General features: G+C 44.4%; 4 protein-coding genes across 5 annotated transcripts; 2 read left to right on the top strand and 2 right to left on the bottom strand.

The window, feature by feature from the left end:
• Window positions 1-21,024: 21,024 nt before the first annotated feature.
• On the top strand, window positions 21,025-25,309 carry LOC125625264 (interleukin-20-like). Its single transcript, XM_075122126.1, has 5 exons — window positions 21,025-21,075; window positions 21,788-21,853; window positions 24,209-24,361; window positions 24,830-24,904; window positions 25,011-25,309. Exons 1-5 carry the CDS (start codon window positions 21,025-21,027, stop codon window positions 25,086-25,088), a joined length of 423 nt encoding a protein of 140 aa, XP_074978227.1. The 3' UTR covers window positions 25,089-25,309.
• A 37,373-nt stretch (window positions 25,310-62,682) lies between these two features.
• FCMR (Fc mu receptor) lies at window positions 62,683-95,407 on the bottom strand. Of its 2 annotated transcripts, XR_012665682.1 has the most exons (8): window positions 95,036-95,407; window positions 80,838-81,170; window positions 80,439-80,543; window positions 72,050-72,257; window positions 71,751-71,869; window positions 70,665-70,826; window positions 65,944-66,049; window positions 62,683-63,476 (listed from the first exon to the last, which is right to left on the bottom strand). XR_012665682.1 is itself a non-coding variant. In XM_048826895.2 (7 exons), exons 1-7 carry the CDS (start codon window positions 95,070-95,072, stop codon window positions 63,430-63,432), a joined length of 1,011 nt encoding a protein of 336 aa, XP_048682852.2. In that variant the 5' UTR covers window positions 95,073-95,407; the 3' UTR covers window positions 62,683-63,429. The 2 variants fall into 2 exon arrangements, 1 of the variants encoding a protein (XP_048682852.2); XM_048826895.2 differs by lacking the exon at window positions 65,944-66,049.
• LOC142069744 (uncharacterized) lies at window positions 81,633-83,427 on the top strand. The gene is made up of 2 exons (XM_075121973.1): window positions 81,633-82,280; window positions 82,869-83,427. The coding sequence occupies exons 1-2, from the start codon at window positions 81,698-81,700 to the stop codon at window positions 83,009-83,011; spliced, it is 726 nt and encodes a 241-aa protein (XP_074978074.1). The 5' UTR covers window positions 81,633-81,697; the 3' UTR covers window positions 83,012-83,427.
• A 7,352-nt stretch (window positions 95,408-102,759) lies between the features above and the next one.
• Window positions 102,760-143,536, bottom strand: PIGR (polymeric immunoglobulin receptor). Its single transcript, XM_075122125.1, is given in 20 exon segments — window positions 102,760-103,426; window positions 104,428-104,486; window positions 105,126-105,254; window positions 105,775-105,893; window positions 106,685-106,787; window positions 107,842-108,156; window positions 108,729-109,052; window positions 110,795-111,124; window positions 111,812-112,150; window positions 113,362-113,459; window positions 115,513-115,684; window positions 134,842-134,892; window positions 135,951-136,085; window positions 136,785-136,900; window positions 138,713-139,081; window positions 139,436-139,631; window positions 140,724-141,053; window positions 141,232-141,561; window positions 141,906-142,286; window positions 143,500-143,536. Coding segments are annotated over 20 exon segments (4,011 nt in total). The 3' UTR covers window positions 102,760-103,348.
• Window positions 143,537-144,179: the final 643 nt, after the last annotated feature.

Genomic DNA, 144,179 nt, shown 5'->3' with positions numbered 1-144,179 from the left:
GAGGATCACAAACCTTTTTGAAAATTGTCTGTTTTTCATTTTTCATTAATCACTGCTGCCGTTTACCTTTAGAAGCCCAAATACTAAAATGTCAGATCCCCACAACAAAATAATTCCTAAACCGTATGAAAATTGAAACATACTTGTGATTAAGCTAGTGCCTGAGATCTTGCCAGTGGAGTAGAGAGACTCTACAGAGCGTGTGCGTTTGCCGAGTAGTGCACTGGGGTTTTTTTGCACTTTTTATCAGAAAGCTTTTGCCCATATTCAATTACAAAGCAGTTCTTTGTTCACATTTTCTTCCTTGTTTTTGCTGAAATGACCAGTTTAATTAAAATGGTCAAAAATGACAACAAAATCCACAGCCTGTGAACTTACATGAAAATGATTGCCAAACGGTGAAATTCACCCCAGTCAGGTGAAAGTTAAACCCTTTGGAAAATTCCCGGAATGTTGCAGTTCTCGTGAAAATTTCACAAGAACAAACAATACATTTATGCATACAGCTCTTTAAATTAGCAGAAGTTCATTGAACTCCCTCATATTGGGCCCCAATCCAGCAAAGCACTTAAACACATGCTTAACTTGAAGTACACAAGTGGACTACTTGCCTGTTAAAAGTTCAGTGTGTGCTTTGGTGCTTTGCTGGACCAGGGCCCTGACAAAGAGAGTGGTCCTTATTGCAGCCCACGTGATGTATGTTTCAGGTGAAATCCATGAATATGTCCTTTTACAGCCTGATGTGATGTAAGGTTAAATTATAAAGACATTCAACATGCATTTCTCTTTGGGGAAGATGCCAGCTGTGGTCATCAGAATAATGAGCTCAAGTTTTAGCACCACTATGGAAGCCATTACTTCATCTTCAATTTTATTTTTCCTTCCTGAAGACTCAATTCCTGTGTTTATCCACAGAACCGGTACAGCACAAGTAGTTGCAATGGAATCTTCCCCAAAGGGGAAATCTTCAAGGGGTTGGAGTATTTAAACTTGTTGCATAGACGAAATCCTGACCTCAATGGGAACTTTACTATTAACATCAGTGGGTCAGGATTTCAGTGCATGTTTCTATTACCTTCTGTGAGGAGGTCAACTAAGTCACCAATTACGATGGTGATTTTTGTGATGTGGCTCCCTGGCCGCTTAGGACCTGAACTGAGAGCCACCAAAATAATTTCCTATAGGCCACTGATGGGGACAGCTTTTGGGCACCTTAGTGGAAATGGTGACCAGTGACCTTGAACTGAAAGTTTGAATCCCATTACCTATTCCCCATGACATCCATTTTCCTCAGTAAGGTAGAATTTGAATACACGCATTCTGCAATGCCTGCTGAGCTGTAATTAGCAGCTGTAGAATAATGTGCCTTAAACACAAATATAACTTTTCCAATAGTGTTTTATTTTGTGCCAAGCTACGGGACTGGTGCCCTGGGCAGATTTGCAGCACTGCTGAACCAGATCACAGCTACTTCAGACTCCTTTTGCCTCTGTTGCTTGTACATGTTGGAAACTAATTATTAGTAATTAGCAGAGATGGGTAAACTGTTGTGGATACAAGAAGTAGAGAAGTGATTAAGCCACTGGACTAGGACTCAGGAAATCTGAGTTCAACTTTGAGCTCAGTCCAGACTCCCTCTTTGTGCCTCAGTTCCCCAACTGGAAAATGGGATAATAATGCTTCTTGTCTCCCACCTTTGGTCCATCTTGTTTGTTTATGCCGTAAGGTCTTGGGGGAAGGAGCTATGGGTTTGGATAATCCTGTGCACAGTGACATCCTTATCTGGGTTGGGATGTAAGAAATAAGAAGAGGTGAACTAAAATTTTGTTCAGTATTCAGCTAGAACTGGAAATGTTCTTTGATTTTTCAAAAGAGTTCATTTTTAAACTTTGCATAAGTCTGAAATAAGCATCTGAATTTTGGCTATCACTAAAGGGTTAATTATCGTTGAGTCTACTGCACACCAGGGCTGGAGCTCTGGCCCCAGTGAAGTTAATGGCAAAGCTCCCAGTAACTTCAGTGCGGCCAGGATTTCATCCCAGCTGAGTGTTTTCCTTCTATCTATCGTAAATATTTATATGCCCCCCGTTTCCCTAGTACTTGAGCATGGCACAATCTTTAACGTAATTACCCACCCCACACACTTGTGAGGTCAGCATTGTTATCCCCATTGTACAGATGGGGAATGGAGGCACACAGAGACAGAGCACCAGATTTCTAAAGGCATCTAACTAAGGTCACACACTACATCTGAAGTGGGGCTAGGAATTGAACTCTACTCGCCCAAATCCCAGCGTAACACACTCACTTCTGGAGCGCCCTTCAGTCTATAGTATTCTTGTAAATAAGGTCCTAGCTGTCAAGGAACACGTGCTGCTCCATGCTGGGTAGAAAGGCAGCTGATTAAACTGCTGTTTTTTCTCTCTCGCTCTTTAGAATATCTGTTCCTGTGCTGAATCAGAGTTGTATTTTGTTAAGGTTAGCCATGAGTGAGCCCGGTGAGTCTCCAAAATGCTATGGGTCATGTTTGATTTTCAGAATTAATAAAGCGGTTATGGTCAGAAACGTGACTGCAAAGACGGCACTGTTTGTATCATACCTATCAGCCCATATCAGCTCCCCGCGTGTCTTCTGAGTCATATCTGCTCAGTTTACTGAGAAAAACAATTTTCTCCTGCTGTCAGCAGCATTGCAGAGCTGCGGGTATGTGAGCCATATCTTACCTTGAGCGTTAAGATTGGCAACTGTATTCTGATGACAGAATCTTAAGTGCTGTTAATAACGTACCATACCAAGTAAAAAAGAACAGAATGTAGCCAGACTTTTCTGAAGGCCGGAGCAAGCAGAAGAACTAGCAGTCCAAAAATGTGATTCCATCTTGTACATAGAGCAATTTCAGGGTGGAAGTTTATTGATGGAGTAAATATAAAGTGATTTGATTCTGATCTCACGGACACTAGTGTAAATTCATTGACTTCAGTAGAGTAACTCCTGATCTGTACTGATATAAAGAGAGATCAGAATTGGGCTTCGGATCTGATTTTCTTTTATGGTTAATTTCATGGCCATTAAACCTCCACTTTTAGGGCGTCAGAACTAAGACCTTCAGGCTAAAGCAGCAATTCTGGGAAAGAATTATTAATACTTAACATAAGGAAGCACATGTTATAATTATGAGTCTAGTATAGTTTGATCATTTCTGTGGCAGATTTAAGGAAACAAGCAAGCACTAAAAAATCATGCTATTAATTCTACTTTTAATCCCCAGTGTGTAAGAGCCTAATGGAAGCAGTTCCTATAAGCCAACAGAGCTAAAATCCCATAGAGCTTTGTTGCTTGTTACCTGGGAGTCATTGATAATGTTATTAAATATGTGTGGTCATGAAAAACAAAAAGAAGAAAAACTGGATTAGGGTTATTCCAATACATTTGCATCTTGAAACAGGTAAATTAGACCAAGACTTCCAAACCCAGATGCTTAAAATTAGGCTCCTAAATTCATGGTCAGGTACCTAAATAAGTGGACTGTTCTTTGAAAATGCTGAGTACTCAGCAGTTTCCACTGTCTTCAGTGGAGTTACTTCTGATTTACACTGGAAGACCTGAAATATACCCTGTATCTTTCCCCAAGAGCAGTGAAAATAGATGAAAATTCTGGTTATGTGGTTTAACAGAACACGGTATGTTCTTGAGGCTTGATATCTTTTTCTCCCAGTTTTCCTTAATAGTGTATCTGCACTGGTTCTCAAGGATCTCTGCCAGAAGTATTTTGCAAACAGTTCCTAAAGATCAAACACTGCCATTCAATCGGGTTTTGCTTGTGCCTCACTAAAACTAAAGAAGGTATATTTATCATAACTGTCTTCTTATCCAGAGATCCCAGTGCAAACCATAACCCCATTTTACATAGGTCTGAGAGTGGAAGGGACACACCTAAACCTTTTCTATAAAATTGGAAACATGAAATTACCTGCAAACCAGAAATGTTTAGTAAAATGTTTTCAGTTCTGTATTTTGGAATGAAACTGCCTTGTAATGCAGTTGATACGAAGTGCAGATCAATCAAATATCCCATGGAAGAGTGTCCTAACGCAGCTGAGGTGTAAAATTTTCAAAAGTGCTGAAGTGATTTAAGAGTCAAAGCACCATTTTCAAAAGCGACTTAGGAGCCTAAGTATCACTGAAAGTCAATGGGAGGCTCCTAAATCATGTAGGTGTTTTGGAAAATTTTACCTGAAATCTCAAATTAAAATTTGCATGAGCTCAGCCATTCCCAGGGAAGCTTTTGGATAAAGCGGAGTTTGGTTAACTTGGAGTGCATAGTATGGGGGTTGTAATGACTGTACCTCCACTAGTGCAAAGGACTCTGCATGCATGGATCCCTTATGCAGAATCCCATTGACATTAATGCTGGATTGGGATCTACGTTCATCTTTATTATTGAATATCCCTGAACAGAGGTGTCTTTCGGTATTGCTTTCCCACCGTGGTCCTGCGCTCCCCAGGAGATGGTCGCTTGGTTCTTCATCCTCGGCTCATTCAGTCATTCATTATGCATGAACCTCGCCTTTTCTACGACTGCAATTATTTCTGTCGACATACTTGTGATGCTGCTTTTGACATTTTCACAGTGACGTGAATTCAGCAGCCTGTTTTGCTCTGGAGTGCTGATGACACTTAATGATAAACCCTTTAGTCACCCCACTAATCGGAGATGACTGTGGAGATGATATCGATAGGTAAGGGAGGTGGGCTGCAGTAACAGGAGCAGTCTCTAAAGGTTGTTTTCCAGAGGGTGATAGCACTTCACAGTATCGGAGGGATATGCTAGCAAGGTGAATGCATCATTTATGTCACTGGAAAAGAAAGAAACATTGGACGCTTCAAAGGAAACTACACCAAGGAGAGTTTGTGACTGACGCAGGGTTAGAAGGGAAACTAAGAGTCCACGTATCAGTAATGACACTCTAGTTTTGCGTGTGCATGTGTGGGCAGCTGAGAGTGCGGTGCAGGACGGGGGGAGGAATGAACTCAGGTGCTATATCATATTCGTGGTTTTATTTTAATCTTTCTGTCTCAGGTTTCGACGATTTGCATAGCACTGTCATATTATGTTCTCTGCTGCTCAGTTGCTGGGCAGCAGGGATGTACTGTCATCCTGTGGGGCTCAGAGCCAGCGACTCTGGAGTTGTCTCACATTCTGGGCACAAGTAGAGTAGGATCCCCTGGCTTCTAATTCTGTCCCTGTTACCTACTCTATGTGCGACCCTGGGCAAGTCACCCAAACTCTCTTTTAGTTAGTTAAACTAATACATGGCACCTCTCTTAATTCTAAATGCACTACCTGGATCCTCCCATTCTCCAATCCACGGGGGACCAAGTAAGTGTTCAGAGAGGTGACGTTAGTCACTGTGGAAGGGCTGCATGGCATGGGAGGATTATGTCAAGGAATTATGACGTGATTGGAATAACAGAGACTTGGTGGGATAACTCACATGACTGGAGTACTGTCATGGATGGTTATAAACTGTTCAGGAAGGACAGGCAAGGCAGAAAAGGTGGGGGAGTAGCACTGTATGTAAGGGAGCAGTATGACTGCTCAGAGCTCCAGTACGAAACTGCAGAAAAACCTGAGTGTCTCTGGATTAAGTTTAGAAGTGTGAGCAACAAGAGTGATGTAGTGGTGGGAGTCTGCTATAGACCACCGGACCAGGGGGATGAGGTGGATGAGGCTTTCTTTCGGCAGCTCGCGGAAGCTACTAGGTTGCATGCCCTGGTTCTCATCGGTGACTTTAATTTTCCTGATATCTGCTGGGAGAGCAATACAGCGGTGCATAGACAATCCAGAAAGTTTTTGGAAGGCATAGGGGACAATTTCCTGATGCAAGTGCTAGAGGAGTCAACTAGGGGGGGAGCTTTTCTTGACCTGCTGCTCACAAACCGGGAAGAATTAGTGGGGGAAGCAAAAGTGGATGGGAATCTGGGAGGCAGTGACCATGAGTTGGTTGAGTTCAGGATCCTGACACAGGGAAGAAAGGTAAGCAGCAGGATACGGACCCTGGACTTCAGGAAAGCAGACTTCGACTCCCTCAGGGAACGGATGGGTAGGATCCCCTGGGGGACTAACATGAAGGGAAAGGAGTCCAGGAGAGCTGGCTGTATTTCAAGGAATCCCTGTTGAGGTTACAGGGACAAACCATCCCGATGTGTCGAAAGAATAGTAAATATGGCAGGCGACCAGCTTGGCTTAACGGTGAAATCCTAGCGGATCTTAAGCATAAAAAAGAAGCTCACAAGAAGTGGAAGGTTGGATATATGACCAGGGAAGAGTATAAAAATATTGCTCGGGCATGTAGGAATGAAACTAGGAGGGCCAAATCGCACCTGGAGCTGCAGCTAGCAAGAGATGTTAAGAGTAACAAGAAGGGTTTCTTCAGGTATGTTGGCAACAAGAAGAAAGCCAAGGAAAGTGTGGGCCTCTTACTGAATGAGGGAGGCAACCTAGTGACAGAGGATGTGGAAAAAGCTAATGTACTCAATGCTTTTTTTGCCTCTGTCTTCACGAACAAGGTCAGCTCCCAGACTGCTGCGCTGGGCATCACAACATAGGGAATGGATGGCCAGCCCTCTGTGGAGAAATAGGTGGTTCGGGATTATTTAGAAAAGCTCGACGTGCACAAGTCCATGGGGCCGGACGAGTTGCATCCGAGAGTGCTAAAGGAACTGGCGGCTGTGATTGCAGAGCCATTGGCCATTATCTTTGAAAACTCGTGGCGAACCGGGGAAGTCCCGGATGACTGGAAAAAGGCTAATGTAGTGCCAATCTTTAAAAAAGGGAAGAAGGAGGATCCTGGGAACTACAAGCCAGTGACCCTCACTTCAGTCCCCAGAAAAATCATGGAGCAGGTCCTCAAAGCACTTGCATGAGAGGAAAGTGATCAGGAACAGCCAGCATGGATTCACCAAGGGAAGGTCATGCCTGACTAATCTAATCGCCTTCTATGATGAGATTACTGCTTCTGTGGATGAAGGGAAAGCAGTGGATGTATTGTATCTTGACTTTAGCAAAGCTTTTGACACGGTCTCCCACAGTATTCTTGTCAGCAAGTTAAAGAAGTATGGGCTGGATGAATGCACTATAAGGTGGGTAGAAAGTTGGCTAGATTGTCGGGCTCAACGGGCAGTGATCAATGGCTCCATGTCTAGTTGGCCGGTGTCAAGTGGAGTGCCCCAGGGGTCGGTCCTGGGGCCGGTTTTGTTCAATATCTTCATAAATGATCTGGAGGATGGTGTGGATTGCACTCTCAGCAAATTTGCGGATGATACTAAACTGGGAGGAGTGGTAGATACGCTGGAGGGCAGGGATAGGATACAGAGGGACCTAGACAAATTGGAGGATTGGGCCAAAAGAAATCTGATGAGGTTCAATAAGGATAAGTGCAGGGTCCTGCACTTAGGATGGAAGAACCCAATGCACCGCTACAGACTAGGGACCGAATGGCTAGGCAGCAGTTCTGCGGAAAAGGACCTAGGGGTGACAGTGGACGAGAAGCTGGATATGAGTCAGCAGTGTGCCCTTGTTGCCAAGAAGGCCAATGGCATTTTGGGATGTATAAGTAGGGGCATAGCGAGCAGATCGAGGGACGTGATCGTTCCCCTCTATTCGACATTGGTGAGGCCTCATCTGGAGTACTGTGTCCAGTTTTGGGCCCCACACCACAAGAAGGATGTGGATAAATTGGAGAGAGTCCAGCGAAGGGCAACAAAAATGATTAGGGGTCTGGAACACATGACTTATGAGGAGAGGCTGAGGGAACTGGGATTGTTTAGTCTGCAGAAGAGAAGAATGAGGGGGGATTTGATAGCTGCTTTCAACTACCTGAGAGGTAGTTCCAGTGAGGATGGTTCTAGACTATTCTCAGTGGTGGAAGAGGACAGGACAAGGAGTAATGGTCTCAAGTTTCAGTGGGGGAGGTCTAGGTTGGATATTAGGAAAAACTTTTTCACTAGGAGGGTGGTGAAACACTGGAATGCGTTGCCTAGGGAGGTGGTGGAATCTCCTTCCTTAGAAGTTTTTAAGGTCAAGCTTGACAAAGCCTTGGCTGGGATGATTTAATTGGGGATGGGTCCTGCTTTTGAGCAGGGGGTTGGACTAGATGATCTCCTGAGGTCCCTTCCAACCCTGATATTCTATGATTCTATGATACTCCCATCCTCCCTCCCTCCCCCCCACATGTATGCACACGCACTGGGCTTGGGAACTGGCCCCTAGAGTTTGTCTAGATTAGGAGAATTTGCAGTGGTGTAAGAGCAAGCCCCTTTTGGCATTGATGCAGCACATCCGTATTGGAAGCGTGCAAATTTCCCCATCCTTGACATGGTCTTAGACAAAACAGAGCCCTAAATTATCAAGCCATGGTTGATAGTTTATTGCCCTCTAGTGCTACCTAGTGGGATTAGATTCAGGAACTGTTTTTTGAACAATTATTTTAATACACGTGTGTCCAGAAAAACTTTGTTCAATGAAGGACCCCCCTCCTCACTCTAATGAAAGCCCTTAATATTGTAGGCCCCGGTGGAGTCTCACCCAGATGGGTATTTATGTTTTGACACCATCTAGCTGTGAGGGATTCTGCCACAGTATTTGCAGTCACCTTTGCAGTCCCCAGGGTGCAGAATGAGCTCTCTCTCTTGACTTCTGTCTGCAGATGAAATAATTCTTTTCTCATTAAGTTCTTCTTTATTTTTGGTGTGACACCCATCAGAACTGTAGAATGTTCACTCCCCTCTTTTGAGGAGAAACGATTTTTTCAGCCAGCCTAGTACATCTTGAAGTCACGATGGGCCCTGAGCTCAATAAACTGCAATTCTGAAATTGCCCATCACATGGCTGAGACACAACTTTTATTATTCAACTGTTTAAATGGGCCATCTTGATTATCACTACAAACATTTTTTTCTCCTGATGATAATAGCTCATCTTAATTAATTAGCCTCTTATTCCACCTTTCATATTCTCTGTATGTATGTGTATATATATCTTCTTACTCTATGTTCCATTCTGTGCATCCGATGAAGTGGGCTGCAGCCCACGAAAGCTTATGCTCAAATAAATTTGTTAGTCTCTAAGGTGCCACAAGTACTCCTTTTCTTTTTGCGGATTCAGACTAACACGGCTGCTACTCTGAAACTTTTATTATGAAGACTTAATGGAGGAGTTTCCCCAATTAGTTCTGACTCATTTAAACAGCAGTCACGGGGGAGAGAGAATTCCAGCACGGATCCCGAATGTTGCTGAGATTGCTAAGGAACGTAAACTTTGTTTGCTGATTTGCTCTGTTTACTATACCTAAGTGCTTTTATCATTACACGAGGTAGCCCCAGTGTGCCAATTCCCATTTTACCATTCAATGCTCGATATGTATTTTCATCCGAGCACGTCCTAGGAATGCTGATTATCTGGGTTTGGTTTTTGTCCCCTTCCTTCCCAGCCTGTGTGTGAGAAATGGCTTCATAAGTTTTTATTGAGGTATTTTTGTGTGTGCGTGATCGGGAAGTCTTTGTTTTGTGTCTGTGTGAGCTTTGAATTCGGGGCCCACTCCAAAGCTCTTTGCAATTAATGGGTGCTTTTCCATTTATTTCAGTGGGCATTGAGTCAGACTCTTAGGCCATGTCTACACTACAAAGTTAAGTTGATTTTATGTAAGTCGACATCGAGCCTCTGATTTAAGCTAGTCGAGCTTGCATATCCCCATTATGCTCATTGTGTCAGCGGAGTGCATCCTCACTCGCAGGGCTTGCATCGACACACGGAGTGCTGCACCGTGGGTAGCTATCCCACAGTGCATGTAGCTGAGTGGAATTTTGGGTTGGGCTTGCAATGCCTTGTGGGACCAAAACATTGGCACGGGTAGTTATGGGAACATGGCGTTAGCCTCCCATGATGCACTTACCTCCCTTCCTGAAATCAATGGCAAACAAACCAAGCCCTTTTCGCGCCTTTTTTCCTAAGCCTGGGTTACCCGCGCAGATGCCATAGCACGATAAGCATGGACTCCGCTCAGCTGTACACTGTTGTTGTGAGCATTACAAACATCTCGCGCCTTATCCTGCAGTATTCACACAGCTGATACAGGAGTCGCTGTGTGGAACAATGTGATGCCATGCAAGCAGCCCTGCTGGAAGACATAGAGCAGAGCAATTCGCAGTTGCTGGCCACAGTCACACATCACCTTGACACAGTTGTGTGCCGCTTCTGGGCCTGGGAAACAAGCACTGACTGGTGGGACCGCATTGTTATGCAGCTATGGCATGATGAGCAGAACTTTCAAATGCATAAGGCCACTTTCCAGGAACTGTGTGACGAGCTTTCCCCAGCCCTGAAGCACTGCAATACTAAAATGAGAGCTGCTCTGACAGTGGAGAAGCAAGTGGCGATAGCTCTGTGGAAGCTTGCAATGCCAGACTGCTATCGGTCAGTGGATAATCAATTTGGGGTGGATAAATTTACCATGGGATCTGTTGTGAGTTTGCAGGGCAATCAACAGACTTCTGCTAAGAAGGTTAGTGACTCTGAGCAACATGCAAGACCTAATGGATGGTTTTGCCATAATGGAGTTCCCTCACCATGGTGGGGCTATAGACAGAACGCATATACCTATCTTGGCACCAGACCACCTTGCCAAAGAGTACACAAACTAAAAGGGATACTTCTCAAGAGTGTTGCAAGCGCTGGTGGATCACAGGAGCCGTTTCACTGACATCAACGTGGGATGGTCGGGAAAGGTGCATGGTGTGTGCATCTTTAGGAACTCTGGTCTGTTCAGAAAGCTGCAAGCAGGGACTTTCTCTCCAGACTGCAAAATAAGCATTGGTGATGTTGAAATGCCAATCGTGATCCTGGGAGACCCAGCCTACCCCTTGCTCCCATGGCTCATGAAGCCGTTCACAGGCAGCCTGGACAGCAGTAAGGACGGGTTCAGCCATAGGCTGAGTAAGTGTAGAATGGTGATAGAATGTGCCTTTGGACATGTAAAAGGTCGCTGGCATTGTTTGTTTACTAGGATAGAACTCAGTGAAAGCCATATCCCCTTTGCTATTGCTGCCTACTGTGTGCTCCATAATACAGGTATCTGTAAAACAAAGGGAGAAAAGTTTCCAGTGGGGTAGGGGGTTGAGGCAGATCAGCTGGCAGCTAATTTTGAGGAGCCAGACACCAGGGCAATAAGAAGAGCACACTGAGGGACTCTGCATTTCCATGAGGCTTTGAAAACCAGTTTCAGCAATGATCCACAGTAATGTGACACTTATCTGTGTTGTTCATTACCAAACTGTCCCTTTCATTGCATTTTCTCCCCTGTAAACTCAACCCCCACTGACCACCGTGTGTTGAATGAATAAAAAGCCTTTTCTCCTCTATCCTTTCAATTTTTATTATGCTCACAAACATACAGAGACAGCAAAGAAAAGTAAGATAATCTGGGTCAAAAGGGCTGATAACACTGGTTGGGGGGTGGTGGTGGGAAGGAACAAGGACAACTTGCTTACAGATGCACTGCGGTAGCAATCAAAGATGTGGGAATGGGCACCTTCCATTCCTTGCACCCCCCCCTTGGTGTTGAGTGCAAGAGATACCAAACTTCCCCCCCACCCCGCCTCATAGGACGTTTGGGGGAGGAAGATGTAGAACTGGGCGATGATGGCAGCAGGTTCAGCATTGGCTGCAGAGGGACTGTCACATCCAGCTGCCATTCTTGATCCTCAACCAGATGCCTCAACATGTCTGATTGCTCCTTCACGTTCCACGGCATCTCTTCCTGCATGGCACTGTCATGTTCCCTGCATGCTCTCCTGTCCTCACTGTCCATGTCCAGATTCTCAGACAGTGTAATCCTCCATGCGCTGAGCTCCATCTTGTCACTCTCGGAGGCGTGCATTAACTTATTGAACATGTCCTCCCAAGTATGCTTTTTCTAACTTCTAATCTGGGAGAGTCTCTGTCCCCGTGTGGAGGATGCGCCGGCAGACAAGGTTTCAGCTGCAAGGAATACAAAGCACAAGGGTAGCCACAATGTAATCACAACTGCAGACTATTGCAAGAGTCGGTTTGCTGCTCCAACCATGGTGGGTAAGGCCACGAGGCATGGGTGAGAGGTCTTGTGCTGCTGCTTTTGTGAAGACATCCTTGAGATCACTGGTTGGAACTTGAGAAAAGCCCCCTAGCAACCTGGATGGTGCCTGAGGACAGGCACCAGGGTAAAGCCCCCCAAATAGTTTGTTTTTTACAAAAGCAGCACAGGGTTGGGGTAGGGAAGAGAGACAAACAGGAAGCTGTCCTCCCACCCCCTTTTTTTTTAAATGCTGTTTGCAATGCTCGGTGATCCCTTCCAACCAACCCATGGCACACTTGGGAAATCGTGGTTGTGTGTCCCAGATTTCACCAAACAGGGGTGAATTACTTGTTGAATTGTTTGCAGTTTAAGGGCTAGCATTGAAAACTTCCCCCGTTTCCCTTAGGTGGCCATACGTGATATCACTCTCTTGAGGGTAACTGAGGTGGAAAGGGAGCAGATTCTGCAAGCGTCTGGGTACAAACCTGGTCTTTGTGTTGCAATGCTGTGTCCTGCAATGATGCCAGACGAGTTAATACTGGAGTGGCATGGGAAAGTGTCCTACCGTGGTGGATGAAACAAAGCAGCCCTTCCCGTAAACCTTCAGCAAAGGATTGCAGAGTACCTCCATGAAAGCTTCCTAGAGATCTCCATGGAGGATTCCAGGGCCATCCCCCTGCACATAATGAGTCTTTTTCAGAGAGCACCCTCTGCACAGCTGGAGTGGCCACCGATACCCACTACGCCGACCTTTTTGTTCAAATTAAACACTAAAAATAATAGCACATAACCCCGATGGTTTGAGTGGAAATGTGTACGCCCCAGAGGTGCCTTCCCCGGCATCACGCTGTGCCGGCAATTGGGATGGGCTCCCCGGTTACAAACCGTTCTTGGCTGTTGGGGTGAATGGATCCTCTGCTTGCCTGCCTCGCATTCTCCTCCTCTGTCTCCTCCTCCTCGTTGTTGCTCGAGGTCACCCAGGGCTCCTGGGAGGTAGCCACAGAGCGATTTGAGGTAGTGGTGGGGTCGCTGCCGAGAATCCCATGCAGCTCCTCATAAAAGCAGCATGTCTGTGGGGCAGAACCAGAACGACTGTTCGCCTCCCTTGTCTTCTGGTACGCTTGCCAAAGCTCCTTTATTTTCACGCGGCATTGCTGCATGTCCCTGATGTAGACCTTCTCTCCTATGGCCTGCGCAATCTTGGCATAGATGTCCGCATTTCTTCTGCTGGATCAGAGCTCTGCCTGCAGAGACTCTTCTCCCATAGGCATCAACTGTGTGGGTACTGCAGGGCTGGAAAAAAATTAGTGGGTACTTAGCACCCACAGGCATCCAGCTCCCCTCCTCCCGTCTGCCGGTGGCCCTGCCCATCAACTCCTCCCCTACCCTCCCAGCGCCTACTCTCTGCCACAATCAGCTGTTTTGCAATGTGCAGGGAGGAAGGGGGAGGAGCTGGGACAGGGCGCACTCTGGAGAGTGGGTGGGAAGAGGCGGAGTGGGGGCGGGAAGAGGCAGGACAGGGGTGAGGGCTTGGGGGAAGGGGACAGACGGGGGCAGGGCCGGGGGCAGGGCCTGGGGCAGAGCAGGGAGTTGAGCACCCACCAGGCCCAAAGGAAGCCGGCGCCTATGTCTTCTCCCCACACAGCAGTAAGATCCAGCATCTCCTGTGTACTCCATGCTGGAGCGTGTTTGTGGCCTTGAGTCTCCACGATCAGCTGTGATGGTGAGCTCTCCACGCTGATCAAACAGAAAATGAAAATTCTAAAGTTCCCGGGGCTTTAACGGGGAAGTGGCTGTTTCCTGTGTACCCGGCTGACGTGCAGTGGAGTTGAAAGTACTCTCCAGAGGGGTCACAGCGGAGCACTGTGGGACACCTCCTGGAGGCCAATTCATTTGAATTACAAAACGCAGTGTTTAAATTATCCCCATGTCGACCTGTGGATGTCAAGCGCAAGGCCTCTCATGAAGGTGGAGTACAGAAGTCGACGTTAAAGGCACTTAGGTCAGCGGAAGGGATTCGGTAGTGTAGACACATTATTATGTCGACCTAATGTGGCTTATGTCGACCTAACTTTGTAGTGCAGACCAGGCCTTAGTTCTGAAAGTGATGAACATTCCTATCTCTTGCCGAAGAGACTTCCATAGTCAAGGTCCAGCACCTGAGAAAGTTGTCTCTTGCACTCACCAGCCCTCCCAGCTTGAGTGTTTCATTGTTCCAGCAGAATACAGCTGTCATGGGAGGTCACAGCTGTGGAGGAAAGGACATATCTCAGGGAACTAGGGCTTTGAGTGTCAGGAATGCATCTTAGAAATGGACTCTGCACCCACTGGGGATTGGGGAACCGTGCAGAGAGAAGAGAACAAGAGTCGGAGGGCTGCATTCACAGCAACCTGTGTTGCTAAGCAGACGGGTAGTCTTTTTTTCAACACTTTGGACAAAAAAATGGCTTTCTAAATTATATTTTAAAAAATCAGTTTTTCATTAAAATACAACTATTTTTATTTTGAAATGTTTTGTTTCCTTGCAATTACATTTTTGATTCAGATTAAATTGAAATGATTTTTTTTGTTTAATTTAATTTTGATGAAAAATTTGAAAATGTCCAGGGAAAACTTCATTCAACATTTTGTACAGAAACTACTCCGCCTCTTCGGACCAGCCCTTGCTGCTGCATTTTTTGCCAGCTGTACATTCTTCAGGCAGGTGAGCTGTATCTCTCCATCTGAGGAGTTTCAATAACCAAGCCCCCGGATGTCACCAATGCATGGATCACCAAGGCAAGGTGTCTCTGATAGGTTGGGGAGCAATTATCCAGCCAGTGGCAGATGAAAGTGGATGATTCTTGCTGCCATGGCTATTGGGACATCCATTGAGGAATTTATCAAATGCGGACTAGCAGAACAGAGGGAAACCCTATTCCTCACAAAAAAGTTGACATTTTGAAGGTTTTTCCATTACAGAGTGTTGGAAATGGACCCGTTTTCCAGGTTATTGACACTTTTTGGGGGGAAATGTTTTATATTCTATCTAATGCAATTGAAAATTTTGTAGAAAATTTTCATTTGCCCAAAACCTGGTCTTCAGTAACCATTTCTAGAACACTTTCAATAACGTTTTGCATTAGAATTTTGGGAAGAAAGCCATGACATTTTTTTGCCAAACATGAACCTCTGAAAACATTTTGATGCATTTTCTGTTTTTGATTGGGAAAAAAAGTTGCATTTGAAAAATTGCAGCCATGGTGAGACCCTCATGGGATGAGCCTGGCTCAGTTATCTTTGCTTGTAAGTGTCTTACATTTGTATCAGATTTATCCACTCTTAATGAAGAATTAGCAAATTTTTTGTGTCTGTCTGTATTTCAGGTACTTATATGGCTCCCATCACCTCACCATAGTATCTGAGCACCATACAGTCTTGTAATGTATTTATGCAGATAACATGTCTGTGAGATATGATATTTTACAGGTGGGGAACTAAGGTAGAGAGAGACTAAGTGACTTGCCCAAGGTTACAAAGGAAATCTTTGGTGGAGCCAGGAATTGGATCCTGATCTCCCGTGTCCCAGATTAGTGCTCTCATCCCTGGACTGTCCTTCCTCTGCCTGCCTGTCCAGTGTTTAGTGGACCCACTTATGCTTTTCTTTTATTAGCACTTAGCCTAATTGCTTTTTGAATCGTCAATTCAGCTTTGAAATTTCCCTTCTTCTCATCCACAATTTACATAATTATTGAGTAACACTTTCCCTCTTTATTTCCTTACTGGGACTTGGGAGTGGTTTGGGAGAGCTTGGGGGCTCATGGGGAAACTCATTTGGTCAGGTGCACCCAGCAACTGCCCGTTCCCTTCCTCTAAGTGGAACATATGTTTCCATTGCATTTGCCAGGCAGCAGCCGGGAACCCAGGGAGGAGTGCACTGTGCAACAATGCTGCAGGCTACAGGGCATCTTTCCAGCATCTCCATAAGGGGAAACCACAACCTGCTTCAGATTTATTTCCGCTTCTAGTTGCACTAACTATTTTTCCTTATCATGCAGAATAACAGTGACAGTGAGAGGCATTATTATGTGGATCGGTGGTGATCTCAGCTGTAACTCCTATTCTGCGTTTCCATCTACATGGTCTTGAACAGCACTTGGTAGAAGAGTTAGCTAGGCTTGTGCCAGGCACTTGGTGGAAGACTTGGGTGCCTAACATCACAATGGGTGTAAGTCAGCCATGTACGTTTGTCATGAGAATTTACTAGCCTGGGCACAAAATCTACTTGTATAATCCTAAAGCTTTAACTTGCTCATCCAAAAAATTACTCACCCAGGTCCTGGGCCATACTGAAGGTCAGGCTATGATCACAATGGCCCCTTCTTGGAATCTATGAATCTATCGACGGAGCTCCAGCCCAAGCTGCAATACCAAAAAGCTGTCTGTACAGCTGTGTTTAGAGCACTAGCCTGAGTCTGTTGACCCGGGCTGGGAGGTTCGTTCTTGCAGGCTGCAAGATGCAATGTAGACCTACCCTTAGGGGAGGCTGGGCATGTCTATGGGTGCCGAGAGAGAACTGTCCATTTCCAGTGGTCCTAGTCATAACCATCATTAGTCTAGATCATGGATTCCTTGCTTGATTCAGCTCCATGGCCCTTTCTCCCTCCCCAAATCCCTCTCTGTCACTACTGAGATCTTTATTATCTTTCACATAAGGCAGAAGGAAACAGTCTCAAGTTAGGCAGATCCCAAAGAGCTTAAGGGGGCTTTTATAGGAGGAACCAAATCCTTAATCACCCCCTGGAAATTAGTAGTCAGTGAGTTAGATATTGTCCTGCCTTGTACAGTGTGTTATTTCAGCTTTAATTGCATGACATCTCCCAAGTGAAAGGACTTTTTCTGAGACGTTTAAAGCTCTGAGTCCTTTAGATTACAGTATAGGGATCAATTGTGCACTGACCCTTGGGGAACAGCCTGGGTGAGCTAACTGGCTTGTCAGCTTCTAACTCCTTTGATTCTGTGAATTTCTGCTCCTTCAAAGACATTTGTTCTGTACTGATTGCCCAGCAAGCTCTATGTGAGTCACTGTGTTTCCACATCATGGAATGTTCAATTTGATGACCAAATGGATATTTCCAGGTCTATAACTGTCCTGTGCATCTTGCATCATGTCTCTCTACTTCTGCATCATGGACCTAAGTCAGATATTCAAATGGCTTACAATAAAGTGATGAACAATTAGATTTCCATAGCAGTTAATAAATTGTCCGATGTAAGGCCACACTCAGAACTGCTTACTCAGCTTTCACTCAGTCCTTACTCAGGCAAAACTCTTGCGAAATTTAAGGATTGAGTCAAACTTGAGTAAGGTGCTCAAGATTTGGTTCCCAATGAATACAGTGAAAGCTGTATTTAGGCTCAATTCCCACAGGACAGCACTCTTTAAAAAGATTGAAAGACACATCACGGACCATGAAATCTGATTTCCCCTGTGAAATCCGGTCTTATTTGTACTTTTTACCCTATACTACATAGATTTCACAGGGGAGACCAGCGTTTCTCAAACTGGGGGTCCCGACCCAAAAGGGGTTTGTGGCGGTGGGTTGCAAGGTTCTTGTAGGGGGGTCAGATATTTGCCACCCTCACTTCTGCGCTGCTGCCTTCAGAGCTGAGTGGCAAGAGAGTGGTGGCTGCTGGCCAGGAGCCTCGCTGTGAAGGCAGCAGTGCAGAAGTAAGGGTGGCAATACCGAGACCCCCCACCCCCGTTACAATAACCTGGTGAACCTCCCACAGCCTCCTTTTGGGTCAGAACCCCTGCAGTTACACCACCCTAAAATTTCAGATTTAAATAACTGAAATCATGAAATTTATGATTTTTAAAATCCTATGACCATGAAATTGACCAAAATGGACTGTGAATTTGGTAGGGCCCTAAATCTAAAGATGGCTCTCTCCTAAAGACAGCCATTATTTGCCACTGGGTGGTTGTTTAATGCAGATGTCACCAAATTAATCTCTGCATTGATGTTGCTGGATTGGGAGCTTTTCGAAGAAGTGGGTGGATTTTCCCTTGGCTGATGTGACCAGAACTCTAATTCTGATTCTAGTTAAAAAAAATTAAAAAAAAAAAATGACCCAGGAATAATGACACATATGTGGGTAACTTTGGGTTGTGCAGAGCGGGCTGGCTTGCCCAAAAATCGGTCCACTTATTCTGGTGTGTAAATGGGAGCTGAGTTCTTCTGAAAATTCTGGCCTCACTGTGGATCTGGAAATTTCACCTCTCTGGGTGATAACGAAATGCAAATGGATCCTAGGGGTATGTCCATGCTGGAGCTGGAGCGGTCATTTCCAGCTTGAGTAGAGGTACCCGTGCTGGCTCTGAGTGAGCTAGTGCACTAAGAATAGCAGGGTAGCTGTGGCTGCACAGGTGGTGGGATGGGTTAGCCGTCCTGAGCACAATCCAGTCCAAGACCCTACGTACATACCTCGGGGACAGCTCGTCCCTCCCGTCACCTGTGCAGCTGCAGCCACACAAGTGAGCCGTAGCTCGTGAAAGCTTCCGGTCAAATAAATTGGTTAGTCTCTAAGGTGCCACAAAGTCCTCCTGTTCTTTTTACTCCTATTTTTAGCACACAAGCTTGATCAGAACTAGTGCAGCTCTAGGTACCCTGGTTGGAAATGATGCCTCCATCTTCAGTGTCAACATACCCTGAGTGAGGCAAGGAAGCTGCTGTCAGGCATCCCATTGTCTGTCCATTTGGCCTGCAAATCTGAGGGCAAGGGATCCCTTATAGCAGTGAGTGGAGCCCCCCGTGCATCCCATGACCACCGTGACCTACACAGCAAAATGAACAGTTGCTGGGAGCAGCAATCTCGCCACAACACCAGAAGCTCCAGCCTTCAGCAGTTTCAGCTCTGCTTCAGATCTCTGCTGTGAAGCTCCATCCCACACACAAACTCCTTGTCCCCTAAAGGAGTCCAGGGGAAGCCTTTTTCCAGAAAGCCCCTGGCAGCACTATTCCTCCAAGACAGGAGGAAGCCAGAGGAAGGGGAAAGAGATGGGTGCTGTCAGCCCCCGGTCTCCATCAGATCCTGTACAATCTGTTAATTGATGTAACACCTGTGCAAAGCCCTGCCTCTTCCCCACAAAGGAAACTCCAAAACTCTCCACTCCCATGTGCAGGAATAACACCCGTGGGAGAGAAACTTGGCCCCTTTTATTAGCCAATTAAGTAATAAAATTAGGAAGGGAAATCAAGTAATGAGAAAAGTGGGAAGAATTCCAAAAGTTGCTCCAGAGGTGTTTCCTCCCTACTCCCGCATAAAAATGATCAGTACTCACCAGGTGAGACAGCACATCAAGAAGGAAGCGAATACGTATCATAGAATAAGGTAAGGCACCAATATATTTGTATATCTATGCAGCCAATCCATCGGTTGTACCTGTCTACAATTAATATATTTATATTCACACACTCTGCATAGGTATATGTGTATATCCATGTTTATATACATACACATGCCTAGATATCTATCAGATTTTGTTCATAAACAAGCTAATTTTCAGTGGTATCAAAACTATAGTTAAGGTATCAGAACTATTTTTGTGATAACCCCCAATACTTTCAGTTGCTCCTAATTTTCGGAGGGAAAAAAATCTCTTCTGGATGCAACTATCCATTCTTGGTTTCAGCACGACTATCAGTCTGGGGAAAATTTTCTGGCAATTGCCTCCAATCCAGCTGCTTTTAAGTTCAAAACAGTTTGGAATATGTAATTAGAACTACGTGCATTTTTCCATGAAAAATTTTGTTTGAGAAGACATTTTTTTGTTTCATTCCAAATAAATTATGGATTTTTTCAATTTTTGGACTGAACAAATCAAAAGGAAAGTTTTTGTTTTGGTAAATTTCAAATCAAAATTTGTTTTAATTCAGTTTTGGTTTTCCTTCTCTCCCCTCTGAGGGGAAAAAGAAAGAAATGGGGGGAAAACAGAAGAAAAGGAAGGAAACACAAATGAACAAATAAAACAAAACCAAACCCCAAGAACTGCAACCAAACAAACATTTTCTACTTTGAAATAAATGAAATGAACATTTCAATTTACTTTCATTTAATCAAAGTATTTTTAAAAATTATAGGAAATATTTTTTTTCACAAAAATGGGCATTGCCTTTGAAAAGCCATTTTTCCCTGAAAAAAATGGTTGTTTTAAACATTTTTAACCAGCTCTCTAGATAATACAGTGTGTGTGTATGTATGTGTGTATATAAAGCGCATATATATATATATACACACACACATATATATATAATAGCATTTATAAGTATTCACATCTGTGCTATATGTAATATACTATATATATTATGCATATATAGGCACTCATGATGTATGATAAATATGTAACTCGTATCTATCTAATATACACTTGTATTTCCTTTCCTGTCCACCAAATATACTTTTTTCACATAGGTACTGAAAAATGTGAAAACTGGAAGTGTTCACGTGAACATGCCTTCAGAAGGACTAGTGGCTTGCCTAATTGTTTTTAGGGGGTAGATTTTAAAATTAAAAACCACTCCTAAGTATGCTCCTGTTCAGATATTATGCTGAAGGGGAATCAGGGCTGCAATCCTGTCCCATAGATGCCCAGGGGAGTTTTGCTGTTGACTTGGAGGTTGAGGGGGGCAGGAGTTCACCCTAGTACAAAACCCTAAGAGTTGGAGAGTGTATTTTTTAAATTGTGTAGATGAAGGATAATGAAGAAATATTTTCTCCCCATTGATCAGCTATCCAGCCAGTCAGAGCTTTCTAATTCTGCAGCAGTATGAAGATCTCCTGCCTTTTCTTCTGCCTCCTTTCCATGTGTTGGTTGTATCTGACACCAACAACTGGGAACAAAATCTTGCAATTTGGACCTTGCACAATTTCAATGAATGTTAACGAAATTAGAGCCAGCTTCCGAGCGATCAAAGCAACCATTGTAAGTATTGCCCCGTGCGCTGTAGCTGTAGAAAGGCCTGTACCGTCATGGTTTGACCAACCAATATCTCTTTAAAGTCAGTTATCTGTGGACTGCGGGGCTCAGGAGATTGCGATATGGAGGTTTAGTAGTGACCCAGGGCCAGATTCTTCCTTGTTCCACACCTTGTGCAGTCATTTACCTCACTGTGTGAGTGCAAAGTGGGTGTCTAATGCTTCCGTTCAGCTGTGTGAGCACTTTACATCCACTTTACACTGGTGTAAATGCCAACACGAGGTGCAGGGGAATGGAGAATCAGGCCCCTAAAGCTGTCCCCATCTGATATCTCTTAAGTGACCTATTTGTGAAATTAGTTTTGGTGGTTCTCAGTTCAGTTCCTTTTGAGCTTAAAAAACAAAAGCAGCCACACACCACAAAGTGACCAAGCACAGAACGAGCCTGGGAGGCTGATCTCTTCCTCTCCCGACCGGTCCCTCCAAGTCAGGGACAGATGTGTTGATGAGGCAGTTAGGGGGAAGCCTGCATGCTGAACCTGTTTTTCAAGCAGATTTCACTCTCCAGAGATCATCAGTCTGGGAGCTTTCACCAACATGTAATTCACTTTCAGTTTTTAAGAAGAAAAGCTCTGTTTATACGCTGTATGCATCAGCTGTCTAAACATCCCGGTGGCTGATATGCATTAACATCATTGTATTTTTCTCTTTCTGTTTAGCAAGCCAAAGATGCCATCCGAACCATAAGCATTTTGTCATACCCGTACTCTCTGCACAATTTCAATGTAGGTATCATTATTGCCTCTCTGTACAACTTTTCTTTGATGAATTGATCCTTTACAGATACTTTTAAGTGGGCAGTTACTCAAGGCTGACTGTAAAATTCCACAAAGGTGTGAATTAGCGCTGACTGAAAGGTTCCAATGGAACAGCTTTCCATCAGAAAACAGTGTTCTGTCAACTCAGACATTTTCCCATGGGAATGTGTAGATTTCAACAAAATTTTATTTAGAAAAAGAAAAATCAAAACAAAGTGACCTTTTTGGAACAGAATATTTTGATTTTTGTTTGTTTGTTTCAGAACATATTTTTATTCCAAAATTTATGTTATTTTACGTTCTAAAATATTTTAAAACAGAAAAGCTGAAATTGAAATGAAACATTTTGATTTTATCCAAGCGAATTGACCTGAAACAGTTTTTTTAATTTTGTTTCACAAGAAATTTAGACATTGAACATTTTGTTCTCAGAATGAAAACAAATTTCAAAACTGCAGAATTTGCCTTGAAGCAGAAATTCTGGTTCCCACGCAGCTGTAGTATAATACATATACATAGCGAAGTGGACTAATATGGGCTGATTACATGAATTGAAATAGATGACTCCCTGCTTCTGTAGCCAGCTCTTTTGAAAACAAGATTTCATGTTGATAGTATTTGATAATGAACAGGGGACAAAACTATTTTGCTCCGTATGTTACTGTAGTTGTATCCCTTTGGGTGTGATTCTCTTCAGCTCCCACAAGGGAAGGAGCCTCAGGCTAGATCAGCCTTTGGGATGGGAGACTACTCAGGAACTCAGAGGTGCTTCAGGAAGGTGTTGGTGCTGATAATTTAGTAGGTGGCCTCAGGCGTGTTAGAAGGTGGTGTACAGCTGGAGGTATCCTCTTTTGGAAGAGACATGTAGCCAAGTTCTTGGCTGCTTGTTGATATTAACATCCTGTAGAACTTTTCCTAATCGGTATGGATGAAAATCCTGGCAACTTTCCAGCTTGAGTAATAACCTTCTTCACACCTACATTTCCTTACCAATTTCAGTCGTACTCTTCATGTGTATTCTTCACTTGCTGGGAGATTTTAAAGTTTATGTGTTTCCCAAGCTCCAGGCACATTGCAGCAATGAAGAGATGTATTTTCAAAAGTCCTCAGCACCCAACAACTCTTATTGTTCCCTTTTGAAAGTCAGGCAACTTGTTTAGGTGCCTTGATGGGTCCTTGTCACAGGGTGGCTATGTCCCCACCACACCATCCCCCATGAATGAGGTCAGTCCAGTTCCCCTGTGCCAGGACAGGTGATTTCATTGGCCAATTAGGAGGGCAAGGCAGCAGCTGGGGGCTATAAAAGACTCGGGCAAACCAGAGACAGGGAGACCCAATAAGTAGCAGAGACCTGCTGAATCAGAGCTGCCTGAGTGGGAGTCAGGGGGCAGGTGAGGTCTGCCACAGACACTGTATGCTTAGGAGCTGGGAGAAAGCGGAAGGCAGGAAACAGCAAGAGGCGTTTGCAGATTGGTGTCCCTAAGCCAGAAAGGCAGGACTGGAGAAGGCTGAAGGCAGGAGGAGCAGCAGAGGGAGTTACCTGCTGACTCTGAACCACAGCCAAGGAAAGAAGGCAGGGGAGCAGTGGAGGAGCTTACCTGCTGATGTCTCCAGGGTCAGAGAGCTGGGCCCAGAAGAGCCATGAAAGGGCCAAGGGGAGTGAGGGATGTTCCCCTGGTAAAGACAATCTCCCAGCAGAGAGGCTGTGGGGGCTCCCATTGGGAAGAGTAGAAGTAACACTCCAATAGGAAGGGTCGAGGTGGCTGTCCTGGTACAAGGACAGAGGAGGACTTCTGGAGAGTCTGGGCATGGTCAAAGGTGCTGGCGTGTGATATGTGGGGCATCATGAGACAAGATGTCGGGTGATCTTAATGACTGTTGGCACTGGGGTGAGAAATGAACTACATGTGTTTGGGACTTGTGTTTGGGACGGTTTTCCCAATGTCTCATTATAAACCAGCCCCAAGGAGGGTACATTTGTGTCAAGAAAGCTTGCATAGAGTTACTGGGGACGCTGAATGGAGAAACTGAGGCAGACATGACTGACATGCCGTGGCCTGCCACAGGAGAGCCGCTCCCGGCAGGGGATACCCTAGGACAGTCCTCTTGGGAGCTGAGTTCTTTTGAAAATCTATCCCAAATCTATTGTAAACATTGTAGCAAAATGTATCAAACAGAATTTTAAAAAAAATTATCCATTCAACTGCCATGTTTAGCACCAAAGATGGCTGCATTTTAGTGATGGGTGAAGTGCTTGCTGATTATAATTTTTTATAGCACTGTGTAAAGCATTTAAAAAGAAAAGATACTATTTTTCTTAAGTCTGCAGATAGATGTTGCATCATCCATCACCTTTTAAGATTCTATGTGGACAAGGTCTTCAAACACTGTGAGACTGAGGATTCTCATGTCAACCGGAAAATCAGCAGCATAGCCAATTCTTTCCTCAGCATCAAGAAGAAATTCAGAAAATGTGTATGTCAGGTTTCAATAAATCCCAGTTATCTCTAAAATGTGTGTTAAATCCATGAACGTGAGGGATATGAACAAACTTGGCATAGATTTAAATAAATCAGTCAGAACATTTCCTGAGGTTCCAAAAAATTGGCTTAAAAGAGAGTTAGGGGCTTCAACAAAGAACAGAAGCATCAAAACCCCCTGAAAAGAATTGTTCACATGTTCTGATCACTGGGAATCTTTGAGATTTACCCTTGCACCGCATAGCTCCTATTTGAATCTGCAAAATAGTATTTAATTGGGATCTTGGACTTGTGCTAGTTATGGGAGTGAATTTCATCCGTAGATGAGGCAGTCTGATTTAAGGGAATGCTGTATTTTGCACAGTTTAGCAAGAGCTAGCCTATGAAAGAGTCTCCATATTAATCAGAAAGCCACAGCTTGTTAAAGGAGAAAAGCCTCATGAATTCTCTCTCATTTTTCTAGAATGAACAAAATGCGTGCAATTGTGGAGAGGAAGCAATAGAGAAATATAAACAAATTCTCACCAATTATGGACAGGTAAATTGATCAGACTTTATTTGCTAATGCAAAGACTTGGATTCCTTTTTGCTCATTTCATATTGCCGTAATTATTTACCGAATATTTCTTTCAATCTGCTTCCAGCTGAACATTGCTTCTGCAGCAATGAAATCCCTTGGGGAGCTGGATATCCTCCTAGACTGGATGGAGAAGGCTCATTAGAGAACAGAATACAATAACCAACATGCAACTTTTAAAGGTGCTTTAAAGTTGTGCAGCTGCCATGGTGATGAGTGTGCAATAAGGTCTTAATCCAGCTTTCTTTGGGGGTCTTCCCATTGACCTGAATTGGCAACGTAAATGTTTAGACATTGTCTTGTGTAAAGAAGCAATTATTTCAAGCTCACGTGTGGTTTTTCAAATCACAGCACTTATATTCCTGATTAGCCTTGAAAGACTTTCTCTGCTATTAAGGGTAGTTTTTAATTATTCCTTTTAGTCGTGGTTAGATGAGTCTCTTGAGCAATTTAATGAAATTATTGTTTAGATTGTGTGCTCTTTGGGACAGGGACTGTATCTTCTTCTGTGTTTGGAAAGTACAGAGTACACCTTGGGAGCTACTTCAGTCTAGATATTAGTAAAGAATGATGCTTACAACCCTAGGGCTCAATCTTACAAGACCCACGCAGGTAGTGAACTCCCATTGAAGCTAACAAGAGTACAGCCTGGGGAAGGCTTGCAGGATTGGTTCCTGTAAAGGGTTGTGCTCACCACCGTGGTGCCTCTTGCCGGTTGTTCTAGGAATTAGCGCTGTCCAGCAGCAGGGCGCCCCCCTCTGGTGGTGTCTCACTCTCCATTACTGCTGTCTGTGGGGACCCGCGTCACTCCCGGACCTTGGCGTCCTCTTCAGGGCACGACTCTCCGGCTGTGCCCCAACTCCATTGTCTCCCCCCTTCTGGGGGAACTGGCAGTCATTTACCCAGCCTCTCGCCACAGTGGTGAACTGCAGCCCCTCGCTCAGGGGCAAACTGCAGTCCTTTGGCTGGCTACTTACTTCAGCAGTCAGTGGGGCAAAGGGGCGGGGGGGGAAAGGCCCACCCACTACTCTGGGCCCTGACCCAGGGACCCTATAGCTGGCAGCCACTCACTGCTTCTCCTTCCCCTCTGCCGCTATCTACTTTCCCTGGGCCACTTCCCTGTAGCTCCAGCACCTACTTGGCCCCTGTATCAAGGCCTCACTCTGGGAGCCAGCCAGGCTGGTGCTCTGCTTGCTCCCCTGACCCTGCCCAGCACTGCTCTGTCCCAGGTACTTCTCTCTGTAGGCAGCCAGTCCTTCTCCCTCAAGCTCTGAGGGAGACTGAGCTCCTCTCTGCCCTGCAGCCCTTCTTATAGGGCACAGCCTGGCCCTGATTGGCTGCTTCTAAGCCTTCCTCTGATTGGCTGGGTTCTGCGCTGCCACTCCAAGGTCTGCTATTAACCCTTTGCCAGCCAGTGAGGGGCAGCTGCCCCATCATAGCCCCCTAATTTTTCTTTTTAAACCACAAAATAATTACTATTGTCTCTTGAAATAATGCTTAGCGTCATTGTGTTTCTCTACATGTGAAACCATTTTCTATGTAAGATAATTTATTCCCAAACAGAAAAAGAACTGAGTTCTTCCTATATGTATTATGTTATCTGCAAGACACTCAATAAGTATATATTGTATTGATCAATTGCACTCCATCTTAAATAAACACTATTCGAAATGATGCTCATTCTGCCTGCTCCGTGTTTGTGAAACTTCCCAACAAGTACATATCTGATTCTTGTTTGTGACTTAATTGATATGTGTTCTTTGATGATACACATTCACTATTGCCACACATTCAAAATTCCTGAGTCAGTCTGTGATGGGGTGCCCACCCCACAAAAGACAGGAAGGGGTTAAGATGGCCAAGTAGAGCCAGGGAGTGGGGAACTGATTGACAGCAGGCTCAGCTGGGCGGGAACAGAAGTGGCCTATAAAGCCAGGAAGCTAGCAACAGACAGGGGCAGCAGTCACTCCCTGGGAGGAGGGTTTGGAGCTGGTACTCCCAGAGAAATGGGGGGAACCAGGAATGGTTGGAAGCAGTCCACGGATGGAGAAATGAGGGCTCAGAGTGTAAAGCCCAGAACTGCTGGATTGACAGTCCCTGGACTGGAACCTGGAGTAGAGGGGAGGCCTGGTTTCCTCTACCAGCCACTGAAGGAGTGGCACCTGGGGCAGTGAATGGGAAGGATGCCTAGGACAGCTGAAGGGAAGACTTTGATATACCCCAGAAGGGGGGAACACCGAGTGACCTGGCTGGAGGGCTCAGTCATGAAGAGGATGCTGTGGTTCCTGCGGTGAGAAAGGGGCTGCAGACCAGAGAGAGTGACGGAGTGACATTGTGCGACCGTGAGAATGGGCGTCGACCTGACGAGCTAATCCCCAGAGTCACCAGGAGGAGGCGCCATCCTAGCAGTGAGTGGAGCACCCAGTCACACAGTCCCAATGAGACTGTTTTTAAAACCATGACACTTTGAAAAATAATGAAGGCTGGATTCTTATTTGCCTTCTGGACTTTGAGCCTTTAGGTCTCACGTTTTCAAGCTTTTGACTCTAATCATAAGGGCTAGAAACTTTTTTTCTTTGTTTACATGAAAGCTGAGATTCTCACATAATTATGACTTTAGTAGCTGGAATTACAAAATCAACTGCAAACATCATGAGACTTACTATGAAGTCACAAGAGTTAGCAACAGTGCATTGCAGATGGCCCTGTGCATTGCAGATGGCTTGTTTCTATGTCAACTGCATCTGTGAAGGGAACAACACACAAGAGGTAAAATTCAGCTGGTGCAGAGCAGACACTCGGGCATTGCTGTTCTTGAGTCCCACAGAAGTGCTCAGAGTAGAATTTAGGTGAGACTTAAGTGGTGCATAGATGTTTTGTTGTTGTTACGTTGGGGCTTTGCCGGGGGAAAAATTTCACCCACTGCAATTTACAGTATATGCAATCAGTATGTTTTCACATGGATTATTCATTGAGTTGCAGTGGGGGAATTTGTTCCTGAGGGATGCATACCTGGAGGATGGCATGGTCCATTGCAGCCTTATACAGCGGCCATGAAATGTTACCCGCCCTGAGAGAAAAACCAGCTCATAATCCTTTAATGTAATGCTGATTGCAATGAAAAAGTGAATATTTCACTCATCCTTATTAGTCCCTAGTAGGGCAGTCGGTACAGTGGTCTGATGACAGGTGGGTTATAAAGGTGACCAAAATGGCTAACTATTGATGTCTGTCCTGTGCAGAAGGTATTTATTACACGTGTAGATGAGCCAGATTCATTCCGATCACACAAAGCCTGAGTATCTGGGGGTCTATGCAGGTGGAGTGAAGGGAGGTTGTGGAGATGGAACACACCCTGTGCCAACCTAGGTCCAGGGTACCAGGCTGCTATGCAGTTCCCTTCAGTTGTTGTTCCCGCCATGGGCTGGAATAGTGGCCAGGGCTTGTTGGTGCCAGTTACGTATGATACCAGTGTCACTGGTACAAGAGAAGAAATAAGCGATTCCAAGGAATGTAAGGGCATTTAGGTGCATGCCACAGGTGCTGCAATCTGGAAACCCAAAGGCGAGATTGATGAGATGTCTGGAATGTTTAGCTTCGGCTTGCTGCTGTTGATTTGTAGTCTATGGTGGCCACTGTATCTCAATGTGGGTTTTTTTGCCTTCTAAGGGGAATGGGGAAGCAAGTCACTTTAGCATCCAATGGGCAGGACTGGGAAGATGGGCACTCTCAGGAAACATTTTGCTGGGTATTTCTTAAGGTGCTTCATATCCTGATGCAAAATATATGAACCTTTCCAAGATATTGAATGTAAGCCAAGTGAGGAAATGTATGGTCAAAGGCAAAACAGAAATCCCTGAGGGAGTCAGTTTACTTTTCTGAAGTCCAGGGTCTGCATTCTGCTGCTCTCCTTTCTTCCCTGTGTCAGGATCCTGAACCCGACCATCTCATGGTCACTGCCTCCCAGGTTCCCATCCACTTTTGCTTCCCCCACTAATTCTTCCCGGTTTGTGAGCAGCAGGTCAAGAAGAGCTCTGCCCCTAGTTGGTTCCTCCAGCACTTGCACCAGGAAATTGTCCCCTACGCTTTCCAAAAACTTCCTGAATTGTCTGTGCACCGCTGTATTGCTCTCCCAGCAGATATCAGGGTAATTGAAGTCTCCCATGAGAACCAGGGCCTGCGATCTAGTAACTTCCGTGAGTTGCCGGAAGAAAGCCTCGTCCACCTCATCCCCCTGGTCCGGTGGTCTATAGCAGACTCCCACCATGACAGCACCCTTGTTGCTCACACGTCTAAACTTAATCCAGAGACACTCAGGTTTTTCTGCAGTTTCATACTTGAGCTCTGAGCAGTCATACTGCTCCCTTACATACAATGCAACTCCCCCACCTTTTCTGCCCTGCCTGTCCTTCCGGAACAGTTTATATCCAGCCATGACAGTACTCCAGTCCTGCGAGTTATCCCACCAAGTCTCTGTTATTCCAGTCACATCATAGGTCTACTCATGTGAGTAAGGACTACTTGTATGAGTGAGGGTCTAGGACTAGATCCCTGGACTCTTCAGGGCAGGAAGTTAAGTAAGGCACAGTTTGCTGAGGGTAAAACTCATATGTGTGCAGAAGGTCAGCATAAGACCAATGCACCATTGAAGACCCTGTGTAGCGGGGTGAATTCCATCTGTATACTTGGGTGCTGTGTAGACAGATGGCTACATAATACATGACTCCTTGGTTTTAACAAGGATTTTTGTCCTGTGTACTGAGATGATTTTCTTATTAGCCTATGGACAGGTGGTGGTTCCTTTGTCACTTTTTAAGATTTTATCTGGTTACCATTTTCAGCTGCTGCAAGGCATCCAGTCCCCTCGTCAGCAGGAAAGTCAGCAGCAGCATAGCCAACTCCTTTCTCAGCATCAAGAAGGACCTGAGGCTCTGTGTAAGTCAGCGGGAATGGGCCAGATTCTGCTCACAGCCACACCAGTGCATACTTGGAGTAAAGCCACTGAAGTGAATAGAATCGCTCTGGATTTACATTGAGGTAGAAAATCTGGCCAATAATATATAGAACAAGTTCTAATTTTGGGCCAGATTCTGCCCTCATTACTTGCACTGAGTAGCTCCTTATTCTGGGAGGAATCCCATGGGATTACTTGAGAAGTAAGGTACTACTCAGTGTGAGTAAGGGTAGCAGAACTTGGCCCTATGTCTACAGTGAGGTATTGTTCATGCCTGCATGTCTGTCATTAATTACCTTGCCTTTATCCCTGTCCAGCATGAAGTCAGCATGTTCCACTGTGGAGAGGATGTGAAGCACAAATATGGACAAATCCTGAGCCAGTATGAAAAGGTAAAAAGAAAAGGAGTACTTGTAGCACCTTAGAGACTAACCAATTTATTTGAGCATGAGCTTTCGTGAGCTGATGAAGTGAGCTGTAGCTCACGAAAGCTCATGCTCAAATAAATTGCTTAGTCTCTAAGGTGCTACAAGTACTCCTTTTCTTTTTGCGAATACAGACTAACACGGCTGTTACTCTGAAACCTATGAAAAGGTAAATCACTCTTTGCTTTCTGACGTGCAGAGAGTTTCTCATGCTGGAAGTAGGAGTCTGGCTTTATTATATGACAGCTGAAATGCTGCTGACTTGAGATGCTATCTTTCCTCTCCAGATCACCTCTGATGGAAAGTGCCCTGTGAGACTCTTGCTCTGCGGCTGCTGTAATGATTCTGTGTTATGTAAAAGGCCGTTCGTCCTCCGAGCTGTCAATGCGTTGCGTTCCTCTAGGTGGCACCCACAGACTCTGCAGAGCAGTGCGTGTTGTCTGGGGTTCTCCGCTCAGCGTCACCTCCTGGATGCCTTGTTCTGATCCTAGGACCTTCACTCTCAACCTTATTTGTTCATTGTTGGTTCCCCAGGCTTGGCTGATTTCTGGGTTCTGTGGCCTCACCCTCACTAACTAGCTAGGGAAGACCTATGTTGCTTTGGTGGAGTTCTGCCTACCAAAGCCAGTCATCAAATAGGCTGGCACCTTTCACCAGCACTAAGATTAACTTTAAAATCAAAAAAGAGAAGAAAATGAAACAAGCAGCTGAAGTTCAGTGTGAGGATGGGAAAGGGCGGGAGGACGTGGCTGAGCGCGTGCACGAGAGCGTGTGTGTGTGTGTGTGTGTGAGCTATTTTCATCGTTTGTCAGAGCAGCAACTGAATATTTATTGCTCTCTTGGCTGCAGACATTGGTTCTGGGGCCTTGTTGGGAAACCAAACGGCCCTTTAAAAATGAGCCTCTGTTGTTATAACTGAATTAGCTGTTCAGCGAGCAATCCTCTCCCTTCCCTTTCAGATGGACGTTAAGTCTGCAGGTCTGAAGGCTCTTGGGGAGCTGGATATCTTATTGGACCGGACGGACAAGGCTGATTAGATGGAAATCTAGACCTGCCATCCTGCAGGGCCCCATCTTGCCACCTTAGAAAAACTCCCATTGAATACAGATAAGTAAGACATAGGATTGGGTCCTAAATCAGGCTCTCTAAATAGTTCTTTTAGGGCCTGAATTCCTGCTTCCATTGAAGTCAATGGGAGAGTAACTGTGGACCTCAGTAGGAACAGGATCAGGCCTTTCATTGGCAGAGCTGAGGGTGCCCAGCACCTCACGGGAGGAGGCACTCAGCACCTTGCATGATCACACCCAGAACCTCTGTGGCTCCAGTCCAACAAACACAGCTGTGTAACTTGAAGCATGTGAATAGTCCCAGTGAAGTTCTCTGTAATGTTTTGTGACAGAGAAATATTTTCTACAATGCAGATTTTTTTCAGTTTTTATTATTTATTAATAATTTATTTATTTGTATTAATTGTATTTATTGATCCTCCAGCTTAGTATTGTTCTGAGCTAAATTTATGTACAATGTACCTTTAACGTATTGTTAAAGCCAGCAAGCACGGGTGTGCTCCCTATTTGTGGGGCATCGGACAAGTGTGCGTTCATGGAATCATAGAATATCAGGGTCGGAAGGGATCTCAGGAGGTCATCTAGTCCAACCCCCTGCACAAAACAGGACCAATCCCCAATTTTTGGCCCAGATTCCTAAATGGCCCCCTCAAGGACTGAATTCACAACTCTGGGTTTAGCAGGCCAATGCTCAAACCACTGAGCTATCTATTGTACGAACCCCTCCCACTTTTCTGAAATAAAAAGTACTGGAATGATGGTATTGTACCTAGCCTGTATGTGAAAATGTCCCTTAGCCAAACCCCAAACAATAATACAGCTGATTAATAACAGCCTGTGATTATATAGAACCATCCATTCAAAGAGGTCAAAGCACGTTACAAACATTAATTAATTAAGCATCCCAAGAGCCCTGTTCTGGCAAGGTAAGATTATCCCCTATTTACAGGTGCGGAAATAGAGGCAGAGACGTGAAGTGACTGTCTAAAGTCAAACCAGAAGGTTCTGGCAGTGCTGGAAACAGAACCCAGGTGTCCTAACTTTCATCCATTGTTTTACATGTAAACTCATCCATTCATGTGCACCAAATGTCTCTACTCATGTCCTTATCTGACCAGTCAAAAAGTGGCTGCTGTCACCTGCAGCTTAAAGAAAGAGCCCTGACATCCCTCATCGGGGTAGGCATTCATACCACTTTCATCACCATGCCTTCCTTCAGTAATGCATTCATAAATGAGTCAAGGTGAACCCAGTTTCATTTATTTAGGGCATCCATGAGAGCATGCTTCCTATGCAGTCCACAGGCATTTTGTGGTTTCAGGCCTGTGGTAAGTGTGTGTAACAGATTAGCACGGGCATTTTGCCCGAGCATGTAAGTCATGTAATTTATGTTCCTGGTACCAGTGTGGTCTGAATGTTTAGGATGTTGAAATTACCCCTGCTGAACTTGTCCCATGCTGGAAAGTTCAGCACAGGGGTGGGAGCAGCATCCAGGATTTGGGTTTGGCCCGTTTAGTTCTGCAGAGGAAAAGCTCCACTTCAAAAACCGTCGAGAGTAAGACATGCCTCTTACACCAAAAGGCGAGGCTGCTTTTCCTGGGACAGGAAGAGAATGATCTTTCCTTGCCTCTCAGTTTTCAGAGACTGCTGGCATGGCACAGCGACAAGGATGGTTCCAGCAGCTAAACGGACAGTCATCCATCAGATCCACTTCAGCATTGCACATACCCTCATGAGACAGAGACTTGCATTTTGCAGTGTCTCCTTTTCTCTGGGTAACTGGCCGGTGTACTCAAATCGTCACCAAGCCCCGGGGGAGGGAATCTGAGAGAAAGGACACATTATTTTTATCCACATAAGAGGACAGTCCTAGACATTTGTATAACTGAGTGAGTTTATTTGTTTCTATTCAGTGTGGCCAACTCCTGTGATTTTATTGTGATTCTCATGATTTTATACTGATTCACTTTTTTTTAGTGTTTTTCTTAAAGCCCCAGCTGCTGGAATCATGCTATTGCATGAGAGTCTCAGCTTCAATTAATAAAGAAGAAAAAAGAGTTTCTTGCCTGAATAGAAGAAAAAAACCTGGAAAAATAAAGCAAGGGCAACCTAACAGCTGAAAAGTCAGAAGACAAATAAAAAGACGCCAATATTTATTTAAAAAAAAACCCTCATTTTTAAACTCTCACAATTTTGGGGGACTGGACTCAACTGGGATTTTTGAACATTTGGGGTTGGCAACACTATTTGTTAAGAGACCCTACGCAACCAATCACAAGAGCACTTAGACAGGACTTTACCAATGAATACATCCCAGACACTGAAGCCTTTAGAAAGGGCTCAGTGCCCCCCATGGACTTCAAGGACTGCAGTCAGCACCATTAAGAACATTGTCAGTTCCTAGCGCTAAAGTGCTGAGGTTCATGTGAGCCTCCTTTTCACGCCCTGCCCCTCTCTTCCCACAATGCCTCACTCTTCATGGGCCGATAAAGTATCTTCCAAACCAGAGGACAACCCTAGTCACCAAAGTCTTCCCCACCTCCGCTGCTCCAGTGATTGGCCTGCTGCTGGCAAAGGCAATTTCTAGTGAGGCCATAGAGGTGGTTTTCAGTGGCTCTTCCCTGCAGGAGCAGCGAAGAGGATAAGAAACCACTTGGGGAAGAGTCTGTTTTCCAGAGTTGTGTAATTCTATCCATGACATATAGAAATAACCTCCCCATGCCATTAAACAGACGTTGCTTAATGCTTGTGATTTCACCACTGTCAGCCCAATCCCAAGAAGGTCTAGCAAATACCTCATCCATCCTGTGTGCATCTAGTCTGCACTGCCTCTCCACGTACATGTTGGGTCCTTGTAGCAGGTGCTGTTAGATTTTTAACTGGAGCCAACTGAATCATTTGTCGCAAAGAAGGCTCTTTTTTTTCTGTTTTCAAACTGACTCTGATTTCTGAGGATGCCTTTGTTACCCGTAAGTGTTCGTGTGGATGCACTTCACGCTAACTGGGCTTTACTCTGATTCGTTTTAAAAAGGAAAAGCTTAAAGCAACGACATTTCGAGCCCGAGACCAAGTCCTTTTGGAAGCTCAGAAAGATTGAGCAGGGACTGTCTCTTTGTTCTGGGTTTGTACAGGACCCAGCACAACATGCCCAGAGCTCCTGCGATATAAACAGCGCAAGATTTTAAGGTGGATAGAGAGATGATTAGAGCCATTAAAATCCTATTTGAAATGTCCTTATGTCTAAATCGGAAATGAAACACAACATGCAAGATATTTTTAATCATTTTAAGGAAGCCTGTGGTCAACATTTGCCTTGAAAACTCCCCATTCTCTTTTAGATTAAAAGTTCCTGTAATTATTCTGGCTAAGTCAGCATTTCGATCCATCATATCCCACCCCCATTCCCACACTGTGGTATACAGACTCTATACAACCCAGCTGTTCACACATGGGATCCAGTCCAACAGGCCGTACTCACACAAAATAATTGACTTGTGTTGACTTCACTGGGACTATGTACTTGACTCAAAACTATACATATGAATAAGGGTTGCAGGATGGGCCCTTATCCTGTACTAGACATTGTTGGCGTTGTGGTAATTATCTCTGAAGTTAAAGTCAAAAGTTAAAAGAGAGGAGATAAAAACACTTAAAAATCATAAAATGCTGCCACCTAATGGCAATCCTGATGCTGCAATAATTCAGGCCGAAAATGTTAGTTGCGTGCAGACTGTAAGCGCAGAAGGGAACATGGGTCCAAACTTTGCTCCCCTTTCCGCCATTGTAACTCCATGGATTTTCAGCTTATCGCTGGTGTAATTGAAAGCAGGATCTGGCCCGTACACCCTGTTCTACGGAGCTTCAGGCTAGATTTGCAAAGGTATTTAGGCATTTAAAGGTACAGATAAGCACCTATTCGGATTTTCAAAAGCTCCTAGGTTGGTTGGGTGCTTAACACTGTGGGGACATCGAACAGCAGATATGATTTTTGCTGCTCACCAAAGACACTACAATGGTACACTATAAAGAGATGTTGCGTTGAAATCAATCGGAGTTAGGTACCTAAGCTCCAAGGGTATGTCTACACTACGGAATAAGGTCGAATTTATAGAAGTCGGTTTTTTAGAAATCGGTTTTATAAATTCGAGTGTGTGTGTCCCCACAGAAAATGCTCTAAGTGCATTAAGTGCATTAACTCGGCGGAGCGCTTCCACAGTACCGAGGCAAGCGTCGACTTCCGGAGCGTTGCACTGTGGGTAGCTATCCCACAGTTCCCGCAGTCTCCGCTGCCCATTGGAATTCTGGGTTGAGATCCCAATGCCTGATGGGGCTAAAACATTGTCGCGGGTGGTTCTGGGTACATATCGTCAGCCCCCCGTTCCCTCCCTCCCCCCGTGAAAGCAAGGGCAGACAATCATTTCGCGCCTTTTTTCCTGAGTTACCTGTGCAGACGCCATACCATGGCAAGCATGGAGCCCGCTCAGGCTATGTCTCACCCTATGTCTCCTGGGTGCTGGCAGACGCGGTACGGCATTGCTACACAGTAGCAGCAACCCCTTGCCTTGTGGCAGCAGACGGTACAGTACGACTGGTAGCCGTCATCGTCATGTCTGAGGTGCTCCTAGTCGCCTCTGTGAGGTCGATCAGGAGCGCCTGGGCAGACATGGGCACAGGGACTAAATTTGGAGTGACTTGACCAGGTCATTCTCTTTAGTCCTGCAGTCAGTCCTATTGAACCGTCTTATGGTGAGCGGGCAGGCGATACGGACTGCTAGCAGTCGTACTGTACCATCTTCTGCCGAGCAGCCATGAGATGTGGATGGCATGCAGTCCTTCTGCACCGTCTGCTGCCAGCCAAAGATGTAAAAGATAGATGGAGTGGGTCAAAACAAGAAATAGACCAGATTTGTTTTGTACTCATTTGCTTCCCCCCCTCCCCTGTCTAGGGGACTCATTCTTCTAGATCACACTGCAGTCACTTACAGAGAAGGTGCAGCGAGGTAAATCTAGCCATGTATCAATCAGAGGCCAGGCTAACCTTCTTGCTCCAATAAGGACAATAACTTAGGTGCACCATTTCTTATTGGAACCCTCCGTGAAGTCCTGCCTGAAATACTCCTTGATGTAAAGCCACCCCCTTTGTTGATTTTAGCTCCCTGAAGCCAACCCTGTAAGCGCCCCTCCCAGCATCAGAGCAATGGCAAACAATCGGGCATCTGAGAGTGCTGTCCAGAGCAGTCACAATGGAGCACTCTGATGGGGCTAAAACATTGTCGCGGGTGGTTCTGGGTACGTGTCGTCAGGCCCCCGTTCCCTCCCTCCCTCCGTGAAAGCAAGGGCAGACAATCATTTCGTGCCTTTTTTCCTGAGTTACCTGTGCAGACGCCATACCACAGCAAGCATGGAGCCCGCTCAGGTAACCGTCACCCTATGTCTCCTGGGTGCTGGCAGACGCGGTACGGCATTGCTACACAGAAGCAGCAACCCATTGCCTTCTGGCAGCAGACGGTGCAATACGATTGGTAGTCGTCCTCATCGTGTCCGAGGTGCTCCTGGCCGCGTCGGCTGGGAGCGCCTGGGCAGACATGGGCGCAGGGACTAAATTTGGAGTGACTTGACCAGGTCATTCTCTTTAGTCCTGCAGTCAGTCCTATTGAACCGTCTTATGGTGAGCGGGCAGGCGATACGGACTGCTAGCAGTCGTACTGTACCATCTTCTGCCAGGCAGGCAAGAGATGAGGATTGCTAGCAGTCGTATTGCACCATCTTCTGCCAGGCAGGCAAGAGATGGGGATGGCTAGCAGTCGTACTGTACCATCTTCTGCCGAGCAGCCATGAGATGTGGATGGCATGCAGTCCTTCTGCACCGTCTGCTGCCAGCCAAAGATGTAAAAGATAGATGGAGTGGGTCAAAACAAGAAATAGACCAGATTTGTTTTGTACTCATTTGCCTCCTCCCCTGTCTAGGGGACTCATTCCTCTAGGTCACACTGCAGTCACTCACAGAGAAGGTGCAGCGAGGTAAATCTAGCCATGTATCAATCAGAGGCCAGGCTAACCTCCTTGTTCCAATAACAACGATAACTTAGGTGCACCATTTCTTATTGGAACCCTCCGTGAAGTCCTGCCTGAAATACTCCTTGATGTACAGGCACCCCCTTTGTTGATTTTAGCTCCCTGAAGCCAACCCTGTAAGCCGTGTCGTCAGTCGCCCCTCCCTCCGTCAGAGCAACGGCAGACAATTGTTCCGCGCCTTTTTTCTGTGCGGACGCCATACCACGGCAAGCATGGAGCCCGCTCAGCTCACTTTGGCAATTAGGAGCACATTAACCACCACACGCATTATCCAGCAGTATATGCAGCACCAGAACATGGCAATGCGATACCGGGCGAGGAGGCGACGTCAGCGCCGTCCCGTGAGTGATCAGGACATGGACACAGATTTCTCTGAAAGCATGGGCCCTGACAATGCATGCATCATGGTGCTAATGGGGCAGGTTCATGCTGTGGAACGCCGATTCTGGGCTCGGGAAACAAGCACAGACTGGTGGGACCGCATAGTGTTGCAGGTCTGGGACGATTCCCAGTGGCTACGAAACTTTCGCATGCGTAAGGGCACTTTCATGGAACTTTGTGACTTGCTTTCCCCTGCCCTGAAGCGCATGAATACCAAGATGAGAGCAGCCCTCACAGTTGAGAAGCGAGTGGCGATAGCCCTGTGGAAGCTTGCAACGCCAGACAGCTACCGGTCAGTCGGGAATCAATTTGGAGTGGGCAAATCTACTGTGGGGGCTGCTGTGATGCAAGTAGCCCACGCAATCAAAGATCTGCTGATATCAAGGGTAGTGACCCTGGGAAATGTGCAGGTCATAGTGGATGGCTTTGCTGCAATGGGATTCCCTAACTGTGGTGGGGCTATAGACGGAACCCATATCCCTATCTTGGCACCGGAGCACCAAGCCGCCGAGTACATAAACCGCAAGGGGTACTTTTCGATAGTGCTGCAAGCTCTGGTGGATCACAAGGGATGTTTCACCAACATCAACGTGGGATGGCCGGGAAAGGTGCATGATGCTCGCATCTTCAGGAACTCTGGTCTGTTTCAAAAGCTGCAGGAAGGGACTTTATTCCCAGACCAGAAAATAACTGTTGGGGATGTTGAAATGCCTATATGTATCCTTGGGGACCCAGCCTACCCCTTAATGCCATGGCTCATGAAGCCATACACAGGCAGCCTGGACAGTGGTCAGGAGCTGTTCAACTACAGGCTGAGGAAGTGCAGAATGGTGGTAGAATGTGCATTTGGACGTTTAAAGGCGCGCTGGCGCAGTTTACTGACTCGCTTAGACCTCAGCGAAACCAATATTCCCACTGTTATTACTGCTTGCTGTGTGCTCCACAATATCTGTGAGAGTAAGGGGGAGACGTTTATGGCGGGGTGGGAGGTTGAGGCAAATCGCCTGGCTGCTGGTTACGCGCAGCCAGACACCAGGGCGGTTAGAAGAGCACAGGAGGGCGCGGTACGCATCAGAGAAGCTTTGAAAAACAGTTTCATGACTGGCCAGGCTACGGTGTGAAAATTCTGTTTGTTTCTCCTTGATGAACCCCCCCCCGCCCCTTGGTTCACTCTACTTCCCTGTAAGCTAACCACCCTCCCCTCCTCCCTTTAATCATTGCTTGCAGAGGCAATAAAGTCATTGTTGCTTCTCATTCATGCATTCGTTATTCATTCATCACACAAATAGGGGGATGACTACCAAGGTATCCCAGGAGGGGTGGTGGAGGAGGGAAGGAAAATGCCACACAGCACTTTAAGCACAGCACTTTAAAAGTTTACAACTTTAAAATTTATTGAATGACAGCCTTCTTTTTTTTGGGCAATCCTCTGTGGTGGAGTGGCTGGTTGGCCGGAGGCCCCCCCACCGCGTTCTTGGGCGTCTGGGTGTGGAGGCTATGGAACTTGGGGAGGAGGGCGGTTGGTTACAGAGGGGCTGCAGTGGCAGTCTGTGCTCCAGCTGCCTTTGCTGCAGCTCAACCATACACTGGAGCATACTGGTTTGGTCCTGCAGCAGCCTCAGCATTGAATCCTGCCTCCTCTCATCACGCTGCCGCCACCTTTGAGCTTCAGCCCTGTCTTCAGCCCGCCACTTACTCTCTTCAGCCCTCCACCTCTCCTCCCGGTCATTTTGTGCTTTCCTGCACTCTGACATTATTTGCCTCCACGCATTCGTCTGTGCTCTGTCAGTGTGGGAGGACAGCATGAGCTCGGAGAACATTTCATCGCGAGTGCGTTTTTTTTTCTTTCTAAGCTTCACTAGCCTCTGGGAAGGAGAAGATCCTGTGATCATTGAAACACATGCAGCTGGTGGAGAAAAAAAAAGGGACAGCGGTATTTAAAAAGACACATTTTATAAAACAGTCGCTACACTCTTTCAGGGTAAACCTTGCTGTTAACATTACATACATAGCACATGTGCTTTCGTTACAAGGTCGCATTTTGCCTCCTCCCACCGCGTGAACGGATTTTGGTTGAATGCCAGCAAACATACACTGCAATGCTTTGTTCTACAGTGATTCCCCAGTACGTGTTGCTGGCCTGGAGTGGTAAAGTGTCCTACCATGAAGGACGAAATAAGGCTGCCCTCCCCAGAAACCTTTTGCAAAGGCAGAACCGCAAATGCCAGGGCAAAGTAATCCTTTCACATGCTTGCTTTTAAACCATGTATAGCATTTTAAAAGGTACACTCACCAGAGGTCCCTTCTCCGCCTGCTGAGTCCAGGAGGCAGCCTTGGGTGGGTTCGGGGGGTACTGGCTCCAGGTCTAGGGTGAGAAACAGTTCCTGGCTGTCGGGAAAACCGGTTTCTCCGCTTGCTTGCTGTGAGCTATCTACAACCTCCTCATCATCATCTTCTTCGTCCCCAAAACCTACTTCCGTATTGCCTCCATCTCCATTGAAGGAGTCAAACAACACGGCTGGGGTAGTGGTGGCTGAACCCCCTAAAATGGCATGCAGCTCATCATAGAAGCGGCATGTTTGGGGCTCTGACCCAGAGCGGCTGTTCGCCTCTCTGGTTTTCTGGTAGGCTTGCCTCAGCTCCTTCAGTTTCACGCGGCACTGCTTCGGGTCCCTGTTATGGCCTCTGTCCTTCATGCCCTGGGAGATTTTCACAAAGGTTCTGGCATTTCGAAAACTGGAACGGAGTTCTGATAGCACGGATTCCTCTCCCCAAACAGCGATCAGATCCCGTACCTCCCGTTCGGTCCATGCTGGAGCTCTTTTGCGATTCTGGGACTCCATCATGGTCACCTCTGCTGATGAGCTCTGCATGGTCACCTGCAGCTTGCCACGCTGGCCAAACAGGAAATGAGATTCAAAAGTTCGCGGTTCTTTTCCTGTCTACCTGGCCAGTGCATCTGAGTTGAGAGCGCTGTCCAGAGCGGTCACAATGGAGCACTCTGGGATAGCTCCCGGAGGCCAATACCATCGAATTGTGTCCACAGTACCCCAAATTCGAGCCGGCAACGTCGATTTAAGCGCTAATCCACTTGTCAGGGGTGGAGTAAGGAAATCGATTTTAAGAGCCCTTTAAGTCGAAATAAAGGGCTTCATTGTGTGGACGGGTGCAGGTTTAAATCGATTTAACGCTGCTAAATTCGACCTAAAGTCCTAGTGTAGACCAGGGCTTAGGTGCTTTTGAAAATCCCAGTAGATGCCTATCTGGATATTTAGGTGCCTAAATACTTTTGAAAATCTGGCCCTTGCCCGACATAGCATTGGCTTTGTCTCACAGTAATTGTGCATTTCTTTTAACTACAGGGTTTTGTTTGCAATATGTTGCAGGTCAGGAGGTTTACTTCTGATTCTTTTCCTTTTATCACGCAGCATAAAAGTGAACAGAAAAGTGTGTCAAGGACCAGAGGATATCAGGTGAGAGCAGGTATGAGATTGTGGATTTGTACAACTAAGGGCAGATTTGCGAAACATTGGTCGGGGAAAGTGGTGGAAGAAGTTTGCATGGCTACTGCCTATGCTGGTTCCACCCTGAAGATAAGCAGAAGACTTCACTCTCAGGAGCTAGTCATAGAATCAGAGAATATCAGGGTTGGAAGGGACCTCAGGAGGGTCTAGCCCAACCCCCTGCTCAAAGCAGGACCAATCCCGAACTAAATCATCCCAGCCAGGGCTTTGTCAAGCCTGACCTTAAAAATTTCTAAGGAAGGAGATTCCACCACCTCCCTAGGTAACGCATTCCAGTGTTTCACCACCCTCCTAGTGAAAAAGTTTTTCCTAATATCCAACCTAAACTTCCCCACTGCAACTTGAGACCATTACTCCTTGTTCCGTCATCTGCTGCCACTGAGAACAGTCTAGATCCATCCTCTTTGGAACCTCCTTTCAGGCAATTGAAAGCAGCTGTCAAATCCCCCCTCATTCTTCTCTTCTGCAGACTAAACAATCCTAGTTCCCTCAGCCTCTCCTCATAAGTCATGTCCTTCAGCCCCCTAATCATTTTTGTTGCCCTCTGCTGGACTCTTTCAACATCCTTCTTGTAGCGTCGGGCCCAAAACTGGACACAGTACTCCAGATGAGACCTCACTGATGCCGAATAGAGGGGAACGATCACGTCCCTCGATCTGCTGGCAATGCCCCTACTTATACATCCCAAGATGCCATTGGCCTTCTTGGAAACGAGGGCACATTGTTGACTCATATCCAGCTTCTCGTCTACTGTAACCCCTAGGTCCTTTTCTGCAGAACTGCTGCCGAGCCACTCGGTCCCTACTCTGTCGCGGTGCATGGGATTCTTCCGTCCTAAGTGCAGGACTCTGCACTTGTCCTTGTTGAACCTCGTCAGATTTCTTTTGGCCCAATCCTCTAATTTGTCTAGGGCCCTATGTATCCTATCCCTACCCTCCAGCATATCTGCCTCTCCTCCCAGTTTAGTGTCATCTGCAAACTCGCTGAGGGTGCAATCCACCCCATCCTCCAGATCATTAATGAAGATACTGAACAAAACCGGCCCCAGGACCAACCCTTGGAGCACTCTGCTTGATACCGGCTGCCAACTAGACATGGAGCCATTGATCACTACCCGTTGAGCCTGACGATCTGGCCAGCTTTCTATCCACCTTATAGTCCATTCATCCAGCCCATACTTCTTTAACTTGCTGACAAGAATACTGTGGGAGACTGTATCAAAAGCTTTGCTAAAGTCCAGGAATAACACATCCACCACTTTCCCCTCATCCACAGAGCCAGTTATCTCATCATAGAAGGCAATTAGATTAGTCAGGCATGACTTGCTCTTGGTGAATCCATGCTGACTGTTCCTGATCACTTTCCTCTCCTCTAAGTGCTTCAAAATTGATTCCTTGAGGACCTGCTCCATGATTTTTCCAGGGACTTAGGTGAGGCTGACTGGCCTGTAGTTCCTCGAATCCTCCTCCTTCCCTTTTTTAAAGATGGGCACTACATTTGCTTTTTTCCAGTTGTCTGGGACCTTGCCCGATCGCCATGAGTTTTCAAAATAATGGCCAATGGCTCTGCAATCACATCCGCCAACATCTCTAGCACCCTTGGATGCAGTCCAGCCCCATGGACTTGTGCTTTTCTAAATAGTCCTGAACTACTTCTTTCTCCACAGAGGGCTGGTCACCTTCTCCCCATACTGTGCTGCCCAGTGCAGTAGTCTGGGAGCTGACCTTGTTTGTGAAGACAGAGGCAAAAAAAGCATTGAGTACATTAGCTTTTTCCACATCCTCTGTCACTTGGTTGCCTCCCGCATTCAGTAAAGGGCCCACACTTTCCCTGACCTCCTCCTTGTTGCTAACATACCTGTAGAAACCCTTCTTGTTACTCTTAACATTGCTTGCTAGTTGCAACTCCAGATATGATTTGGCCTTCCTGATATCACTCCTGCATGCCCGAGCAATATTTTTATACTCCTCCCTGGTCATTTGTCCAAGCTTCCACTTCTTGTAAGCTTCTTTTTTGTGTTTAAGGTCAGCAAGGATTTCACTGTTAAGCCAAGCTGGTCACCTACCATATTTACTATTCTTTCTACACATCGGGATGGTTTGTTCCTGCAACCTCAATAAGGATACTTTAAAATACAGCAAGCTCTCCTGGGCTCCTTTTCCCCTCATGTTGTTCTCCCAGGGGATCCTGCCCATCAGTTTCCCTGAGAGAGTCAAAGTATTCTGCTGCTCTGCTTTCTTCCCTGTGTCAGGATCCTGAACTCAACCATCTCATGGTCACTGCCTCCCAGGTTCCCATCCACTTTTGCTTCCCCTACTAATTCTTCCCGGTTTGTGAGCAGCAGGTCAAGAAGAGCTCTGCCCCTAGTTGGTTCCTCCAGCACTTGCACCAGGAAATTGTCCCCTACGCTTTCCAAAAACTTCCTGGATTGTCTGAGCACCGCTGTATTGTCCTCCCATCAGATATTGGGGTGATTGAAGTCCCCCATGAGAACCTGGGCCTGTGATCTAGTAACTTCTGTTCCCTGAAGAAAACCTCGTCCACCTCATCCCCCTGGTCTGGTGGTCTATAGCAGACTTCCACTACGATGCTAGTGGCCTAGCATCATTTGTCAGCACTAAATTAACACAAAAATTAATTTAATAGCTAGTTAGCTAGCTAGCTAGATTTCTTCATATGTAAGCATTAAATCTGAACTTCTGGTCTCCTAAACTACCCTTTTTCGTCTTCAAATAGTTTCCTGTGCCAAACTGGATCCTGCCTGGGGTTACCTCCTGTAATGCTGTGTTTAATCTGTCTTGTCACAATCAGGTCTATGTATTTTTCCTTCCACTTGTCTCACTGTCAGGGTGCTGTACAATAGTGTTTCAATCCAGAATGGGTGTGTTTCCCCCCATGTGCTTTGAGATCATTTCCCAGAGTCGCTGTTCAGCACTGCGGTGCCTGAGGGAAGCTTATACGGATTATATACGTGGCATGTTTCCTGTTTTCAAGTCAGAGCAACAAAACATGAATGGGGTGGTGACTTCGTGAAATGCCATCACTTCACCTTCAGGTAAAGCTGCTTGTCACAGAATAAAATCCAAATCAGGCTCTTGATTCCTGAGAACCGTTCCAATGAAAGCACTGGGACTGCTTCTATAAGGGCCTGATCCAATGAAAAGTGAAAGTCTTTCCTTTGACTTCAGTGGGCTTTGGATCAGCTAAGCAAGGAGTGCAGGACTGGGCCTCACATCTTGGTGGGCCACACAGAATTCCTCTCAGGGTCCAATATTTTTGCATTCTTATCATTCACCAGATAAAATTAATTTAATTTAAATTAATTTAATCCATTGGGAAGAAGGATGGTCTTGGGGCAGAGACACAAATCTGGGAGTCAGCAGATCTGGCTTCAATTCCTGGTCTCAGGCTTCCTTGGGACAGGTCACCTCCTCCCTCTGGGCCTCAGTTTCTCTCTCTCTCTCTCTCTCTCTGTGAAATGGGGATTGTACTGCTCCCCAACCACGGATGTGGGAGGGGTTGTGAGGCTTGACTCACTAATGTTGGTAACAGGCCTTGAGAGAGATAGGTAGAGGTAGAGCTGGTTGGAATATGCTGTTTCACTGAAGTGGAAATGTTTTGTGGAGATGTATTGGTTTCCACAAAAATGTTGTTGAGAAGGTTTTTAGGTCTAGAGGTGGGGTGGGGAGAAAGGGAGAGTTTCTCTAAGGGTATGTGTACACGTGGAGCTGGGGGTGTGATTCTCAGTGGGAGGAGACATACTCACACGAGCTCTCATCGAGCTAACAAGTTAAAAATAGTGTATGGCCACAGCAGTGCGAACAATGGGAGAATGTGCCCATCTGAGATGCTAGGCACGTCCTTGGAGTGGCTAACCTGTCCAGCCGTTTGTGCTGTCGTGGCTACACTCTATTTTTAACGTGTTAGCTTGACCACAGCTAGTGCGGGTATATGTCCTTGAGCTGGGAATAATATCCCCCCTTAATGTGTAGAGCAGTTAGGGTACTGGCAGGGATGTGGGAGAAGCAGGCTCAAATCCCTGTTCTGCGTGACTTGGAGTGATCTGGGATGAAAAGCTCTGCTCAGATTTAGTCAGAGCAGGGACTTGAACCTGGCTCTGCTACAGCCCGGGTCGGTACTCTAACCCCATCAGGTTACAGAACACATTCCAATGCAGAACAAAAACAAAGTTCAAAAACTTGTCACGAAACAGAACTGTCGTTCCCTGGCCAGCTCTAAGAGCTCTAGAAGCTCTCGGTAGAGATCGAAATGTTAAATGATTGTTTAAAAGACTGTATAGTGTCATATGCCTTTTTATCATCTGTCATGAGATCACACTAAATATATCTGGACACATGCCCAATCAGCGAGTGAGTCCAAGTTTTAGAGGGAGGGAGTTGAAGACAGAATTCCTGGGCTCTGCTAATGAGTTCCCGTGATACTTCGTGGAAATGGCTTGTACGTTTTCATGTGCATCAGTTTCACCCATCTGAAAAAAATACTCATTTCCTTGGGATGGTGGGAAAAGTAATAAACTCCCATTCCGAAAGTACACGTGCGAGATGTTAAAGCCATGTCAGACAGCGCTGGCGAAGAATTGATTGTTTGCTTTGGGAGGGAGAATCAACAGATGTGTCGTTTTCATTTCCTTTTGAACCCACGCGGACTTTTTTTTCTTGCTGAAACGAAAAACCAAGCAATTTTCCTTTGGGTTGAATGAAATGTTTTCAGTGTGGTTTCGAAACGACATTTCAAAATGAAACTGTTTGTTTGGAAGTGAAATGTCAAAACAGTTCATTTAGAAAATGTAGAAACAAACGGTTTTGGCTTTTGAAAAAAAAAAAATCCTTGTTTTTTATTTGGCTGAAATTATTCACCAAATTTGACCCACATTTGTGAATAGTTTCTGTTGCCCACAAATTGTGTTTTTGCGGACTTTACCATTCAACCAAAAAAATTCAAGCAGCTCTAGAGGACTGCGCTATCTGGTACTATAATCCCCCTTTGCTTGGAGTATAATTGCAAGAGTTTTGTTAGCCTGCAGGTTCTTTGGTGTTCTGGTCCCATCTTATGTCAAATGCTAGTGAAACAAGGTGAGTAACTGAATGGCAATGTCCAAGGAAGTTGTGCTGGTGGTTCAGTAGCTGGCACTTTCCCTTTTGACAGGTTTCAGAGTAACAGCCGTGTTAGTCTGTATTTGCAAAAAGAAAAGGAGTACTTGTGGCACCTTAGAGACTAACCAATTTATTTGAGCATAAGCTTTCGTGAGCTACAGCTCACTTCATCGGATGCATACTGTGGAAAGTACAGGAGACGTTTTTATACACACAAACCATGAAAAAATGGGTGATTATCACTACAAAAGGTTTTCTCTCCCCCCACCCCACTCTCCTGCTGATAATAGCTTATGTAAAGTGATCACTCTCCTTACAATGTGTATGATAATCAAGGTGGGCCATTTGCAGCACAAATCCAGGGTTTAACAAGAACGTCTGAGGAAGGGGGGGGCAGTAGGAAAAAACAAGGGGAAATAGGTTACCTTGCATAATGACTTAGCCACTCCCAGTCTCTATTCAAGCCTAAGTTAATTGTATCCAATTTGCAAATGAATTCCAATTCAGCAATCTCTCGCTGGAGTCTGGATTTGAAGTTTTTCTGTTGTAATATCGCAACTTTCATGTCTGTAATCGCGTGACCAGAGAGATTGAAGGTGGTATATGATGGTATATATCACATTGGTAGATGTGCAGATGAATGAGCCTCTGATAGTGTGGCTGATGTGATTAGGCTCTGTGATGGTGTCCCCTGAGTATAGTTGGATAGGTTAATGGTATACTCTTAGCCCAGCAGAAGCAGCTGTCCTAACTCCGGGCCTCTCCTTCTGCCCCTCCACTCCCACAAACATGATTACAGTTCTGTGGTGACCTAGAATCCTATTTTTGACGTCTCCGACTCAAGGAATATTTCCAACACACCTATATTGTTAACCTATCCAACTATGCTCTATACTATACACCCCTGAAACCCCGACCTGGGATATTCTATCTACTACCCAAGATCCATAAACCTGGAAATCCTGGGCGCCCCATCATCTCAGGCATTGGCACCCTGACAGCAGGATTGTCTGGCTATGTAGACTCCCTCCTCAGGCCCTACGCTACCAGCACTCCCAGCTACCTTTGAGACACCACTGACTTCCTGAGGAAACTACAATCCATCGGTGATCTTCCTGATAACACCATCCTGGCCACTATGGATGTAGAAGCCCTCTACACCAACATTCCACACAAAGATGGACTACAAGCTGTCAAGAACACTATCCCCGATAATGTCATGGCTAACCTGGTGGCTGAACTTTGTGACTTTGTCCTTACCCATAACTATTTTACATTTGGGGACAATGTATACCTTCAGATCAGCAGCATTGCTATGGGTACCCACATGGCCCCACAGTATGCCAACATTTTTATGGCTGACTTAGAACAACGCTTCCTCAGCTCTCGTCCCCTAACGCCCCTACTCTACTTGTGCTATATTGATGACATCTTCATCATCTGGACTCATGGAAAAGAAGCCCTTGAGGAATTCCACCATGATTTCAACAATTTCCATCCCACCATCAACCTCAGCCTGGTCCAGTCCACACAAGAGATCCACTTCCTGGACACTACAGTGCTAATAAACGATGGTCACATAAACACCACCCTATACCGGAAACCTACTGACCGCTATTCCTACCTACACGCCTTCAGCTTTCACCCTGAGCACACCACACGATCCATCGTCTACAGCCAAGCTCTGCGATACAACCGCATTTGCTCCAACCCCTCAGACAGAGACAAACACCTACAAGATCTCTATCAAGCATTCCTACAACTACAATACCCACCTGCAGAAGTGAAGAAACAGATTGATAGAGCCAGAAGAGTTCCCAGAAGTTACCTACTACAGGACAGGCCTAACAAAGAAAATAACAGAACGCCACTAGCCGTCACCTTCAGCCCCCAACTAAAACCCCTCCAACGCATTATCAAGGATCTACAACCTATCCTGAAGGATGACCCATCACTCTCACAAATCTTGGGAGACAGGCCAGTCCTTGCCTACAGACAGCCCCCCAACCTGAAGCGAATACTCACCAGCAACCGCATACCACACAACAGAACCACTAACCCAGGAACCTATCCTTGCAACAAAGCCCGTTGCCAACTGTGCCCACATATCTATTCAGGGGACACCATCACAGGGCCTAATCACATCAGCCACACTATCAGAGGCTCATTCATCTGCACATCTACCAATGTGATATATACCATCATGTGCCAGCAATGCCCCTCTGCCATGTACATTGATCAAACTGGACAGTCTCTACGTAAAAGAATAAATGGACACAAATCAGATGTCAAGAATTATAACATTCATGTACCAGTCGGAGAACACTTCAATTCTCTGGTCACGCGATTACAGACATGAAAGTTGCGATATTACAACAGAAAAACTTCAAATCCAGACTCCAGCGAGAGATTGCTGAATTGGAATTCATTTGCAAATTGGATACAATTAACTTAGGCTTGAATAGAGACTGGGAGTGGCTAAGTCATTATGCAAGGTAACCTATTTCCCCTTGTTTTTTCCTACTGCCCCCCCCTTCCTCAGACGTTCTTGTTAAACCCTGGATTTGTGCTGCAAATGGCCCACCTTGATTATCATACACATTGTAAGGGGAGTGATCACTTTACATAAGCTATTATCAGCAGGAGAGTGGGGTGGGGGGAGAGAAAACCTTTTGTAGTGATAATCACCCATTTTTTCATGGTTTGTGTGTATAAAAACGTCTCCTGTACTTTCCACAGTATGCATCCGATGAAGTGAGCTGTAGCTCACGAAAACTTATGCTCAGATAAATTGGTTAGTCTTTAAGGTGCCACAAGTACTCCTTTTCTTTTTCCCTTTTGAGTCCATGCTTAGCCAATGACCAAACTCAGGGCCAGGTAATGTGCCATGTTTCCAATGAGATGGCAACCTGAGATTTCAGTCATTTAACGTGGATTGTTGCATTGGCCGAGCTGTATGTTGGAGACCCAGGACTGGACTAGCAGGGCATGCTGCTTGTCAGGGATGAGGTGTATTGGCAGAGATCACTGTCTTTTTTTGCAGAGTGACACAGCACAGGAGTGTGGGCAAGAACAGGGCAGAGAGGGAGATGCTTCAAGGTGGGCTGAGGATGGAGCCGACTCTTTTTTTCCTTCTCAGGAAATCCCCACCCTTAAGCACTGCCCTCCAGCTTCCTTGCTTGCCACTCCCCGGGGGACACTTTCCATGTACACACCTTTTTCCGTTGCACCAGAGTCATTTGCTCATTTCCAGCAACTCTGTGCAGGCTTGGGCCTGTCACCCCACTCATTCCTTTCTGTGTCTAAGTACACAGTCCATTAGGTCCTTTTACAACATGTGAAACGTAGTGATACGAGAGAAACTGATCAAAGCAGCAGTCTCCCCTTGTGGAGAAGTATAGGGAATATAGATTTTATATATAATTTTTCTATTGAAACGATTAAATATTGTTACTTTTTTTAGCTACGTTCAGGAACAGCAGTATTTAATAGAAATTGAACAGGTTGGCTTCATGGAGGATCTATAGGATTTTATAGGGTGAAAACAACAGAGTTCTATAGAAATTAGAGTTAATCTAATATTAATTCAATAGGGATGAAACCAGCAGGGTTTCACAGAAATTACTCTAAACTCCTATAGATTTCAATAGAAAATGCCAACCATTCGGTAGGTTTTGGGGAACATTATCCAAGGAATTTAAGTTTTTGTTAAATTCTATAGGATTTTTCCATAAGGAATGGGACAAATTCATCCCTGGTATAATTCTTTTAACTTTCTGTTTGAGCTAAATAGATTCAGCTCCCTGAGTCTTTCACTGTCAGCATGTTTTCAAATCCTTTATTTATTCTTATGGCTCTTCCCTGAACCCTCTCCAATTTTTCAACATCCTTCTTGAAGCGTGGACACCAGAACTGGACACAGTATTCCAATAGCAGTTGCACCAGTGCCAAATAAAGAGGTAATATAAACTCCCTATTCCTACTTGATAGTCCCCCATTTATATTACCAAGGATTGCATTAGCCTTTTTGGCTACAGCATCGCACGGGAGCTCATGTTCAGCAGATTATTCACCATCACTCAGAAAGTCTTTTTTAGAATCGCCATTACCCAGGATAGAGTTCCCCCGCCCAATAAGTATGGCCTATATTCTTTATTCCTGGATGTTCCGAGACCTTACAAATGGCTGCACTGATAAGATTAGGGGACAGCTAACGCAACTGTGATGTAAAGCTGCCCTGAGGCCACAAGGGAAGGGCTGGTACAGGGAAAACACACAATTAGCACTCAAACTATTTCCAAAGAAGAAAGTTTTTAATCACTACAGTCCTACACAGTATGAGCCAGACTCCTCTCAGGTGTGAAGCCAGTGGAGTAAACTCAAGAATGAATATGGCTCTGACTTCCACTCTCAAGGAAGGCTCCACATCTGGGTCTTAATGCTGAAATCCCAGAACCCTGACTTTAGAAAAAAATATCTTCCATTGTTGTATGCAGTATTGTTGTAGCCATGTCAGTCCCAGGATATTAGAGACACAAGGTGGGTCAGGTAATGTTTTTTACTGGACCAACTTCTGTTTTCTCACCAAACACAAGTTGGTCCAGTAAAAGATATTACCTCACCCACCCTGACTCTTCGGAAGAAAACAGCAGACAAATCATTAGTGGCTGAATTTCTTTCTTTCTTTCTTTCTTTCTTTCTTTCTTTCAATAACATCTCAATGTGCATGTGCTTATAAGTGTGTGCGTTGCTATCTATACACATATTATATATATAATGCCCCTCTGTCATGTACAATTGCCAAACCGGACAGTTCCTACGTAAGAGAATAAATGGACACAAATCGACATCAGGAATTGTAATATACAAAAGCCAGTAGAAGAACACTTCAATCTTCCCGGACATTATATAACAGATTTGAAAGTAGCTATACTTGAACAAAAAAACTTCAGAAACAGACTTCAAAGAGAAACAGCAGAACTAATTTGCAAATTTGCAAATTTAACACCATTAATTTGGGCTTGAATAGGGATTGGAAGTGGCTGGCTCATTACAAAAGCAGCTTTGCCTCTCCTGGAATTGACACCTCCTCATCTATTATTGGGAGTGGACTACATCCACCCTGATCGAATTGGCCCTGTCAACGCTGGCTCTCCACTTGTGAGGTAACTCCCTTCTCTTCATGTGCCAGTATATTTATGTCTGCATCTGTAATTTTCACTCCATGCATCTGAAGAAGTGGGTTTTTTACCCATGAAGGCTTATGTCCAAATAAATCTGTTAGTCTTTAAGGTGCCACCAGACTCCTTGTTATTTTTATTTTTATATAATATATATATACACTCTCTCTCTCCTGTGTGTAAATACACACACACACACAGAATTAAAAGTCACGCCACTTCCTTAACATTTTATAATAGACTTAGAGAGGGTACCATTCATGTAAGGTGCTGAACAGATTATATTTAAAAATAATTCCAGAGAATAAGGCTAGTCATACCCTATTCTCTTTAGTTTACTCCATCATAGTCTGTTAGATGTATACATCATAAAGACAGAGTGGGATATGGGAATATGAATTTCTGTCTATCCTACTGTCCAAACACCTCTGCCCCTTGTTTGACATCTCCACCAAACTTTCACCAGACGATCAGACTCCACAACCTCCCACTTGTTCTAGAAACATAAACTGAAAAACTTGCATCCCAGAGAAACTTAAGTCCCAGCTTTGTTGAAACTATTTCATCAGGGCTATTTCCTAACTTGCATTATCTACAGACCATTTTATCTACCCCACCATCTCATTGACAAGATAATGGTGTAAACACAGCTATTTTTAAAACTCTGCATTGATGAATTACTTCTTCATGCTGCCTTACCCTTTTTCGATGTAAGGCCAGAACAGGAGCTATGAGAATCACTTGTATTTTTAATGACTTTTGGTGTCTCAGAACCTCAGCACCACCTGGGATCAAGAAAAGAGATTAGAATGTGGAACTGCACTAAAGCAGGGGTAATCAATTACTGTTTGTCAAGGTCCAAATTTCTTGGTCAAGGTCCAGACACCAGTGAAAATAATACAAAAACAAGAACAATAATGATGATAATAATAATAAGTAAATAAAAGGATGTTGCAGTCTGTTCGAAAGCATCTGGCGGTCCAGATTTGGCCCACGGACCACCGATTGACTACCCCTGCACTGAAGCAACACCTGCCTGATAGGCTAAATGTCAGATTTTTAAAAGCCCTCAACATCCAAAGTGCTGAAGTCGAGCTCTTTCGAAAATCTGGCTGTAAGTGTCACAAGGAAAACTACTGGGGGCTGAGCACATCTGAAAATCTTGCCATAATATGTAAATTAATATTCCTGAGTAATATCCCGTAATGATAACAGAGTGGAAATGAGTTTCTGTAGGTGTCTGGCTACCTGAGTTCCTGGTGGAAAGATTATTTCATTGCTGCTGGGATTTCATTACGTAGTACAATTAAGGAGGTGTTCAAGTGCCTAGAGCCTTGGAGAGGCAATTTTTGTTAATCATTTTATGTCTAAATAAATAAATAAATAAAGAGTCTGGGTGATGGTGGCTGCCCAGCTGTTGATGGAGCTGATTTGTTCATCCTTGACTAAGTGGCAGGTGCCACATACTGGGAGTCATGCAGAACCTGTGGGACGCTGTTGGAATAGGAAGAAACCTGACGAGAATGTCAGGCTAGCCTGGGACGCTCTTAAGGGAGGCTCTAGTTAGTGAGTCTCATGCAGGTGCTGGGCTCAAGACTAGAACTGGGTGAAATTTTTTGACCACAACTTTTTTCTGTAACAAATGCGGGTTCAGTCACCCTGAAACAAATTTTGTGAATTTGTGTCGATTTTTGCCAAATTGATCATTTTGGGGGGAAAATCAAATGTTTCCAATATTTTGATTTGAAACACCTTATTGTTTCAAAATTTAATTGCTTAAGAAATGTGTAAATGTTAAAAACTGCTCAAAATTAAAATGAAATATTTTGGTTTGGGTCAAACAATATGTGTAATTCAACCCAAAATATATATATATTTTTTACTTTTGATTTGTTTCACCCAAAAACAATTTTTTTCATTGTTCAGGATTGCCAGTGAAACAAAAAATCCATTTTTGTGCAGCTTTACTAAAGCCTTTATGGCAATTTTGGTTATTCTTTTGACTTTTATTGTAGTTCCTTTCCATGTACTGCACAAGGACTAGTAGGTGATATCACTTCTTTTCCTAGCTTGGGCCCTGTGTCAACATTTTCTTCAATAGGACTAAAGTACATGCATAAGTGCTTCTCAAATAGGGATGGACTTAAGCATGTTCTTAAGTACTTTTCTGAATCAAGGTCTTGGTCTGCAGACCTTTTTAAAAATGAAACAAACCAACTCACCTTCTTGGCCTCTGTTTCAGATAGATAGAGATAATGGTCTTATACCTAATCCATTTACACATTGGTATAAACTATATTAAGCTCTTGGAACTTCTTTCTCAGGTAAATGTTTTGTCTTTATCTTTCTTTACCCTCCTGCATACTCAGGTGTTTGGGGCACCCACCAGTTTCCAGCATTTATTTCAGTCTTGTGCTGGTCTTTTGAGGCTTGTGAGAGACACGTTGATAGATCTGGCTTCTCTCTCTTTTGTTCTGCATCATGTTTCTCTAGGTAACCCTCTTTTCAAGCGGTGTTCATATTATTACTTGCTGTGTAAATGGTGTTGGTGGCATCTTTAAAGCGTGTCCTAAGTGTGGCCATTGTTTTCTTACCACTGTGGATGTTTTAGATTGGGTTTGCTCGCTTTGAATTTCTGATGTTTCAGGCAACTTTCCAATGAACTCTGAAGATAATTTCCAGTTATTTACTCTGGAATAAGTTAATCTTCTTGTCAATTACTGTTGTCCATTTTTATCTCTCACACTCTCTTTCAGCACCCACATAAAAAAACTAACTTCTACTGTCAGCAATTCTGTTTATCTTTAATAAAAACTTAATAAAACCTCTGTTTAGTTACTGTCTTTTGTTAAAAGGAGCAATGGTGTGAATCTTAGGCACTGCATTATTGCAAAGGAAGTAGGTCCTAACCCATCTCCTATTCAGTTTCAAAATCATTATAAATCTGCAAGTACATGAAGTCACTTTCTAATTACTCATGACTAGGATATTTTTGGGGGGGGTATTTTTGTGAAACTGTTGAAATATGCAAATGAAGCCTAGACAGGAAGGTAGGAGAAGCCACCCCCACGCTAGTGTACCTAACAGCTGAAAGGGTTGGCAGGAAATTTCCTTTCACTTGTATAAAAAGGACCAGAAACCTGCAGTTAGAAGCAGAAATCCATAAACACCAAACTACTGTCTCCAAGGAACTCAGGTAAGAAATGAAACTGAATACTCTACTTTATGCTAACATAAAAATAATGATGCTATTTTTTAATGAACTGTATATTAAAAACCAGCATGGTCCAGTGGTTAGAGTATGAGATAAAGATTCAAGAAACCCGGATTTTATTCCCAACTACTGTTGACTTGCCACTTGATTGTGGGAAAGTCTCTTCCATTTCTCTATGCCTCCATTTCCCCATCTGTGAAATGGTGATGTTACTGATGTATCTTTGTAAAGTACCTTGAGATATCTGGGTGAAAAGAGCTATAGAATAGCAGAAGATTTCTTATTGTTTATTTTAAATGGGTTTAAACATTGAACGTGGATTGTCTGCAGCCTAGAGGAATTAAATTATTTTGCTTTAGTCTATGAACACTTTCTATAGCAACAAAAACAATTTTAAACTATGCTTGAAAAACCGGCAAAAAACCTGCCTTCTTGAACACGATATCACATTTTGTGACTGATCATATTTTTGCCCCAGCACAATCTAGATTCTACAGTTGACCATTTATACACAGGGAATAATTAAAATGACATCTAAATATTATTTTCCCATATGAAATCACATACAAAGAGCCTAGGAAGGTCATTTTAAATTACCTTTAGAATAATTAGTAGGTCATTAATAATGACACTGATTACTTGAAGGGATGCTATTCATGTGGACTATCCATGAGATCCCATTATTCTCTTATATTTAGTATGAAAGTAGGAAGGGTGATCTTGTGGTCAAGTGAAAGGACTGGGAATCAGAACTTCAAGGGGTGGCTTGATTACAGTCTATAAGTACCTACATGGGGAACAAATATTTAATAATGGTCTCTTCAATCGAGCAGAAAAAGGTGTAACACGATTCAATCGTTGGAAGTTGAAGCTAGACAAACTCAGCCTGGAAATAAGGTGTAAATTTTTAACAGTGAGAGTAATTAACCACTGGAACAATTTACCAAGCATCAGAGTGGAGTCTCCATCAGTGATAATCTTTAAATCAAGATGGGATGTTTTTCTAAAAGCTCTGCTCTAGGAATTACTTTGGGGAAGTTCTATGGCCTGTGATATGCAGGACGATAGACTAGCTGACCCCTTCGGGCCTTGGAATCTATTAAACTTCTGGTTCTATTCCCCAGTTCTGCCACAAACAGCCTGGGCGGAAAGTCAGTAAACCTCTGTGCCTGTTTCCCCACACGTAGAATTCTTACATACCTTTCAGAGGAGTTTTAAGGACACATTCATTTATGTTTGTAAAGTGCTTTGAGATCCTGGTATATAAAGTGCTCAGGAAGGGCTAAGTATTATTACAGAGTAAACTCATGTCCCTCTGGATTATAAAAGCTTCAGAACCCAAGAAAAATAGAATGAAAAGGGTGGTGTCAAGGGTGAATTTGGCCCATTACTCTTAAAATTAAACAAACTCACTTTTGTTGGTAGCATGGTCACTTTTGTTCATGATTTCCATAAACAACATACCTGGCATTTAATAATATTTAAGAGTTTTAGACTTGGTGAGGAAAATGAATGGAACAGTTGCTCCAGGGAAGCAATAGAAGTCCCATCACCTGACTTAAGACTGTGATTCAACAAAGCCCATAACCACATATATTACTCCATCACTATTCAGCCAAGTGCTTAAGTATATTATATATTACTATGCTGACTTCTACTAGATGAGGCTCTGTCCCACTGAGTCAATAGGCTGAAGACAATGTCAAAAGGAAGATGAGAAGATAAGGAAAGAAATTGAGAGACAAGGTGGGTGAGGCTACAACACTTCATATTTGAAAGAAATTGAGTCATTCATTTCTAATGACAATTGAAATTGGCAAAGTTGGATTCCATGGAAGGCATTACAGAGATGAATGAACTAGTGGAGAACACATTCAATCATACGTGTATAAACAGCTAAGTATGCTAACCAAAGACTTGGTTTCAGAGGTGCCAATCACCCGTAACTCCAGGTGAAGTCAATGGGAGCAGCAGGTGCTCAACACCTCTGAAAATCTGGCTCAGCATGAATGTAACATTGAAATCCCCATTTTTTTTAACAGGGGCAGTTCAGCCTGTTCTGTAGAATGATGATGGCCATGAGTCATTTCTGCTGCCTGGTTTTGCTTCCATTTTTCTTTGGTGAGATTCTAATGATGGAAGGAAGAAGGCTCCGCTTTGGTGACTGTGAACTGAGTGGTGTGTCTTTTCAGGAACTAAGGGACTACTTTGGTGCAATCAGAGAGGCCACTGTAAGTACTGCCTGGAAATGCTTGTTGGCTTCCAATCTGTTCACAGGAAATCACAAGTGCATATTCAGAAGTCTGAATTAAAGGAGACCAATCAGAGCATTGGCTAACATGACATCTAGAAGCAAGTTCAGAGGCAGAACAGAAGCAGACTCAGATGAACTGAACACCACATTGAATTATCCCTGTGGAAAGTGAAAGGAATTTGTAACCAACATTTGAAACCAGCTTTCTTTACCATTTATAGTAGTCATTAGGTTGGAACAAATGCCCATAGATACCCAGTTTAATGGCATTTGAAACCAATGGAAAAAAGAAACAGTAGCCCCAAGCAAAACTCTCAGGTGGCTGGCTATAATTTTAAGCCAAAAATAATGGAAACTGATTTCCCCTTTTCATGCCTTCATTCAAATGATGTCTCTTCTTTTTGTAATTGCAGCAAGACCAAGACCGCATGACTGACGTCGTATTGCTGAAGACAGTTGCTCTGCAAGGAGTCCCGGTAAATGCTGTCATTTGTCAATAAATCCTGTTGCTTGGAGTAGGGAAGCTCTCAAGTAATTTCCTGCCTCCTCTCCTCCCGGTTCGAATTTACCTTCACACACAAAAGCTTTTTTCCATTTCTAGTAGCGCTTTTCATATCTTCCTCTTGTCACTTCCCTGAAGGGACACCTTCAAGGTTCCTCATTACTCTATTCCTTTCACCACCAGCCTCTTCTCCTTGTCCCATGCCTTACTTTGCCCTCAAGACCAGAAACCTTAGAGTAATTTTTCATCCCAAAAATCTACCTTACACAGGTCATGTGTCTACAAGACACATCCCCCCGCCTGCTTTCCCTCTTCCTCCAGAATGTCCTGCGCTGTGCCTGTGACTCTTCATAGCTGAACGTGGTCTTTTCATTTCTGCAGCTCTGCCTACACCTAAAGCCCTTCTCTCCAAGACCCTGTGTCATTTGTAATCTAAAGATCTTACTCTAAGAGCTGCCTCTGCAGTTTACCCTTTTGAGTGTTTCCCCTTAATGCATTCTGAAAGGCATTTTATTAAGAGTACAGTATAAAGAGAAGATATTCTCCTCTTCAAGCTGCCCCAGATCTATTTCTTATTCTGGTCTCCTGCTCTGTGCAGAACTTCCATTGGCTTCCATTGGAGTTTCCCGTGCCAGACGTGCACTACAGATCTGATGCCGCTGTAGTCACAATAGGTCCAAAGCTGAGCTCAGAGAGAAGCATTTTGCCCAACTTACGTTGCAATGATCTCATGGACAAAAGCAAGCTGAGAGCTTGCTAGATGAAATGTGAGCATGAATACAATGGAAAATAATCATGGGAAATGGGCATGGCAACCAGGGCTCAGTGTGGCCAGAGGAACCACTGCTTGAGCATTGGAGTTAAACTGCTTGAGCATTGTGCTGAATTGCCTATGATTTCAAGATTTACTTTGCAAATATATGTGTGTCTTTCATTTAAGTTAATGCATATAACAAGAGACTTTGCATGCAAATGAATAAGAGACATAGGATATTTTGACACTGCAATAAGCCTCATGTCCTCTCCTCTTCCCTTAGATTTCAGAGAGCTGCTGCTTATTCCGCCATCTGTTGAGGTTCTACATTGAAAGTGTTTTCAGGCACCATGAAGCAACAAGCCCCCTACTTCGCAGAAGAACCAGTAGGCTGTCTAACTCCTTCCTCAGCATTAAGGGGAAACTGAAACACTGTGTAAGCATGGAGGCTATATCAGGTTTCTTTTTAATGCCATGAAATAGGGGCCAATAACATCACGAAAAGATGGAGACTTGGGTCCAATAGTTACAAGAACAGTGTGTGAAATATGTTTAAAAAATAAAACCTTGAATAAAATAAGCTAGCATAGCCTGTGCTGTCAGTTCGAAGAACACCTACCTGCTGGGTGACTGAATGACTCCGGAATTAGAAACGGGACATAGGCCCAGATCCTCAAAGGTACTTTGGCATCTAAAATCTCATTGTTTTAATAGGAATTAGGTGCCTAAATACCTTTAAGGAGCTGGGCCATAAAGCTTTTCACCTCTAGGCCACCTGTTGGTAAACACTGACCATGGGTTGACATCTTTTCTGAAATGAGTGGGTGGATCTCTGTCTAGCTCCTAGTGGACACTGATGAGAAAAACAGCATCATAACTGGTGATAGTTCCCATTCTTTTGCAGTCTAAGCAAAGTAGGAAAGGACTGACTCCATGGGCCATGGAGATTGAGCAAGCTTTCTCTTCTGCAAACCAGGGTGGGGCCAATATAGGGTAGCCCGCTTAGCTCCAGAGCACGGACTTCAGTCTCCAGGGCTGCCCCTAAACCAGTCCCAAAAATAGGCAATAAGCAAAATTGTTTGCTTTGCCCAATAGTTCTAACAATGTATTTGTTTTCTTTTACATAGCATGATCAGCAGAAGTGTTCCTGTGGGGAAGTGTCAAACAGTCGATTTCAACTCATCAGAGAGGAATATGAAAAGGTAACTTGGGGGATTCTCCCAGTCATCCATTGCACAATTGATTTCTATCGCTGGTGGGGGCGGGGAGAGGGAACAAACAGGACACCACCTCATTATTATTAATTTGTATTATAGTAGCACCTGGAGGCTGCAACCAAGATCAGGGCCCCACTGTACTTGATGTTGCACTAGGGCGAGACAGTCCCTGCCCCAAAGAGCTGAGGCCTAGATTTTGAAAGGTATTCAAGTGCTGTTGTACTCTGTGTTGCAACATGTAGCTGACTTAGGAGCCTAAATCTCATTTTTGAAAAGGATCTCGTCACTTTAGGAGTCTAAATCCCATCAACTGTTGCCCAAGTGATTTTTGAAAATGGGAATTAGGCTCCTGCAGCATTTAGGGTTTTTTTTGATAATTTTGCCCATTGTTTTTAAGAATCGGAATTTGCAAATAGTTGCCACACGTTGATGTCTAAGCTACCAGCTTTCCTCCAGATTTTACTTAGAAATGAACAGTGGTGACTATATGGTACCTATTGGCTAAATCATGAATTTTCCCGGGGGCTACCATTTCAGTCGCCATTCTTCAATTCATAAGATGAAGAGAAAATCAGTTAAAAAAATTAAAACGAGCTCCTTTAGTAAAGTGCTGCGGGATCACATGAATTACATAAGTAAAACGGGTAGATGCAAAACCAAATCGATATGATCAACCTTTAATGTTATCGACAGCTTTTTATGAAGGCACTAACACTATGACTTGGTTTTATTTCTTTAGCTGGACAGAAACGCTGCAGCAAACAAAGCACTGGGTGAGCTGGATGTTCTCTTCATCTGGATGGAAGGGACTAAGGGCTAAGAGCACGGAGAAAATCTGGAACACAGCCTATTTTTCATTTTATTTATTTCAAAATTATTTACAAATCTTCCTGTCGTCTTTTTTTTTTTTTGCTTTCTGTAACACTGTAAACTGACGTAGCTTCTTGGAAGCCCAGGGAGGTCGGACAGTGTACCTGTGTGTATGTTAATTGTTTGTTACTGAAAGAGGCAGATGTCTGCATGGCTCAAGGAGAAATTCCCCAAGATCCTGATCTTCAGAATCTCGAGGGATCTGGTGATGTAGGCTGCGAGCTACTTTCATTTGATGGAGCTGCACAGCTAAAACACATTTGCCTGATCCTGGAATTGTGAGCACTCACTGCTTCTCAGCCCCAGGCCGCGGGAGTGGAGATGTCACATCAGGAACAAATTGATGTTGTTTCCCTTTCACAGGGCCCAACAACATTATATTGCTACTTTTCTGGTACTTACTGCTAACGATGGGCCTGAACTAAACGCTGGATCTAAATCAGTTCAGGAGCATCTCTTTCAGCCATATTGTTGCACCAGTTACATTAAGAAGCCAGAATCTTCACCCACAGATTCAACAGATAATTTTTTAAATTGTTCTTTGCCCCTGTACTGTTTGGTCCCAATCAGGGCTAGAAATAGAGGCACCTGAATACTGTGAAACACTCTTCCAAGAGCATTTCCAGCCTATCTGGAAGGAAGAGGTACCAGAAAACTCACAAGAGCCCCTTTTCTTTCCATCCGAAGGTCGTTCTCAAAACTGTAACCCTTACTCCCCTAAATGGTCCTGTAAACTTGAATGAGACTGTTTCTCTGAGTACAAGATCAGGCACCACACTTTCCAGCTCAAGTGGCCTTATTCTCCTTTCACTTACACCCATGTAGGTCAGGAGTAACCCCACGGTAGTATATGGAGATGTGTAGCTATATATCTGGGGTGAAATCCTGGCTCTACTGAAGTCAAATGGGAGTTTTGCCATTGGCTTTAAAAGAGGCCAGGACTTCACTTCTGGTGTCAGTGAGATGAGAATCAGTCCCAAGAGGTTTAGATGAACTTAAATAAGTATTCACCCGAAGTGGAACCTTTTGAGGTTCTCACATCACATTATGCACAGGTATAAGTGACAAGAGCTTATCAGACACTAACTTGTAAAATATCTTAGAACTAAAACTACATTTCCATGATAACACTCATCTGAGATCTCTAATGAAAGGTACTATGCAAGTTCCAAATGTTATTTATTTTAAATAAGGTCTATTTAAATAATTGGTTTTATTTAAGATGTATTTATAGTAAAATGTATTTAAGGTGTATCTGTTCTTATATAACTAATATGGCATAGATCGTATTGTCTGTTATTCAGTATGTACACATTGTACAAGTTACTAGCAGTGAATAAGGTCACTGAGAAGCTGATATGAGGTGTAATGACAATATTTGTTCTTGCAATGTTTTGAATGTCTAACTGTATTTAAGGTGTATGGTCAAAGTTCTTTGCTTTTTTGCAGCTAATAAAAGTTACTTCACTTCAAAACGGATGGAGATCATTTCTTTCATACAGATGTTAGGGGAAGGGCAGCATCTGAGAAGGGGGAGAGAGGCTCTGTACTGTCCTTCTGTCTGCAGAACAGACAGGACTCAGCCATGAGAAATATAAGGAAGATTCTTTATTGAAGCTACTGGACACAGATGGGCCCTGTGGTTGTCTTTCGCTCCCAGACTAACACAGCCCATTCTGTCCAGTGTATCCACGTGGGGGTCATACTAAGTCCTGTCCAGGAATCCGAAGTCATGGAAGAGAATGGTGACTTGAGAACAGGATCCAGAACCACTGTGAAGGTCACGGTGAAGTAGCCTGGGATGATACCTTCTGCCTGGACCGTAGCAGTATAAGCTCCCCAACCCCACCACACTAGTAGGGGTATACACTGAGGGACTTCTCTAGGGCTGTGATAGTAGTTTAGGGTGTGAATCTAATTTCACTTATACTGCTATAAATTAAATGTGAGACACGCTGAATGAGGTAAGTCTTCTATTGGACCAATTTCTGCTGGTAGAAGGCAGAAGGTACAAGCTATACAGAGTTCTTCTTTAGACCTGGGGAAGGAAGCGGAGTGTTGGAACTGAATATAAATTGGGACAGATTCTTAAGCAGAAAGGGTAACACATTGGAATTAAACATAACTTCACTAATATCAATGGATTTACATCAGTGTTAAATTGGGATCAGGCCTGTAGTCTCAATAACAATAAGCAGTCACCTAAAATTTTCTCCAAAACATTTTTATTTATTTCAATGAAAAACATGTATAAAGTATTTGGAAAGGGGGGGGGACCCCAAAAACCAACCCTCTGTTTTCCAGCCAGTTTCATAGATGATCAGAAATTTCGCACCAAAAATGCATTTGATGAAACATGAGAAAATTTGCAAAACAATTCTCCTCCTTTTTCTGGGCACTGGATTACCAACTATATTCACCTAGTTCAAGCCAACAATAAAGATGAAGTTTAATGCTATCTCAAAATGTCAATGAGCTTATAGGGTGAAATCCATTCTTGTGCAATGAGCAAACCTAGACAACACTTCAGTCTATTAACCTAATTTGAGGATTTAAATGGTGCTTAGGTCCTGCACTGGCCCTCTGCATAGGAGAAATCTTCAGCCATAGTCAATAAATATTGAGGGGGAAAGTTTACCTCTGCTTATAATTGTTTGCCTCAACCTGCATGTTTTGGCAACCATCTGTACAGACCAAGATCTGCAGCGCAAATTAGAAAAATCACATTTAAACAACCACAGCACATCCATTGTACCTTTGTAAACTCAGCCTGAGCACGTTGTGTGGAGAAAGCATACAGACCAGCTTCTGCAGGGCAGTGTGGTTACAGAGCATCAAAGTCATGCTTTGATATGTAGGGTTCAGGTGCCGATTGGAGGCGGCTTTGTATGGGCCTCAGGTCCCTCCTCAGCTGTGCCTGGTGATCCATGCGCAAATGTGCAGTCACAGCAGCTCTTATAAGTCAACTCTGCAGTGATATGAGTCATGTAGTACATGAGAACCTAGGAAAAAATCATAGACAGTAGGTGGTAATGAGAGAAGTGTCTTTTTATAAAACATTAAATCTAGCCGTGGGTCTAAGGTGGTGTGAGGCAGGGAAGAATACTATGCGTGCCTACTCATCTCCGTCACGACTAGATGTAGTGGAATAGATTCTCAGCCTTTTGTACGGCAGACTCCTATAAGCCAGGAAGGGTTATACCAGTAAAGTCGCCTTATGTTGAAATAACTGCCCACAAAAGGGATTGCATGGACAGAAGGGAGTGTGAGGGGAAGTACTGAGATTCGGCAGGGGAGGGAGTGCTCCCAGATGGGCAGGAGGATCCCAGAGGTTCCTCCCTGCTCCCTGGCTTGATCCCAGGTGCCAAGGTACCTGCTCCCGATCCTTTGGCGCCCAAGACCTTCTTCCCAGCCCAGTCCCAGGTGCCACGGCAGCTGCTCCAGCCCTGCCAAATCCTACTCTCTGCTCCACAGCTTATTCCTGGGCCCCAAGGCAGCTGCTCCAGCCCCTCTGGGTCCTGCTCTGGGTGTGAGTTTAGGCAGGAATGGCTCCCTGCCAGGTTCCACTGCCCCTGAGAGGAGTCACAGAGGTAAAACTATTTTGGCCAAAAAAAAAAAAAATCACACCTCTCGTCAATGTAGTGATGCCATAAAACGTGTAAGTGTAGCACAGGCTGTCGTGACTGAGGAACCCAGGCAGAGATGGCCACTGACACATTTTAAAAGGCATTACTAGGGAGCTCAACCGCTTACTGCCATGTGTGCCTTTGAAAATCTTCCTCACAAAATCCCAGTGACAGCCAGTGACACCAGTGTGCCTAAGTGACCTAGATGCTTCTGAAAGCCTGCCTCCAGAGTCAATGGAGCCTGAGGCTTATTCCCTAGCTGTTGTTTTTTTAAAGTGGTCTAAGAGCACCGAGACAATTTGTACTGCAGTGGGAACACAATCTAATGAGTTAATCTGAAGCAACTCTTGGCTCTCAGTAAAGATTCCTGGCACTTGTGTGCCTTGGCGGCTGGAAACACGTAATCAGCAGGAGCATCATAATGTTTATACAGCATGCTTCAACAGTAGAGGTCAAAGCACTTTGCAAACGAGGTCACTCCTTATCCCTGTTTTACAGCTGGGGCAACTGAGGCACAGAGTGGGGAAGTGCCTTGCCCACGGTCACCCAGTAGACTAATGAGAGAGCTGGGAATAGAACAGAGGTCTCCTGTATCTCAGCCCCAGTGTTCTAACCCATAGGCAACATTGCCTCCCTTCCAAGATGATGTGACTATTACAGGGTTTTGCAAACCTGGCAAAATCCACTGACTGTCTGAATAGCCAAGCCTGCAAAGAAAAAGAAAAAAGGACGACACAAATTACAACTCCCCGTGCGAATTTAACTGCATTTTTCCAGCTTGCCCCTCAATTTTCAGAAAAGGCAGGTCTCTCACCTGTCTCACCAATGCTTAAAAAGCCTCCTTGAACATCCAGTTATCTGGCACCTTCTGTCAATTATTGCCAGCAAAAAAGGCTGAGTCGTGTACATTATGCAAGTGCTGTGCATTTCCCAGATGAAAGCATTTCCTGCTGTGTCTTCTCATAGTATCACTATGAACATGTAACCAGCTTGACTGGGACAAAAGAATAGGGAGTGTAATATAGAGCCTGGCCTGTTGAGTCGGGCCTATAATACCCCTTCCTGTAAACTAACACTGGAAATACCCATGGTCACAATCTTTATGTTGGGTTTCAGCGTAGCAGCTGTGTTCGTCTGTATCCGCAAAAAGAAAAGCAGTACTTGTGGCACCTTAGAGACTAACAAGTCTTTATGTTAATCATTATCTATCCGTGCCACTATGTCTATCAGAGCTAACGTATCACTCCTATACTTATGAGTCGGTTATATTAATTGAGTTCATTACAATTTTCTAGTTTCGCTATTTAATAGTTTACCACACACGGGGGCCTATTTCGGTCATTCCCAGGGGCTATATGAAGAGGATGACATTTAAAAAGAGAAACTGAGTCTGGGTATCAGGAAAATGGCCTCACTGTGAGATCAATTAGGTAGTGGAATACCCTAAGAAAAGATAACATTCTTGTCATTAGGGACATTTCAACAAGACTAAAAAAATTCTTTAAAAATGTACTCTGTGCTAGTCAATAAGCCTCCTGTGCCAGGACTAGATAACCAAGCTATCCCTAATTTCCATGATACAGATCTGTGCCTCAGTTTCCCCATTGAATTCCCTTGTAACGTGCATTGAGAGCTACAGATGAAAAGCCCTCTGTAAGGGCTAGGTATTATTATGTTATTACTACTACTGTTTATACCCACTCAGACATTGCTCTGATTAGCGCCTCAGAAATGGCAGCATTATAAAGGTTAAACCTGTCAGACAAAAATAAATTGTCAGTTAAGTCACATGTCTTGCAAATTACTTCCTAGTGTTGCAGTTTATTGCATAAACTGAACTCACCACTGGGCAGCCATATCTCATGCCAAAATTATCTCTCTCTTTTTGTTGTTGTTGTTGATGACTGGTGAACTTTTCTCTAGAAGAGGATAATGGAACTAGTCATCCCCTAGAGAGGAAGGAGGTATGAGCATGAACCTGTCTTCCCTTCTGTTACTGCCAAGAGATGAGCTTTTGTTATATCTTAGAGATGTGGGGCAGATTGCACCTCGATGGCTGGTGAGGGGAAGGCGAGTTGGAATTACTAATGGGTAGTTTGCAGTAATGAAGGAAAGAAAGTGCCCTTTGAGGGTTTTTGTCTCTCTGTTTCTCCCTCTCTTGAACCCTCTCCATGGGCCTGAAATACAGATTAACCATAACAACTCAACAAGAGGGAATGTATGTGATGGTTAGCGCCTGGAACAAAAGATCTACAATAACAGCCTGTCTCTCCAGCCCCTTCATGCCTGGTATAGGACGAGCCAAGGTAATGGGAAGCAGTTCTAGGCCTTGATACCCAGAGAAATATGCTTTCTCCAGGCCAGGCAGCCCTGCAGAACACAGCCACAGGGCTGCCTTCTGAGGACCCCATCGTAAGCCCTATTGTAGGGGACATGCTAAGGGCCGGAGGGGTATGTTGCAGTGGGAGATTTGGGGCAGTGCTGCAGCCCATTAAGGCAGCCCAGGGAGGTTGCTGTAACCTAGACAGGCCTCTCCAGCCCTCAGAGCAGCCTGGGAAGATACTAAAGCTGCCAAAAACTTCCCAAGCCCCATTTCCCTCTGGCCTGTGAGTTCTGTGCTGTGCTTCTTAGAGACACAGCACCAAATCTCACCCCTAGATTCTATTCTGAACGCTGCCATTGATCTCTGTGGGATCTTGGGCAAATCATTTCGCCTCTCTGTGCTCCCGTTTCTCCAGTTGTAAAAAGGGGCGAATAACATGCCCTGAGAAGGGAGCCTTATGTAACTGGCTTTTATAAAGCACTGGGTCCTGGCTATATGAATGCAAAGTGTTATTGTTTATCCCCTTTATTAAGCAGACATGCCCTCAGAAGGCATCCTCAGGAGTTAATAATTGTCTGCTGCAGGTGGATGTAATCTTCACAGCAATATGAAAAGGTTTAATAGGTTTAATAGGTGTGGATTTAAGTTACATGTACTGTTGGGTGAACCCCGAAAGGTTGGCAGATTCCATTTGGATAAGTGTCCAAACCTTTTGGGTCTGAAAATCAGGGCTAGAAATCTCACAAGAATCTCATGCCGTATTTCAGCTCTTCCATTTCTGCTTCCAGTTGGAATCAGTGCAGAGGCAGGAAAGGACGTGACCATTAAAGGGAGAGGTGTGGGGGGAATAAAATTAACCCAACTTTTTCAACTTATTGTTAATTTAGCATTGTTGGATCAAATTCACCTGTAGTGTAACTTCAATGGAGTTACATCAGGGATGGATTGGGCCCAAAGTATGAAAAATGTAATATACACTTTAGCTAACAAGAGGCTGGACATAATCAATCAGATGAGCTGTATTTTTAGCCCAGTGAGTGGTTTGTTAAATTGAGTCCCAGTTAATAGGAGATCTGGGGTCAAATCCAGAGCCAGTATAAGTGGCTATAACTTCATTGAAATCAATGGAGTTTCACTTGATTAAGCCAGGACTCTGTTCTCTGTGAATTTGCTGTCTGATTCACCATGCAAAGTCCCATAATGCATGGCAACTTCTGTAGCTCTAATCTCCATCTCCCTGGATGGAATGGAATAGCGGCTGCAGTGATAGCAGACTGCAGTGTCCTTCATTCCAACCTCTTTTATGTGTGGAAAGGATTGCCGGGTTCCTGACATCTCTGCAGCTTCTGAGCAGCGCAATGAAATATCATTCTCAGCTAAAGGAGCAGTGTGGGTGATGCAATGCAGAAACTGCTGCATGCCTTCTTGGAAAAGCTTCAGACAAGGGGATGGCTTTGATGAGAGGCCAAAACATCTGGATAGCATCAGGAACTGACAGCTCAGGTAATTGTGGATGATACTATCAGCCTTATCATACTTCAGAGAGAAATTCCTACTGAGAGGAGAGGGAGTGGTAGAGGTAGAGAGAGAAAGGCCTTAAAATAGACTCCTTATCTATTTGTACACCTCCTACAGTGTCCGTGTTACTGCTTTCTTGTGGTGGGTGAGTCAGTCATGGGAAATGGCTTGGTGATCTAAGCTCAGCTACCTAATAACTGGATTTCCTAGCAGCCCACGCTTATAGTTCTTTCGTGCTAGTTCTCAGCTCAAGTATGAGGCTCACTACTGAAGTCCTGCTGAACAAAGCAACCATGTAGTAAGCAGCAACTTCCTATAATGGCTCAGAGTTGGGAGTCCAACCTGACTGCTGACACATTTCACTCTATTTCCCTTTTCACCCCCACCAGCAGCTCTTTCAGTCAACATGAACACCCAAGGTTTTTAGTTTGGGCCATCAGCACAGGGTTGTCTCATCCAGCTTGCTGCAGCAATAGGGTCACATCAGGAATGTTTTCAGTATTTGATGGTCTCAGGGCTGGCCTTATGGGTGAGCACTGTGGTCAGGGGAATGCCATGGTCAAAAAGCAAGGAGTGAGGCAGGCCTGGGGTGCAAAGCTGCAGAAGGGAGCTTGGAGCAATGTGTGAGGGGAGGCAGTGGGGCCTGAGGCCAATGGGTAGGGGGTCAGGGGCACCAAAATACAAGTTTAACCTGGTGCCATTTTCCCTAAGGCTGGCCCTGGAGGGTCCCTTGCTCACGCATGTCTAGCCTTTGCACACAAGCCCCAGCTGGTGCAGAGCAAGTCTGCCCAGTTCTACAGTAGTGTGCCACTTGGAACACATTAGCCCAGCTCTACAAAGGCTTCACTGGCTTCCTGTGTGTTTCCAACTGCTGTAATTGATCTATGCAGATGGTTTGCCGACCTAACACCCTGCCTCCCTGTGCGTCATCCAGCCCCAAGATCTGAAATTCTCAGTGGTGGGTCCTGGAATTTGTTCCTTCTGTTGATCAGACAGAGCCTGAGTTTGCTGGCCATCAGAGCCTGATGCAAGGTGTATCTGTTTGATTAGGGCTTCACCTAAGAAAGGAAGTGATTAGATAATGTAAGAAGGAGTGGAAGTCAGTCTGGGTCTGTATCTGCTAGCTAACAGTGTATACATGTCCCTCCTAAATTAATTTAAGATCAACAACTTGGGCTGCAGTAGCCTATTGGTTAATGCTCTGCCCTAACATGTAGGAGACCGGGCTTCATTTCCCAGGATTACCCTATAGAGGCCATTTGGGTTTGAGTCTGTTGCAGAGGCGGATCCTGTGTCCTAACTGTTCGTGCTCTGCACGGTTACACTGCCTGGGTAAGCTGGGTAAGGTATCTAGCCCTTTATAGCCTATCTCAGGGGGTCTCAAACTTCATTGCACCGTGACCCCCTTCTGACAAAAAAAATTACTACACGACCCCAAGAGCGGGGACCAAAGCCTGAGCCCCGCCACCCCAGGATGGGGGAGGGACACCCGAGCCCCACCATCCAGGGCAGGGGTGGGGGGCCAAAACCCAAAGATTCAGTGGGGGGAGGTGGGAAGCCTGTAACCTGAGCCGCGCCACCCAGTGCTGAAGTACTCAGGCTTTGGCCCCGGACGGTGGGGCTCAGGCTGTGGCTTGGGCTTCAGCCCCAGGTCCCAGCAAGTCTAACGTCAGCTCTGGCAACTCCATTAAAACAGGGTCATGACCCACTTTGGGGTCCCGACCCACAGTTTGAGAACTGCTGGATCTGGATGTTCCTGCAGTCTGTATAAACACATTGGTATTACTTGACTTGCCACTTTCCCTTTCCTTAGCACGGCACTGATGCTTGTTTGTTCAGCTGCGCAACTTTGCTTCAGCAATTTTTGTAAATCCACCCCTGTGCCCCCGGCATCCCCCTGTCGCCAACAAAAGGCAGGGAAGGAAAGGAGCAAGACAGGATCACAAGGCTCATGCTGAACCTGGGAGCATCTTGCACTGTAGCCAAGTGCATTACTACCACAGTGGAGGTGCGTGTTACGTCAGCCAAAGGGAATGGGATTGTCAGGGGTGTCTGAGGACAGTTCCGTAACCATATCCCGAAAGCTCTCAGCCCACACGCCCATCAGCCCGTGGTGCATGTAACATGAGTAACGTTAGACAGTGCGGCCAAGTCTGCTTTCAGCATGATAAGGGTAAAGCTGGGCCGTGTAGGAGACGGAGTTTTCTTGGGAACTGGTCCAATACTGTGGAATAAACTCCTCCGGGAACTAAGGGCCATCACAAACCTCATCCCTTTTCACTCCAGGTGCAAAGTGCGTTTCTTTGACCTTGCTTTCTCTAACGTAAATTTACAGCAATCTGTATATTTAAAAACAAACAAACTTAAAACCCTACCAAGACAAGACCCTGCACTGCATATGCTTCTCCCCCTGGGGAGAGGATGACAGAACAAACAACAGGTGACAGATGTTGGTCGTGATGTTTAATGCACTACTGGGAGGCACTCAGATGCATTAGCCCATATGAGAACCTGCATAGAATAGAATAGAATAGAATAGAATAGTTGCACTGGTAAAAATGCAAAGTAACTCAAGGGACTTCAGTGGGTTTACACTAACATTGTACTGTTGTAAATGAGAGTAGAATCTTGCCCTCTGACCTGAGTGAGCACCTGCTGTAGATTGGAAAGACCATAGGTGAAGAACAATTAATTAGAGATTGAATAGTTGTGGGTGAACTTACCATTCCTGTCAGCTCCCTCGAGCCTGCGGGGTAACACGCTGTAGATATTTTCCATTGGAATGTGCCCTTGGCCACGTTCGAGCGCGCTCAACCTCAGATTTATTCCATAGCTTTCACTGGAAGCTGCTTCTCCAAAACATCCAGACATGTAGATTGTAATACCTATAAACCAATGGCAGTCAGCCGGTCTACAGACGAAATACATTTAGCCTTCGTGATTTGCTATAGTCACCCTGACATAAACTAATGGCTGGATTTTGAGAGTCCTGAGCACATGCACCTCCCACCAGTGGAAATGTGCCCTGTTGGCACCTATGTAAATCAGACTCTAAAGCACTTATACTGTTGGTATAACTTCTACAGCAACTTACAGCCAAAGACTCTGTTCACCAGACTTCACAAAATGGATGACCAGTTGCTTACACTGTCTTCACTGAAACGCAGCCCCCTCTGGGATGGAAGGCAGGCATATAGCCACATAACACAACAATTCAGGTGAGCAAATGAAGTAGGTTAAGTAAACGAAAAATCGTGAATTGAAATTGTAGGGCAATTTTATGCAGGCAGAATGTAATTAGTCAAATTGGAATTTGGCCGGGACATGGCAACTAACACTCAGTCATCAGATATGGATGTTCACAACGTAGGTTTTATGTTTCATCTGAAATTGTTTTATTGCCTATCTAGCTGTTTGGTTTGTTTGTTTTTTTTTCTAGAAATGAAGCCAGCTGACTGGTAATTTTTCCCTTGATGTGATAGGTGCAAGTGTGATAGGTGTGGTACAAGAACCAAAATAAAATAGAATAAAATATTTGTGCAAATATCAGCTATTTTCACGAGTATTCGTGAATTTGATCCATGTTACGGTTTTGCTTTTGCAGCTACTTGCAGTTTTCATCGTGAAAAATAAAAACATTATTTTCTGCAAGAGGCAAGGAATTATGTGAATTTATCCAAAGCAGAAATCAATCCTTTTCAAAGAGAAATTATAGATCTCCAATTGTGGAAACTGTCTTGTCCTTTCTTTTTACCACAGAGTGGCAGGTACCACAGACTGGTATAAGAAGTATGTGACCTTTCTCTTACCTTTCTTCCCTCGTAGCTGTTTTCTAACAATTATCATAGAAGCCACAAGCAGCAGCATCATCAGGAGAATTGGTATCAGGATTTGAAAGACATCATTCCCATAATTGCTTCTCAAGAGGCTGGAAAATAATGAGTCAAAGGGGGAAGTGGTTTCACTGCCAGTTCTGACATGCAGATCCACTCCTCACACAAACAGCTTGGTTGACCCGGCAGTATTTGTAAGCTTGAGAGGAAATGAAATGATCTAGGGGAGAGTTCATGCTGGAAAATCCCTGAGGGGGAAAGTTTGTGGAACTCACCGATTTGTATGCCTGGGATTTGCATAGCTGATTGTCCTGGAACTCTTTGGAATCCCTTTTGTTATACTTCCAGTCTCTGCAAAGGTAACAATGCTGCCAGTGACGGCTGCAGGCATGATTATTGTACCTTCAGGGAATTTGATGCCAGGCGCAGCATAGGAGGTATATTTTGCCCATGTTCCATTAGTCATCTGTGGTTGTGTGACTCCTGGGGGAAAGCATATTAAAATGAACTGTTGCTACATTTCCCATTCTTGAACATGTGTAACTTTTCCAATAAAGCAAGTTTCATAATCAAAACTAGGGATGAGTATGAGGGGCAAATGCTGATCTCACACGTATATTAATCTGGAGACACTCCATTGACTTCAGTGGAGTTACGTGGATTTACACCAATATGAGTGAGACCCAAACTTGGCGTGGGCTTTTTGTCTTCTAAATTGTAAAGCTCTTGAGCAATATTCTGCTCTCATTTCCTCATACTGTATTCGGTAGGTGGACATAACTGAGGTTAGGAGTTAGCCTTTCTTTGGCCCTGAGGATCAAAGATGCTAATTGTAAGACTGGAGCTAGTCACTATCTTTGAAGGATATTACTGATGATCCATGACAAATAGACATTTGCTGCAAAAAATCTAGATTCTAGAACATAGCGGACATGGTTCTGCTCTCATATAATAATAATTAATCATTCATCATTAATTAATAATATAATAGGCTGAAGCCTGGCTGGGAGAGAATATATGGACAGACACAATGACCTTGCCAAGGGTCTGCATTGGAGCCTCTGTGGCAAGTGCAGATTTAAACACCCTATGCAATATTATGACCACCAAGTTGAAAACCCTCTTGAGAATTAAGAGGCTAAAATTTTATGGACTCAGGCCATTGGCACAGACAGAACAGAGCAGGCAAACGGGCTGAACATAGGTGGTGTAGAAAAGAAGACCAATAAGGCGATGATAATTAATATGGTCATACCAGCAAAAAAGCAGAGAAAAAGAAACAAGAGAAGATAGCGAGGTTTGAAGAACTTTCCCATGAAGTGGAATGATTATGGGAAACTAGAACAAAGACAGTCCCAGAGATTATTGGAGCACTCGGAGCAATCACTAAGGGTATGCATGAGCAGCTCAGGAATACGTTAGGAGTGCAATACATCCTGATCAGTGACCTCCAGAAGTCAGCGCTCTTAGGTACTGTGAAAATTTTAAGGCGAGTCACAGGAGAACCAGTGCATCTGAGCACCTAAAATGCAGGAATTCTGCGGAGCGTTTAACAAAGCTCCTGACTACTCAAGCCAACAGAGTCAGTTTGTGGTCAGGATTTATGATGACTCCTGGGGATAAATTTTAGACAGCAGCTTTCCCTTTTTAAGCTTAAAGATCTTTTATGTTTTGAAGGTTGTTTAAAAAACCCCACCATCCCCATTGTTAATATGGAGGGATAATTAATAATAATAATAATTAACATACTTACCTCTCATTAAAAATATATGTTCTTTAGAGCTGAGAACATGTTACAAAAGAAGTCAATGTTGTTATCCCCATTTTACAGCTGGGGAGGTTGAGATACAGATGAAGTGACTTGTCCAAAGTCACCCAGTAAGCGAGTGGTGGAGCTGGGAAAAGAACCAGAGGGGCAGATCTACAGCTGGCATAACTGATCATGCACCAGCTGAAGACCTGCCTCAGGTTTCCCAAGCCCCAATCCAATGCCCTATTCATTAGGCCACACTGCCTCTCCCTTACACCCACTGTACACAGATATGACTCTGTTGCCGGCACCCAGTGCCGAGAGGCAAAACAACAGCAGGGGTTCGTTACCTGGTGTGTTTTACTTAATAATCACAACGGGGTGGAGAAGCAGAAAAGTTTATTTGCAGCTGCAAACAAGGTACAGGGAGAATAGAATCTCAAATCCTGCACATCAGAGCAGGTCATTACACACACTTTTTTATTCCTTAATGCTACTGCACTACACATCAGCCAATTAAAACTTTACACAAATACTCTGCCTTCTTTATATGCCTTCCTTATATGGGTTACAACAATGTTTATTTTTTGCAACCGTTAACAAGCATTTTTAGCAACTTAAACAACCAGCACATTTTGTCTGGCCTTGTAACAATCTCCTATTATTTTAACTTGGCGTCAGCAAACTTCACACTATGAGGCATTATCTGCGGCTGCAACATTGTTTTAAGAGCAAAAGAGCTTACTCAAACCAGCCAGGCCTGAATTCTATTAAGGGGGGTTGAGAAGAAGCCCTTAGGCCTTCAGCAGAGAGACTTCCTCGACCCTTATGGCCTTTCATCCCCTCAACTGAACTAGTGGCCATGCCCTGGGGACTCCAACAATTCCCTCTTTTGAGAATACTTATTTTTATTGCTTGAGTTTTTTTATTTTTATTTATTTACTAGCGGGCTATGCATAAAATTAAAATTTTTAAAACTATGCAAAATAAGCATTTTTATACAGGACCACATATAACACAGTAAACATAACATGATTAATACAGGGAAAAAAAACTTAAATAATAGGCTAAAGAACTTACTTAGCCACGGGGAAAGGCCCCAACTAGAAAGTAGAGAGCCTAGCCAATTTTTTTTAGCTTGTTGATGAATGCCCTTTATTAGCTGCTTTAGGCATTGTAAATTAGCTTTTACGGATGGCCTTGCATTTGTTATATTAAAGCAACACATGCCTGCAAACTTTTGGCATAGGTGACCATGGCGTAGAAGCAAATAGTTTACAGCCAGCCTGTTTTGTAGCATACCCTGAGGTATTTTTTTTAACTTATGTGAGAGTTGGGCCAGGACGGTTGAGGTTAACTTAATGGCCTTTGCCACCGTGCAGACAAGGTGCTTTATTGCGTGATAATTATGCACCACAAGCCCAGGAATATTAACTAAGGAAAAGGCCAGAGCTGCTGCCTTAGTTTTTGAGAATAAGGTTTTTTGAGAACGATGTTGCGTTTACTGCACTTTGGGCTAGTGCCAGCCAGGTATTTACGGGTACAATGCCTGAAACAGCCGTACCAGTTGGGCACATGGCCAAGAGAGGGAATAAAATATACTTTTCCATCTATTTTTTTGCCTTTTTGGCGGGCTGCTGTTTAAATAGTAATTTTAGTTTAAGATTTTTAGTGGAGGGGGCTGAATGCACGGTTTACTTTTTAGCCTGGGGGGGGGGGGGGTTTGACACCGCTTTCAGCCGGGTATAATGAATTTAATTTTTGTGGTTTTTGACTTTTGCTGCCGTGTGGGAGACCAGCAGGACGGTATAGGGTTTTTTTTACTTTTTTTGGAGGGGCTCGTCTTTCCAGGTACGTACAAGCACTGAATTACCAGGCTGCAGGGAGTGGATGGGTGAGTTTAAGGATAGAGGCTGGGAATTTTTAGTATACCTGTGAAGAGACAAAAGAACAGCAGACAGAGAACACATATACTGAGACAGAAATTTAGTTCTTAATTTTTATTTTTTTTTGACACAACCGGTGTACTATTTATAGGCCATGCCCTTTTAAACATAATTTTAAAGGGACTGAGCTTTAATTTATTTTTTTGGGAGAGCTCGGATGCGGAGCAGAACTAGGGGCAGGGCATCAGGCCACCGTAGGGAGGCCTTTTGGCATACTTTTGAGAGATGTTGCTTAAGGGTTTGATTGGTTTGCTTTACTACCCCACTGGCTTGCGGTTTTTAGGGTGTATGGAGTTTTTAGGGAATTTGTAAGGCGTTTGCGATGCTTTGGATGATTTTTGATGTGAAGTGTGTTTTATTGTTAGATTTTATTTACTGGGGAAGTTTAAAGTGAGGAATAATCTCCTTAACAAACTTGAGAGCCACGGTTTTGGCAGTGCAATTGTGACATGGAAAGGCTTTTGGCCATTTGCTGAATTTATTTACTATGACAAGGAGATACTTGAACGCTTGGGTTCGGGGAAACTTAGTAAAGTTTATTTGCCACACCCGTCCGGGGCCTGGAGTGGGTTCCAGGGCCGCTGGTGGTACTGGGTGTTTTGGTTGGGGGTTATTTTTTTGACAAACTAGGCATTTTGCCTGTACCTGGGCAGCCAGGGGTTTGAGTTTGGAGGTTATGAAGTACTTTTTTATTAGTTGGATAAGTGCCTTTCTGCCAGCATGAGTGGTTTGATGTAATTTTTGTAATACTGGCAGAATTAGGCCCTTTCGTAAGTGGACTTTTTTTTTTAGGGAATGAAGCCATTCCTCCCTTTTTCTGGAGACTAAGTTTGTTAGCTAGCTGTTTTGTTTTTTTAGAATACTGAGGGGTTGGGAGCTTTTTTACTGATGAGATAAGGGCATGCATATAGGTGTTTTTAGTTTGAGGGGACATTAGGGTGGCAGCATGCTTTGCTTTTTTATTTGCCCTGGCATTACCCCTGGTTATATTTTGATTTTTTTTTTTTTGGATGGGCCTTATAGTGTGCCACTGCCACTTTGAAAGGGAGCTGCCGTTAGAAGCTGGAGAATTTGGGGCCCGTACTTGACTGGAGAGCCTTGGGCTGTCAGCATTTTCTTTTTTTTGTTCTTACAGGCCAGCATGAGCATGCAGCACACTAAAAGCATATTTGGAATTAGTGAAAATATTGACTTGGTTTTTTTTTAGGCAGTTCGAGTGCACGGGTTAGGGCCACTAGCTCAGCCAATTGGGCAGAGGTTTTAGCGGGCAAACTTTTAGCTTTTACGGTGTTATTGAGGGTGATGATAGCATAACTTGCCTTTTTTTGTTTATTTATTACTATGCTGCTACTATTAGTGTATCACTTATAATTTGCATTTGGGAGGGGCACATTTCTTAAGTTTGGGCAGCTAGAATATTGGGCATTTATGATTTTTAAACAGTTATGTTTTTGTTTTTTAGTTTTTGGTAAGAGGGTGGCAGGGTTAAGGGATGGACAAGGCTGCAGCGTGACCTCAGGGTTTTTTAAGAGCTTTGCTTGGTATCTTTGCCTGTGGCTTTTGTTATAGTGAGGGAGTTTGCTACTGGCAACTGAAGGGGTTGATTTATAGCAGTTTGTGCCGCTTTAGAGTTTACTAAAAAATCTATTTTTTTATTTTTTACCCGCATTTTTACTCAGGGTTCCAGGGGTAGGATGATTTGGTTTTTTTGACACCCCTATTTTTGTTTTTTTATTGCTATTATAGAGGTACCCCTCCTTTTTTTTTTTTGTTTGGGCACTTATTTTTTTAGTGTTTTTTTTGCTGATACAGGGCACACTGATTGCGCCCCAGTTGTTCTTTTTTGTGGGCCTGGACGTTTGCGTCCACGGCCCCCTTTTTTTTTTGTTTGTTTGTTTTTGGTGCCTGCCTGCACTGCCGCTACTATTAATTTTACTTTTTTTTTTTTTTTTACTTTTTTTTAAACTATATACTTGATTTGTTGTTTTTAAAATTTGTGCCATGGTTATACTTATTAAATTTTTTTTTGTAGCTTTTTTTTAATGTCAGGGGCTGCCCTGCTTGTAAATATTTTTTTAATAATTGCTTTAGTTTGCGGATTATTAGGATTTGCATTGGTATACTGTTGGATTGTGTTTTCAATGCGCTGTAAAAAGGCTTTAGGGCTTTTTTTGGAGTTTTGCGCTACTTTATATGGTTTAGTTTAATTATTCCGTCTGACAGCTGCATGACGGAGTCCATACAGTAGCAGCTTTTTATAGGAGGTAAGGTGGGTTATAGCCTGATTGTTATTTGGGTTTTATTTAGGATTTTTTTATAGGAACTTGATTATTTGGGATCGGGATATTGTTACAGTTTTGGTTATATTGCTTTTTTGCTTTTTTTTTTTGCTTTAGCTTTGACCTGTTTTTGTTTAACCTTAGTTAATAATGTTTGCAGAAGGACATTACAATTATCCCGGTCTGGCTTGTAGCTGCTAAGACATTTTTTAAAAACCGATACAAACTTGCTTGGGTTGGTAGAAAATTCTCCAGCCTGTGCTTTGAAAGCGGCCAGGTCTATAGGATTAAAAGGTGCATGAGTATAGACCTGCATAGTAAGAGCAGCTTGTTCTTTCTATTGCATTACGGGCGATTTTAGTTTTGGTAAGTAACAGGTATAGTTCAGCAGATGGAGCTTGAACCTTACTATGAGCTTCACTAGGAATTTTATTTTGAGCCTCGCTCTGTGTGGGTGTAAGGGCCGAAGGAGCCTCACTCTGTGTGGGTGTAAGGGCTGAAGAGACACCGGATCTGCCATTACATTTGGGGTGGGGGTCCAGGGACTGACATTAATTGCTACCGGGCCAATCGGGGTTAAATTACAGCATTGTAAAATATTAGTACAAGACCACAAGGTTATAAACAAGTAAGCATACGAATGCTTAGTTTACTTTTTTGTTTGCCGACAGAACAGGAGTAACTGGAGGATTGTATAATGATTTAATGATTTTTTGGGAGGCCACTGTTTTTGGTTTTTTAATTGGTACTGACACCAGTTAACTATACAAAATTGCTTTAATTTACCCTTAGTTATTGGATTTGATTTAAATACCTTTTAATTTACTAAAATACACTTTAGGGGCGTGCACGTACCTCCTACCTCCCGTGCTTTGTTTTTGTCCCATATCTACAGGGTAACTTTGGGCGTTTTTAGGTTTCAACAGAGCATACAATTTGGATTTTAAAAGGTTTTTACCTTATTTAAGGGACCGGTTCCCCACCGTTGCCTGCAGCTGCTTTTTTACTATGTGAGTGCGTTGCACCATTGTGCCCTTCGGGGTTGATTAAACTGCGTCTCCTCTGCGCCCCCCGATGAACTTACCGGTGCGTGCTGGGCGTCGGTTGTTGCTGCAATCCTTGACCTCCAGAATGGATTTGGGCAAGGCTAAATTGCAGCCTTGTTGCCCACCCAAAAACGCCAAAAGCTGTTGCCAGCACCCAGTGCTGAGAGGCAAAACAACAGCAGGGGTTTGTTACCCGGTGTGTTTTACTTAATAATCACAACGGGGTGGAGAAGCAGAAAAGTTTATTTGCAGCTGCAAACAAGGTACAGGGAGAATAGAATTTTAAATCCTGCACATCAGAGCAGGTCATTACACACACTTTTATATTTCTTAATGCTACTGCACTACACATCAGCCAATTAAAACTTTGCACAAATACTTTGCCTTCCTTATATGGGTTACAACAATGTTTATTTCCTGCAACCTCTAACAAGCATTTCTAGCAACTTAAACAACCAGCACATCCTGCCTGGCCTTGTAACTATCTCCTATTATTTTTAACTTGGCGTCAGCAAACCTCACACTATAAGGCATTATCTGCAGCTGCAACATTGTTTTAAGAGCAAAAGAGCTTACTCAAACCAGCCAGGCCTGAATTCTATTAAGGGGGGTTAAGAAGAAGCCCTTAGGCCTTCAGCAGGGAGAATTCCTCAACCCTTATGGCGTTCCATCCCCTTGACTTAACTAGTGGCCATGCCCTGGGGTCTCTAACAACTCCACTGATTTTGATGCAGTCACTCCATACTCCAGTCTAACCGAAAGCCAAATCAAGACTCACGCTGAATATAACCATTATAGCACAGCCAGGTCCATACTGTCCTAGTTCTGGCAATACAAGCCAACAGCCCCAGGGAAAGGAATGGAGGAAACAAGACCCACTCCTAAAAGGGAAGGCAAAAAGAACGAGAAGAAGGGATGTGTGTCACACAACATTGTCTGACCTTCGTGCCTGTGCACTCACCCATGGGAAGATCTAACGCCCTATTAACTAAGATCCAGGAGCCTGGTTTTCTGAGTATATTAGCAGTGGCAGCTGCCACGTGTTTATAAATATAGTCAGAGAGAGTAACAAAAAACGACAACAACTTGTTGAGTCCTCAGAGGCTTAATCTTGATGGGAACATTCAAAAATAAATGCCTCGATATTTAGGATTTGTTGATGATTTTCTTTTCGAGAGGAAAGACAATCTCACAGGGAAATCAGTGGACTGGGGCTCAGGAGATTTGAGTCTGCCACAGACTTCCTGTGTGAGCATGGGCAAGTCACTTAGACTACCTTGGGACTCAGATCCCCATCTGTCAAGTAGGGAGGATACTTCTACCTCACCGGGAGGCTGTGAGGATAAAAACCATTGACAAGTGTGAGGCGCTCTGATACCACAATGATGAGGGGGAAGCAGATAAATTCCTAGATTAGACAGATAATTATAAAGTAGTGAATCTAGTGCTGGTGAAAGGTGCCCTGAAAGCTTCCAAACACTCACAGCCCAGGCAGCTATGGCATACAATTCCCACGTGCATCACCATATTAGTGTGAACTTGAGAGACCTCCCGCACCCTAAGGGAGAGATGGGGACCAGTTAGTGCCAATTCCCTTCCCTCGCCTCCCGTGGGGCTACAGAGAGGGATGCAGCAAACCTCACCTTGAGTGTCAGGGCCTTTGCTGCCAGACTCTTCTGATACCACAATAGGTCTCTCATGTCCCAGGGGTTCAGCAGACAACGTGCCCGTTCTGGGTGGAGCGCTCCCTGCGCGGAACAGAACCAGATGTGTTCTAGAGCACATTCTAAAAAGTCACAATCCAATTTTCATTACTAAAGCTAGACTGTAAGAGGTACTGCCCAGAGTGGTGGTGTGTCACCAGTGACGCTGTGCAACCAGAGGGCTACTGTACAGAGTGCTCACATCGCCTCCGTGGCACTGTGTCGGCAATGATACTGTACAGAGTGACACTGGATTAGCAGTGACACCATACCGTCAGAGTGATACTGCACGGCAGAGGGAGATATACTGTACAGAGTGACTGTGGAGTGATCCCGTACCATTGGAAACCTCCAGCTCCACTTGGAGGGTCCTTCCACTGCCTCTGTCGTTTTGATTTCCTGTCCCACACGTGTACAGCCCAGCGTCCTCCTTTTCCAGCCTTGTGATTGTAATTTGAAATATTCCTTCCCGAGGCCCCTCAGTGACGGATATTCTATTCCTGTAATTCTCATTGATGTATGGAGAGGTGGAGACGATGGTGACACAGATCCCTGTCTCGAGCTCCCTGCACCAGAATTTTCGCCTGGAAATGTCCTTCGCGGGACACTTTATAGTGATGGATCCTCCAACCTCACCAGTCACTTGAATGCGTCGTCTTGCTGCACTTGAAACTGATGACACAGAGAAAGAAGTCACAGGGCCTGAGTCACATTTATGCTAAAGGGGCGTCACACCAAGGCCCTGTCTTCACTACCCAAAAAGGTGGGTCCTGACCATATGATAACTCTCACAAGGTAAAATATGAGTGAAGACAAGGCCTTAGGCCCCTTTATAGAATCATAGCCCTGGTCTACACTAGGACTTTAGGTCAAATTTAGCAGCGTTAAATCGATGTAAACCTGCACCCTTCCACACAATGAAGCCCTTTATTTCGACTTAAAGGGCTCTTAAAATCGATTTCCTTACTCCACCCCTGACAAGTGGATTAGCGCTTAAATCGACGTTGCCGGCTCGAATTTGGGGTACTGTGGACACAATTCGATGGTATTGGCCTCCGGGAGCTATCCCAGAGTGCTCCATTGTGACCGCTCTGGACAGCACTCTCAACTCAGATGCACTGGCCAGGTAGACAGGAAAAGAACCGCGAACTTTTGAATCTCATTTCCTGTTTGGCCAGCGTGGCAAGCTGCAGGTGACCATGCAGAGCTCATCAGCACAGGTGACCATGATGGAGTCCCAGAATCGCAAAAGAGCTCCAGCATGGACCGAACGGGAGGTACGGGATCTGATCGCTGTTTGGGGAGAGGAATCCGTGCTATCAGAACTCTGTTCCAGTTTTCGAAATGCCAAAACCTTTGTGAAAATCTCCCAGGGCATGAAGGACAGATGCCATAACAGGGACCCGAAGCAGTGCCGCGTGAAACTGAAGGAGCTGAGGCAAGCCTACCAGAAAACCAGAGAGGCGAACAGCCGCTCTGGGTCAGAGCCCCAAACATGCCGCTTCTATGATGAGCTGCATGCCATTTTAGGGGGTTCAGCCACCACTACCCCAGCCGTGTTGTTTGACTCCTTCAATGGAGATGGAGGCAATACGGAAGCAGGTTTTGGGGACGAAGAAGATGATGATGATGAGGAGGTTGTAGATAGCTCACAGCAAGCAAGCGGAGAAACCGGTTTTCCCGACAGCCAGGAACTGTTTTTCACCCTGGACCTGAAGCCAGTACCCCCCGAACCCACCCAAGGCTGCCTCCTGGACCCAGCAGGCGGAGAAGGGACCTCTGGTGAGTGTACCTTTTAAAATACTATACACGGTTTAAAAGCAAGCATGTGAAAGGATTACTTTGCCCTGGCATTTGCGGTTCTCCTAGATGTAGTCCTAAAGCCTTTGCAAAAGGTTTCTGGGGAGGGCAGCCTTATTGCATCCTTCATGGTAGGACACTTTACCACTCCAGGCCAGTAACACGTACTCGGGAAACATTGTAGAACACAGCATTGCAGTGTATGTTTGCTGGCATTCAAACAACATCCGTTCTTTATCTCTCTGTGTTATCCTCAGTAGAGTGAGATATAATTCATGGTCACCTGTTTGAAATAGAGTGCTTTTCTTCAGGGGACACTCAGTGGAGCCCATTCCTGCTGGGCTGTTTGCCTGTGGCTAAACAGAAATGTTCCCCGCTGTTAGCCACAGGGAGGGGGGAAGGTTGAGGGGGTAGTCACGTGGTGGGAGGAGGCAAAATGCGACCTTGTAACGAAAGCACATGTGCTATGTATGTAATGTTAACAGCAAGGTTTACCCTGAAAGAGTGTACCCATTGTTCTATAAAATGTGTCTTTTTAAATACCGCTGTCCCTTTTTTTTTCTCCACCAGCTGCATGTGTTTCAATGATCACAGGATCTTCTCCTTCCCAGAAGCTAGTGAAGCTTAGAAAGAAAAAAAAACGCACTCGCGATGAAATGTTCTCTGAGCTCATGCTGTCCTCCCACACTGACAGAGCACAGACGAATGCGTGAAGGCAAATAATGTCAGAGTGCAGGAAAGCACAAAATGACCGGGAGGAGAGGTGGCGGGCTGAAGAGAGTAAGTGGCGGGCTGAAGAGAGTAAGTGGCGGGCTGAAGACAGGGCTGAAGCTCAAATGTGGCGGCAGCGTGATGAGAGGAGGCAGGATTCAATGCTGAGGCTGCTGCAGGACCAAACCAGTATGCTCCAGTGTATGGTTGAGCTGCAGCAAAGGCAGCTGGAGCACAGACTGCCACTGCAGCCCCTCTGTAACCAACCGCCCTCCTCCCCAAGTTCCATAGCCTCCACACCCAGACGCCCAAGAACGCGGTGGGGGGGCCTCCGGCCAACCAGCCACTCCACCACAGAGGATTGCCCAAAAAAAAGAAGGCTGTCATTCAATAAATTTTAAAGTTGTAAACTTTTAAAGTGCTGTGCTTAAAGTGCTATGTGGCATTTTCCTTCCCTCCTCCACCACCCCTCCTGGGCTACCTTGGTAGTCATCCCCCTGTTTGTGTGATGAATGAATAAAGAATGCATGAATGAGAAGCAACAATGACTTTATTGCCTCTGCAAGCGGTGATCGTAGGGAGGAGGGGAGGGTGGTTCGCTTACAGGGAAGTAGAGTGAACCAAGGGGCGGGGGGTTTCATCAAGGAGAAACAAACAGAACTTTCACACCGTAGCCTGGCCAGTCATGAAACTGGTTTTCAAAGCTTCTCTGATGCGTACCGCGCCCTCCTGTGCTCTTCTAACCGCCCTGGTGTCTGGCTGCGCGTAACCAGCAGCCAGGCGATTTGCCTCAACCTCCCACCCCGCCATAAACGTCTCCCCCTTACTCTCACAGATATTGTGGAGCACACAGCAAGCAGTAATAACAGTGGGAATATTGGTTTCGCTGAGGTCTAAGCGAGTCAGTAAACTGCGCCAGCGCGCCTTTAAACGTCCAAATGCACATTCTACCACCATTCTGCACTTCCTCAGCCTGTAGTTGAACAGCTCCTGACTACTGTCCAGGCTGCCTGTGTACAGCTTCATGAGCCATGGCATTAAGGGGTAGGCTGGGTCCCCAAGGATACATATAGGCATTTCAACATCCCCAACAGTTATTTTCTGGTCTGGGAATAAAGTCCCTTCTTGCAGCTTTTGAAACAGACCAGAGTTCCTGAAGATGCGAGCATCATGCACCTTTCCCGGCCATCCCACGTTAATGTTGGTGAAACGTCCCTTGTGATCCACCAGAGCTTGCAGCACTATCGAAAAGTACCCCTTGTGGTTTATGTACTCGGCGGCTTGGTGCTCCGGTGCCAAGATAGGGATATGGGTTCCGTCTATAGCCCCATCACAGTTAGGGAATCGCATTGCAGCAAAGCCATCCACTATGACCTGCACATTTCCCAGGGTCACTACCCTTGATATCAGCAGATCTTTGATTGCGTGGGCTACTTGCATCACAGCAGCCCCCACAGTAGATTTGCCCACTCCAAATTGATTCCCAACTGACCGGTAGCTGTCTGGCGTTGCAAGCTTCCACAGGGCTATCGCCACTCGCTTCTCAACTGTGAGGGTTGCTCTCATCTTGGTATTCATGCGCCTCAGGGCAGGGGAAAGCAAGTCACAAAGTTCCATGAAAGTGCCCTTACGCAGTTTCGCAGCCACTGGGAATCGTCCCAGACCTGCAACACTATGCGGTCCCACCAGTCTGTGCTTGTTTCTCGAGCCCAGAATCGGCGTTCCACAGCATGAACCTGCCCCATTAGCACCATGATGCATGCATTGGCAGGGCCCATGCTTTCAGAGAAATCTGTGTCCATGTCCTGATCACTCACGTGACCGCGCTGACGTCGCCTCCTCGCCCGTTATTGCTTTGCCAGGTTCTGGTGCTGCATATACTGCTGGATAATGCGTGTGGTGTTTAATGTGCTCCTAATTGCCAAAGTGAGCTGAGCGGCCTCCATGCTTGCCTTGGTATGGCGTCCGCACAGAAAAAAGGCGCAGAACGATTGTCTGCCGTTGCTCTGACGGAGGGAGGGGCGACTGACGACACGGCTTACAGGGTTGGCTTCAGGGAGCTAAAATCAACAAAGGGGGTGCCTGTACATCAAGGAGTATTTCAGGCAGGACTTCACGGAGGGTTCCAATAAGAAATGGTGCACCTAAGTTATTGTTCTTATTGGAACAAGGAGGTTAGCCTGGCCTCTGATTGATACATGGCTAGATTTACCTCGCTGCACCTTCTCTGTGAGTGACTGCAGTGTGACCTAGAGGAATGAGTCCCCTAGACAGGGGAGGAGGCAAATGAGTACAAAACAAATCTGGTCTATTTCTTGTTTTGACCCACTCCATCTATCTTTTACATCTTTGGCTGGCAGCAGACGGTGCAGAAGGACTGCATGCCATCCACATCTCATGGCTGCTCAGCAGAAGATGGTACAGTACGACTGCTAGCCATCCCCATCTCTTGCCTGCCTGGCAGAAGATGGTACAATACGACTGCTAGCAATCCTCATCTCTTGCCTGCCTGGCAGAAGATGGTACAGTACGACTGCTAGCAGTCCGTATCGCCTGCCCGCTCACCATAAGACGGTTCAATAGGACTGACTGCAGGCAGGACTAAAGAGAATGACCTGGTCAAGTCACTCCAAATTTAGTCCCTGCGCCCATGTCTGCCCAGGCGCTCCCAGCCGACGTGGCCAGGAGCACCTCGGACACGACGAGGACGACTACCAATCGTATTGCACCGTCTGCTGCCAGAAGGCAATGGGTTGCTGCTACTGTGCAGCAAAGCCGTACCGCGTCTGCCAGCACCCAGGAGACATAGGGTGACGGTTACCTGAGCGGGCTCCATGCTTGCCGTGGTATGGCGTCTGCACAGGTAACTCAGGAAAAAAGGCGCGAAATGATTGTCTGCCCTTGCTTTCACGGAGGGAGGGAGGGAACGGGGGCCTGACGATACGTACCCAGAACCACCCGCGACAATGTTTTAGCCCCATCAGAGTGCTCCATTGTGACTGCTCTGGACAGCACTCTCAGATGCCCGATTGTTTGCCGTTGCTCTGACGCCGGGAGGGGCGCTTACAGGGTTGGCTTCAGGAAGCTAAAATCAACAAAGGGGGTGGCTTTACATCTAGGAGTATTTCAGGCAGGACTTCACGGAGGGTTCCAATAAGAAATGGTGCACCTAAGTTATTGTCCTTATTGGAACAAGAAGGTTAGCCTGGCCTCTGATTGATACATGGCTAGATTTACCTCGCTGCACCTTCTCTGTGAGTGACTGCAGTGTGATCTAGAAGAATGAGTCCCCTAGACAGGGGAGGGGGGGAAGCAAATGAGTACAAAACAAATCTGGTCTATTTCTTGTTTTGATCCACTCCATCTATCTTTTACATCTTTGGCTGGCAGCAGACGGTGCAGAAGGACTGCATGCCATCCACATCTCATGGCTGCTCGGCAGAAGATGGTACAGTACGACTGCTAGCAGTCCGTATCGCCTGCCCGCTCACCATAAGACGGTTCAATAGGACTGACTGCAGGCAGGACTAAAGAGAATGACCTGGTCAAGTCACTCCAAATTTAGTCCCTGCACCCATGTCTGCCCAGGCGCTCCCAGCCGACGTGGCCAGGAGCACCTCGGACATGACGATGACGGCTACCAGTCGTACTGTACCGTCTGCTGCCACAAGGCAAGGGGTTGCTGCTACTGTGTAGCAATGCTGTACCGTGTCTGCCAGCACCCAGGAGACATAGGGTGACGGTTACCTGAGCGGGCTCCATGCTTGCAGTGGTATGGCGTCTGCACAGGTAACTCAGGAAAAAAGGCGCGAAATGATTGTCTGCCCTTGCTTTCACGGAGGGAGGGAGGGAACGGGGGCCTGACGATATGTACCCAGAACCACCCGCGACAATGTTTTAGCCCCATCAGGCATTGGGATCTCAACCCAGAATTCCAATGGGCAGCGGAGACTGCGGGAACTGTGGGATAGCTACCCACAGTGCAACGCTCCGGAAGTCGACTCTAGCCTCGGTACTGTGGAAGCACTCCGCCGAGTTAATGCACTTAATGCACTTAGAGCATTTTCTGTGGGGACACACACACTCGAATATATAAAACCGATTTCTAAAAAACCGACTTCTATAAATTCGACCTTATTCCGTAGTATAGACATACCCATAGACGTGTAGGCCTGGAGGGACCTCAATAGGTCAGCTAGTCCAGTCCCCTGTGCTCAAGGCAGGGCTACAGAATAACCAGACCATTCCTGACAGGTGTTTGTCCAATAGCTGTTCTTAAAAACCTCCAGTGACAGAGCCTCTACAACAGTGGTGGGCAACCTGCAGCCCGTCAGGGTAATCTGCTGGCAGGGCCGTGAGACTGTTTACATTTTTCAGAGTAGCAGCCGTGTTAGTCTGTATTCGCAAAAAGAAAAGGAGTACTTGTGGCACCTTAGAGACTAACCAATTTATTTGAGCATAAGCTTCCGTGAGCTACAGCTCACTTCATCGGATGCATTCAGTAAAAAATACAGTGAGGAGATTTATATACACACAGAACATGAAAAAATGGGTGTTATCATACACACTGTAAGGAGAGTGATCACTTAAGATGAGCAAACACCAGCAGGAGAGCTGGGGGGGGGGGGAGGAAGAAAACCTTTTGTAGTGATAATCAAGATGGGCCATTTCCAGCAGTTAACAAGAACGTCTGAGGAACAGTGCGGGGGAGGGAGGGGAATAAACACGGGGAAATAGTTTTACTTTGTGTAATGACTCATCCACTCCCAGTCTCTATTCAAGCCTAAGTTAATTGTATCCAGTTTGCAAATGAATTCCAATTCAGCAGTCTCTCCTTGGAGTCTGTTTTTGAAGTCTTTTTGTTGTAATATTGCGACTTTTAGGTCAGAGATCGAGTGACCAGAGAGATTGAAGTGTTCTCCGACTGGTTTATGAATGTTATAATTCTTGACATCTGATTTGTGTCCATTTGTTCTTTTACGTAGAGACTGTCCAGTTTGACCAAATATACAAGGCAAAGGGGCATTGCTGGCACATGATGGCATATATCACATTGGTAGATGTGCAGGTGAACGAGCCTCTGATCGTGTGGCTGATGTGATTAGCCCCTATGATGGTGTCCCCTGAATAGATATGTGGACACAGTTGGCAACGGGCTTTGTTGCAAGGATAGGTGCCTGGGTTAGTGGTTCTGTGGTGTGGTGTGTGGTTGCTAGTGAGTATTTGCTTCAGGTTCGGGGGCTGTCTGTAGGCAAGGACTGGCCTGTCTCCCAAGATTTGTGAGAGTCATGGGTCGTCCTTCAGGATAGGTCATAGATCCTTGATGATGTGTTGGAGAGGTTTTAGTTGGGGGCTGAAGGTGATGGCTAGTGGCGTTCTGTTATTTTCTTTGTTGGGCCTGTCCTGAGTAGGTGACTTCTGGGTACCAACTAAAACCTCTCCAATGCATCATCCCCCCTCTCACCCCCCGCTCTCCTTAAGTGGTAATTGGTATTAGCTCATCTTAAGTGATTACTCTCCTTACAGTGTGTATGATAACACCCATTTTTTCATGTTGTGTGTGTATGTAAATATCCTCACTGTATTTTCCACTGAATGCATCCGATGAAGTGAGCTGTAGCTCACGAAAGCTTATGCTCAAATAAATTGGTTAGTCTCTAAGGTGCCACAAGTACTCCTTTTCTTTTTGTTTCTTCGTCCGCAGGCATGGCGACCCGCAGCTCCCAGTGGCTGCGGTTCACAGCATTCTCTTGATCAACATTATATGTCTCTGAGGGTATGTCTACACTACGAAATTAGGTCGAATTTATAGAAGTCGTTTTTTAGAAACCGTTTCTACATAGTCAATTGTGTGTGTCCCCACACAAAACGCTCTAAGTGCATTAACTCGGCGGAGTGCTTCCACAGTACCGAGGCTAGCGTCGACTTCCAGAGTGTTGCACTGTGGGTGGCTATCCCACAGTTCCCGCAGTCTCCGCCGCCCATTGGAATTCTGGGTTCAGATCCCAATGCCTGATGGGGCAAAAACCATTGTCGCGGGTGGTTCTGGGTACATGTTATCAGGCCCTCCCTCTCTCCCTCTGTGAAAGCAAGGGCAGACAATCGTTTCATGCCTTTTTTCCTGAGTTACCTGTGCAGATGCCATACCACGGCAAGCATGGAGCCCGCTCAGCTCACTGTCACCGTATGTCTCCTGGGTGGTGGCAGACGCGGTACTGCATTGCTACACAGCAGCAGCAATCCATTGCCTTGTGGCAGCACGGTGCAATAGGCCTGAAAACCATCATCATCGTGTCCGAGGTGCTCCTGGCCGCCTCGGTAGGGTTGTTCAGGAGCGCCTGGGCAGACATGGACGCAGGGACTAAATTAGGAGTGACTTGACCAGGTCATTCTCTTTAGTTCTGCAGGCAGTCCTATTGTACCATCTCCTGCCGAGCAGCCAGGAGATGTGGATAGCTTGCAATCCTACTGCACCGTCTGCTGCCAGCCAAAGATGTAAAAGATAAATCGAGTGGATCAAAACAAGAAATAGACCAGATTTATTTTGTATTCATTTGTTCCCCACTCCCTCCATCTGTGAAATCAACGGCCGACAATCATTTTGGTGAGGTCTGTCAGGGGCACCTTGAAAACTTTAATGGAGATTCAATCCTGCCTGAAATACCAGAGGCAGGGATAGCTTAGTGGGTCGAGCATTGGCCTGCTAAACCCAGGGTTTTGAGTTCAATCCTTGAGGGAGCCATTCTGTGTGACAGTTGTTTTTGTTTCTCCTTGATGTAAAGCCACCCCCTTTGTTGATTTGAATTCCCTGTAAGCCAACCCTGTAAGCCATGTCGTCAGTCGCTCCTCCCTCCATCAGAGCAACTGCAGACAATCATTCTGCGCCTTTTTTCTGTGCGGATGCCATACCACGGCAAGAATGGAGCCCGCTCAGATCACTTTGGCAATTAGGAGCATGTTAAACACCATGTGCATTATCCAGCAGTATATGCAGCACCAAAACCTGGCAAAGTGAAACCAGGCGAGTAGGCGACGTCAGCATGGTGACGAGAGTGATGAGGACATGGACGCAGACTTCTCTCAAAGCACGGGCCCTGGCAATGTGGGCATCATGGTGCTAATGGGGCAGGTTCATGCGGTGGAACACCGATTCTGGGCCCAGGAAACAAGCACAGAGTGGTGGGACCACATAGTGTTGCATCTCTGGGACAATTCCCAGTGGCTGCAAAACTTTCGCTTGCGTAAGGGCTCTTTCTTGGAACTTTGACTTACTTTCCCCTGCCCTGAAGCGCATGTATACCAAGATGAGAGCAACGCTCACAGTTGAGAAGTGAGTGGCAATAGCCCTGTGGAAGCTTGCAATGCCAGACAGCTACCAGTCAGTCAGGAATCAATTTGGAGTGGACAAATCTACTGTGGGGGCTGCTGTGATGCAAGTAGCCAACACAATCAAAGATTTGCTGATATCAAGGGTAGTGACCCTGGGAAATGTGCAGGTCATAGTGGATGGCTTTGCTGCAATGCGATTCCCTAACTGTGATGGCGCCATAGACGGAACCCATATTCCTGTCTTGGCACCGGAGCACCAAGCCGGCGAGTACATAAACCACAAGAGGTACTTTTCGATAGTGCTGCAAGCTCTGGTGGATCACAAGGGACGTTTCACCAACATCAACATAGGATGGCCGGGAAAGGTACATGACGCTCGCATCTTCAGGAACTCTGGTCTGTTTCAAAAGCTGCAGGAAGGGACTTTATTCCCAGACCAGAAAATAACCACTGGGGATGTTGAAATGGCTATAGTTATCCTTGGGGACCCAGCCTACCCCTTAATGCCATGGCTCATGAAGCCGTACACAGGCAGCCTGGACAGTAGTCAGGAGCTGTTCAACTACAGGCTGAGGAAGTGCAGAATGGTGGTAGAATGTGCATTTGGACGTTTAAAAGCACACTGGCACAGTTTACTGACTCGGTTAGACCTCAGCGAAACCAATATTCCCACTGCTATTACTGCTTGCTGTGTGCTCCACAATCTCTGTGAGAGTAAGGGGGAGACATTTATGGCGGGGTGGGAGGTTGAGGCAAATCACCTAGCTGCTGGTTACGCGCAGCCAGACACCAGGGCGGTTAGAAGAGCACAGGAGGGTGCGGTACGCATCAGAGAAGCTTTGAAAACCAGTTTCATGACTGGCCAGGCTACGGTGTGAAAGTTCTGTTTGTTTCTCCTTGATGGAAACCCCCTCCCCCGCCCCTTGGTTCACTCTACTTCCCTGTAAGCTAACCACCCTCCCCTCCTCCCTTCAATCACCGCTTGCAGAGACAATAAAGTCATTGTTGCTTCACATTCATGCATTCTTTATTAATTCATCACACAAATAGGGGGATAACTGCCAAGGTTGCCCAGGAGGGGTGGTGGAAGAGGGAAGGACAAGGCCACACAGCACTTTAAAAGTTTAAAACTTTAAAACTTATTGAATGCCAGCCTTCTGTTGCTTGGGCAATCCTCTGGGGTGGAGTGGCTGGGTGGCCGGAGTCCCCCCCACCGCGTTCTCGGACGTCTGGGTGAGGAGGCTATGGAACTTGGGGAGGAGGGCAGTTGGTTACACAGGGGCTGTAGTGGCGGTCTGTGCTCCAGCTGCCTTTCCTGCAGCTCAACCATATGCTGGAGCATATTAATTTGATTCTCCAGCAGCCTCAGCACTGAATCCTGCCTCCTCTCATCACACTGCCACCACCTGTCAGCTTCAGCCCGCCACTTACTCTCTTCAGCCTGCCACCTCTCGTCCCGATCATTTTGTGCTTTTCTGCACTCTGACATTGTCTGCCGCCATGCATTTGTCTGTGCTCTGTCAGTGTGGGAGGACAGCATGAGCTCAGAGAACATTTCATTGCGAGTGTGTTTTTTTCACCTTCTAATCTTCACTAGCCTCTGGGAAGGAGAAGATCCTGTGATCCTTGAAACACACGCAGCTGGTGGAGGGGAAAAAAAGGGACAGTGGTATTTAAAAAGACACATTTTATAGAACAATGGGTACACTCTTTCACGGTAAACCTTGCTGTTAACATTACATACATAGCACATGTGCTTTCGTTCCAAGGTCTCATTTTGCCTCCCTCCACCACGTGACTACCCCCTCAACCCTCCCCTTGGCTAATAGCGGGGAACATTCCTGTTCAGCCACAGGCAAACAGCCCAGCAGGAAAGGGCACCTCTGACTGTCCCCTTAAGAAAAGCACCCTATTTCAATCAGGTGACCATGAATGATATCACTTTCCTGAGGATAACACAGAGAGATAAAGAACGGATGTTGCTTGAACGCCAGCAAATATACACTGCAATACTTTGTTCTACAATGATTCCCGAGTGCGTGCTACTGGCCTGGAGTGGTAAAGTGTCCTACCATGGTGGACGGAATAAGGCTACCTTCCCCAGAAAACTTCTGCAAAGGCTTATGGAGTACATCCAGGAGAGCCGCGAATGCCAGGGCAAATCAATCATTAAACATGCTTGCTTTTGAACCATGTATACTATTTTAAAAGGTACACTCACCAGAGGTCCCTTCTGCAGCTGGCGGGTCCGGGAGGCAGCCTTAGGTGGGTTCAGGGGGTACTGGCTCCAGGTCCAGGGTGAGAAACAGTTCCTGGCCGTCAGGAAAACTGGTTTCTCTGCTTGCTTGCTGTGAGCTATCTACAACCTCATCATCATCTTCTTCCTCATCCCCAAACCCTGCTTCCGTGTTGGCTCCATCTCCATTGAAGGAGTCAAACAACATGGCTGGGGCAGTGGTGGCTGAACCCCCTAAAATGGCATGCAGCTCATCATAGAAGCAGCATGTTTGGGGCTCTGACCTGGAGAGGCCATTTGCCTCTCTGGTTTTCTGGTAGGCTTGCCTCAGCTCCTTAAGTTTCACGTGGCACTGCTTCGGGTCCCTGTTATGGCCTTTGTCCTTCATGCCCTGGGAGATTTTGACAAATGTTTTAGCATTTCAAAAACTGGAACGGAGTTCTGATCGCACGGATTCCTCTCCCCATACAGCAATCAGATCCCGTACCTCCTGTTCGGTCCATGCTGGACCTCTTTTGCGATTCTGGGACTCCATCATGGTCACCTCAGCTGATGAGCTCTGCATGGTCACCTCTGCTGATGAGCTCTGCACTCACCTGCAGCTTGCCACGCTGGCCAAACAGGAAATTGAAATTAAAAAGTTCGCGGGCCTTTTCCTGTCTCCCTGGCCAGTGCATCTGAGTTGAGAGTGCTGTCCAGAGCGGTCACAGTGGAGCACTCTGGGGTAGCTCCCAGAGGCCAATACCATCTAATTGCATCCACAGTACCCCAAATTGGACCTGGCAAGGCGATTTCAGTGCTAATACTCTTGTTGGGGGTAGAGTAAGGAAATCAATTTTAAGAGTCCTTTAAGTTTAAAAAAAAAAAAAAAGGGGCTTCATCGTGTGGACAGGTGCAGGGTTAAATCGATTTAGCGTTGCTAAATTCAACCTCAACTCCTAGTGTAGACCAGGGCTGAATGGGTAGGGTCCTGATCCTTCCACCCTGTTTGTCACTGCAGCATCTGAGTTCCACTAGGGCACTTGTTTGAATTCTCCTTGTATTTAAATTTGAAGGTTCCCAACTCTGGAATTCAATCCCCCTCTAGTGTAACAGTGCCCCAGGTCTGTTGACCTTCAGCATATAACACTGTGTCCTCCTGTTAGATGTTTGCCTGAGGGAGGGTGGATCTGAATGGGCAGGAATTGTTTTCTGGTTTGGTAATGCCCTTTTCTGTTGGCTTTTTGGGAGTAAAGGCTGATTTTCTGGAGCACAAAGTCCCAACAACTCTAATTGAAGTGCATGAAAGCTGAGGGAAGATCAGGCTCCATGTTTTTATTGCAAGCCATTTGTGTGCCCTGAGCTAAGTAAGGGATGGCACAGTTTATAAATCAATCAGTAATTCAATAAAGTAAAAAATCAGGTTATGGGCAGGGTTCCCCATCCATCTATCTGTGCTGTAATCCCTTGCTGTGATCTATTTTCCTGGGCCTAGCTTGATAAAAATAGCAGGATAAATTCCACACATTACCACAGTGTGGAAGCTAATGGCTTGCTAACCACAAAACAACATGTTTTAGGAGTTTCAGAGTAACAGCCATGTTAGTCTATATTCGCAAGAAGAAAAGGAGTACTTGTGACACCTTAGAGACTAACCAATTTATTTGAGCATAAGCTTTCGTGAGCTACAGCTCACTTGCATCCGATGAAGTGAGCTGTAGCTCACGAAAGCTTACGTTCTAGGAGTGCTTATGATTATGCACAAAATCCAGCAATCTCTGATGCAGTATGGGAAAGAGTTGCTTCCAGATGGAAATCTTGATTGCAATATGAGTTTTGCTTGAGTAACGATGGCTGGCTGGACTTGACCCTATGGGTCAAATCCTGGCTCCTTTGAAGTCAATACTAAAACTCTCATTGACTTCAGTGGATTCAGGATTTCACCCCTATATCTTTAACATCCTGGATCCAGTTTACAAACATTGAGTTCATTTGAAAGCTTTTATGTGCCCAGTATCCCAATTTAGCTAACGTTAAGTTAACGTTGTGTGCCCAATTAACTAACTTAGGTTTGTAAATCACTATGCATTAGAAACAAGGCTCACGTGAACAAGCTCACGTCTCTAAAATAAAAATGTTCTTTTGTTCTGCAAAATTAAAGCATCTCAAGCTATTCAGTGTTCTTGGAAAGCCACAGAAATATTTCATGGTCCAGCGTCGAACAATTCCTGACATTTCAGACTTAACCAACTGCCAGACCCTTAATTTCCCCCCCACGAAAAAGAAATGTACAAAGTTTTTAAAATCACATTGGACGTTTTTGGAGGGTAAAAACCCTCTGCAATTTATGATAAAAGCAAACAGGCCCAGTAAACTGTTTAACTGTAGATGACCCAAGTCTAAAAACAAAGCTCAAAGGCATCTTCTTTGTTCTTACCTGCTATTTCCCTGACACACTTTTTTAATCTATACAACCCCTTACCTTGCAGCAAGAAAAGTAACGTCCTGATGAACTCCATCTTCTCCCTTAGTAAAACAGGAGAGTGCACGCTCCGTGAAGGCTGCTTGCTTCCTGTGGCACGTATTTCCAGTAACAGAAAGGAGTAAAGCAACAAAAAGAACTCGCGATGCTTGAGGTTCTCTATCAGTTCCTTTCTCTCTCTACAAATGGTATGCAGCCTTTTATAGGAGGCTTCAAAACATATTGGACCAAATTCATCCCAGGCGTAACCTTGTTGTGAGGTTGCACCTGGACTGAATTATTTTCTTTCTTTATTTAGATTTCTGTCTTATGTGAACCCCACATCAAAGAGCACTCCGCCCCCACCATCCAAAGCTCTGGGTGCTTTAGACATACCGTTAAAAACACGGGAGATGCAAAGTAAAAACCAACCCAAAGCAGCAGTACTTGTTCCACTTAATGTACAAAACGAAACTGCAGAAAAACCTGAGTGTCTCTGGATTAAGTTTAGAAGTGTGTGCAACAAGAGTGATGTAGTGGTGGGAGTCTGCTATAGACCACCGGACCAGGGGGATGAGGTAGATGAGGCTTTCTTCCGGCAGCTCACGGAAGCTACTAGATCGCATGCCCTGATTCTCATGGGTGACTTTAATTTTCCTGATATCTGCTGGGAGAGCAATACAGCGGTGCATAGACAATCCAGGAAGTTTTTGGAAAGCGTAGGGGACAATTTCCTGGCGCAAGTGCTAGAGGAGCCAACTAGGGGGGGCGCTTTTCTTGACCTGCTGCTCACAAACCGGGTAGAATTAGTGGGGGAAGCAAAAGTGGATGGGAATCTGGGCGGCAGTGACCATGAGTTGGTTGAGTTCAGGATCCTGACACAGGGAAGAAAGGTAAGCAGCAGGATACGGACCCTGGACTTCAGGAAAGCAGACTTCGACTCCCTCAGGGAACGGATGGCCAGGATCCCCTGGGGGACTAACTTGAAGAGGAAAGGAGTCCAGGAGAGCTGGCTGTATTTCAAGGAATCCCTGTTGAGGTTACAGGGACAAACCATCCCAATGAGTCGAAAGAATAGTAAATATGGCAGGCGACCAACTTGGCTTAATGGTGAAATCCTAGCGGATCTTAAACATAAAAAAGAAGCTTACAAGAAGTGGAAGGTTGGACATATGACCAGGGAAGAGTATAAAAATATTTCTCGGGCATGTAGGAATGATATCAGGAGGGCCAAATCGCACCTGGAGCTGCAGCTAGCCAGAGATGTCAAGAGTAACAAGAAGGGTTTCTTCAGGTATGTTGGCAACAAGAAGAAAGCCAAGGAAAGTGTGGGCCCCTTACTGAATGAGGGAGGCAACCTAGTGACAGAGGATGTGGAAAAAGCTAATGTACTCAATGCTTTTTTTTGCCTCTGTTTTCACTAACAAGGTCAGCTCCCAGACTGCTGCGCTGGGCATCGCAAAATGGGGAAGAGATGGCCAGCCCTCTGTGGAGATAGAGGTGGTTAGGGACTATTTAGAAAAGCTGGACGTGCACAAGTCCATGGGGCCGGACGAGTTGCATCCGAGAGTGCTGAAGGAATTGGCGGCTGTGATTGCAGAGCCATTGGCCATTATCTTTGAAAACTCGTGGCGAACGGGGGAAGTCCCGGATGACTGGAAAAAGGCTAATGTAGTGCCAATCTTTAAAAAAGGGAAGAAGGAGGATCCTGGGAACTACAGGCCAGTCAGCCTCACCTCAGTCCCTGGAAAAATCATGGAGCAGGTCCTCAAAGAATCAATCTTGAAGCACTTGCATGAGAGGAAAGTGATCAGGAACAGCCAGCATGGATTCACCAAGGGAAGGTCATGCCTGACTAATCTAATCGCCTTCTATGATGAGATTACTGGTTCTGTGGATGAAGGGAAAGCAGTGGATGTATTGTTTCTTGACTTTAGCAAAGCTTTTGACACGGTCTCCCACAGTATTCTTGTCAGCAAGTTAAGGAAGTATGGGCTGGATGAATGCACCTTAAGGTGGGTAGAAAGCTGGCTAGATTGTCGGGCTCAACGGGTAGTGATCAATGGCTCCATGTCTAGTTGGCAGCCGGTATCAAGTGGAGTGCCCCAAGGGTCGGTCCTGGGGCCGGTTTTGTTCAATATCTTCATAAATGATCTGGAGGATGGTGTGGATTGCACTCTCAGCAAATTTGCGGATGATACTAAACTGGGAGGAGTGGTAGGTACGCTGGAGGGGAGGGATAGGATACAGAAGGACCTAGACAAATTGGAGGATTGGGCCAAAAGAAATCTGATGAGGTTCAATAAGGATAAGTGCAGGGTCCTGCACTTAGGACGGAAGAACCCAATGCACAGCTACAGACTAGGGACCGAATGGCTAGGCAGCAGTTCTGCGGAAAAGGACCTAGGGGTGACAGTGGACGAGAAGCTGGATATGAGTCAGCAGTGTGCCCTTGTTGCCAAGAAGGCCAATGGCATTTTGGGATGTATAAGTAGGGGCATAGCGAGCAGATCGAGGGACGTGATCGTTCCCCTCTATTCGACATTGGTGAGGCCTCATCTGGAGTACTGTGTCCAGTTTTGGGCCCCACACTTCAAGAAGGATGTGGATAAATTGGAGAGAGTCCAGCGAAGGGCAACAAAAATGATTCGGGGTCTGGAACACATGAGTTATGAGGAGAGGCTGAGGGAGCTGGGATTGTTTAGCCTGCAGAAGAGAAGAATGAGGGGGGATTTGATAGCTGCTTTCAACTACCTGAAAGGGGGTTCCAAAGAGGATGGCTCTAGACTGTTCTCAATGGTAGCAGATGACAGAACGAGGAGTAATGGTCTCAAGTTGCAGTGGGGGAGGTTTAGATTGGATATTAGGAAAAACTTTTTCACTAAGAGGGTGGTGAAACACTGGAATGCGTTACCTAGGGAGGTGGTAGAATCTCCTTCCTTAGAGGTTTTTAAGGTCAGGCTTGACAAAGCCCTGGCTGGGATGATTTAACTGGGAATTGGTCCTGCTTCGAGCAGGGGGTTGGACTAGATGACCTTCTGGGGTCCCTTCCAACCCTGATATTCTATGATTCTATGATTCTATGTATGTCATTTGATCACCAGTCCTATCACCAATGCAGCTTAAACCTTCCTTTACACCCCAAGCTTGTCTACACGGGGGAAAAGCCCAGAGTAGCGGCTGTGCACTAGCTAGTGTTCACTAGCTACTCTGTGTGGACGCAAAAAGAAAAGGAGTACTTGTGGCACCTTAGAGACTAACCAATTTATTTGAGCATGAGCTTTCGTGAGCTACAGCTCACTTCATCGGATGCATCTGCTGTAGCTCACGAAAGCTCATGCTCAAATAAATTGGTTAGTCTCTAAGGTGTCACAAGTACTCCTTTTCTTTTTGCGAATACAGACTAACACGGCTGTTACTCTGAAATCTGTGTGGACACTCCACCTGCCCGCTAACAGTGCCCTCAGCAAGCCCAAAGTTAAGCTAACGCACACAAAGGCACTCTGAGTCAAAGGAAGTTGCAGCATGTGTAGACATACCTGAGCTAGCTTTGATCGGGCTAGCTCCAGTAACACCCACAAAAGCACGGGTGGCAGCATGGGCTGCAAAAGCCCATCCAGGACTCTGGATGTGTATTCGAGTGACTAGCTCCAGCTGCACCCTGGGCTGCCGTGGCTTCACTGCTATTGTTTTTGGAGCTAGCTAGAGATCTATTTTGGGTATGGCTACCCATGCTGCAGTGACACCTCCTCAGTGTAGACATACCCGTAGAGTCGGGCCAATTATGTTTAGCATAACCAATATGGCATGAGCTTATTTCAACCCTACTTGAACTGCCGGAGTCCCAGAGTTCAGGCTGACCTTGGATGTTACTGCTTTCATGTTCTGCTTGAGCAAGAGGGTGGGAAAGGGAGTGCCAAGGGGAAGTGAGAGAGGCAATCCGGTGGGAAAAAACGATGAGTAAAGCTGGAGAAGAGAGTGAGGGAGGGTGAAAAAACAAAGGGAAGGAGCCTGGATACAGAGAGAAAACTCTTGCTTTCCACCGGTCCTTCGGGCTAAGGTGCAGAGGGTTTGCGGAGGGAGGCAGCCTCACTTTCCTGCTGTCCTTCTTGGAACTCTGCCATGGTTCCCAGTCTCCAGGGCTGTCTGCCCAATACCTTTCAGCAGCACATTATTAAAATAAAGAAATGTAGCATCACTGACCTCTGCTCACTGAAGGAATTAATAGAGTGATACATGAGTGGCCCATAGCAGGCACACCCTTCCTTTTACCAATATGTATATCCCTTTTATAGGTTGTGAGAACCCAGCCAGTGTTACTTAAAAAAAAAATCCAGCCTATTTTTGCTTATAGTATGTGGTACAATAATACAGGAAGCGTTCATGCATCTCCAGGCAGGTGGTGTGAGGCAGGGTTTGCCCCTTTGGCTAGCTTCAGTGTTATCGCTATCAACGTCCCCTACTACTAGCCGAGCAACGCTCTCGTGCTTCCTCCCAGCTCTGATGACAAACCACAGTGGCTTTCTTTGAAGCAGGCGGATGGCGAGGTCAGGAAATAACACTGCCTGGAGGGTGTCGTCATGGAACATTTTCTTGAACATGAAGACTATGGGCCTGATTTTCTTCCTGTTTACACCAGTTTCACATCATGCCAATGCCACTGACTTCAGGGCAGTGACGTCCCCTTGTTTACACTGGTGTTACTGAGAGGAGAGTCAGACCCAATAAACCTGAATCAAAGCCCATCATAGTCATTGGAAAGACTCCCATTGACTCCAATGGACTTTGGGTCAGGACCCATGTTCAAAATGTCTGAGTGTGGTTTAAAACTCTTCACTTCTCCTTTTTCTCCCACTCTGCGTCATGCCTCTTCTCCCTGAAACAGACTCCCACTTTCCATATGTCAAGTACCCCCCGCTTCTTAAAACCCTCCATGAAACTTTCCGACATTTTCCCTTGAACCTTCTCACGTGTGAACCACTGTCCCATGTTTTGTATTTGTCTATGTTTGGTTGGAACCTCGTTACAGCAAAGGCCCTCTCTAATGTCTTCAGCAAAGTTCAATGCATTTATTCACCGCTCTGTGCAATGACAGTGCCTTAGGCAGCTGATTTGCTGAGACCACCTGTTTTTCATGCTGACCAGTTTTGTCTCATTGTTACTTTGTTCCCCTGTCTGTCTCCACTTCTTGTCTCACCTCATATACTCAGACCATAAGCTCTTTGAGGAACCTGACCCCTGACTGTGGTCCCTAGGAGTGCTGTCATGGAAAAAATAATTAATGTATAAAACTTTTAAGAGTTCACAAATAAGGCAATAAGAGAACAGGTTGGTTAGAGAAGTACAAGGATCTGGCACTAACCAAAGGACTCAGACTTGTTTGTGCGTTGTGCTATTTTTTATTAATTTTTCCCGTGGCTTTTCCAAGTATCAGAAGCAGCACAGGAACCAGCACACAGGCCCCCAGATGCTGCAGTGAGCATGAAATAATTCGAAATGTCTCAAATACAAGGTCTTTTTGCCCTAAACTTGCTGCCGCCCCAGCTGCCCTTCACTGAGATTTGACGGGAGCCTGTGTCAACAGATTGATGGCTGGTCAAGTGTGTTTTTTGTACCAAACGCTATGGAATGAGGAAGGTCAGTATTCCTGTCTCAGGATCCTAACCAGATCTTTTGGTTTTCTGGATGAAGGATTCTATTGATAGCAGGTGTGCAGCTGTTTGTTCCCTCTGCTTTAGCCCATCTCCATATCTGAGACAGCCACTGGAGTTCACCTGACAGTCAGTGCCGGTGGCCTGTTACCCTGATGATCTCAGAAGGGAGACGTGAAGGCCCCACCAGAGGGGATCCTGGCACCTAGAAGTGAGGATGGCAAGAGATAAGGGTTTAATCTGGGTCAGATTTTCTTCCTCAAACCAGCTCCTTTGCACCGTGCAAGGGGCATAAAGAAGCCTGAACCGGGCCAGATGAGAACCCCCTTGGTGAAAAGCCAGGCACCTCCTGTGATGGTGCCCCCCATAGGGCTTTATGGAAATATGCTTATGAATATATATGACATAACTGGAAGATGTTCTATGCTACATATGCCATGTAACATATCTATGTAAAGGGTATGATCTACTGAATCTATTAATCCTATTTGCATGTATCATTTTTGTGTTCAAAGTTATGAATATTGGCCATGTATTGGCTTGAGTTCTAAATAACCTTAGTTGAGCATTTGGTCAGTTCCTGGAGAAAGGAATTCGCCAAGTTAAGTGCCCAGTCAAGAAGCACTTAAGGAACAATGCATCTTGGAAGGCTCCAATCCACATAAGAAGTCTTCCTGGAGACATTCAAGATGCCACGTGGCTGCTGCCTGTAAAACTGTGAGTCATGCATGGACATGTGACTTGTCCAGGTGACTCCAGAACTCCATCTTGGAGCTGGACTTTGCATAGGAGAGAGGAGGGGGTCTCCACCTACAAGAGAAAGTCTATTTAAGCCCATGGGAGACCTCTCCATTTGGTCTTCATCTGGCTAAGGAGATAGCCTCTCCACCCCCAAGGATACCTGAAAGAAACTGGAACAAAAGACAGTAACTACAGGGGGTGTGAGTGATTGCTGGACCTGGACTAAAAGGAGATTAGTCTGTAAAAGGAAGCTTACTGGAACTGGTGAGGTTTTGTCTGTATTCAGTTTTATTAGACATAGACTTGCGGGTTTTATTTTATTTTGCTGGGTAATGCACTTTGTTCTGTCTGTTACTACTTGGAACCACTTGGATCCTACTTTCTGTATTTAATAAAATCACTTTTTACTTATTAATTAGCCCAGAGTATGTATTAATACCTGGTGGGGGCGGGGGAGACAAACAGCTGTGCATATCTCTCTATCAGCGTTATAGAGGGTGAACAATTTATGAGTTTACCTGTAAATTTATTTAGGGTTTGGACCCCATTGGGAGTTGGGCATCTGAGTGTCAAAGACAAGAACACTTCTGTAAGCTGCTTTCAGTTAAGCCTACAGCTGTTAGGGGACGTGGTTCAGACCTGGGTCTGGGTTTGCAGCAGGCTAGCGGGTCTGGCTCAAACTAGGCAGGGCACTGAAGTCCTAAGCTGCCAGGGCAGGAAAGCAGGAGCAGAAGTAGTCTTGACACATCAGGTGGCAGCTCCCAAGGGGCTTTCTGTGATCCAACCCATCACACCTCCATTTTCTGTGCCTATAATCACCCATCCCTTGTGTAGGGGAAGTGCTGGGGACAGGAGAGGATGGGCAGCTGAGCACAGTTGTGCTCTACCAATTCTCAGTTGGTGTACGGTTCCTTGGGGACCATAGCCAGCTGGTTTTGAGTCAGGTTAGTGCAGCCCCTGGGAGGGACATAGGAGGTCTTGATCTGAGTGTTCTTGACACCTAGAAGACAGACCAGCAAGAGAAAAGAGTTAGATGCCAATCTTTCTAATCCCCCTGTGCTGCTGTAATTTACACTGAGATCTTGACTGGCTCCCAGACAATCCCCATCCTTACTCCACTATAATGAGCAGATCCCAGCCCAGGAGAGAATCTAGCCCTATATGTATATGTTACAGTATGGTATAAGTGTACCTGGTGTCTCCAGAGGCTTCTGGTTTTGAGTGACGAAAACTAGGAGATAATCCCAAATCCCAAGTGTTTTTTATCCCTCGCCAGCCCCTTGCAAAAATGTGCCCCTCCCCATGGCATTCACTCCAGGTGGTATCAGAAATTGAACAGAATAACTGATCTGCTAAAATACAATCATATTCTTTATTGGTTGTGAAGAAAAAACAATTCCAGGCTACTTGTCCGGCCTACAGGTACTGCCTTATCGATTAAAACGCTCACAGGAATCAAAAGAGAGACTCACATTGTTCTAAAATATTTCCTGGTGCTTTAAAATCAAATGAGATGTGAATCTTAAATGTATCCTTAGGTCACTGCCATCCTTGGGGCTTGGTGAACTCCAAAAGGTGTGAGCCCAGCCTGCAGGAGAGCAAAGGCATTAGACCTTTATTGCTATTTCACCTCAAATCTGCTTGAAATGAGATCCTTTGCCCTAAAAAAAAGGGGGGGGGAATCAAACTTCTGAGGGTTCAGCTTCCCCAAGGCAACTTATTTTTGACCAGAAGATTCTTATTATATCACCGCTCACAACCTCATTACAAATCTTTGAGGAACTGAAAGATCTAGATGTAGCAAAATGTTTGACAGTAAGAAATAGTGCAACTTGCAGATCTGTTGTTCACTGATTCAGAACACAGGATCCTTTTCAATCATTATTGCTTTTTGCTTGTACCATCTTCAGGAGCAATTGTACTGGGACAGTCGAGGAACTTGTTAAGCCTGTCCTTGGGCTACTTTGTTCGCTTGAAGCAGGAATGTGGTGTAAGCAAGATCAGCCTCCTCCTTGGAACCCTGAGTAAAAGGAGAGGAGAGCTTGCTTTATTTCCAAATTTTTCTCATATCATAAAGACACTTTGCACTTGTCAAGTGACTTTCAGCTAAGGATCTCAAAGAAATTTACTAACAGGTTAATTCAAAGATACTAGAAGAGCATTCTTCATAAGAACTTTGAAACTTGTTCCCTATTCTCACCACCTTGGTCCAAAATAGCCCAAACGTGGCCTTCTGGCAATGCTGCAAAAGCCTATTTATTCTATAACAATTTGGGGGGCAAGTTCCTAAAGGTGTAAGGGGCTTTTCTGATGCTTTGATTTACTGTTTGGGCTCCTGGCACCATTAATTGTTAGGGCACCTAGAACTGTTTGTTGTGGACTTTTTTTTAATAGTTGTTGACAGCTTGAGGAACAATAATCCGTAACTAAGCCTTACAGCACTCCTGTGGGATGTGAGCATATCTTTATCTCATTTTACAGCTGGTTAAAGTGACTTGCCTGCAATCACACACAAAGTCAGGAGTAGACTTTGCAATAAAACAAGGGAATCCAGACTTCTAGTTCTCCCACTCAAACCACCATACAGCACTCCTTCCTGGCATTAGAGAACTACTTGGTTTAACAGAGAAGAACCCGAAAGCAGCTGGATCACTGTGGCAGGCTCACAGCTCCTATTGATCCAGTAATCTGGCAGTTTTGGATTTATCAGTCTCCTCGCCCAGACTCAGGCTTCCAGAACAATAACACCTGCTAATATTTCCAGCGGAACTGAAACCATGAATCAAAGCTAAGTGACTGCTGTTGAGTTCTATGCTCTAATGATGTAGGTGCAGCAAAGGGTTAGAAACTCCAGTGGAGAGGCTGCAGGTGTGATGCTGAATAGGCTGCTAATTGAGAAGTAGTTGACCATAAATAGGGCATACAGGGAGGAAAGGAGCTTTTGCTGCTGAAGCTCTGCTGCCTGAAAGAAAGACTAGGCTGTATGCAGCACTTTGGGTTATACATTCTAGCGGTTCTTACCCTTTTCACCTTCGGTGGTTCTTCTGCACCTTCAGCATTGCCAGGGGTAGTTATAAATTCTGAAAAGCATCGGAGATGTTAGGGTACTCTGCATGGGAGATCGTGCACTGTAGGCCAAGCCCCACTTATTCAGTAACTCCTACATGCACTAAACTGCTGCTGATGTTCAAGGTACAACTTCTTCTCTGGGATGGATGTCAGGCTGAAGTACTAGTACCGTAAAGCTTTTGCAAACGCAGACACGACACTTCCTTTCCCATGAGCCAACTGTGCTGCATCTGCATTACGTGCTAAGCATCCCTGCGTATTGAGCCAGGAAGCCTCTAGATTTCTAGGGTAGAACAAACATCTTTGTGTTTCTTTAAAACAAGTTGTATTTTCTGTTTCCAAAGATGGCAATCACCAGTGAGACAATTGCCCACACACTCAGTTTGGCATTTAATATTGTAAGCACTTCTGGGAGAATCTGTTTTATATTTAGCCCAGTGTAGAAACCATCCATTTTGCAGTTGCTTGCTAGATACGTTTTTTTTTATTTTAAGTTTTGCTTTTGCACAACAAAGTGAGAAGATCCCAGTATCTTTTTAGTAGCCAGCAGCCTCAATGCAGAATCCTCTTTATCTGCACTATCCCCTAGGCCAGTCATTTCTTTACCTCAAGATACGTTATGGGTGGTAAAGTTTTAATATGGAACTTACCATCCACTCCTCCTATCTGGGTCTCCTGAGCATCATTTATGCCCACATTGTCCTTCGCTCCATAATCTGCAGCATTCTCAAATTCTGACATGCTAATATTTGTTCGGTAGCTTCCAACCGAAACCAAATCTGTTAAAAGGGAGGCAGAGAGCAGACATACACACACAACATTATTTAATACAATGAGCTCCTTTGTTTTATACTTTCAAGGTTTTCTTCAAGCTTTCTGCTACTGCCTGGTTTTTAGAGAGAGACAGCTATAGATCTGAGCACAGGGCTGGGGGAGCGAAAGCTCTAATGCCAGGAAGACATGGCTCTTGTTGCAGCCTCATTTTCCCTGTCTGTAAAATGGGATGGTGGGAGGGTCAATCAGCTAGACGTAAAGTGCTCTGAAGTACAATAATATTATTGAGTCCAGGCCATACATATTATACTTTGCCAACAATGTTTTATGTGGAGTTTCTTTGTTCCGGGGCAAAAGGCTGGGACACTGTTCCCACCATTCCTATATGAGTGCTCTGACGGGGAGGCCCATAGGAGCAGCCCAGACCAGTACAGAGACTGTTGTACATGTCATACACCTTCTACCTCCAAATCTACAGTATTCCCAAAGCTCCCTGGGAGGCTAATAAAGAAAGTTAGGACTCACCTGTGCGCTTCAGGAGCCTAAATTTAACAACCACAAAGGCTGTAGCAAGGAGCAGACACACAGCAGCAATGGGGAGCAGGACTGAGAGAATCACCTTAGAGCTGTCATGTTCCTGAGAGCTGGAAAGGGAGCAATTGAGCAAAACACATGTGTGATCCCTGTGATTTTATATTGCTCTATCCAAGACTGTATAACACAGATGAACCAGCATAGCCTAGAAGATCTATATAGAAAGCTTGTGTACAATTACATACACAGAAATGCTTAACAATGGCAAAATCATGGATAGCCACTCAAAATTCAGAATTGAGTGGGATTTTTTTAGAACAAAATCATCATTGCATTCACATAGTGATATTCATCTACAGATGTCAGAGCTATTAATAAACAATTAATAAAGCATCTTGACATTCCAATGAGGCAGATAAATATCTTTATCCCCGTTTTGCAGATGGGGTAGTTGAGACACCGATGGGTGAATTGGCTTCTCGCAATCCCAAAGGGAATGAGCGTTCCAGGTTCCTGGACCTCAGTGTACTGTTCTAGCTACGAGAACATGTTGCAACCTTTGTACCAACAGAAGCCTGAGAAGAATGAGTATTTGCCAAATGGCATTATGAGAAATGATGGATAAAAGTCAAAAAAATTGGAGTTCAGAGTGAATAAACCTAAGGAGTTTGGATGATTACCCAAAACTGAGCCAAAATTTTGATATGGGCAAAATTTTGCTGGGAAACATGAATGCACAGTCTCTGACAGTAATTCATACTCATTGGAACTGAACACATCAGAATACATGAAAACTATAAAAAAAAAAGTTTGGTTGTAAAAATGGACACAAGTTGGATGGGGCAGGGGAATTCTTACTCTTTTCCAAACCACTTTGGAACAAAGTCTTTGAGGGACAGACCTGGGTGAAGAGTTGTCATCTAGGACCCCGGCTCTGTTTCGGGAATTAATACTAACTTCAGAGCCTGTGTCGGAAACAGCATTGGAAGAGACTGCAATTTCAGCTTCAAACCGTAGCAGATGGAAGTGGTGGGTTATTTGCATCCAGCATCACGGCAGAGAGAGAGAGAGAGAAAACCCCAATATATTGTCAGCACTTGATTCATAAATAAGACAATTTTCAAAAGCACCTAAATCTCTTTTTCAAAATGTTCCCGTTGATTTTCAATGGAACTTTGATTCCTAAGTGATATTTTAAAACAGGAGTCACTTGTACCAAATGACCTCATAAGAAAATCTTGAGTGGTCTTCCTAGCCATGTATTAAAAATAGTTTTTAATCCCAAACTGTGTTACTAGTATGCTCCAGAATACGACTCAAATATTTGATATGCTTTTCACCATTTATATTGCATGTTACTTTTCGCATTTCACTCAGCAAGGACACTGCTTCCCTTTCATTTCTAGCCAGTTGCTCTTCCTGGTTCTCATGCATTAGTTAACACAAGGATATTGGGTTTGAGTTTCCAAAAACACATGGTTGTGTTTGCCCCCAACTTCCTCCAACCCTCTATCCCAAGAAAAAATTATCTTTATTTTAAATGTACTGAGATGGAGTTGAGCAATCAAGTTTCCCATCTATAAAATAGTACAATAGTCCTTATTTTCTTGTTCCCTGTGCTCTTCTCTATGTAAACTGTAAGCTTTTGGGGGCAGGGAGTGTCTCTTATGAGCACAAAGGGACCCTGGTCTTGGCCAAGCTTCCTCAGTGCTGCTGTAATATAAATAATAATAAATAAATAATAGGGGGCTGAAATGTAAAAGTGGTGCAGACTCCATTCTTTTTCCAGACTTGTTATAGTGACTGGAAAATGGAAGAATGCTGTAACCAATGCGTGAATGAGAGTTACAGCGATAAACATTGTGAACACCGTGAGATCCTTAGTGAAACAAAGTGTGGTCTGTCCAAGACAAAGGAGATTATGATGTTCTGAAATGCCACCACTTGGTGGTTGTTTCAAGATAGTGCCTCTCAATGGAATGACACCATTATGGGTGAGCATCATGGCTACAGAGAAAACCTTGCCTGTTTTGTCTTGTAATAAATCCTGAAGCTCACCTCCGTTTACTGTCAGGTACACTGCCATGGTTTCCCCATAGCGACCAGAATTGCTCACTCCACACCAATACCACCCTTGGTCTGTCTGTATTACTTGGTCAAAAGTTAGGTAGAGTGTCCTCTTCTCCTTGTCACAATTCACAACCAGGCCGGTTTGGTTTTGCTCAGAGGAGATGAGAGTTTGGCAGCCAGTATTACGCCACTTGCACCAGTATTTCTGGTGAGAATAATATTTGCATGGATAAGAGCATGGTATAGTGACCTGTGTACCAATGACTGCATCAATCTCTTTTGGTCCTGTTAAACCAGGTTGCCCTGTTAGAAGGGAAACAAAAGAGTGAGACTGATTTTGATGACTTGAACAATTAATATTCAGAAGTAATGTTATCAACAAGGTGTTAATAAGAATATATAATTACTATGTAACTACATGGTACAGAATGTATCTATGAGGGTAAACGCACTTTATATTGCTTTTGTAACACTTAAATGTACTATATATGTGTATGGATACATATATCCCTATGTACTTTATAGTGTGTATATATATGGCATTTAAATAGCATTTGTGTCAGAAAAGCTTGAAAAAATAGTGAAAATGTTTGGTGGGAAATTAGTGAAATCTTTGCAAAAAAATTTCAAACATTGTCCAAAAAAAAAAAGTTTCTGCTGAAATCTTGGACTTTTTGAAAAATTTCCACCAGCTCTAATTTGTACCTTAAAATGTCAAGCTTTACCCATTACGATTATGAAGCTAAGAATCAGAAAATAGTTCTCCTCAGGAAAGCGAGGCTCTGCTCTTTGATGCTGCTTTGGGAGGAACAAAGATCAGGTACCCGTATCGCTTGTGCTGGCAGAGACACTCATCACTACATGTGCTTTCATACCTTCTATAATCTTCAGCTCCTTTGTAGATTTCCTTTCCATATCTCCATCCGCCATACACCAGTAATATCCTGCATCCGCTGCTGTCAGCCGGTTCATTATTACCGTGAATGTTCCATTTTCCGGGTTATCATGCAGGACTATCCTTCCTTCATATGAATCTATCATACTTGCAAGGTTGTTTATTAACTGACTGCACCCATTCTTCCTCCATTTGCACCAGTATTTGAGTGTGTAATTCCCACGTGGATCATAGCGGCATTCGACAGATACTGAACCGCCTATGACTCCATTTATTACATGTCGTCCCTGGGGGACAGATGTCTCTGGAGATACAAAATGGAACATGTTCTGTTAGGCTCCTCTCACACATTTCATGTTGTGCTAACATGCACGCTGCGTGTGCCTCATGTGGTTGGTTGGGTCTGTTCCTTATAAAAAAACATTTTAAAGTAAAGTTAATTGCAGGGATGAAATATAACAGACTGACAATGCTGGCGCCTGCAGAACAGAACCATCACAGCATGGTCAGAGAGAGCTCACGTTTCCCTCACACACTGCCTCCTGCCAGCCCCCAGTGGAATAATGGGAGTCTTTCCCCTGACTTCTGTGGACTTTGGATCTGGCCCTTGTGCCTCAATCCTGAACTGGAGGGACCCCCCCCTAGAAGCCAGAGAGTAGTTCAATCCTCCACAGACCTGTCAAGAGAGCCAGCAAGGACACCAACGATAATGGGCATTTCCTTGTTGATTAAGGTTTAACATGAATGGTTCATGAGAAGTTTTGGTGTCCCCTTCACTTGGAACCTGTGGAGAAACCTGGGGCACAATGGCATGGCATCAGGCCAAACAATGTCTTCTCCACGCATCTGGGAATCCAAACACAAGTGGAACAATAGGAGCCACACATACCTCAAGAGGAACAGCAGCCACTTAAGGCAAGTCTACACAAGCTCTGCATTGGCGCAGCTGTGCCGCTGAAGCGTATCAAGTGAAGATGGAAGACGTGCTCTCCCGTTGTTATAATTACTCCACCTTGGCAAGAGGCGTAAGCTATGGCGGCAGGAGAGTGTTTCCTGACAACATACCACTTGTGTCACTTGGGGGGTGGGAGTGGTGAATTTTTCACACCCCTGAGCATCATAAGTTAAATCGACTTAAGCAGTAGTGTAGACCTGCCCTAAGATTATTGGTGCATCCAACTGAGCATAGAAATACCTTTGTCTTATTGCCTGTAGCATCTGCTCTTTGCACTTGTGCTTCGGAAACTAATCCAGAATGAAGCAATGAGGCTAATTTGCAGCAGGCAGATTATGCAAAGGGAGATCAATTCTAATAGGCAGTAGTCTCCCAAAGAAAGTGGTGGAAGCCCCATCGTGGGAGACATTTAAAACTAGACAGGAGAATAGACTGTAGGGAGCTACCCTGGGATGGCTGAGGGGCTAAACTGTATGGGCTCTGACCGGCTCCTACCTTTTCTAAATTCTGTAGTTCTTTCTCTTCATCTTGGATCAATATTTCTAAAAATTGCTTAGGCAGGCAGCCTTGTGGTCAGGAAAATGTGTCTGGGTTTTTTTTCTTCTATAGTCTGCATTTGAGATAAGCCAGTTAACTGGATCAAGCAGGAGTTTGCTCACCCCAATTCTGTAAAGAGAATTTGCCTTTTGCACGTGTCATCATGACCTTCTCTAAAGGCTGGCTCACACAGAGGGTTACAGCCTATCACAGCTGCCTACTAATGGAGTTACTTCTTCAACTCAAGTGATAGTTTTTCTGATGAAGGCTCAAGTTTAAACCCCTGCTGTCAACAGACAATGGACATTGCAACATAGAGTCTTTGGGAGAGGGATTTTTGTCTTCTTTTTTGTCTGTGGACGCACATAAGACACCGTTGGTAGCTAAATAGATGAAAACATAAAAGAATAACAAGTACACTTCTTGTTCTCTCTAGATAAAATTAAGAGTATCAGTGAGATTTTCAAGGGAAACTCAGACCCTTTGTAAATAAAATATTAGTCTCTTCAGACTGTTGGAATGGCTGAAATCTACACACCCTGGCCATCGCTCACCTTGGTAGACATGCACATCCAGTTCCTTGGATTCTCCTTTCTCTCCGTAAGTCCCAGCCCCACACAAATATACACCCGAATCTTCCTTCCTCAGCTGGGTCATATAGAGGCTGAATGACCCAGCAGGCTCCTGAGGGCTCAGCAAAACTCTCCCTTTGTAGTTTTCGTTAACGTTCCCGTAGGTGTCGATGACAGTAGAGCAGCCGGTTTTCCCCATTCTGCACATGTACTTCCTCTCACTGCCATATTCCGGGCCAAACACGCAGTTGATGGTCACAGAACCTCCCAGCTCAACGTAATAGAGTTCGGCTTCTTCAGGCACTTTTGGATCTGTGTGAATGATAGTCCAAGTCAGTATCCAGAACCCAGATTGTATTGCAGTTTACAACACGCTTCTATACCATGCCCTATTGCACTTCAGTAATCATACTCTTCTATACTTCTCTATACTACCCCAGACTGTACCATAGCCTACTCCAGTATAGTATACCTTACTGGACCATACCTCTATACACATTACCATACTTTTCAACCCTGCATCATTTTGTACCAGGCCACCCCATATGCACTGCATTGCAGGATATCTTAATGCACCATGCTACTGTGCACCATATCATATGTGTCTACGCTATGTCATAGGGCACTATTTACTCTCCCATACCACAGTAGACCATGTCGTGTCATGTACTATGCTATGCTGCACCACATGATCGCATATGGTGTTGTAAATTACAAACAACCTTTATTTTTGCTGAGTTAGCCCCTTCCACTCAGGAGAGTAGATAAATCAAGGACTGGTGGAGAATTTTGGCTGCTGTGAACAGAATTAGTGTATATCTCCTATTTTATATGGTACCTTTACATTATAGCAATGGGGGTGCTAGAAATGCAGAGATCTTGGTTATTACTCAAGGTACCAATCACCTTGCTCTCTTGGATATTGTCGATGGGGATAGATTTCCTAAACACAATTATTACAAAAGAAAAATAATATAAGAACCCCCAGGCTGTAGCTACCCTTGGAAACATCCAGCTTGACTCTGAAGGAAAGTCCTTTATCATTGAGACCAATGCCACATTTATAAAAGCTGATGTCCTTTTCCACTAGCTTTGAGATCTCAATGGTGAAGATGCCTTGCTCTGGGAAGTCTGTGATTGTCGCTCTGCCTGTGAAGTCTTGAGCAGTGTAGCCACTGGAAGAAATGACGGTCACACATTGCCTTGTTGATTCCTTGCACCAGTATTTTCTGTCGTGGCGGTTCACACTGGTGTGAGGGTAGAAGCATTTCACAGTAACTGATCCTCCCTGCAAACCAGTCACCTGCCTCGGTCCGAAGATGGGGCTTGAATTTAAAACTGGCAAGAGGAAACGTGTTTCATGTTATTCACTACAAATCAAGTTATTATTACACGAGCACCTTCAGGCCCCAATGGAGATCAGGGCTTCACTGAGCTAGGCACATAGCTACAAACACAAAATAAAAGACAATCCCTGCCCCAAAGAGTTTTCAGTCAAAATAGCCAGGACAGACAAAAGGAAAATTAAATGGCTTGCCCAAGGCCACATAAGGAGTCTATGGCAGAGCCAAAAATTAATCTCCTGTGTTCCAGTCTAGTGCCTTAGCCACAAACCTCAATTTGTTTCTGAAAGCGCTGTGAAATTTCTGTGGCAATACAGAGTGGCAATACAGAGTGGTAGTTACTTGTGATGGTTCATCCAAACCAGTTTAAGTAAGAACCAATTCAAACCTTCATGCCAAACTTGAAATGAACCTCACTGTTTTAGCTCACTTGGCTTTTTAACATTCTTTTAATGTTCTTGCAACCTTGGATTTTGAATCATAGGCAGAAATATTAAATAGTTGTGAAAATAGTCACTGTTCTAATTATTCCATCCTGGCTCAAACCAGCATAGAGCTGAAATCTTGCAAAGCAGTGGGTCCCTGTCAGAGCTAGGCAACTCTTCCTTAATGATGGTTTCATCTGCTAGTTTTGTTGCAAACCCAAAACTCAGGTTTTGCCCATAGTTTCACTGAGTTTCAAGAACTTTTGAGGGGTTGGGGGGCCTGAATTTGCAGAGGTCCCTGGGGCTGATTTTATCTTTTAAAAGAAACAATGCTGAACATGATGGGTATTATATTATTTTGGGCCAAACCCAGGCAAATTGATTGGGCTAAGCTTTACACTGAAATTTTAGGTCCACTTGAACCCAAAACTCAAAATGAAACTCGGGCTGTGGAATCCAAACAACAAAATCGAGGAAAGGTTTCTGTGAGCCCCCAGGAACAAATACTGCAGTGCATCACACAGCTCTTGTTCCTAGGAGATTTCAGACGAAATACCACACCAATGAGAAAAAGACCAAGGAATGGGAAAGCCAGGAAATCTGATATATCAGCTGACTTGCCTGTAGTCTGAATGGTCTCAAGAGATCAGCAAGGGCTATAAAGAACATTCATCTATTTGGTCATAACTATGTATTCGCTGATAGCGACTATATAAGATTAGCCTTACACTGACTGTGCTAAACATCGACACATCTCTCACACTCTTGATTAGATACTTACTTCTTGCAGACTGAGCTTGGAGGAAGGAGAGCAAGAAGATGAACATCAAGAAAGTCATTTTCCTTTCAGATGCCTGGTTCCCCAACCTCTCCTGAAATCTGTAAATAACCACATTCAGAAGGTCACAGTATTTATTTAGTTGGATATTTAAAAATTTTTAAAACCACCTACTGAACTGGTCCATGATACAAACACCCTGAGTCATGTGTTCAGCCACGTGCATGGAGTGTTACCAGAAACATAGGCCTATAGCCATTTGTACTAACGGAAAAACAGTGTGATCTAGGGGTCACAGCAGGCAACTGGAACTCAGAGTTCTTGTGTTCTTGGCTCTACCATTGACTTATTATGTGATTAGAAATAGGTCACCTAATATCCATGGACCCTAGTTTTTTTCTTAGTAAAATGGGGTGTCAGGTTGTTTGGGGTGCAATCCAGACCAGTGAGGGGTTGAGTCACTACCTGCCTCATAACCGTAGGTGCCTCAAATGCTATGCTACTGTAACTCCCTGCCTGGGATGTTCAGTCAGCAGCAAGCATGCCGGTCACACCCTGAGTGTCTCTATAACGGCAGCTCTGATCCAGCAACTCTGAACCCAGCAGTCTGCCAGCAGCACATCAGTCACATTCCTGGTCTCTATCAGCCTTGGTTACTACCTGTAGAGTGGCCTCAGCACACTCCCAGTCCTGAATTTCCCAAAATCGTGTGCTCTGTAATGTCCAGTCCCCTCCTGGGCAGTTCAGAAAAAATAATGTTTATTTTTTCCCTCTAAAGTCACTTCACTGGGGCAAATACACCCTGCATTAGTTTATCGTAAAAAACCCAAATGTATTAACAACAGGACATAGGATAAATGATGCCAAGTAAAAGCAATAGAGTTTGAAAGGGTTACCAACAAACACAAGTGAAAAAACACATATCTAAAAGACTAAAACTTGATCTATCAAGGTACAGGCTTTATTTAAAATGTTTTGTCTCACCAATCCTTCTCCTTCCCAGCCATGGCTGTTTTTTCCTCTATCAGGACCTTCCACAGAAGTCCAAGAGACTGGCTTCCCTTGTCTTCCTAGGTGAAAGATGTTTGCCTAAGTGGCATTCAGTTCCTAGAGACTTCACCCCCACCTTGTTGAAGCACCCATCCTTCTCAGCTCACAAAAACTCTGTCCCCTTTTGTCTGTACTCTCATATCTCTGCTTATATCTCCCAAAATTTAATGACGTTGCTTCAAGAGGCAGGATGACTTCATTCTTCCCTTCCTGTGGGCTTTCCATTTCCCTGTATGTAAACAGAACTTCCATTGTCTTGATTCCACCATGCTTAGTTTACATAGGAGACAGGCAAATAGCTGTTACGTTCCCTCCTGTACGGGAGAGACGTGTTTCTCCCTTTGTTTGGACATAGACTGTAAAGCCTTATATCAATAAGTATCCATAATTCCTTAACATCCATAAGTGTTAATACATACATTTTATGATGATATTAAACACCAGTGTGTCATTAGTTTTCATAAACACCTATTTGATACACTTTAATAATACAATAATATTGTATACAATCAGTTGATTCAGTTGCTTATCACTTGAGGTTCAGCCCCCTGTCTTTATAGATCAGTAAACTTTCACAATGTAGTCTCTGGAAAGTAAAAACCCAGAACAAGCTTCTCTCTCCTTCTGGGGGTGGGCATAGAGGTTCTACTGTCTCCTTGCCCACTTGATAGATTTATTTACCTGTGTGATGGGGTGTCCCCCACCCCCCACAACACGTACCCTGAAGGGGTTAATGGAGCCCAGATAGGCCAATTAACCTATTAGGCTGAAGGCTGGAGGAAAGCTCTAAGTAGGGGAAGCTCACCTATGCAGGAACAGGTATAAAGCCAGGGAGCTGAGAGCAGGGAGGGGACTGTAAGGAGGTAGTCTGCAGTAACTCCCTTGGATTTGGGGGCTATAGAGACAAGTAGCCCATGGTGACTCCCTAGGAGGAGGGAATAGAGAGGCTGGTAAACCCCAGAGATGGGGGAGTGCCAGGGTAAGAAGCAGCCTAGTGAGTAAGCAGCAAGGTTGGGGACTCAACTGACCTTGGTTGTGTGTGGTAGGGTGTGTGGTTGTGTGTAGCTGGGACCCAGAGTAGAGGGTGGGCCTGCGTTCCCTTACCTGCCACTGGGGAAGTGGCACTGGTGAGGCAGTGACTGGAAGACTGCCTGGGTCACTGTGCGAGTGACAGAGACTTTGAAGAACTGTCTCCTGGAAGGGGAGAACACCAAGTGACCTGGCTGGAGGGCCGAGTCACAGAGAGGATGCGGCAACTCCTGGAGCAAGAAAGAGGCTGCAGACCAGATTGAGAGAGGGAGTGACGGCATGCCACCGAGGAAGTGGCATTGTTTCTGGTGAGCTATTCCCCAGAACAGCCAGGAGGAGGTGCCAGACCTGTGGTGAGTGAGTGCCCATCACAAACTGATATGTAAAAATGGGCCTTCATTGTCTCTGCCTGAAGACAGGCTGGTCAGAGAATCAAGTGGCCATTCCGTTGTCTAAGGTACATTGTGCTTAAGCGTTGCTAGCCATGCACATTTTAAGACTATAATTTTAGCACATGGTCATAACATTTTGCACAAACCCTGTGTATACATCATACAAGAATATTAATGCTCGGCAAATTACTGGTTTTCCAGTGATACCTTACCTGACATCTTTTTAGGTACAGATTGTAACCATAGTTGAGTTGGGGTACACTGCATTGGTCAGGCCAGCTGAAACTCCTAGCCTGATACCATTAGGCCTCTAGCTATCTGGCATCAGGATGTTCTTAAAGTCATGTGGGGATAATCATAGTAACCTGTCTCCCGTGGGGTATTGCTATGCTAAATGAATTAATGTCTGTTAAATTCTGTATCGTCTTTGCATAAAAGTCACTATAGTCTGTAGGCCTGCTTTCAGAAAGATTGCTTGCAAAGGTCTGATTTCCATCCATTAGAGGGCAGTGGTATCATACAGAAAGTACCATCTAGTGCATATTTCCTGTCTATGGTACAATGGCATTCTAAAACAATCCAGTCTGGGCAGTGTTAGCACATGAGTTTCTGTAAGAATGAAATGAATTATATGAGAATAAATGTACAGTAGATCTCTGCCCAGTGGAAGGTTTCCATGGATAATTTACTCTGGAGGACCAGGCTTGGACCACAGCATTCCACAATATGACGTTAATTATTTTTGACTCTTGGTACAATCTTGGTTTGGAGAATGGATTCATCCGGTGGTGGTCTCTGTTCTGGAGACACTCTCTGTACAGAGAATGAGTCAGACACCTGGATTCTGTAACCCTGAACAGTCTGTAAAAGCCAATAGTTTTCTACAACAGTTCAGTATTTGTAAGGCATAGTCTTACATTCAGGATGGCAGCCTGCACTATGGAATTTCCTTGCTTCATGTTCCCTTCTGCCCCCTGAGTTCTCTTGTTATGAAGGTCACCTCAAACCTACTCTGTGTGTGTGTGTGGACATCATTATGCTAAACCACTGCTCAGAGCAAAGTATTAGGGCTTGTCGACACTTACAGCGTTGCAGCTGTGAAGATGCTACCTACACCGACCGGGAGCGGCTCTCCTATCAGCACAAATATTCCACCTCCCTGAGAGGCAGTAGCTATATCAACAGGAGAAGCCCTCCCGTCGACATAGCGCTGACCACAGCAGGCTCAGTTGAGTCAGTATAACTTCATCGCTCAGGGATGTCGATTTTCCACACCCCTTGCTGATGTACTTACACTGACATAAGTTTGTAGTGTGTACCAGGGCTCAGTCTTCTCCAGATGAGAAATGGGCCTGATCTAACCCCCTGCCCCAGATTTTAGGTTTTAAAAATCCAAAGCAAAATCCGGACCCACACTCCTAGCCTTATTATGGGCTGAACGCAAACCTAGATCCAAACACCCCTGAACTTTGAAGGGGCAGGGGGAGGCATGAGTAAGAAAGCCAGACTGGGATCTGGATCCAAACTCTTCAACTTGGGCCCATTTCGGAACAAAGCCCCTTTTCAAGAGTTTGGTGCCTCAGTTTCTCCCTTCTGCTTTTTATCTTTAATCACCCAGCAGGAAGAAAGATTGCTCACTTGGCATCACATTGGTTGCCAAAACCATGCCTTAAAAACCTGCTTCCATAGCTCCCGTAAGACTATATTTGATTTCTGACCATTGTTCTTCTGCCCTTTTCAATCACAGATGCAGATCTAAACAAAGTTTTTCCTCTTCCTTCCCCCCCCCCCCCACCGCAACTGCTGTTAAGTCAATGGGAGATGCAGGTACTCAACATCTTTGAGAATTAGACTTAAACTGCAGAGTACTTGTCACACCCCATCTATCATAATGTATCCACTGCTACACAGCATCCAGCCAGGGGAAGACAGATTAGGTCCCCCAAAATGAAACCAGGTGTCAAGGATCAAAATTCCAAACACTGGGGCATTAAAACTCTCCTAATCAAACTGTGCACATCTTAATCTGAGTCTGTCTATAATTCATGTTTCAGAGTAACAGCCGTGTTAGTCTATATTCGCAAAAAGAAAAGGAGTACTTGTGGCACCTTAGAGATTTAACCAATTTATTTGAGCATGAGCTTTCGTTTCTCAAACCTTCATATGTCCCAAATCTTTAATGGTTTGGATGGGCTTTTGAGTGATGGGCTGGAAGGAACTGGGGTTCTTAATATTTTAAACCTGCTTGCCTATCACTGAATTATTGAGAGCACTGGATTGTGTATGTGTGTGTGCAATGCATGATCAGTGACCCATCAAATAATCCAGGGAGCGGTGGTGTTTGATTGTTCAATTACCGAGAATACGATGGGTTACCAGAAAAGTTGTGCAAATAGCCAGACTGGTTTGTTCTCTGGGCATCAGGTGACAGGCTTAATTTTATAAGGGGTATTTCCCAGCAAAGAGAGGGTTTTATTTCCTCCTTCAGATAAAAGGTGTTCTGTTGTGCTTTCTTTCTCTTGCTGAGATATCTAATTGTTCAATGGCTACTTGGTTGTAGCAAATAATTAACTCCTGGAGCATGAAAAATGCCCTTAACTGGTCACCCCCAGAAGAAGCTGGTAAGATAAACAAGACCCACTCAGCTGCAGAAAACCAAATCAACACAAAAATGGGCCCTGCTTTTTGCAGCAGTTACTGTGTTTTATTGGAGCTGACCTTGTTGCCTAAGGACCAGCTCGTCTCTGCCTTGCCAGCCTAGGAGAGGTGGGGATAGGCCAGGACCCCACGCCCTTCCCCCTCCTTCTTTGACAAGATTAAACAGCCCAAGGGAGAGGTAGTGGGAGAAGTGAAAAATCTCTGTGGAGTCAGCAGTTAGGCTGGCTTCATTGCAAATAGTCAATCATTCTGTGGTTCTTTATGGTCGATATTTGTTGTTAGGTAACAAAGGAACATCAGCTGTGGTCTGTGAGCTCCTTGGAACACAGCTGTAGCTTTGTTCAAGGACACCTGGAATGTAGGAGCATGTTCTGGTTTGTGCAGGTGTGTTAAATTGCATGTGTGTGCATAAGATCATGCAAGCATCCATGCATCCATATCAACACAAGTGCACGTGTGTGTGTTTGTGCATGTGTGAGCACAACTGTATTCACATGGGTTGGCAAACACATTTATGATCACTGAAACCATCCACTGGGTTACTGGCAGTCAAATCCTATTGGAGACTTAGTCCGATTCCTTCACTGCAAACACGGCATTTATGGAGAAAATGTCCCCCAAGTAACTAGCTCAAGCAAGTACAATCAGCTGTTGCGTAAATTGCTCTTTGTCTGATACCTCCATGGCAAGCGTGAAGATAGGTCTGAGGATGAATGTCACAGGAAAGCCCCTTTTCTCCTGCTGCGTATTATGCACTTCGCTCAGGAAGAATGCCATTTCCCAGGTACAGACAAATGGCACAAGCAAGCTTTGCTGCTCTGTCTACAAGACCCAGGCACTATCCAAGACGCTGGAAGAGAATTTTATCAAACCTCTGTTGCTGACAGGGCTCTTGCTTCATGGTGCTTCCAAAGACCATTTGATGCTGGATTTGCAGATACAGTGTGAGACTGAACATCAGGCTACCCGCAGAAGGGAAATTAATGGAGTACTGGTGTGAAGGGGAATGCAAGTAAGTACCATTGAAATTCACTAAACTTTACTGCTTGTGCAGATAAGAGGCCCCTGAAGGGGAGAGAGGGTGAGAGGATGAGGCAGTTACTGTTTGCCGGGCACTGTCAAAGGGACTGAAGAGGATTAAAAGCAAAGTGATATGCCATCTATATTGCATTCTGACCAGTGATGAAGAGGGTTTATAACATCCATGGTGCATGTTTGGTTTAGAACAATGAGTATGCTCTAAATTTTTGTTCTACTTACATAAATCTGACATCTATTGAGACGTGCACCAGCTCGAACACTTGACTAAGCCTAATGAACATGGCGGTAGAGTGTTGAGACTGGTTTCTGTCTAGTGAAGTGTGTTTGTGCCCAGTCTGTGCACTACAGCCCATCTGCATAGGTATCTCATAAAGGTTTTTATCATGGGTTTTCAGGAGTACAAGAGGAGAAAAATAGCCTTTCTTTGTTAGTACATATTAGGATGAAAGCTTGGCCCCACTCATGTCAATAGTAAAATGCCCATTGACTTCATTAGAGCGAGGATTTCACCCCAAGTCTCCAAAATAGTGTCATCTGCACCTCCGTTGTGAACATAGGAATTGCCAGACTGGATCAGACCCAAGGCCCATCCAGTCCAATATCCTGTCTCTGACAGTCACCAGCACCAGCTGCTTCAGAGGCAGGGGCAAGAAACCCTGCAGTAGGCAGGGATCGGATCACCTGCCCACAGGGCAAGTTTCTGCCTAACCCCTCGTTAGAGGCTGGCTTATCCCCTGAAGCATGAGGGCTTATATACCTTCCAAATCTTTCTGGTGAAAGATGACCTTGATTGCGTTGAGATTTGAAAATGGTTATACATACAATTAATAACTCTACTTCGCACTTTGATCCAAAGGTCTCAAGGCATTCTGCAAACTTCAGTTATTTCTATTTACATTTCATGTGAGTTTACAATAGGCTGCTGGTTGCCGGCTGTGCTGTGTAATTAAATGGGATATCCCTGTATTTTTCAGAGTAGCAGCCGTGTTAGTCTGTATCCGCAAAAAGAAAAGGAGTACTTGTGGCACCTTAGAGACTCACCAATTTATTTGAGCATAAGCTTTTGTGAGTGAAGTGAGCTGTAGCTCACGAAAGCTTATGCTCAAATAAATTGGTGAGTCTCTAAGGTGCCACAAGTACTCCTTTTCCCTTTATGTTTCTCATTCTTACTCCAGCTCCTCCTTAGAGATAACACACCTGTCCAGACAGACCACTTCTCCAGAGGGATTCTGATCCTTCTCAGATAAGGAAGGGCGCCGCTTGGCAGACCAGGGTGGCCCAAGGAATTGTGAATGGGATAGACCCCTTCACCCATGGGTCATCAGGTCAAATACATCTTAAGCTGGGACTGGCCAAAAGTTTAGTGTCTCGTACACAATGAGCTGGGTGGGAGAGGAGGGGCTCAGTCCAGTTATTGGTGGAGAAAAGCATGCAGCCCACCTTCCATAGCTGCCCCCTTTGTTGACAGTTTCAGTGAAGAGGCCCAGGATTGAATGGGCACTGGAGGCTGGACTGTGCTGTCCCCTAGACTGTGCTGTCCCCCACTGATGGGCTCACTCTAGGCCAGGTGTGAGAAATGTCAGAGGGGTGGTGTGTTGGGGGGAAGCTTGGACTGCCGCTGCTTGTGTTGTATCTATGCATACAGACTGAGGAGATCGGTCTTCAGGGCTGCCAATCCAAAAATCTTCCACTCAGCATTAAAAATCACTTGTCAAAATGCACTTAAAAATAGAAATATTAAAATCACAGAGAGAATCTGCATGGAGGGAGTGGAAGAGGCTGGTAAGGAAGGGATGAAAGGAAAAGATCTTGTATCCCCACTGTGGTGGGAGACAGCAGGCTGCCACTGTGCAGGGAAATGTGACCAATATATGTGCAACGGAGCGGGAGGAAGCTGTGGTGCAGAAAGTGTCTCCTACAGGGTCTGTCTGCATTCTCTCATGTTTTCTTCGGGTTTGTACTGCCTGCATGATTGAAGCTGCTTTCTTTTTCTCTCTTTCTATATAAACAGAAAGCAAAATATCTGAAGAAAAAACAAGCTGTGCCAGTTCCCACTGATACTCTTTGCCTCTCAGCAAATAACTGGCATGGGAACAAACATATGGGTAGGCTTGTTTTATCAAGCAAGGCACAGGTGTGTGCTGGCCTTGTTTGTAAATTCCCCTCTGCAAAATTCAAAGGTCAAAATCCTCAGCTGATCTAAATTGACAAAACTTCATTGAAGTAAATCATCTACTCTCATTTATATCAGCTAAAGATGTGGCCTGTAATTTTTATGAAAGGATACGGCTTGTCTTGCTATTTAGGTGGAGGGGAAAATCTGTTTGTGCTTGTATTTTAACGAATGAATTGCATTACAACCACAGCAACACCCCAGAACTGTGCATTTTCCAAGTCCACAATACCAAAGCTTTGGATTCATGCTTCAGGATGAGGCAGGCACTATTTCTGTGTGTGTGTGTGTGTGTGTAAAGCACTCAACACAATGATTCTGATTGAGGCTTCTGGACATTACTGTAATATTAATAACACAACCATACCGTTGGGTCATCTAGTCCATTCAACTCGCCCTCCTGGCCAGTGCAGGATTGTTCCTGATAGTGTATTTTCTATTGCTTTGACCAATCTAGTTTTAAACACACCAAGCAATGATCTCTCCTCCACCTCCTTTGGAAAGGGCTTCTAATATGCCTCTGTTCCACAAGGTAATAGATTTATTCTGATAATTCATCCTCCATTATCCTTTTTCTTAATGCTCTGGGATGATTTCTAATTGTGTTACCATCCTGAGATCTCCAGAGGAAATCAAGCAAAAAGGAAAACAAGAATGTTTCTCCCCGCCACCCCCATGGCCAGCCAATATAGACCTCACCAAGGACGCACAAATGCTATCATAAGGAAGATATGAGTCACTCTTGTTAAACAGACTAGAACATTGGTGTGAGCCTTGGTTATAATGGCCTGTAATATACCTCTTTGCACTGTTTTACTTGGATTAGACTGAAGTTTATTCTACTCTGCAAGAATGCAAAAAGCTGATTAGATATTTGCATATGAAACTTTCTGATCTCTTCCTGGTTAAGGGCAAGAATTTGGATTCCAGTCAGACAGTTTCTTAACATTGAAAAGTGCTTTATCCATGTATGTGGAGATACAAGAGCAGTTTTTGTGAAGGATTTTGCTACCTTCACTGGGTTCTCATGGTGTACATTCGTACCTGCACACTGTGTACGTCTACCTTCCAGCGATTGTTCACCTGGGAGAATCTGTCACTGAATCCCCTTTAGCCAAAACAAAATTTTACATTTGCATGAAACATATATTAATCACCCGGAAATCTTTGTTTCCGGTGATTGTCCATGTTCTGGTTGTTAATTATTATTTATATCGCGTTAGTGCGTCCAAGCCCATTCATGGACCAGCTTCCCATTGTGCTAGGCATTCTACAAACATGACACAAAAAGACGATCCCTATGTAGGTCTGGGACCTAATCAACCCCTCCCCCGCATCATATTAAACGAGCCTGCGTGAAACTCAGGGATTTCATCACTGCTGCAGATAAAGAATTAATCTATCTAGGCTATTGTATGGTGTCCATCCCTACAGATGCCAGTCACCTGTGAGAACAGCCTCTAGATTTGTGTTTGCATTAAAACCTCTCATTAACCTATGAGCAAAAAAAAAAGACTAATTCCCTCATTAAAACATTAGTGCCCCATATGTGCCATTAAAATTATAGGTTCTATCAGCAGTGCTATTAGAAGCACCTATCTTCAAGGCTTTTTTAGTATCAGTGGGACATAAATATTTACGAGGAACTTGATGTGTGACTCAAGGGCTCTGAGTGTGATATGCCACCTTTCAGAAAAAAAACCCCAAGTTTGTATCTTTTGAATTGCAGGCGCATTTAAAGCGATTGAAGATGGTCTACTGCCCACAGTCCAGCTGCACCATTCCTAGAATCTTTGTGGCAAGGGAGGTGTCCAGGATGGGAGGTCTCCATGATCCCAAGAATGCTACAATTGCTTTAGGCCCAATTCCCCTACGTGGCAGATTGCTGGGCCGCAGTCACGAGAAATAGACACGTGTCCAAAGCTGGGAATGGGCGACAGGGGTGGATCACTGGATGATTACCTGTTCTGTTCATTACCTCTCTGGCACTTGGCATTGGCTACTGTCGGAAGACAGGATACTGAGCTAGATGGACCTTTGGTCTGATCCACTATGGCTGTTCTAATATCACTTCTTCTAGGCCACAATACAATAAATGTAGCCAGTGGGGGAAAACTGGATAAAAGAAAACTGAGGGCAGCACCTGGAAAGCAGCAGTGCGGCTTGTAACTGGAAAGAAGCGCTGCACAGGAGGTAGCCCTGCTCACTAGATCTGATTAGAGATTTAGGAAGAGTGCGTTTCCGGGGTTAGAGCAAGGGATTGGGTGTCAGGACGCCTGTCTTTTCTCAGCTCTGCCACTGCCTTTGCATGCAACTGTGGATACATCTGTGTCCCTCATCTGTAACGTGGGAACAGTAATGCATACATGGTGTAGGTAGTATAAGAATCTGAAAGGGCTGGCTAAGAATAGACTGCCTTCACTACAGGCCTGCTGCAAGTCTAAATTCACTCATATTTATGTGCTTTGAGATTCTCAGTTTAAAAATACTCTGGAAGTGGGCATATGAATCTTTCTTTGATTTTAACTTTGTAGTCCTTTCTATCTTTGTGTTTTTCTTCTTACTCAAGTGAAACAGTGAGAAACCTTTTTAAAAAGTTGCTCTCAGGGGCTGATCTCGGTTATACAATTGTAACGCCATAGACATTATTGGAGATGCTCCAGATTTGCACTGTTGCAACTGAGATCAAGATCTAGCCCCAGGATTTCGTAAGAACTGGTAATCAGCTGCTCTTGCTGCAGAGGAAAGTGCCAGAGCTCCCTATCCAAATTCCATTGACTCGGCTCTGTGAATGAACCCTAAGGAACTGGTATATGCTCACAGTACAGATAGCCTGGGGCCAGCAGTCTAATCCATTAGTCATTAACTATTGCTCTCAATAATGGCTAATGTTAAGGGAGCATTAATTACTTGATAATTAAAGCATTAAAATAACAGTGTACAGTTTGTAATTTTACCAAATGCCCTTTTTTAAAAACAATTGCTGCTGTCAAGCTGGTCACATTCACCAGGAACATGAACAGAATTAGTCACCTCTGGGTAGAAAAAGGGTCTTCTTTGGAATGGACTTTTTGTGTCTGCTCTAAGCATTGAGGAGCATGAGTTGGAAGAAGGCATTAATGGCTGCAGTAAAGCTTCCCGGCATTGAGTAGCTAATGATGACAGTGGCAACTTTCCTGAGTTTTCAAAAATTATTAGTGGGCAAGTTCACAAAATTCAGCAAAACACGATGAGCGTTTTCTAAATCAGACTGTTTCACTTCCCTCACTTTTGCCTTAGGTGAAAATAGAAGTTGTGCTGTATTGCACCTTGAAAGAGTATGAGGAAAAATGAATTTTTGTGTGCGTCACAAAACATTAGCATCCCTTGGTCTTTCACTCTTTTATCCAAAGCAAGACCTGTTCCAGACAAAGTCAGTCTAATGTGGTTTTATAAACGCAGTGGATAATGCTATTTCTAGACATTCTTGAGTTTGTAGGCTCATTCAACATAACTCAAAATGTTTGAGATAACAAAGATACAATAGAAAAATGTTTTTTCCCCCTCTACTGCCTTTTAAACCAATGTGTACCGCAAAGCAATGAGTAAGACACAGCAGTGCAGTTGCCTGATACAGACACAGATAGAGACCATTTTTTGCTGAGCCATAGCCTATATGCATCCTCAGAGGTTAGAACCTGTTATGTCATGAGTAAGGCTAAGATTTTGTCATGGGTATTTTAAGTAAAAGTCACGGACTGATCACGGGCAATAAAGAAAAATCCACAGATGCCCGTGACCTGTCCCTAACTTTTACTCAAAATATCCATGACAAAATGGGGAGCTGTGGAGGTCTCTGAAAGTCATGGATTCTGTGACTTCAGCAACCTCCATGACAAAATCGTAACCTTAGTCATGAGTAGGGATACTGAGGGGCTATTCCCTCACCTTTTTTTGAAAGTTGCCACAGGCTCTTCACTTTGCCCATGTAAAGTCACCAGAAGTGGTCAGATATAGACCTCTCTTCTGTACAGAAGGATTTTGATTATTTATCTGCCTTGTAGAGTCCTTTTGCTGCAAAAGAAAAAAAAGGAAGTAGGATGATAACTCAGGAAGTAAACCCAAGCCAAGGGTCTGACCCTGCAAATCTTTACAAGCACAAGTAGATTTTACTTGGGTGAGTAGCCAAATTCAGTGGAGACAACTGATCTGTTTTCAGGCAAACGAAAAAGAAGATTGAAGTGCGATAAGGGAACATTCTTGACTCAAATCAGCCTCCGAGAGAGGCTTTGACTTCACCACAAGTTTAATTTTATATTTAGCAAACAAAATTTTGCTCTTACAATGGATTTATAACAAATAACTGACTATCTAAGACTCTCATTTGTCCGCCCTACAGGAGAATAGGGGCTAAAAACCCAGAACCAAATGCTGAATGCCTTAGTCACACCTTAGCAGAGTTCACTTAGGTAAAATATTAATTGAAGTCAATGGGATTTTGCCTTAGTAACAACTATAAGATTTAGTGGTTCCCTTGAATTTATTAAGAATTAGAGTATTCCAGCAGAGCCACTTCACAAAAGGGATCATGAAAAAAATGACTAAAGAAGGGACCTCAGGGTCAGGAGAATCAGTGACACGAACAGGGTAGGAAGGTAAGTTTGCTGATGGTGAGAAGGTAAAGCTGTAAGCAGAAACAAGACAATGAGAACCCGATAAAGCCACAGCTGCATTTCATTGTGTCTCCTTTTACAATGTGACTACCATCTAGCACTTCTGTATTTGGTAGTGCCTTTTCTTCAGAGGATCTCAACAGGTTTCTTATGCACACATGAGGAATATCAGCACCCCTCTGCAAGTAAATATTACAGCCATTTTACAGATAGGAAAACTGAAGCACAAAGTGGTCGTAACTTTCTCATGGTCATATTGGAAGCCACTGGTAGCTCACCCAAGAAGCTTGACTCCCAATTCTGGATTATAATTACTAGACCACATCCCATGCAATGTTACATTCTTAGGTTGAGAATTCAGCCAATAGGCTGCATTGGCAATATTCAGATATTAATGTAGCAGCATATTGGATATTTCAGTGGGACCACCACCATATGCATTGAGAATGATGAACTTTTACTGCCTGGAGAAGGAAATGCAGCAAGTCCACAGGGACAGAAAATTTCTAATGCATTTTGCGGCGCTCTGAGTAAGCAATTCATCATTGCCATCCTGAGCAATCTGTCATCCTTGGAAACAAGGAAATACTTCAGCTTCTGAATCAATGTCCCTTCATGGTGTTGAATGAGTAGAAAATAAATAATCATAATGAAATTGTGATGTGCTGAACAGAAAGTGTCCCAGGATTTATGATAAAATCGACTATTTGCCTGTCTTAGGGTTTTCTATAGCATCCGGGACCTTCATATCTACACACTTACGTGCTAAAATACACATCCTAATATTTGGAATCCTTATAACATGTATAATCATCATAGCATGTTTTAGGAATTACACTCTGAAGATTTTCACAACAGAATATAAGTGACTAACATCAGACAAAGACTGAAATTCACAGTACCCGGAGGGCAGGCTCCCAGATTATCTGGTCTCATGTTTAACCTAAAATGTGTCACACTACAATATGCCATTTTTGCCAGGTCTCAGATATTTGGGATTCTTACAGTTCACAGGTCTCTCGTTTTCTGTTTGTTGTATTTGAGCCGCCTTACTTGCAAAGGAAATAGAATCACAGTTGAATGCCATTAAAATGTCCCGCAAGAAGTTCTTTTAATCCAAAAATACTTGCTGTGTTGCAACTGATTGCACACTATAAAGGTTTGACAGAAGTAGATATTGCACCAGTGCATATATTTTAGGGTTAAAGAAAGGTAGATGTTCATTGTTTCTCCATACTCTAAATGATAACACAGACTCATAATTTTATGAGCATATTTGCTGGGCAGAGTAAAAATGTTGTGGAGAAAAGGCCCTTCTCTGCCGTGGTATAAATGGGATAGGTGATGGGAGAGGGTGCAATAAACTTTCTATTTTCATGACTTAGGGATAATAAAGTATAAACCATTCATTGACTGTTTCCACCACCTCCCATCTCTGTCTATTGTGCAAACAGGATTGATTTTTAGAGCCCACCAAGGGAATTAGCTACACAACTCCCACTGTAATTAGCAGGAGCTGTGTAACTAAACGCCCTACTTGGCTTTAAAGTCTTGGCCCTTATACAAATCTACTACAACTTTCGACACTAATGATCCAAAATGCTTTAATAATCTGATAATGGTCTGCAGTGTGTTTATTACTGTAGAATACAGTAGCACTTTTTAAATAAAGAAGTATTTTGTACATTTCCCTGCAGACAAGAAACAATAAAAATCTTGGGCCCAATCCTGCAGTCCTGACTTCTGTAAAACAAACAAAAAACAAACCAAAAAAACCCATTGAAATACCCAGTGTGTGTGTCTGTCTGTCTGTCTATCTAGGTTTATATATGAATAAGGCTCCCTGAATTTATTCAGACTGGAAATCATGCTATAAATTATTCTGCTTCTCCACTCCCCACAGGTAGTTTACAAGGGATTTTATATTTTAGGGAGACAAATAATAAACATTACTCACACTCACTGTTGGTTCTGCAGACTATTTGGGTGACTTCTTTTCTCTGTTAGTCTGGTCACTTTAACTCTGCTTCCATCTCAGAAACCGGACCTCTGAGGATCCTGTGTGTGTGTGTGTGTGTGTGTGTGTGTGTCCTGCCTCCCTCTGTGCAGTCAACAGGACACTGAATTCTGTAAGAATTGAAAGTGATTTAAATACTCCTCTCAACTCTAGCACTGAACTTCTACCTGTTGAGCCTTCTTAAAGAAATATCCTCCAAAAATGCAGGTAGGTAGGAATATCCCATGTGATCATTTGTTCAAGCCTCATTTTAGTTTTGCTGACGTGTTGTTTGTTTATTTACATTGTTGTTTACTTTTTGATTAAATGGTGCAATAGTTCTATGGTGGTAATGCAGTTATTATTGGACTACGTGATTACTCTGGGTGTGGGAGAATGCATGTTTGTGACCAGCCCTCTCTTGACACCCATGATCAGGGGAAGGAATCTTGGGGCAGTTTTTGAGCCAGACTTAAAGGAAATTCCTAGGCCCACCCTCTTGCTGGCTGCTTGCTGGATAGGATCCCAAAGCGTGGATTTAACTGGGCCACCCACACAACAATGTCCAGCCGTCTTCTTTCCCCCATAGGTTTCCACCGTGCAGGCTTTTCTGAACCAGCTGCAGGAAAATGGCTTGCCTTCTTTCATCTGCCACTGGAGTTCCCAAATGGGGGCCCATGGAGCACATGCTGGTGGTCTGCAGAGAGTTGGCTGACCACATGGTGTGTGTGGTTCCTCTTCCTCATTTCAAGCTACTAAACTGGATTAAAATAATCTTAAAAACACATTAAGAACATAAGAATGGCCATAGCTGATCAGACTAATGGTCCATCTAACCCAGTATCTTGTGTTCTGACAGTGGCCAATGCCTTCAGAGGGAATGAACAGAACATGTAATCATCAAGTGATCCATTCCCTATCACCCAATTCCCAGTTTCTGACAATCAGAAGCTAGGGATACTCCCAGCATGGGGTTGCATCCCTGACCATCTTGGCTAATAGCCATTGATGAACCTATATTTCCATCCCCCTTCCATATTCAAAACCTGAGCATCTGAACTTTCCAAGATCTAACCAGTGCCCTTACACTCAGAGGTCACTGGGGGACACTGCTATTTACTTCTCTCCATTCTGAAAACTGGCCATTTATTACTACCCTGTGTTCTGTCTTTTAACCCTTTACTGATCCATGAAAGGACCTTCCCTCTTACCCCATGAGTGCTTACTTTTCTTAAGAGACTTTGGTGAGGGACCTTGTCAAAGGCTTTCTGAAAGTCCAAGTACACTATTTCAAATGGATCACCCTTGTCCACATATTTATTGTTCCCCTCGGAGTTCTAACAGATTGGTGAGACGTGATTTCCCTTTACAAAAGCCATGTTGACTCTTTCCCAACAAATTGTGTTCTGTGTCTGAAAATTCTGTCCTTTACTATAGTTTCAACCAATTTGCCTGGTACAGAAATTAGGCTTACCAGTCTACAGTTGCCTTTGGAGCCTTTTTAAAAAGTACTTAAGTACTTTCCTAATGTTACAGTTGCATGTAAGCAACTACTGAAGTTCCCAGGGGCCTGTTAATTGATTAGCCATGGGAAGGCAAGAGGATTCCTCATCATGAATGGGATAGGATGTTTCCATGGATCAGTCTCTCCATAGCAGGCCACGCTACGAAAAAGTCTGAGATTCCCTGTTCTAAAGATCAGGTCTTAAAAGGCTCAATCAAAATCCTAGGTGCAGAGAGTCCCAGAGACCTCTATGGGAGCTGGATCAGATCAACGATGCGGTGCTCTTTTATGCCAATTCTAGCGAAGCAGCCAGTCCCCTCCTCCTGATGGACCTTGATATTTGCAGTGTCACACATCTTCACAATACAGGCCCATCTGGGGATAGTCCTGAAGCGATGCGTTGCTAGCTGTTCAATCACATACATTTCCCGCTTTGCATCAAAATATCTTGCACCCTCACACCTCAGCCCTCGTGTGCTGTGTGGAAGAGCATAGAGCTGAGATCTTCATGACTCTGGTGGCCTGGTGCTGTCATTCAGCAATGAGTGGAGCTGCTGGCAGAGCAGCCTCAAAGAACCACAAGATGAGATGGAAACAGAGGAGAGAGGGGAAATTAACCTGTGCCAGCAGGTAATTTTTTTCATGAATCAAGTTACTTGCAGTTTGTATGAAGTGCACTTGATGGAGCTCATACTGCTTAGTCACATTTGGTCATTTCCAGTACATTATTGCCCCACTGCTCAGTGCTGAGAAAATTAGATCTAAATTTGCTCCGGATCAAGTTTTTCAACTCTTCAGAAAACAATGTCTTTCAGTCTTTTCCAAGGAGACCTGTGTAGATGGCCCTTCCAAATCAGCAAGGCTCTGCAGGGGTGCAAGGCTACCCACCCATATTGCCCTGATGGGGCCGTACCATGTAGGGAGGCAGAGACTGTCCTTGCTTGCATTGTACACAGTGCTGAGCACCTTGTGAGCTCTTAACAAATGAAAAGAAATAAACAAAAATTCTCCTGCCATCTTAACTATGGAGTCGCTACTGCTCCTCCAGGAGAGGGAGGGATTAAGCAAAGATCTGTTGTTAAGTAAGGTGCTATTGGAAACCCAATCACATGGCAAACTAAAATGATAAAATATCCCTTTGTGAGGGATCAATCATTAATTTGCTCTAGGCATGGACTACTTGTTTTTTCAACCATGATTTCATTTAAGGTGAAATGCGACCCTAAACTATCACTGTTTATTTCTAGAAAGCTATAAGCAGAAAGTTGCCCAGATGTAGCAGAGGAATTGTCAGCACACAATGGGAGTGCTGTTTAATTTTTAAACAATATCTAGGCCATCTTGTTTGGTTTCAGTCTTACAAAAATCTAGGCTCATTATTTTCTCTGTGGCCATGAACTAGACTGCCAGATTTTTACAGGCTGAGGTCTACAGTGCCACTTTAGTTTCAGTTTTGCAGGCCAAGCTTTCCTATGGTGTAAAGGTTAATGTACAAGAGACATAAACAACTGGCTTCTTATTTTTATCCATAAAGCGTAAGGAAATTTCAGGTTTCCAAGGAGCTATCCACAAGAGGCACAAACTGTGGACAAAACCTCCTGCAAAGTGCCAAGCTTAAGAGCATTTGCCCATTCAGAAGACTGGACTAGGTGACCTCTCGAGGTCCCTTCCAGTCCTACGATTCTATAATTTATAGGTAGCCCAAAACAGACTCACCTTAGTAATGTAGATTATATCCATGCTGCCCTACCAATGTGTCTCAGCTATGAGCCGGAGGGCACCACGTGTAGGGAAGAATTTCTAATCTTTCAAAACATCGTAATCCATTTGTCATGTTCTTTGTGACAGTTAAGGCCTATCCATGTTTCCACTAAAATACCTGATTTTTAGGTGGTTTTGTCTTTTACGTAAGAATTTGCTGTGGTTGCATCTTGATGACAAGAGGGGGAGAAATTCCTTTCAATGCTATTTGAAAATTTGGGGCTCTTTAAGATAACAATATAGCTCAGCCTGGCTGTTACAGGCTTGAGGCAGGAATCACTGAATGGGATTCTCTGGCCTTTGTTATGCAGGAGGTCAGGTGGGGCAGTCACCATGGTCCTTTCTGGCCCCCCAAAAATCAATGACTATATTAATTCCGTGTGGCTGTGAAATGATGCGGAGGTATTAACGGAGGGCAAAAGACACTGGAATACTTTGCTCCCTGGGCTCTGATTGAAGACCTAACCAGGGATGGCAGCTGTAAATGCTGCAGACCACTTTGGTGACAGTTGGGGAGCAGATTGCTTTTGTTCTCCACTTATAATTTGTTGTTGTAGGATCTTAGCTTCAGGCATTTTTGTCCTGGCAGCAGACATTAGGGTCCACTGTCGGAGTCAAGAGTTTTGCAGGGGGTGTTAGGTCTCCCAACCCCACAGAGGAAGGGAAAGAATGAAGTGTCTTTTACTGTGGATGGGGCATCCACCCACCTTCCACGCAATAGGCCTGCATCTGCAAGGAACAGTCAAGCTCTTGTTAAGTGGTTCAATATGGCCTATGCAATAGCTTACACAGGATTAGCTGCTATCCAGCCCCAGGCATAGAAAGGTAAAATGTTCAGGATTTGAGTATCAAAACAGGACCAAATTGGTGACCATTCACAGCTGCCATCCCATCCCCAAGTCACTGTTGCCAGGACAGAGGTTGCCTTTAGGTTTATTCTGTTCTGTCCTCGGGCAAAAATTATTAATGTTGCAGCTACTTGGCCACAATTTACTTGTTTACATCTGCCCTCATTAGCACCTTCCATTAGCCATGTCCAATCAATCTCTTTTTTTGAATTTCTACATGCCGCTGCCCTGTGCTGTCTTTCCTTCTTGTTGTTTGCACTGAGGAATAGAGTTTTTAAGAGCATCTGTGACTGAATAGTTTGTAACTGGTACCAGTTTGGCATTTGAAGAGTGTGCATAATGAATGCAATGTACACAGCGGGGGATATGAAAGGATTGTTGCTGGAAAACCAACCTAGAAACTGGCCCGGTGACTAAATGAGCTGGAATTACATGAGCATATTTACATGGCTTTAACTGACAAGGAAGTGTCTTCTTGCCAAGCTACAGGCTTCCAATACATTCTGGTTTCTCAGACAACAAACCTTAGCTGTTACTTCTCAGTCCCAAGTATGGTGTATAACATTAGAACCAAGGACATTATTTGGGTCTGAGCTAAAATCAAGCTAAAATGGTTTGATAATGGGTAGCTCTGAGGCAGAGATGGATTAAAATCAGGGCCAGTTATCCAGATCCCCTGCACTTGAGCAGCTTAGATATAACGAGTCTCAGATCTGAACCGCCTCTGGTTTTAGTTTTGCAAAACAAAACCTGACAGGTGAGGATTTTCAGAAGCCAAAAGCACTCCTCGATTTTTGCCCATCTCCAAGATAAATAAACAGCGTTTCAGTCTGTCATTCATTCAGGCTTGCTACCTGTACACATTAATTATGACTAATGTGCCACATGGATGCTTCCATGTTCCCCTTGCAGTCCCTACATAGAGCTTTCAGTCATTAATGTTTTGCCTGTAGTATACATATAAGAGACATTTTGCTCAATAACAGTTACATAAATATTGTGGCTGTAAAATAGACAATTTATTCTCTGTTTAGCAAACAGTTCAACTAAATGTGCAGTCTGTAGTTCTTCTGCACTTCATATAACGTGCAGTTAAATTAAATGCACCCTGTTGAGGATGGGAACAAGCTAAGAGTTCAGCTGTGCGATCTGCAATTTATAGAGATGTCTATCTTGTAAGTCAGCTACTGAGTTTGTGAACACCCGGATTTGCAAGGCAGGGAATCCTGCCCTATTTCCCTTGAGACTTCAGCAACTGGTACTTCACTGTGTGTTGTTGGCAGCTGTAATTGGGAGAACAACATTTCCCATTGGATCCCTGCAAAAACAGAGGAAAAAATATTAGCTGCTATTGTCTCCAGCTAATATTTTCAAAAAAGATTTTGGGTGCGTCTATCTGTGGGTGCCCAACCTGAGATACATTTAAAAAGCACTTGTATAAGAGCTGGGTATTAATCACGATTAACGGGGCCTGATTTTTCAGAAAGTGCTAAGCACCCACCCTCTAAAAATCAGGCCCTTTTAAGTTGTTTCAAGGTGGGCACCCAAAATCAATGAGAACTTTTGAAACTCTTGGCCTCTCTTCTTACTTTTTTGGACTCTCAAACTGTAAAATGTAGTCATTGCTTTTGCAACTGATTGCTTCCCCCACCCCCAAGCCCTAGATTTTAAGCAAATAAATTCTCTCTCTCATATATTAGAAACCTCAAACATTAGGTTGAATAAAAATCCCTTGTAAAAAATACTACATCATTCAAAAATAAGGCCCCCACAAACTATTGCAATCTGTAAATTTTTGTTCAGGTTTATGTTACCATCTGCAGTATTTTCTAGATCTCCGACATTATGACTGACATTTTCCAAAGCCATTTTCAAAGGATTTGGATGGCTAATTCCTACTGAAAGTAATAGGAATTATGTATCCAGATTCCCTAAACAGCTTTGGAAATCTCTGCATACATCAATAGATCGGCTACCTACTTCTAGGGAAGTCACTGGAAGTTTTGCTCTTGGCTTCATTAGCCATGAGCAGGCCTCAATGGTTTACCTGAAGTCTATGATTGGGTTAGTCTAACGAAATTTTGCACTCTCTGGGCCAAATTCTCTGCTGGTATAAATGGTACAACTCTTTTGGTGTTTCACTCATTTACACTAGCATGGAATCGGGCCCTATATATTTTCACAAAATGTCATCAAATCCCTATAACTTTCTTTCTGTTTTGACCATTCCTCAATGGAGAAGAGTAAATTTTACTGATATCAAATGCAACAAAAGGGGGATCCCTGAAGATTTTTCAGATGTCCCAGATGCTTCTTACAGGAATTCCTGACCTAAGACCACTAATATTCTGAGAAAACCCCACTGTTCGTTACCTTGTTAGACAAACTTAGAGATTTCATCTGGATCTTTCAGCAGTCGTGAAGAATGTTCTGCGCACACGGAACAGAAGAGTTGGAATGATTGCAACATAATGAACAAAAAAGGTTTCTGTATAGCCCTGTGATAGGTTATAAGCAATCAGATATTTTCAAATGACTGCAAACAGGAAAAGAGAGAACTCGCTGGCTTTGAGTAAGCAATCCAACAAAACATTTATAATCTTAACAAGCAGCCTGATCCAAAGCCTGCAAAAGTCAATGGCTTAAAGCCACATAATTGGGCAAATGAGGGAGTCTTTTTTGTTCTATTCAGGATACAAAATTACATTCCTTCACCAGCACTCTATCAGCTGTATGCAGACATCTACTGACTATTCTGTCTGGGTACAAATATAGGATATTCAGTTAAGGTCTAATCCGGCAAACCCTCAGCATGGAACTCACATTACTCCTATTCTTCTAGGAGAATTTTACCCGTAGATATATTTCTTGTCTATAAACTGGGGGAAAAGCCCACAATTTAGTATAGGACACCGCATACACCGTGCTATAGAAAATCCTAAAATAGCTAGACCGATACTAAGGTTGGGGAAAAGAGTTCAAGTGAGTTCAGTTAGCTCCCACTGAAATTAATGGGATTTGAGTGCCCATAGAGTCCTTAAAAAAAATCTCCACCTAACCAGTAAACATGGGGATAAATTAAAATATATCAATAATCAGAAGTGAGATCAGGCAAAAAGTAGAATAAATTCCAAGATACTCAAGATGGTCACAAAATTTTACGTTTTTGATATTTCAGTGAAAACTTTTGCAAGAAAAAGTTTGTTTAGGTTTTTCTTCAATTCACTTACGGAGTGGTCAACATTTTTAAAAAACCTGAAATTTCAATACAAAATTTCCTGAAAAGTTTTGTGGGTGGGTTTGTGATCTTGTGTTTACGTACGTGTGCACATGAGTGTATGTATGTGAAAAGGTTTCTGCATTTTTTTTTTAACCAATTCTCCCTGGCTCTCACTGACAGTGCTTTTTGCACAGACTTTCACTTTGTTTTTAACTGTCCTCTAACCAGTGAGATGATATTTGTAGCACAGAGTCCAGAATATGTCTACCTTTGTCATGGCCCAGTTTAGGTTCACATTGCTTTGCTGGATCCATATTTTCCTCCATCATTTGCTCTTCTAAATACTTTATATCACTCAAGGTTTCTGTTGCTTCAAGGTTTCTCACAGAACTTCTCTTCATTTCTAAAAAGAGATACAAAGATGCCCGTTGACTTCAACAGGCATATGTTCAGACCTATAGTTTCTTCTTGTTGTGATCCCAGTGACTGAATAAGATATAGCTGCCAGACACTGCGTTCATTAAAGTTTGCTTTCAATTTCTAAATTCATCTCTAAGACAATATATTCTTCAGTGAGATTTAGCAGAATTTTCATGTCATGGTGAAGGACACCAACACAGAACAGCTGCAGGTAAATGATTATTCTAGTAAATCTTTCTACCATGTGGAAAAGAGCTGCTGTGTTATGGGTTTGTATCAAAGAGCAAGCAGTGTGTCCCTTATCCTGCACCATTAAAGACAATGGGAGCTTTTGTCATTGACTCCTATAAGCGAAGGATCAAGCCCTTTATACTCCAAATTTTCCAAATGACAATGGAACAATAAACCTGTTATGTTTGTTCCCTGCACGAAGAGCAGGCCTTACTTTCAGTTTGAATGATCTTTACTTTAGATTAAAAGCAAGAAAGAACAAAAGTGAAGTCTCCTGGGGCGAGTTCACTGTGTGTGTCTGCTGTGACAGGCTGCATTGAGCTCAATACAAAATGCCTGTTTCTGCAGAGGGCAGTTTTGAGAGATTCAGAGGTGTTGTGCACAGAAAGCCAAGGCACATGGCTAAACACAACACACAAAACATCAGCGGAGGGGTGCTGCTCTGACTTACCCTTCTTCTTTTGAAGCTTGAATTTAATAAATATAAGAATAATAGCAAAAAGAAGCAGGAGCACAATGAGGGCTGGTACCACAACTGGAAGCAGTTGCAGTTCACTTGTTGATGAGCTGGAACGATAAAGCATCAGGATTAAATGGGATTTAGTGACAGGGAGTGTGCACATTAAGGTGCCTTAACACTGGCTGGGTTTGCATGTAGCCCAGCTGCTTGCTGCAGGCTGAAACGTGAAACAAAAAAAGTGGCAAACACTCAACCTGACTCAAAGGAGAGCAGTCAACAAGGTGAAGTGGTGAATAAGCCATTAGATCTGGAGTTTGATTCGGCTACTTATGACTGTGCCCCACTCAGTGGAATTTATAGTGCTGGCTGAATTACCCACTTCAGAATGAAACCTAACTGCTCCTGTTTCACAAGTTCCCTTGTATAGGTTCTTACACAGTTCCCCTCACCATGGTATCAGAGTGCTTCTGAAAACTGTCTCCGTGCAAACTCTATAGAGGTACAGTCAGACTGGAAATCTCAAGCGCTCCATATCCACAGAGTAAATTATGTTTGCCACTAAATAGAAATCTGGGACTTGAATACATCAGAATAATACCTTGCCTACATATTTTAATGGACTGCCCTCAATCACACAGGGGGTATGGGAATGGAAAGTGTTCTTTTGGAGGAGGATGCTGCGTGTATTCCCCTGTAGGGGAAGCAGGCGCTGGGGTAAGAGGCTCCATCTGTGTTACATTTTGTGGGATTTATTATACAATGTGGTCTTGCCTCAGTCCTTTTGGGTACTGCGTCTGTAACGCTGCCATATATTTTCTCCCTGGCGAATCCCCAAAGCTCCTTACAAGCGGGCAAACAAACGACAGGAGGGAAATCAGTCCACCCGTCACTGAAATGTAACAGCTGCTCACAGCAACATTAGATAAACAGTTTAGGACAGGAAGTGAAGAAAAATGTTTGCACCCAGTCAGAATTAGCGGGAGGGCGTAAGCAAGCAGACACTTAGCCTGGGCACTGGGCTGAGCAATTGGAGAAAAGTGGCACGGAATCATTGCTGACCGCGGTGGTGCCGCCTCCAAAGCCCAGTGCCCGCCGCAGCCCGGCCTCCCGCAGCACCCCCGTGGGTTATTGATGGGCGACTGACTCAAAGGGAGGCGTGGCGCCTACTGCATCACCTGCATCGCTGAAGTTCCCTGCAGATTTCCTCTCCCAGTAGGAACCATAGGAACATAAGAACGGCCAGGCTGGATCTGACCTGTGGTCCATCCAATCCACTGTCCTGTCTCTGGTCCTCTGCAGATGTTTCAGAGGAAGATGCAAGAACCTTGCAGTAGGAGGACATGGGATAATCTGCCCCCCATATTAGGTTTCCTCTTAATCCATTCCAGAGATTGGCTGAGGCCCTGAGGTATGAGGTTTTATCTCCCTTTTAAAATTGGTTCGCATTAATTATATTATATTATCCGTATAAATGTCCAATCCCCTTTTTTGCATCTTGTTAACTTATTTGGCCTTAACGACATCCTGTGGTGAGATGTGCCACAGTCTGATTACTTTTTCACACAATATGTATTTCCTTTAATCAATTTTGAATTTGCCACCTTTTAGTTTCATTGAAGGTCCCCTGGTTCTTGTGTTCTGAGACAGGGAGAATAGAAGCTCCCCATCTCCCTCCTCTGACCATTTGTTATTTTACAGACTTTTATCATATCCCTTATTAGTCATTTCTTTTCCAGTCCAGCCTTGCTTAGATCCGATGGGATAAGAGCACAAGGTGGAATTGCTGCAGGATCAAATATTTTTCTATTTTCTGCATATAAAGTATTTTAAATGAAGTGAATCCAAAGAATCTGAATAGACTTTGTGTAAGTTGACATTATCAATGGTGACTGGGGTAAGAAACACTTTCATTAACTTACCTGTCATAGACTGCATTGCTAAAGGTTACAAATCTGCCTTCAGGGGTTGTTTTTTCCAATATTCCTTCCGTGACACTGCTCACGGGATATGTCTGATTTATGACATTTACATGACTGGGGATCCTGTGGAGAGCAGATGTAGACAAAAGTATTTTAAATGAAGTGAATCCAAAGAATCTGAATAGACTTGGTGTAAGTTGACATTATCAATTGTGATTGGGGTAAGAAACACTTTCATTAACTTACCTCTCATAGACTGCATTGCTCAAGGTTACAAATCTGTCTTCAGGGGTTGTTTTTTCCAGTATTCCCTCCGTGACACTGCTCACGGGATATGTCTGATTTATGACATTTACATGACTGGGGATGCTGTGGAGAGCAGATGTGGACAAAAGTATTTTAAATGAAGTCAATCCAAAGAATCTGAATAGACTTGCAAAAAGAACAGGAGTACTTGTGGCACCTTAGAGACTAACCAATTTATTTGAGCATAAGCTTTCGTGAGCTACAGCTCACTTCATCGGATGAAGTGCATCTGATGAAGTGGGCTGTAGCCCACGAAAGCTTATGCTCAAATAAATTGGTTAATCTCTAAAGTGACACAAATATTCCTGTTCTTTTTGCGGATACAGATTAACATGGCTGCTACTCTGAAACCTGATACTTGGTGTAAGTTGACATTGTCAATGGTGACTGGGGTAAGAAACACGTTCAGTAACTTACCTGTCATAGACTGCATTGCTCAAGGTTACAAATCTCTCTTCAGGGATGGTTTTCTCCAATATTCCCTCCGTGACTCTGCTCATGGGATATGTCTGATTGATGACATTTACATGACTGGGGATGCTGTGGAGAGCAGACGTTGCTGATATTGGGCTCACAGATGCAGATGGTACTGGCGCTAGTGAAGAGAATGATTGTAACAAAGAAAATGAATAATTTCAGGGCTTGAATATTTACCCTTTGCACGTCTGACAATTTTTACCTGTGAAATGCACAGCGCAGCCTTCTTGGTAACCTTCTCCTCCCCCCACCTTTCATTTCACCTTGCAATCTGTGTCATGGACAAACAGGCAGCACAAAAGGGACCACGCCTTTTTCGCTGTGGCCGTTGGCCGTACAGAATATTACATATAAGTATTCATGAAATCCATGATCAGTTTTGGCAAGTCAGACACTTTTGCTAAAGGTCACTATTTCTACCTTGTAAACTCTGGAGACTGCATAAAGACACCATCTGTTACGGAGAAATGTAAAATGGATACAGCATCCCTATTCCTGAAGTAGTGACCTCAGTTATTGGTGGTTTTGGTTGTTGTTGTTTTTTTTTAACTGTAGGGTCCAATATCCAAATGCTGGGAAACATCTGTATCTTTTTCTACATTGAAGGTCTAAAGACTGAAAAGTATTTTTCTGACACAACTTGTGTTATTTGTGCCTTAAATTGGGGGTGTGGAGGTGAAAAAAAACTAACTCATTGACCCAATAGGGGAATTATTAAAAAACGGAGGTTGAGAAATAAGTTTGTCAGGTGACGTTCCAGGCAAGAGCTGTGTCTATCTCTGTCTGACTGGCACTTAGCACACTGGAACCCTCATCCTGACTGGGCACTACAATAATATAAGAAGTAAATAATAACAACAATAATTAATATGATTTCTCATTAGGGAGAGCTTTTCAAAGGCATAAAATATAGATAAATATCCAACTTCTATTGAAAGCCAGTGGGAATTGGGCACCAAACTCCAATCTGTGCATTTGAAAATCTCCCCCTTAGTCTTGACTTTACCAAACATCTCCATTTCGGTCCATTAATTGTTTATCATTAGGCTGCTATTCTTTGATCAGCAACAGGATAAGAATTCAGCAGAGCAAAGCTTATTAATCAGCAGGATGACTTTTCTTATCACCTGTGACTGGGAGGGACACATGGGCTATGAGTGACCAGAATAAAAGAGAGCAAAAGAAAGAGGTATTAATCCCAATGGGCAAAGCCCCTCAAACCACATACCCTTTTGAACGTGTAACTTCATGGAAGATGTTTGCTCTGTGTCTCCATCTTTAGCCCCACACCAGTACCATCCTGCATCCTTTTCTTCCAGATGGCTCATCACTACGGTGAAAGTCCCATTTTCCTGATTATCACTGACGATCCGAATTCTTCCTTCAAATGCATCCTGTACAAATCCACTGGTATCCGCCACAAGGGAGCACCCAGCTTCCTTCCAGCGGCACCAGTATTTCATTTCATAATTCTGTTGCGGAGCGTAGTGGCATTTGGCAGACACCAAGCCTCCTTCAGGTCCATTCAAGAGCCTGGGTTCCCTGGGAGCGGTTGACTCTACAGGTTGCGAATATACTGAGTTAGCCTTATAGACTCGTTAACTGATACCGCTCTGAATTCCCAGCAAACACAGGTTGGTTTTTGGGACCACGAATGCAAATACAGCGCTGTTAGCAAATCTCTATCTACAGCACCTTCTGAAAATTAATTGGTCTTTCTTTCTTTCTAGACTTACCTTCAGTCACTTGTAGATCTATGGTTCTTGCATTTCCAGAATCATCAAGCATGGCTGTCCCACACTTATACAGTCCAGAGTCCTCTTTTTTTAGTCTGTTTATCAAGATTTTGAAAGTACCAGAGCTTTCTTCAGGGGTAATAGAGATCCTTCCCTCATAATTCCTGGCCACATAACCATCAGAGTCTGCTATGACAGAACAGCCAGTTTTCCCCAGTTTGCACCAGAATTTCTTTCTTCCGCCTTTGACGTTTTCAGGTTGGCATTGTATTGACACTGATCCTCTGAGCTCCCCAAGCACAAGCTCTGGTGATTTAGGTACATTGGGACCTGTTTGAAGAGAACATACCAAAACATCTTAATGCAACTCCTATTTCACGTGGAACAATTTCCCTTTTTCTTCATTTTAAATTTCTTAACAGCTGTTTCAGTAAAATCTGAGTGCTTTGTAGAAAAAAAGAAAAGTTCTACTTCTACAGGTAAATAACAGGCTCTTAGCAAGGGGATGGGGAGGTATGAATAAGAAGTCAAAGTTGGTGCAACAACCACTGTCTTAGGTTGAAATGCTCATGAGTCAACACTTAGGACAGTGGTTCCAAACGACTCTGTAAATGTGGCAGCAGAATATTTCAAGTCTGGTGTTGCCGACTCAGAAGAGAGATTTGGGTCTGTACCTTTTGCAATCAGCCTGTTGTGAAGATCCCCGGCTACTGTACCTTCCAAAACTGTTAGATTCATGCTGACGAATAAGGCTTTGTTGTTGCTGCCGATGCCACATCTGTAAACCCCAGCATCATCCCGCTGCAGCTGTGTCATTTGTACGGCGAACGTGCCGTTCGTAGGGAAGTCGGTGATGGAGGCTCTGTCTTTGTAGTCTTTAGAGATGAAATAGCTGGTAGAAATGATGGTGTTGCAAACTCTTCTGGCTCCTGACATTTTACACCAATATTTTCTGTCATGTCTGTTGGCTTTAGTGGGTGGATAGAAGCATTCGATAGTGACAGATCCTCCAACCTCACCTGTCAAAAGCCTTGGTCCATATAAGGCACTTGAAACTGTTTTTTTTTTTAAAAAAAAATGTAGAACGTGCATTAGCCAACTAGAAGGCCAGAGCCTCAGCTGGTGTAAGACAGCACAGAAGTCAGTGGAGTCACTGATTTTCACCAGCTGAAGATCTGGCCCAGAAAGTGTAATAGTTATTCTGGATAATGTATGTTACTGTAGATCAGATACAGGTCTCTCAGATCTCCCGTTTGTTATCCTATGCTTTAGAGGATAAAAGATTGGATAAAACCCCTTGTTTGCATTGTGTATCAGCACATAGCAAAAAACTCTTGAGCTCCAACTCAAATATTGCACAGTCTCTAGCCAGGTAAAACTCCTATTAATGCCAACAGGAATTTTGCCTGAGTTAAAAGCTGAGTGATGCATGCAGTATTTTGGCCATACAGATTGTGGGCTGTATTTAGTGACAAGCAAATCCCAAAATAATCAAACATAGTTAGTACGTACACGGCCTGGTGTCCCGCTGCCTTGCAGCCTGTGCTGTCGTTGACATCTGTATAAAATGCTTCCAAATCTGAATATCCATTCGTGGCAGTAGTAACATTTTACACCTACTTTGCAAATGTATCTTTCCATTGGCTTTTGGGCTTTTGGTCAGGCCTCAAATGGAGATACAGGGCTTGCTCTTCCGTTTCCCCACACCTTGTGTAGTCATTTACACCGGTGTAACGTGGGTGTGAAACACTCTCCTTCTGATCTGAAAGCTTTTCATACCTCTCTGCACTCACTTTGCACTGATATTAATGGCTGCACAAGGTGCAGGGCAGTGGAGAATCAGGCATTTAATCCTGAGAGCACTTTACAATTAACTAATTTTCCCAACACCCCTGTTAGAGGGACAAAGTGGGTGAGGTAATATCTTTTATTGGACCAACTTCTTCTCCAGAGCTCTGTGTAGCTCAAAAGCTTGTGTCTCTCATCAACAGAAGTTGGGTCAATAAAATGTATTACATCACCCACCTTATCTTTCTAATATCCTGGGACTGACACAGCTACAGCAACACTGCGTACAACACCCCCGTTGGACAGGTAGGTGTGTCTTTTATCCATTGTGCAATGGGGACATATCACTCCAGCTGCCCTGCGTAAGGAGGGGTGTTCCCTCATTTTAAAGCCAGATTTATCTTTGTCCCCTACAAGTGTGGCATTCTCTCACTTTTATTATGGTGATTCGCATCAGCAATGTAGCTCCCAGCTACTCACCTTGTAGCAAAGTTAATAAAACAATGAAGACAGCCATGTTTAATCTCCAAAAAATGTTCACAAGGCAGACATCTGAATTTGACTCTGGCTGTTGAACTCAAGATGCCCTTTCAGATTCAGGTGGAAATCTGAAGTACTGACTTTTTCCTTTTACCTGTCATCAGCCGTAAGAAAAAAAGAGAAAAGTGATACTGGGGTTTTCCAGGGACCTTCTGGAAGTGCGGCACCCAAACTGCATTGAAATTTCAACAGGAGCCAGACATCTAACTCCCAGACAATGCTTTGAAAATCCGAGCCAGCGTGAAATTTCACAGACCCAATGGGAGGACATTTGTTGAGGATAACAATGCTTTTGCACTTGCAGGCAAGGATCTCAGAGCCTTTTGCACAGAGAAGCAACTTGCCCAAAGTCACAGAGTGAGTCAGTTGCAGAGCTGGGACTAGAACCCAAGTGTCCTGCCTACCAGTCTCTGAGGCTCCATGGGTCTGCTAGTTCCTGGACAGCTCTGTGTCCACACTGCCACCTGCAGTGAAATAGGGAAAAGCGGCCGACGAGCCCTGCAGTTTCAAGCACCACCAGATATCCCACCTATAGTAGTCATGACTGGTGGAGCCTACCGTGTTCTCTGATTGGCCCAGGCACACTATTTTAGGGTTAGGGAAAACACCTGGAGCCTGTC

The sequence above is a fragment of the Caretta caretta genome, chromosome 21 (genome assembly GCF_965140235.1).
Source record: "Caretta caretta isolate rCarCar2 chromosome 21, rCarCar1.hap1, whole genome shotgun sequence".
Lineage (NCBI taxonomy): Eukaryota > Metazoa > Chordata > Testudines > Cheloniidae > Caretta > Caretta caretta.
This window is presented reverse-complemented; position numbering and strand designations above follow the sequence as displayed.

Bases quoted from the DNA above. Each gene is read 5' to 3' on its own strand.
- LOC142069744 (XM_075121973.1), top strand. From the start codon at position 81,698: ATGCAGAGCTCATCAGCACAGGTGACCATGATGGAGTCCCAGAATCGC. The intron at 82,281-82,868 runs GTGAGTGTACCT...TTTCTCCACCAG, and splicing joins AGGCGGAGAAGGGACCTCTG to CTGCATGTGTTTCAATGATC.
- LOC125625264 (XM_075122126.1), top strand. From the start codon at position 21,025: ATGAATGTTAACGAAATTAGAGCCAGCTTCCGAGCGATCAAAGCAACC. The intron at 21,076-21,787 runs GTAAGTATTGCC...CTTTCTGTTTAG, and splicing joins GAGCGATCAAAGCAACCATT to CAAGCCAAAGATGCCATCCG. The intron at 21,854-24,208 runs GTAGGTATCATT...ATTTTTCTTAAG, and splicing joins ACTCTCTGCACAATTTCAAT to TCTGCAGATAGATGTTGCAT.
- FCMR (XM_048826895.2), bottom strand. From the start codon at position 95,072: ATGGAGTTCATCAGGACGTTACTTTTCTTGCTGCAAG. The intron at 80,544-80,837 runs GTACGGGATCAC...TGTTCCGCGCAG, and splicing joins GGAGCTGGAGGTTTCCAATG to GGAGCGCTCCACCCAGAACG. The intron at 63,477-70,664 runs GTAAGTTCACCC...ATTTTTTCCTAG, and splicing joins CGAGGGAGCTGACAGGAATG to GTTCTCATGTACTACATGAC.